The following is a 144,179-nucleotide window of genomic DNA, read 5'->3' on the forward strand; positions in this document are numbered from 1 at the left end:
CTGTACTCACCACCACCCCACCTACACCTTTGTCCTAATGAGAGTAACTCACTGAGTCAGACAAACTTCCATGTCCAGAAACCCAATACCATATTGGTTAAGGTATGATCTTTATACTCAGTAAGACCTGGATAAATTATTTCATCTCTTACAATTTCAACTTCTTTTTTTGAAATCTGTAGAATCTGGCTTATGGAGTTGTGGGAAAGTTCTTAAAATGCATGAAAAAATGCTTAATACAACAGCCTGGCACAAAATAACACTCATTACATGTTAGCTATCATTTGGTCATTTTCAATCAGGGTACTCTTTTATACCTCTTGGCAATCTGTCTTTCATATAATCATTCCCACATCCCCACCATTTGTCAGCTGTGTCTGTATATGTATAGTTCCCCATTAATAGACAGACTTTCTTCCTTTTCGTTATGATTCTCAGGCCTCAGGAAAATCATAGTAAAAGGCTAGATAACCATTTAAAAGAATATACAAGATAAAATGTTTTCTAATATGGGCGCCCGGGTGGCTCAGTCATTAAGTAGCTGCCTTCGGCTCAGGTCATGATCCCAGGGTCCTGGGCTCAAGTCCCACATTGGGCTCCCTGCTCAGTGGGAAGCCTGCACCCCCCCCCCACTCCCCCAGCTTGAGTTCCTGCTCTCGCTCTCTCTCTCTGTCAAATAAATAAATAAAATCTTTAAAAAAAATGTTTTCTAATATATATGTAATAAATTTCAGATAGTTTAATAATCTAAAAGTGGAACAAAAATCATGACTTAACCAGGAAATAAATTAGGAGATTATCCATAGTAGCTCATGCTGGGGTCTTTCTTAAGCCAGAAACAAAACTTTGAGATCATAGAGAATAAGACTGATATTTGGCTATTCAAGTACACTCACAAAATACACACACACACACACACACACACACACACACACAGTTTAATGATATTCACTACAAAGAAAGAGGTAAATAAGAGGAAGGGAGAAACCGCCAGTTGGCTGAGCACAGATTTCAGCCATTATATATAATAACTCTCTTATGTAATAATAGATAATTGGTCACTATTTTTTCTATTAAAGAACTTTTATAAATAAAAAAATAGACAACCTGATAGAAAAACATGCAAATAACATAAATTATAATTCATATGGCCAATAAAATATGAAAAGATGATCAACCTGACTATAGTGAAAGAAATGTCAATTTAAACAAAATATAAAAGACTAATAATATCTGGTGTTTATTAGAATGTTAGAAAATGGGCAATTTATATAGTGATTATGGAAGAATTATTTGGTAATATTGTATTCAAATATTCAATATGCTTATCCTTTGAGCAATCAATTCCATATTTCAAAAAGAAGTCTACAGAAATTAGAACATGAATAGATTCAAATGCAAACTAAGTTGGCTTAGTGAAACACTATAAATAAAAGTGGAATATTTGGAAACAATAAAATGCCCATCAATAGGGTCAGGTTTAAATTCAAAATGACATATCAATATATTGGAATACTTAGCAGCCACTTAAAAGAATGATGTATGTATGTGTGTGTGTGTGTATATATATATATATATATATACACACATATATACATATATACACATATACATGTATATGTTTTTGATAAGCTGCTAGATAGAAGCAAGTTACAGATTGATTCAAGTTTCATAAAAGAATATTTATTGTGTATTTATATATGCATGGATATTTATATTTAAAATAGAGAAGTTGGGGGAATATATGCACAACTTTCAAAAGCAATGATCTCTGGAGATGAGGGACAGAATGAGATACAAGGGATTTTTATTTACTTAATATCAAATAAGCCAGATTATAGGATTTGTATTAATTCTCTTATTGTTTTATCTTTCTCAGAGAGTTAGGGGTGAAGAGTTTCCCTAAAAGGAAAAACCTGAATTTCAGAATATATTCTGGAAAGATATCCTGGAGAGATATTAGCCTGGGAGAGGAAATAAAGCTGGCCTCGGACTAAGAGGTGAGATAATGAAGCCAGGACTCTGAAGCATAAAGCTGCCTGCATGGGATTTTCTTCCTGGTGAGTATACATTCCTTCTGGCTACAGAGACAGATTTGGGACTAGGCAGAAAAGTGAGGATGGGATTTTGGCATCGTGTTTGGATCTATAGATGCTCAGTGCCATTGTTTCAGAGGGTTGTGATTTTGTTTCTCTGTGGTACCTCTGTTATCCCTAAGCCAAAGTCACTGCATGGTCAGTGACATGCCCTGCGGAGCTGAAGGGAGAGTGGGGTTTCAGGAGGGGCACCCCTACCTTTAGTCAGCTAAAGCAGAACAGTGAGCGACAAGATGGATCCCAGGGCTTCCTCTTCAACCTTAGCAGACAACAGCTTAGGAAAGGAAGAACTGGAGGACACTTTCAGGAAGTTGTTTCAGCACCAAATGGGGGTTATGCCTAAGAAATTGGATACAGAGAGGGTACGTAATCTAATTTTATAGACAAAAAATATGTTTCTTGAGAATTATATGCTACATACAGATTAGATTTGGTTACTCTTCATTTTTAGATGAATTACTATCTCCGCACTGCTTCAAAGAATAATGCAATGCTTCAGTATGACATCTAAAACATTTCTTAACCTAGTTATTAGCTAACATTAGCTTCTATCCCCACTTCCCAAATTTGGCTACTTAGCTACTCTAGTTCTCAACTTCTTCATGCTGTTTTCTTACACTTACTGGCTTTTGCTCACATATTATAAACCCCTTTCCATGAGAAAAGAAATCTTCTATTAGGTTTTCCTTGTGTTTCCCTAATATATCACATAGGCTATAACATTAATACATAAATGTGTTTGTACATTTGTCTTCCCGGGTAGGCTAAAAGCTTTTAGATGGAAGAATGAGATCCTATTTATATATGTATGCCTGATACATTCCCTAGATAATAGGAACTCCATAAATGCTTTTAGGAAAAAATGAATTTTGAAATGAAGAAATGGAATTAACAACCTGGTACATTGGCTTTTGTTTACATATGAATCTTTCTAGAAGTTGAACTGATAAAATGGTACCATAATTCTTTTTAAAACAAGAATTGAAACTCTAATAATAGTGCCCTGGCTAAATAGCGTCTATATGTATATAAATGTGTGTTTTATATGTATATATGTGTGTATATATATATGTAATATTACATAGCTGGATATGGCCAGCACTCCCTGTACCAACCAATGAAAGATGACTCCAAACTTTGCTGTGAAAGAGAGAAGAAGGCAAGGGGGTCAATTCGCAGAGACAAGAAACTTTGCTCTTCTTTGCTCCCACTTTTATTGGTCCTATAGGACAATCACAAATCCTTATCACTGTGTCTCAAGCTCGTGATGTGTGACAAGGGGTCTTACTGGAACTAGGAGGAGCTGTTTACAGGAAAGATACGATATGCTAATCTGTGTGTTCTAGAAAGTTCTGCTAATCATAGCCTAAGGGACAATGCATACATCTCTTGGATCACAGGGCGGCTGTTTGGGCTAAGAAAGCTGGACGTTGTGGGGGGGGTTGGGGGGGGGAAGAAAGCTTGGGGTGGGGGAAAGCAACTCCCTGGGGCGTTCCAATGGCAGTGTGCTCACGTGGGCCTCTGCATTCCAAAGGCCCACACCCTTCTCCAAAACCTTCCCTTGCCCCCAGTGGCCCCTGTGTTACATTTTAGCAAGCCAGGTACTATGGCTGATTTCATGTTCTACATTAACCCCAACATTACATATGTACATATATATGTATGTATATGTGTGTATTTAATATATAACATACCTAGTCATTTTATGTCAATACATTTATTACTATTTAAATTTATTTTTAAGGCATCTGTTAAATCTCTACTTAATAAGAAAAATCTATTATTTTTCTGTAAAGCTTCAGAACTTTCTCTGAAGCCAGTGTTTAAATGATAGGGGAAATAATGGACACACACACACGAGCGTGCACACGTGCTCCCACACACACACAAACACACACACATCCTTTGGGATGCATCCACAGCAAGACCTGAACTTCCCTGAACCTTATAAACTTTAGCAATCAAGTAACTGACACGTTTGCATCTGAGGAAACCAAAAGAACTGGCAGGAAAAAAAGCTATTTTATATAATTAAGAATAACAGCAGGAAGAGAAAGCTCATATGCCAAACATATGAGGAAAAAAACACAAATGAATTGATGTTTAAAATGCAATTGAAAGCATTGCACATACAGTGCTACCATATTAGAAATTACTTTGTGTAGAAGCATAAACTGTTATATTCCATAAAAGGAGTGCTTCAAAGAGATGGTAAGTTATATGGTAGGAAGCCATAAACCATATGGAAATTATTAAACAGCTCCATGCAATAAAATATATCTTTATTACACATAGAGTATAATACCAAAAATGCTACCTGTCTTTTCATATTCAACACTATATACTTGGTTAATTGACTATTAATGGCAAAGACAAATTGGAAAGCAGTTTACCTTATAATATAAAGGATTCTTATATTTAGTCATTTGTAAGGGAAATTGTATTTCCTTACTTTGGCTTTTTGTCCATAATTCAGCATAATATAATTTTAGTGAATGTGAATAGGTCAATTTGATTTAAAAACTTCTAGATACGATGCAAAAGAAAAAAAAATCTAATTTACCCTATTGAACCTGAAGAGCAAATCCTCAACTTTGGTTTCTCAAAGAATCACTGCTTCTTAAGGGTTCTCTGAGGAAACAGCATCCCCCAGGCAGTGATTTATGTTAGTACAGTATGACTTTGAACATTAGCCCATCAAATTAGAATTTTTTGGAAAAAAAAATTTCTAGCAGCTTTATTGGGATATAATTTATATACCACAAAATTCCCCACTGGAAGTACACAATTCAGTGAGTTTTAGAAAATGTATTGACTTGTGCAACCATCTGTACAATCCAGTTTTAGAACATTTCCATCACTCAAACTCTTCTTTGTGTCATTTGCACTTAATCCACACTATTCCCAGCAGACCAAGGCAAGCAGTGATTTGCTTCCTGTTTCTACAAATTTGCCTTTTCTGATCATTTCATATAAATGGAATCATGCATTATGTAGTCTTTTGCATTTGTCTTCTTTCATAATACTTAGCATAATGCTGCCGCATGTATCAGTGATTTATTCCTTTTTATTACAAAATAGTCTTCTAGTGTATGGCTATACCACATTTGTTATTCACTCACTGCTTGATGGACATTTGGATTGTTCCCAGTTTGGGAATATTATGAAAAATACTGCTATGAATGTTCCTATATCCATACATTTGGATTTGTTTTTATTTCTCTTGAACAAATTTCCAGAAGTTAAACTGTTGCATCATATGGTAGGTTTAGGTTTAACTTTTTAATAAATTGCCAAACTCTTTTCCAAAGTTACTATATCATTTTACCTTCTTGGCAATCTTGAATAAAGGATGCAGTTTCTCCACATCCTAACCAACACTTGGTATTTTGTCTTTTTGATTATAGACATTTTGGTGGATGTGCAGTGGTATCTTGCTGCAATTTCAGTTTGCATTTCTGTAATTGCTAATGATGCTGAGTATTATTTAATTTGCTTATTAGCCACTCATACATCTTCTGTAGTAAAATCTCCCTTAGTTTGGCCATTTTGTCTTCTATTATATTTTGGGTGCATTGTCCTTTATCAGATATATCATTTGCAAATATTTTCTGCAATGTGTGACCTGTCTTTTCATTTTCATAATGGTAGCTTTTGAAACACAAAGGTTGTTAGTTTTGATAAAAGCAATTTATCTTTTTTTTTCTTTTATGAATTATATTTTTGGTGTATTTAAGAAATTCATAAACTGTATATTTCTCTATTTAGTAAAGATTTGCTTAGCTTATGCACAAATATGACACAGTGCTTCAGAAAATTATCCACACAAGAAGAGTAGCATTACAACTTTGTAACATCAAAAACAAGAGTTAAAGGGAAAATTCCTCTATTTTCTGTTTACACACTACACTGAATACTCTGTACTCCTAATGTGTGGGCTTTTCCCGCACACCAAGCAGTTCTCCAATTCTTTGGCAGACACTGGCTGAGTGTTCTATAATTTGACCAAATTCTGACCCTATCTACCTGGAGATAGCACCAATTCCCACAGCTTAATGACTTAGACCCACAAGACTGTGCCCTTCTCCCCCACACTTCAGACAGCAATCTGTTGTTACCTGTACTTCTGACCAACTAACTATAAATCAGAGGTTCCCACACTCCCTCCTTGGGTTCAATCCATTTGCTAGAAGGGCTCACAAAACTCAGGAAAATGGTTTACTTACTATTGTTGATTTATTACAAAGGATATTTCAAAGGATACAAATAAATTGTCATATGAAAGAGGCGCACAGGGCAAGGTATTTGGGAAGGGATATGGAGCTTTCACACTCTCTCCAGGAATGCCACCATCCAGTACCTCACGTATTCAGCAACCTGGAAGCTCTCTGAATTCTGTCCTTTAAGGTTCTTTATGGAGCCTTCATTACAAAGGCATGATGGATTAATCATTGGCCAATGGGGAATAATTCAACCTCCAGTCCCACTCCCCTCCCCAAAAAGGTAGGACTGAAAGTTCCAGTCCTCTCATTACTGGTTAGTTACCCTGGTAACCAACTCCCATTCTGTGCTTATCTAGAAGCTTTCCAAAAGTCACCCCATTAACATGAACTCAGATGTGGTTGAAAGGTGCTTACTAGAAATAAAAAATGAAACCATTATAGATGCACTTATCACTTAGATAATTCCAAGGGTCTTAGGATCTGTGCCAGGATGAAGACCAAATATGTATCTTATTATTATAAATCGAGATATCACCAACAATATGAAAGAAACTTGAAGATAAGTATGCATAAAACACTTTATAAAATAAAAGAGGACATGGAGGTGGGCTGACATACAGAATTGGATTGTCAAATCAGACTGATTAGCCAGTATCAAGCTTTATTAGAGAAACACAGGCAATTAGGAAAAGAAACAGATAATGCAGAAAGGTATCTGTCTCAGACATCTTGTATGACGCCCTAGGTCCTTTCATCCTGCATTGGACATAGACTCTCTGTCTTACAATCATAAAGGAGATCACCAAGTGAGGTTTAGAAGGTTTTCTCACAGCACAAAGTGCTTTTAAATAATGAAACATTACCAATAGAACTCCAAGGAGTTCTATTCCATACTAACTTTCTCCAGGGAGTCATGATTCATAGATTCTGGGTTTATTTGCTACAAGTAATCCTTTAGCCAAGAACGTTCTACTAAGGGCATTCAATAAATAAGGTCTCTCCCTTCTAGCAAATATCATTAGTCTACTTAGCAAAAGGTCCATTTGACAAGATTAGATTGGGTCATCTGCCTTCTTTTATTTCCTCTCTGAGCATTCGCTCAAGTAAAAAGAGTATATGGGTCTCAAACCAGCTGCTTTAACTCTTACATTGAAAGATGAATAAGTAGCTAAATAAGTAGATTTAACAAAAATCAATTAGAATTTCTAAAAACAAAAATAGATCCTTAAAAATTTTTTTAAATCTCAATAGTTAGGTTAAACAGAAGGTTGGATAGAGATGTAAATAAAGAAAAAATACCCAGGTATGTTGACATGTCTCAATGTAAATTTATGACTATAAATCTCAAGTGGGTTTATAATGCTACCCAGGAATTGTATTATATTTCTGACATCTATTTATCTCCATTCTCCTAGAATACTTTGGCATATCTACTTCTTTCTCCTTGAACTTCCAACAGCTTCACCCCCATCCTTACACTTCGTGATTAATCACTTTACTTTGTTTTTGTTTTTAAATATTTTACTTATTTGACACAGAGAGAGACACAGCAAGAGAGGGAACACAAGCAGGGGGAGTGGGAGAGGGAGAAGCAGGCTTCCCGCCAAGCAGGGAGCCCCATGTGCGGCTCGATCCCAGGACCCTGGGATCATGACCTGAGCCGAAGGCAGACGCTTAACAACTGAGCCACCCAGGGACCCAATCACTTTACTTTGACTTAATGACAGTACTGATAGAATTACAGGAGATCTATAAATTCCTACTACCCACTTCTCAAGAGAATCCCAAGAACAATCTTCTATCTGATGCTGGCTGGGAGAATGGAATAGCAGCCACTGTGAAAGACATCTAGACCCATCTCCCTTTTCACCTGAGGACCCTAGTAGGAAGCCACCGCAGCTGGAGGAAGGGAACAGAAAACAAAGCAAGAAACAGAAACAACCACTATCCTCATTGGAGGGTCAGGAATATGTTCTGGGTACAGTGCTACAGGGGGAAGAGAAGCACCGTGAAGGCCACACCCTCAAGACCCAAGGACAAATTTTGCCTAAGATTAAGGCCTAATCAAAACATTCAAAAATTGCACCCCTTTGCTTTTCCCTGCCACTAAAGTGAACCTTAAAAATGGTTAAAATAGAAAAGTTTACATTGTGTATAGTTTGCCAAAATAAAAATATTATATTTGACAAATATATTTGTCCTAACAAGGGTATCAAATTTCAGACCAAAAAAAAAGTGCATATGAAAGGACAAAAAGAAACACACTGTAAATAGACAAAGCAACTATACAACCAGACTCAGATATGACAAGATTTGGGTACTATCAGATTGGGAAATTGCAGTAACTATAATTAATGAAGTTTCTAATAAACAAGATAGAAAACACGCATGATCAGATGAGTAATACAAACACAGAGAAGTGAAAGTTGTAAGAAAGAATCTAGGAATACTAGAAAAAACAAAATAAAACAAAACAAAATACAGCAACAAAGGTGAAGAATAGCTTTGATAGGTACATCAGCAGATTGAACACAGCCAAAGAAAGAATCAGTGAACTTGGAGATAGGATGACAGCAATCACCAGCTTGAAACATAAAAATAATAAAAAAGAAAAAGAGTACGATATACAAAAGCTCTAGGACTATATCATCAGTAATCTGCATGATTGAAATCCTAGAAATGAGAATGGGATGGAAGAAATATTTAAATAAGTAATGGCAGAGAGATTTCCAAAATGAATGACAAACACCAAAACTAAGATCCAAGAAATTCAGAGTAAACTTTCTATAAAACAACCAATTTCTCTGATCTCTTCCTTTCTTCTCTCTGGAATTCAGCTTTGCTGCAACGCTACCCAGCACTCCAAAGATAGTTACTGCTCAAAGCCTGTATATAGCAAGAAATTTTAAGACCATTAACTGTAAATCTATTAATGTGTACCTATGTATTAGTTCCCTTCTGTATTTCTGTGCCTACAGTTGAAATTTCTAAGACAATATCAGCATATATCAGAATGACATTGTGTGTAATAAGAGCTAAATGCAAACTGATTTAAATACTTATTAAAATCTTGAATTCCATTTGTTACTCCGTAGGTCTCAGAAATTTAAAAGAGAAAGAGATATATTACAGAACAAAATTAGATCAATAATAAAGGTCTATGTCAAAGTGATTTATTTGTTCTTAGGGGAAGGCTAGATACTTAAGAGGAGACAAAGAATAAATGAAAAACTGCTTAACACCTTTTAAAATATATGTAAAGTGCCACTATCTAATACAAAGTGAATCTTTCAAATAAAAATGAGAAAACAGCTTATGTCAGCTATATTTATCTTGAAAAAAGTACAGATTATAAAAGTTGTTAAACTTTTATAAAAGTTGTGAAAAGACATTTCAAACTGTTACTAAAATTTTGGAGAGGTCTTCATCCATAGCTGTTGTTTTGTTTTTGTTTTAGATTTTATTTAAATTCAAGTTAGTTAACATATAGTGCTAGTTTCAGAGGTAGAATTTAGTGATTCATCAGTTGCATATAACACCTAGTGCTCATTATATCAAGTGCCCCCCTTAATGCCCATTACCCAGTTACCCCATCCCCCTACCTCCCCTCCAGCAAGAGTCTGTTCCCTATAGTCAAGAGTCTCTTATGGTTTGCGTCCCTTTCTGATTTTATCTTATTTTATCTTTCCTTCCCCTCCCCTATCCATAGACTGTTTTTATAAGGCAGATTGTTTAACCTTTATAAATATATTCCACATTGCAGCCAGGGGAATATGTTAGACTCATCCATTAAACATTTACTTAATGACTTTTCAAGGCTTTACAAGCCTTGTGATTCCAAAATACCTTATCATTTATTTTATATGAACATTTTGCAAATAATACATTCCAAATTTTCTAAGAAACTCAACAGAGATCTAAGAACACCCCTTGTTTGGGGGATGGGCAGTATCTAAAATTTATGCCACCATGGGATAAGTTTTATAAGGGCCATCAAATTTTTCTGATTATGGCAAATCTGTAGTTTTAGAGTTAAAATAATAAATATTGTTCTAGAAAAATCCTCAGCAGTATTTTTAGTGCCTAGAACATAGTACATGCTTAAGAAAACATGCAGAGGGAAGGAAGGAGGAAAAACAGAAAGGAGGAAGGTTGGAGCAGAGGGTGAGCATCAGGAGGAGAGAAGGGAAAAGGAGAGGAATCATTTGCCTCCTTCAGCTTCATGGCTTAATCTGTGTGATTCAATATTTTAGATGTGGAGAGATAAAATAGCCTATGTTGAAATTAAAACTGGATTTCTCTTGCAAGTTTAGGGGCCAGAATTTATTCATTCATTCACTCATTCATTCACTCAACACATTATTTGACTGTCTACTTTTTGTTAGGCACTGAGCTTGGTGCTGGGATATAAAGATGTTTTCAGGCACTGAGTCTCTGAGTAGCTTCTACTCTTATAAGAAATTAAGATATAAATAAATCAGTAGAGTACAATGCAGGAACAAGTAGCAAATTTTCACAAAGTGGGATGTAATCAGCTTGGTTCATTAATTTAACGAAGGCTAAAAAATGAATGATAATTTCCTAGTTTATTAAAAAAAACAAAAAATAAAAACAAATGAAGAGCATGCCAGGCAGAAGGATTTAAATGTATAAAAACTGGGATGTGTAACATAGCAGGACCCATTGGAGGAGCTGAAACTAGTCTAATATAGCTGAAAGATAGTTTGTGAAGAGAAATATCTTTGTATTGGTAGTATGAAATTCAAGGCTGGGACATGTCAGGAGACTATTGCAATGGTCCAGGCAGGAGAGTGTGGATTGTGACAAGAGGACTGGAGAGGAGACAGCTGATTCTGGAGATTTTCTTTAAAAGAAAGAATAATCAGTAAATGGTATGTATTAAAAGATATTCATGGGGATAAAATGCAGAAATATCCCTAATATTATAGCTAAATATACAGTAGTACATTAATATGATAAAGAAAAGAGAAATACATTTGGGAAATACAAGGAATCGTATTCTATGCGTTGCATTTGAAGTGTTTTTAAGGTGGGACTTCTAAGAGAAGATGCCCATTTTGTGTTATATATAGGGATCTAAAGGACGAGAGAAGATATGAATAGTACATGATGATATAGAGAAACAAGCTTCCCAGAGGAATATGTGGGGCTTCTTTACCTTTCTCCTACTCTTGAGAGGGTAACTAAAGATAAAAATCATGCACTGGTGAAAGATTCTAACAATTGTTTTAAGTAGAGAAAATGTGAATTATTTAACAAAAGCTTAAAGCTTATGTGTTCTAAACTATATTAACATTTCTGAAATACATACAGCTAGGTCACAAAAGTCAATTCAATGAAAAGTGATAGCTGTGGATTATAAGCAATAATTTCTTAATAACAAGAATTTGTTGCTTAGCAAGAGGTGTCCCTATAACATACATAGACTGTTCAGTCTTCTAGTTTACAAAAGAAAGAGTTTCCTCAAAATATCACTGGTGTAAACTAGAGATAGCAAAAATGAACCCATGTTCCTTGGCTTTTTATGAAACATTTCCTGGATTTGTTACAAGGCCAATTAAGTAAGTGCACACTAATGAAATCACTGATGCAAAATCATTTTCAATAATTACATAAGCTCCAAGTAACATCTAACCAAATGACACCTATTATGTGTATGCTTTTAGTCTATCAACAAATAGCCTAGGACAGTTCATCAATATGTAGCACCAACAAGTAGCCTAAGACAGTTCCTGATCATGTGAATCTAGTATCTAATTAGAAATGCCTGATGAATGCACCCAATAATTAGGAATATAGTAACAAATCATCAGTTTTATAACATTGGCAATTAAAGATATTTATTATAGCCATGTGTAGTATAGTCAATAAGTATTAAAGGAGATAAATAACCAAGAGAGCACGACACAAGAACCCTACTATTCATGAGGTACTGTTCTGAGCACTGAAGACACAGCAGTGAATAAGGCCAACATGGTCAGTGCCCATGGGGAGCTTGTATTTGATGGGAGAGAGACATAGAAAAACTATTTACATATTTATGTGATAAGTTCTATTTATGTGATAAGTTCTATTTATGGAATAAGTTCTATGAAGAAGGAGTGCACTACCACCAGGAAAACATCTGCATTTGAATAGACTGGGTTTAATAAACAGCAGCAAGGGATAATGGGGAATCTTGGGACACCTAAGAGCCTATTAAAGAAACTGGCTTTGATTGGGTCATTTTGGGAATAATCCAAGAAAGCAGAGTTTCACTCCAGGTTGGGTAGTGTCAGAAAGCAAGGACAATTCTATGATAGTGTCTCAGTGAATCTTATGTATCAGGATTAGACAAAGCTATAATTGTAATTGGCAAGGAAGCAATGATTAGTTACATTAGCTGGGAAGGGAAGTGTTTGGTATTTTGTGAATTACATAAAGACTTCGTTTTTCTGCAGGCTTAGAAAAAGATACAAAGTGGTCTTTTTTTTTGGTCTCACCTTATCAGTCTCAGAGTGACTTTGTGTGATATTGGTGTTCTATGAGATTGTTTCTGTCCAGAGGAGAATGATTTGGCCTGTGTGTGCCAGGCCAGTTTTTAACAATGCTAGAGCTAAGCTGTAAATGTCAGAGCAGTTCTTAGGTGGTAGGGCATTTTTTTTCTCTTTCTCAGGAATAAAACCACATTTTCACTGGAAATTGGTCATTTTAGTTAGTGATATATCAGAAGGATTTCAGTTAAACATGCAAGTCTGAGATTTAGACGAAGAGAATTCTGAGCTGCAGGTATAAATCTAGGAATTATTGTATATACAGATCTCATATACATGTCTATGAGATTCCCCCAGGCAGAAAGCTTAGAGTGTAGTTAATCTAAGATTTAAAGAACTTCAACATTAAGGACTGGATACGGGGGGGGGGGGGGGGGAGTCAGCAAAGCAACTGTAAAATTACAGCAAGAGAAGGTGGAGTAAAGTGAAGAAAGTCATCAAGGAGGTCTAGTGAAAATAGCCACTCCAGAAGAGTGATCAACATTGCTAAATGCTTCTGAAAGGTTAGCTAGGAAAAAGACTAAAAATATTATTTATTTAGAGACATCGATGTCATAGCTGACCTTGGTGAGGATGAGATATTTAAATAATGGCAGCAGTAAGGAGATGGGAGTGGGCTGAGCAGGGAGGTGGGGGAGAAGCACAGTGATTAGAGAGGAAAAGAAAAGGGAAAAGGTCAGTAAAGACTTGAGAATTTTAGCATGCTAATAGGAAACATCCAGATGTAGGAGAACTGAAGAATAATGACTGGTGTGAAATTACTGAGACTGTAGGAGGGATGCGAGTGTGGGGAAACACTGACTTTTTTGTAACAGCACGAGGGGAATTGAGGGTAGGTATGGATAATGGTGTTGAAGGTTGGCCCAAGATATTGAAAGGGTTCCATTCGGAGACCTCTAGCTTCTCTGTAAAATAGGAGGAGAAAAAGATGGGAAAGTGTTCATAGGGAGATTTAAAAGGGGATGGTTTTACTTGTCTTATGTTGTAATTTCAAACAGAAGGGAGAAAGTTCAATCTGGAGGATTACTGAAAGAAAAATTCTCTGCCCCTGGGCAGATATAACAAAACTTATCCATTTAAGATTTAGGCTCAAAGCACACAATGTTTTATAGACTGTTTTTAATGCATCCCAAGGAAATCCTGAGTCAATATTTTTATTGTCATCTGGTACAATTTCTCTTCCAAACCAGGATGGGGAGAAAAGACTGCTTAACAAAAGTAATACACTTAAAAATAATCCAATTTTGATCCATGTAATCTTATTGTGGTAGAAGAAATAATATAAAAATATTTGTTTCTTTTCAAATAACTAGTCCATATTCCCATACTTGGATATTGCATCTCCATGTTTCTCCCTATTCAGTTAAATGACACCTTTATCAGCTACTATATTCCATTATAAGCATGTTTCTATTTATTCATGCTATTCTATTTCGTTCAACTGCATGACTATCCCTGCAATAGCACATTGTAAACAATTATAGTGTTTATTGGATTTGAGTATATAAACATGTCAGTGATAGTAGACAAAGCACTCCACTAATAATTTTTTAAAATTATGAACATCAATTCTCATTAGCACATTTTACGTTTAGCTATTTGTTTTTAATTTTATGTAATAATTTGTAAATAGCAAATTTTAAACGGCCTTCAGATATAATCTTACTACTGCAAGTCATCACACAAAGTAAAGTAAACTTACTGTTTGTGTTTATGCCCTTAAAGCATTAAAGCAGAATAGTACCTTCTAGTTGAGAATTCTATCTTCTTTTGAGATGAAACATTAGAAAAGTTTAGAGGACTAGAATTTTCTTCTCACTCATCCAAATGCAATTTCATATTTTTCTATCTTTACGAAGAATGTTTCAGGCTTAGAACTAAAATGAAAGCATGGCATAGCTGTCCTCTATTTCTCTATCCAGTTATCAATAAGACTAGAGAATATGTTTATATCAGAGGAAATTCATATGCAGCTGTTCAGGGACTACGGGTTTGAGGCAGCTCACAGCAGAGTTTTTCTCTAGGCAGCTTCTTTTCCTAGCTCCATCCACCTAACCAGCGATAGAAATCATCCAGCTGTCTTTCTTACTCCCAATTTCCTCCATCTCCACCCGCTTCCTTGCTTTACCTCCTGTGCCCTTCCGCTCCTGTCTGAATCTGCTGTTTGCAAGCTCCTGCATTAACGTTAATAGAGAACTGGCCTTGAAGTGCTCTTTGATTGCTTCAAGGTAAATATTTACCTGAATATTCCAGTAATAACCCTTATGCTTTTGTTTAGTTGGTTAGTTTTGTTTTTGCTTAAGTTAGTTAAAGATAATTTATGTTGCTTATAACAAAAGAACCTTAACTATTACTGAAATCAATTTGTAACACTTTCACTTTTACAATACTGGACAACAAAGCTTCATTAGTTGCTCAGTGAATAAAGAATTGAATCTGTTTGGCTGAAAATGATGACGTTCTTGGAATAATTAGATTTAAGCCAGAAATACTGCTGGGATGCTTGCTAAATTAACTAAACAAATCAAAGGGTAAACAAACCACCCTAGGACCACTTCCTTGTAAATGTCTGCCCTTTGAGATTTATTTTCTAATTCTATTGGTTAGAAATTCTGGGTTGATTTCACTGTAATATACTCCAACAATCTTCTCTACTCGATTATTTTTTTTCTTTCTTCTCACTCTCTCACAGCCCCCCCCGTTTCCTTCAGTAGCAGTTACCATAATTAAAATCTATTTTTTTTATTTTTTATTTATTTATTTGACAGAGAGAGATGCGGAGAGAGACGGAACACAAGCAGGGGGAGAGGGAGAGGGAGAAGCAGGTCTCCCGCTGAGCAGGGAGCCCAATGCGGTGCTCAATCCCAGGACCCTGGGATCATGGCCTGAGCCTAAGGCAGATGCTTAACGACTGAGCCACCCAGGCACCCCAACAATCTATTTTTTAATATCAGTCTTTTCCACTGGAAACTCCTCAAGGATTGAGACCCCCCCCTTCTTATTCTCCCAGTATCCCCCGTACTTAACAGAATGACGGGAACATATTAGATGCTCAAGATACTTTTGCTAAGTGAATGAGTGAGCAAACCCAATGGGTTATTTAAAGAACAATTTTCTTATAATAGACAATGCTGGTCCCTTTGTGTTCACACTCCACATAGTCCTCATGATCTCTCCAGTTAGAGGTCACTCCACCAGCCTTATTTTCCTCGTTTTGTCATGCACAGTTGAAACATGGTCTTGCACAGGCACCTGTTGGCTGACTGGTTTGGGAATCCCCATCTTCCTCCATCTAGGCAGCTCATTAGCGTCATCTGGAGAGCTTTATAAACAAAAATACCAATGCCCAGCCCAATTCCAGACCAATAAAACGAACTTTCTGGAGGTGAGGTCCAGGCATCTACATTTTTTTCTTCTTCCCACTTGATTGTCACTGGTAGCCAGAGTTGAGACAAAACTGTGCCTAACACCTCTGAAGTCCTTCAAGCTGTAAGATTCTGGGACATTTGTTTGGATCTTAGAAAATCACACTTCAGGAATTCTCTCCTTCTGTGAAACCTTAGCAGAGTTACTGTCACTGCTTTACTTGATCTCTGTCTATAAATTGGGAAATTAAAACTTTTGATTTTTTTTAAGATTTTATTTACTTATTTGAGAGAGAGAGAGCATGAGCAAGGGGGGTAGGGACAGAGGCAGAGGGAGAAGGAGGCTCCTCGCTGAGCTGAGCAGGGAGCCCAGTGCGATCTCAGGACGCTGCGACCATGACCTGAGCCGAAGGCAGATGCCTAACCAACTGAGCCACCCAGGCACCCCAAAACTTTTAGTTTTCAAATAACATTTGACATAAATATTTCTCATAACTGAAGATTTACATATTAAATCTTAGTTCTTAAATTTCCACATGTTCCAAATTCTTTGTTTCCACTTGATAAATAGCTTCGCCAAGAGCTCTCTTTGTAAGTTGTAATTTATTTCATTTGAATAATTTTGGCTTTAAACACCTCATCCCAACATTCGAGGTTATTATTATCATAAAGCATCTGTTTGAAATTGGAGGAAAAGCTTAAGTTAGAATTTAAATATTAACATTTTTTTCTAGTTCATACTGCTTAAAGTAAGGTCAGAGGTGAGAAAAATCATTTTTCCCTATTGAATAAGCTGGATAGCAGTGTATATTTCAGAGCCAGGTTTCTTGTTTTTGAGTAAGATAAATGCTCTGTTTTCTGCAGGCAGGAGTTTGGAGGATTTATAAGACAATTTTAATTAATGGGCTCCTTCAACCATAAAATAAGTACATTTGTCTTGTAGTATAATAAAACATATCACAAGTCTGAGGATTATAATATGCTAGTTCTTAATTCTCTTTAAAGAAAATACTGTTCTTATGGGAAAACTGTACATTTTTTTTTCTTCCTGTGTGTAGGTAATAGCAAAATGTTGGCAAAATTACATGATGGCTTTGAAATGCCAACAATTTTCAGGGAAAAAATAAGGGCAATGTTATCTTGACTGTGTTTACAATTAAAATTAAATCTAAACAAATCTAGGCCTCTAATTTTCTTGTGGTTAAAATTTGCTGTTGTTCTACTTTCAAAGCTTCCAAATAATTGATTTATAAATTTTATGTGTTTATGCTTCGATCTTATTTGCATAGCAATTTGAAATTTAAATCAACATTAAGGCAGTTTTTTTCCCCCTCAAAAAGTTTATGCCTCTTCCCTCAGATACCCACAATTTAAAGGGAAAAATGATAAAGAAAACTTTACTTTGCCTTAGTTATAGGCCCCACAAATGACAAGAACCTACAGGTATTGGCCTACTTATTTATTACATTTGTAAACAAGTAAGCAAATATTTCTTGGTTACTGTAACAAATCACAACTAATCAGCCTAATTAAATCTGTTGGCCAGGTGGAGAACCAAGTCCAAGAAAAATTACTTAGCACATATTTTCAGTCTGTGATGCTCAAACTTTTATGGCTATGACTTACAGATATATATTTCACTTCATGACTCACTAAACAGATATGTACATACTATATTTGTGTATAAAAAATTTAAAGCTGTGGTATTTTCTAATCTAATTTTTTAAATTATATTTAATTTGCTAAATTAATTTGATCACCTACTAGCAAGGTGCTGCCTCCAGTTTGGAAAACACTGCTTTAAGCTTTATTATAAGTCATTTGCTTTTTGGAAAATGACCTAGACCATATTAGTTTATCTTTTCAGAGAAATGCCTTCACAGTTCATAGATTCCATATTAACTTCTTGACTAGATTTAAATCTGCCATTGGAAAGAGATGCAAGCAGACTGCATATTAAAATTCTGTAAAATTAGGGGCACCTGAGTGGCTCAGTCATTAAATGTCTGCCTTCGGCTCAGGTCATGATCTCAGGGTCCTGGGATCGAGCCCTGCATTGGGCTCCCTGCTCAGCGGGAAGCCTGCTTCTCCCTCTCCCACTCCCTCTGCTTGTGTTCCCTCTCTCACTCTCTGTCAAATAAATAAATAAAATCTTAAAAAAAACTGTAAAATTGATGTAAAATATATTTCTATGCTTTTATTAGTATTGTTTTTATAATAAGCATATAACTTCTGCATAGAGTTTATGGTTGTAATGTCTCCCTTTCACAAGATGCTATTACTGCTGAAACTGGAACTGGCACAAAGCTCCCCAGACTGGGTTCCCAGGAGGAAATGAGCTGGCATGCCCCTGGCCATCATGCTGCTGTAGCAGCCCTAGGCCCTCCACTCAGTATCAACTCCAGAGTCTGAAGACCTGCATCTACTATACGTGAAGAACTTGGGAGTCAGAAGTGGCAGTTGACAGACACTTGCCGACTACCCCTCACTCACAACACTGCTGTCCACAGCTTTGTGAGGTCCCCAGTAATGCTCTGCATTTCAGGAGTCTAAGTCTCCCACTATCCTTGGCATGAATCCTCTGTTCTGTATTTGCTCAAGATACCTTGGAAGTGTGACCTGTGCCATCATGACTTCCCTTGTCCAGGGGACCTTTGCAAGTCCCATCTTCCACATTTCTTCCTAGTTGTTAGCTCCCATCTAAGCCGCTCACACTAGGGTGGCTCCAAAAGACTGCATACAGGAATGATGACAGAGAGTTTACCTTCCTTCTATACCCAGTCGGTCCTTGTCTTGATTGCTTTATCTGTTTCTTTCATTAACACACACATCAGGATGTACACAGAGGTCTGGAAGAATTGTCTTACTTAAAGACTGTGGAAACATTTCCTGATTGTGTAGAATATTCCTTTCATTGAGTGATGTTCAAACAGCAGATTGGTCTCTGCCTTCACAGATGTCTTCCCATTCCTTGGCTTCCAACCATTTTCTCTCTCAGACTTCTTGTACTTTCTTCTTTCTTATTTTTTTTTAACTTAAATTCAATTAGCCAAGGTATATCTTACACTTTCTTGAGCTCTGCTTCCAGTTTTGTTTTTGTTCCGCTAACTTTGAAAACCAAGGTTTTGACTAACCGTTTAGCTAGGGTTTCTAAGTCTTAGGATGTTTCTTTTCTGGCTGAAGGAATTTAGTATAACCTGGCCTTGGCCTTGGATACTTCTGTGGCCCTGGGACAGGGACCAGATCGTCAGCATGTTATGTTTACTACCCAGAGTAGCTCTAGGAGGTGCTACTCCATAAATAATAACTCAGGTTTGGAGTAATGTACACGGATGAGGCAGGGAAAGAAAGGATATATCTGAGAAAATTAATTTCTTCCTGTGATTATGAGTCATTTTTTTTCCATAAAATTATGGGTAAAACTTTGAGAGACTAATAAAACAAAAACTTAAGGACCAATTTAAGAATATTAGGTTGACCATTTTCTTTCATATGTTGCAATTTAATTTTTTTTAAAAAAGGCTCATAATCTTCAATAAAGAATTCATCTATATTTGCATGTTGTGATAGGGAGAATAAAATGACAAGATCGATTTGGGATAGGAGGCATTTCCCACCTCATATATTCACTGCTATAGTGGAATTTGGTATCAGTCAATTCTAGAGGGAACTAGAATTAGAATGAGGAACAATAGCCAGAGATTTAAGACTGTGGCTCCAAACTATGGAAAGAGCCGAGATGTCCATCGACAGATGAATGGATAGAGAAGATGTGGTGTATATATATACAATGGAATATTATGCAGCCATCAAAAGGAATGAAAGCTTACCATTTGCAATGACGTGGATGGAACTGGAGGGTATCATGCTAGGCGAAATAAGTCAATCAGAGAAAGACATGTATCATATGTCATGATCATCAAAGACATGATCTCACTGATATGAGGAATTCTTAATCTCAGGAAACAAACTGAGGGTTGCTGGAGTGGTGGGGGGTGGGAGGGATGGGGTGGCTGGGTGATAGACATTGGGGAGGGTGTGTGCTACAGTGAGCGCTGTGAATTGTGTAAGACTGTTGGATCACAGACCTGTACCTCTGAAAAAATAATACACTGTATGTTAAAAAAAAAAAGATAGTAGGAAGGGAAAAATGAAGGAGGGGAAATCGGAGGGGGAGATGAACCATGAGAGACTATGGATTCTGAGAAACAAACTGAAGGTTCTGGGGGGGGGGATGGGTGAGCCTGGTGATGGGTATTAAAGAGGACACATATTGAATGGAGCACTGGGTGTTATAGCAAACAATGAATCATGGAACACTACATCAAAAACTAATGATGTAATGTATGGTGATTAACATAACATAATTAAAGGAAAAAAAAAAAAAAGACTGTGGCTCCAAAGAGCTGAGATGAGGCTATAGGAAGGGAAAAGAAGCAGAACAAATAGGAAGAAATCTGTAGAAAGAAAAGATTCAGAGAGTAAAAAACCTTTTGCTCAGCTCTAGAGGCTTCTATCACAAACAGAAATGAAGAGTCTGTGGTATCTGTTTTACCCTATCAAAAAAAGAACACACAGATTTTGACCTAGCTATTTCATTCCTAAGAATTTGTTTTATTTATATACTTGTGTAAGAAAACACACACATATATAAACATAAATGTTTATTGCAGTATTTCTTTTTTCTGCCTCTTTTTAAAATTGAAGTATAGTTGACACACAATGTCACATTAGTTTCAGGGGTACAACATATTGACTTGATGAGTGTATACATTATGTTGTGCTCACTTCAGATGTAGCTATCATGTCCCCATACAGTACTATTACAATACCATTGATTATACCCCCTATGCTGTACCTTTTATCCTCCCAACTTATTCATTCTGTAACTGGAAGCGTATACCTTCCACTCCATTTTACCCATTTTGCCTATCTCCCACCCCTCCCCTCTGGCAACCATCAGTTTATTCTCTGCATCTATGGGTCCATTCCTATTGCAGTATTTTTTTTCAAGTTTTTATTTAAATTCTATTTAGGAAACATATAGTGTAATATTGCTTTCAGGAGTAGAATTTAGTGATTCATGACACACATACAATAGCCAGTGTTCATCATAATAAGTGCCCTCCTTAATATCCATCACCAATTTAGCTCATCCACCACGTATCTCCCCTCAGTTTGTTCTCTAGAGTTAAGAGTCTCTTATGGTTTGCCTCCCTCTCTTTTTTCCCCTCTTCTTTCCCCTATGTTCATCTCTTTTACTTCTTAAATTCCACATATGAGTGAAATCATATGGTAGTTGTTTTTCTCTGACTTATTTTGTTTGGCATAATACACTCTAGCTCCATCCAGATTATTATAAAGGCAAGATATCATTCTTTTTGATGGCTGAATAATATTCTATTGTATATATACCACATCTTTATCCATTCATCTGTTCATGGACATCTGGGCTCTTTCCATACTTTGCCTATTCTTGATAATGCTACTATAAACATCAGGGTACATGTGCCGCTTCGAATCAGTATTTTTGTATCCTTTGGATAAGTACCTAGTGGTGCAACTGCTGTATCATAGGGCAGTTCTATTTTTAACTTTTTGAGGAACGTCCATACTGTTTTCCAGAGTGGCTGCACTTGTTTGCACTCCCACCAATGGTGTTAAGAGGGTTCCTCTTTCTCTACATCCTAGCCAACATCTGTTGTTTCCTGTGTTGTTAATTTTAGCCATTCTGACAGGTGTGAGGTGGTATCTCATCATGGCTTTGATTCGTATTTCTCTGATGATGCGTGATGTTGAGCATCTTTTTATGTGTCTGTTAGTTGTCTGTATATCTTCTTTGGAAAAATGTCTATTCATGTCGCTACCCATTTCTTAACTGGATTATTTGTTTTTTGGGTGTTGAGTTTGATAAGTTCTTTATAGATTTTGGTTGCAGTATTTGTTGATGTAAGGCACTCTGGATATGAAATGTTGGGTAAAATAACTTAAAAAAATACATCTATACAGGAAAGGATAACATCATGCAGAACAAAATGCTTTTGCAAAATAATAATATGATAATAATAATAATAAGGCTGTGAATGATTCAATCATTAAGTGAAAATACTATGAAAAGTAAATTTGTTTTTTTTTTAGTATTATCAAATATTAAAAACCTTCTATGAACAATTACTGGACCTACACTACTCGGCTTACATTTCTCAAAAGGTTAATAGATTTTTACAAAAGAATTGTAACAAGATCTTTTTATTCTAATAGGATGGTGGATTTATTTAAATTCCAGTTTACTCTGGTACATCACAAGAATTTGATGACCTACATAGATCCACTAGATAGTGCCCAGGATCTGTCACATAATGACTGAAAATAATTATGTGACTAATTATTTATTCAAATAATCCAGTTCATCAAAATGTAGATGGAGACTAAATTCTCTCCTTTGACTCCTTTTTAAAGACTGAAAAACTTTCAAGTCTTCTTGTACTTCCTCACTGACAGTTGAAATGAACTTATTGAAAAGAGAGCAGTTTCATTTTGTCTCTGCTAGTTTTATAGAAAAATAACACAACAAATATAAGAACTGTCAACCCAATGTCTTGCACTTTCAATCTCCTTTCAAATAACAAGGCAATAAAATAATGCAACAAATACAGATGACATGTAATGAATTTTGAATCTGTGATTGTATATTCATAATTGAGATAAGCACACACAAAAACCCTATTGAAACTCTTTTAACATATTGATATTCTCCCCCATTCAGAACCCATTATTAAAGTCATTGACCCTATGACCCTTTCTTCTGTCATACGTGTGTCTTCTCAAATGTTGCTGAAAATCAATAAAGAAGTCATCCAGTTTTTTTCCAGAGGCTGACAAAACGATTTTTCAACTGCCTTTCTTAAAAGTGTTTCAGGAAATAAGAAAATTAAATATTTTGGTATAATATTTTCCAAATTGTATGTCTTTTGTTATTTTCTTTCCTTGATATAGGAGCTAAGGTCTCCAGAATAATATTGAATATAAGTAATGATATAGAGGTCATTCTTGTCTTTTTCTACTCTCCAAGGAAAATTTATAAAATTTTCACCTTTAAGCACAAAGTTTGCTGTCAATTTTCTGTCAGTGTGTGTGTGCATGTGTATAAAAGAGTACATAAGTAAGGTAGGAAGAAAGTCTAAAATGTATACATAGAAATTCTCAGGATTAATTAAGGAATATGAAAAGAGATCTTAATACAAAACCGATATAAACAACCAGTTCCTTTTCTATATATTTGTAACAAGTAGAAAGTAAACTTTTTAAATTTATATTTTACAATGGCATCAAAAATCTATCAAAAGAGGTATAAGATTTAATAGAGAAAATCATAAGACTTTATGGAAAGATATTAATGAAGATATAAATATATAAATATGCTATTCCCATGGATTGAAAGATAATATTTCAAAGATAGCAAAATAACACAAATTAATTAAGGTATTTGATGTAATCAAATCCTAATTCTAATATATTCTGGTGAGGAGGAGGGGAGTTTACAAATATTCTAAAATTTAAATGAAATGGAAAACATTCCAAAATACATATGACATTTTTTAAGGAAAAGAACAAGGTTGGAGGATTTGTCTTAAAAGGATCAAAATTCGTTTTAATGCTATAAATTTAAGTGAATTTAGTATTGGTGCAGGGTTAGGAAAATAAACCAATGGAACACAATCAAGAGCCCGTAAGTGGATCTAAATCTATAACAAGTAAGGTAAAATTATAAATGTTTCAGTAATTGCCGTTGGGGCAATTGGGTATTCATATCAAAAAAAAAAAGAAAAATATTATATCCTTACCTCAGATAAAGGTAGACAGACCAGTGAAGTGAGAGTAATCTGGCACTCCCAGGAGAGAACAGACAGACTGACCATATTTTATCCATGTATGTGTCTCTGAGCTGACCTCCCCTTTCAGATGCAATTTCATGGACATGGTTGTGGTCACTGCAAGAATTTGGAACCTCAGTGGGAGCAGCCACTACATTCTGCAGGTGCTAAAAAGTCATCCCGTCTCTACTGAGCCCTGCTGTCAGTGCTGGCACCTTACCTCCACAGCCCCACAAGCTGCTTTAGTACTGCTTGACCATGGAGACCTTGACAGCCTCATGGATTCACTGAGAAAAAATATGATTACAGTGTGTGGGTGTGTGGGACCCATCCATGGTTGTCCATACAGTTATAGCTAATAAACCAGCAGAACGAAATAAATATTCAATGTAAAAGAAAGTAAAAGAAAGGGGTGAAAAAGCAATAAAAAATAAATTGGACACATACAAAAGAAACATCAAGGATTGAGATTTAAACCCAAATATATCAACAATGACGTTAAATGTAAATTGTCAAGATACCCTACATAAATGACAGAGATCATCAGTTTGGATTAAAAAATACACATTATCTAACTATATGCTGCCCAGAAGAAACACACTTTTAACATAAGGAATTAAATAGACTAAAACTTGAAGTACAGAAAAATTTATAGCATACCAGTTTAAAAAAGAAAAAAGCTGGAATGGTTATATAAATACCAGACTAAAAATCCTATTAAGTCCAAACAGAATAAAGCAAAACACACACACACACAAACAAAAACAAACAAACAAAACACACATTAAGGCACATCATAACCAAGTGTTGAAAAACAAAGCATAAAGACAAAAATCTTACAAGAAGACAGAGAACAAAGACACATTGCTTATAGGCTAATAGTAATAAGACTGACTGCTCTTTAGAAATAATGCAAGCCAGAAGATAATTTCAAAAGGTCATTAATATACCATAGAGGAAAATAAGAGGCAATCTGTAGTTTTATATTCAGCAAAATATATGTAAAAAATCAAGTAAAATAAAGATTTTTTTAAATAATAAAGAACTAAAATGATTTGTCATCAGTAGACTTGCACTGTAAGCAATATTAAAGAAAGTTCTTGAGGCTGAAGAAACATGATAACAAATGAAACTTCAGCTCTATAAAGGAATACAGAATGCTGGAAATAGTAATTCTGTAAGTAAATATAAAAGACTTTTTCTTGTTCATTAAATTTTATAGAAATAATTAAGGCAAAAATAATAAAAGTATTCTGTGGAGTTTATAATGGGTATAGAAGTAAAATGTGTGAAAACAAAAATTCAAAAGGAAGAAGGAAAGCAAAAAAATACACTGTTGTAAAGCTTTTGTTATTGTAAAAAATAAAGATATTATATTTCAAATAATATAATATTATTTGACTTTGAATACGATGAATTAGAAATGTGCTTGCAATCCTAGAGAAATCATTAACAACAAAGAAAAGAGGCTAGCTAATAAGTCAACAGAGAAGATAAAATGTAAAATCAATTTTAAAATAAGAAACAAGGAAGAAAGGAACAGGATAGGCAGAACAAGTTGAAAAGATATAACAAGATGGTAGACTTAAACCTGAAATATCAACAAATAAATGAATTAAATGAAGTAAATGAATTAAACTCTTCAAAAAAAGGCATACATTGGCAGACAGGATATTAAAGTAAGACCAAAATGTATGTTGTTACAAGAGACACAGTTAAAAGTAAAACTGTAGAAAAATATATGCTAATCATAAGACAGAATGGCTATATTAATATCACATTGACTAGACTTCAGAAAGAGTATTATTAGTGATAAAGAGAGTCATTTCATAATAAAGGGCTAATTCATCAAGAATACATGATAATCTTAAATGTGTATATACCTAATAACTCTAGGAATCAATTTCAAAATACATGAAGCAAAACTTATATAAGTGAAAGAAGAGAATTATATATGGAGATTTCATCACTTCTCTGTTGTCACTGAGATAACATGTAGACTGAAAATCAGTAGGCTATTTCACACCAAATGTTAATGAAAACACAACATATCAAAATATATGGAATGCAGGTAAAAATGATGATTATAGAAAAATGTATAGTTCTAATGCTTATGTACTATAAAAGAAGAAAGGTCTAAGATCAAACTACCATCTTAAGGAGCTAGAAAAAGAAGAATATATTAAACCCAAAGTAAGCAGAAAAGGAAATCATAACTGTAAGAGCAAAAATCAATAGAATAGACAACAGAACAATAGAGACAATTTTCAAAATAAAAACTAGGCTTTGTTAAAAAGATTGATAAAAATGACAAACTTCTAAAAAGGAAGGCTTTCCAGAACAAAAGAGTGAAAACACAAATGATTAATATCAAGGGTGAAAGATTATTCTATTTATATAAATCTCCAAAAAGTGCTATCTAATCTACAGTGACAAAAGAAGATGAAAGTTTTCCCGAGGGGGAGGCAGGGGAAAGGGGAGAGAAAGGAAGTTCACAAAAAGGAAACTTTTGAGATGGAGTTAAAAATAAATGACTGTAGAGCTAAATATAAAATCTGAAACTATCAAGCTTCTAGAAGTATTGGGGGCATACAAAGATTCCCTATACAGCACAACAAATCACTAACTACAAAAAAAAAGTTATATAAAATGTGCTTCATTAAAAAAACAAAAAACAAAAAAAAACTACTGCTCATCCAAGTACATCATAAGAAAATGAATAGACGAACCATTAATTGGGAGAAAATTCTTGCATGTATGTATGTATGTCTGACAAAGGACTTGTAACCAGAATATATAAATAACAACAGCCACAGCTCAGTAATAAAAAGATAAATAATGGAATAAAAATGGGCAAATAATTTGAAAAGCTACTTTACAAAAAATAATATGAAAGACTAATAAACACATGCGAAGTCCTTTCAATCATTAGTTATCAGGAAATTTAAATTAAGATACAATGAGATATCTACTACATATCCCTACAAGGGATAAAATTAAAGAGACCAATGAGCTCACATGTTACAAAGGTGTGAAACAACCAGAGTGTTCAAATACTGGTTGTGGGAGTATAAATTATTGCAACTACATTGGACATTTATCTAAAATTTTCTCATGAAGTTAAATATTCATATGTTTTTGACCTAATTATTTCATGTCTAGGTATTTGCTAAAGAGAAGTAAAAATGTCTTTGCATTAAAATATTTATATGACCATGAGAGATGATGGACTCTGAAAAACAAACTGAGGGTTCTAGAGGGGAGGGGGGTAGGGGGATGGGTTAGCCTGGTGATGGGTATTGAGGAGGGCACGTTCTGCATGGAGCACTGGGTGTTATGAACAAACAATGAATCATGGAACACTGCATCAAAAACTAATGATGTAATATATGGTGATTAACATAACAATAAAAAATTAAAAAGGAAAAAAAATATTTATATGAGAATATTCATAGCATCTCTATTAATAGTAGTTCCAAACCAGAAACAACACAATTATTCATCAACAGAAAACACAATGGAATACTTCTCCTTAACGGTACAACAATGTGTATGAACCTCAAAAACTTAATTCTGATCAAAATAAGTAAAACACAGAAGAATATATATCAGTATGTCATTTGGTTCTATATAGTGAATTTGTAGAACAAGAGAAAATAATATATGATGAGAGAAATCTGAAAAGCAGTTGCTTTGTATGAGACAAGTGGACTAGGGAAGGGATGATGAAAGTAATCTGTATTTTAATAAAGATGTCTGTTATGGTTTTATTAGTAATATCCAAATGTGGCAAACTATACACTTAATACATGTATATTTCTCTATATGTATATTAATCCTGAGTAAATTAAAGAAAAAACAAAAGAAAAACAGGGGTATATGCAAAGAAGATCAACATGATCAAAAACCGAAGAACATTAAATAGAAACAGAATCCTGGGAATTAATGCAATAGACTACATCTAAGTTTAAAACTTCTGTTCACTAAGAGATACCATTTGGAGTGTGCAAAGAAAGACTGTAAGATAGTAGTAATGCATATAATTAACAAAAGGCTCATGTCTAGAATATGTAAAAAATTCTACACTTAAGGAAGAAAAGGACAAACAACCCCTCCCAATGGGTGATACGTTCAAACAAGAATTTCACCAGAAAAAAAATCTAAATAGATAATTGCCATATGAAACGTGGCCTGAAATGTTTATCCTATTCAGTAATTAAGAAAATGTAAATCAAAGCCACAATGAGATAATTACACAACCACTAAAAGCTAAAAAATAAAACCAACTGAAAATGCCAAATGTTGGCAAGGATGTAGAGCAACAGAAACTTTTTGTACACTGCTGGTAAAATTATAAATTCTTATAACTACTTCTGAAATTAGATTGGAAGTATTTACTAAAGTGAAAATATTATACAGCAATCACATCTTTAAGTATATTTCCAGGATAATGCATGAATACTGTATTAGGATTCTCCAGAGAAACAGAACCAGCAGGAGATTATTACATTATATTATTATATTATATTATGTATTATATATATCTCATCTGTAGATCATAAAATATTGCAACTATATTGCATAAAATATACACCTAAATATATCTTACTTATATATGAAATTTATTAAAGGAAGTTAACAAATTGGCCCATGTGCCTCAGTTGTTTAGCATCTGACTCTTGGTTTTGGCTCAGGTCATGATCTCAGGGGGGTAAGATGAGCCCCACATTGAGCTCAGTGGGGAGTTTGCTTGAGATTCTCTCTCTCTCCCTCTGCCCCTTCCCCCCCCAATTTCCCATGCATGTGTGCTCTCTCTTTCTCTCTTAGATAGATGATAGATAGATAGATGATGATAGATAGATGATAGATAGATGACAGATAGATAGATAGAAATTGGCCCACATGACTATGGAGGCTGAGAAGTCCCAAGATACACAGTTGGGAAGCTGGAGACCCAGGAGAGTCACTCCAGTCTGAGTCTGAAAGCCTGAGAACCAGAAGAGCCAATGGTTTAAGTTTCAGTCCTAAAGCTGGTAGGCTCAAGACTTAAGAAGAGCTGAAGTTTCAGTTCTAGTCCAAAGGCGGGTTCCACCTCAGGCAGTCAGGCATAAATTCCCTCTTAATCTTGGAAAAGTCAGCCTTTTTGTTCTATTCAGGACTTCAGTTTATTGGATGAGGATCACCTACATTAAGGAGGACAATGTGCTTTACTCAGTCTACTGGCTCAAATGTTTACCTCATCAAAAAACACCCTCACAGACACATGCAGAATAATGTTTGACCAAATATCTGGGCACTAAATGGCCCAATCAAGTTGGCACATAAAATTAACCATCATAAACATGTATACTAAATGACAAATATAAAAATGTCCAAACACAGTATAGGAAAAATTGAAAACTACATGCATGTATATCAACACTAGAATATATGATAAATTGTGTCTTATTCTTACAATGAAATATTACATAGCAAAAAAAAATAAGTAACAGTGAGTAGTAGAACAGGGATAAAACATACAAACATCATTTTGAAAGAAAAAATGTATACAAACGATGAGATATTGCATAATCCTGTTGTGCCTAGTAAAATTTAACTATAGATTGAGAAATCAGGTGCCTAGTAACGGGAGAGACAGAAGTGTGAGAAGGTTTATGGGGAGATGGGGGTTGAGTACTGGAAACAGTGTGGAAATAGTACTATTTCCAGATGTACTGGATGTTCTGGAAATAGTCTATTCTTTGACTTTAGAAAGTATTTGATAGGTTTCCACTTTGTGATAAGTTATGGAGAAATATGGTATGTTTTGTGTACTTTACTATAATTTTAATTAAAGAGCTAAAAAATTAACTTGTTCTTGAGAGACAAGGAAGCTATGTAAATTAATTTAAAAAAGTGAGTTGATTTGCCAGATATATATAAAACATAATAGTTATGACTGCTTTGATGTAAGAATAGAAAACAAGACTAATAGAAGAGTATTTTACCTAGAAAAAAGTCACACCTGTATGGATATTTCACATCTGATACATATGTTATTATTAACCAATAGGAAAATAGCTACGTTTTTAATAAATGATAGAAAATTCACTTATCTATATGAAAAAACAAAACCATACCATCATCTAAAATAACTTTTAGATGCTTAAATAACCTGAATATGAATGACAAAATTATAAAACTTTTAGAAAATAATATAGGATATTATACTCACAAATTCAAAGAAAGCATTTATTAATACAAAAAAACAAACCCCAAGTAAAATATAAATTTAAGTATATTAAAATTAAGAAAGTCTTACCCAAAGTGATCTACAGATGCAATGCAATCTCTATCAAAATCCAATGACATTTATCACAGAAAGAGAAAATAATCCTAAAGTTCATATGGAACCACAAAAAACCCTGAATAACCAAAGCACCCTCAAATAAGAACAGAGCTGGAGGCATCCCATTTCCTGACTTTTGAATTGTATTACAAAGCTATAGTAATCAGAACAATACAGTACTCACATAAAAATAGACATATAGATCATTGGAACAGAATAGAAAGTCCATAAATAAACCACACATTATATGGTCAACTAATCTTTGACAGAGGCACCAAGAAGACAAATGGGAAAAAAATAGTCTCTTCAATTTGGTTCTAGGAAAACTGCATACGCATATGCAAAAGAATAAAATTGGACCCTTATTTCATACCATACATAAAATTGAACTCACAATGAATTAAAGACTGAAACATAAATAAAACCATAAAACTCCTAGAAGAAAACGTAGGGCAGAATACTCCTTGATATTGGTCTTGGCAATGATTTGTGACCATGACACCAAAAGCACAGGCAACCAAAGCAAAAATAAACAAGTGGGATTACTTCCAACTAGAAAGCTTTGGCCCAATGAAGGAAACAATAAACAAAGTTAAAGACAACCTACAGAATGGGAGAAAATATCTGCAAGCCATGTGTCTGATAAGAGGTTAATATCCTAAATATATAAGGAACTCATACAGCTCAACAGCAAATACAAAAAATACCCTGATTAAAAAATGGTCAGAGAAACTGAATAAACATTTTTCCAAAAAAGACATGTTAATGACAACAGATAAGTGAAAAGGCACTCAACACCATTAATCGCCAAAGAAATGCAAATTAAAACCACAATGAGCTATCACCTCACACTTGTTAGGATAGGTGTTATTAAGAAGCCAAAATACATTGTTGAATTATAAACTCATTCCAAACCTGCATTCTAGCCTATTTACTATTTCATAGAACCTCAAATTCAACATCAGATTTATCATCTGTAAAATGGAGGTTATAATTTCAATACGTATTGGATCAAAACCAAAATATATTCTTAACGTGGTTCATGGTCTCAAAAGTCTGTGAAACTGTGAACTACAATAAACTGCCACTAGGATAAAGCCCAGCATTTGTATCATGGTTTAGAATAATCTTCTCATACCACATATCACAATATATAAGCTATTTTATATTTCCTTCATTAAATTTTAAGCTTTATGGGGACAAGAAATAGGTCTCTCTTGATCTCCACTGAATTATTACAATTAATTCAAATACAGGCAGTTATTTGGCACTCAGTAACATCCTTGAATATATAACCAATGGGTAAAAAAATAATGGGGTCATTTGTAAAAAAAAATATGGTCATTTAATCTTAATTCAATAAACATGTAAATTCAAATTAATATGAGATTTCATTTCCCCTCTAAAAATAGCAATAAAGAAGAATAATATTGTTTTAGCAAAGCTATTCCACATTGTAGGAACATAATGAAGGTAATTATATATTAAGATTTTAAAATACATATGCCCTTTAAGCAATTCTACTTTTAGGAATTTTATATAAAAAATCGGACAAGTGTCCTAAAAATAATAATAATACAACAAGAAGAAATAATACATGTGATCCAATATAATGTATTCATTAAATAAATTATTGCACATAAAAATGATGAAAAACTTCATCCACTAAAAGTCTCACTCACAAATAGCATTTGAAGATATGGTAAATGTAAGTAATTTAATGGAAATAAAACAGAACAAAAACATACACATATAACAAATACCAATGACGGTTATCATTGAATGATAAATAATGTGTTTTTCTTTTCTTACCTACATTTTCTAACATTTCCAAATTTCCTGCAGTACATATGTATTACTTAATGGTGTTAAATAAAAGTTATTAAATACCTCTTCTGTGAAGCTTTCCTTATTTCCCCTAGATATTACTTTCTCTATATGACTTTCTTATTTTGCCCAATTTTAAATTATTGTTCATTTCACATTACATTATATATGTTACATATTTGTTTCCCTTCAAAATCTTTACAGAAGTAAATGATGACTTATTTATTGTTATATATCTTCTGTTCCTAGTATAGAGACTGAAAAATACTAGGAACAACAACAAAAAGAATTCTATCCAATTTAGCCACTGGGAATTATAGTCATGAAGTGATTCAGTTGTCCCCAAATTGTCCCTATAAGTTGCATGGAGGGCAGTCACTACTATAGGTAGTATTGCCATTGTTTGTGATGTATAAAGCAAAGAATTTTTATTATCGATTTTATTCATTGTATAAGCCATTCACTCAAGACATTTTTGAGTATCTACTATGTAATTATTTATGTTGTTAATAAAAACTATTAGTTTTTCTATATAATTATAATTTTCCTATATAAGTAGTAAAGATAATATATTTATAAGTGATTTGTCTAAAAGGAATCTTAAATGGAAATATAAGTGCTTACATGAAATACCTGAATTTTTTCATTTGATTTGGAAAAATGCAATAAACTTTCAAAGCACAGATTGTATGAAACTAATCTGTGAGCATAATTTAAAAACTTATTTAGAATTACTTTTATAGAAAACATTGTAGCTAAGCAACATAAAGCCTTAGTTAAAGCAATTGATTCAAAAGGCAAATAAATTAAACAGAGAAATAGTTTTAATTATTAACGTATCAATACCACACTAAAAACAAAATTTAATTTGTGGTACCCCTATTAGTTACCATGGATGTCTCATTTTGGATGCATGTTATTTAAACATATATTTACAATGCTACCCTTATCAGAAAACTATATATTTTAATTTAGCATTTTATATATAACAAATTCCTCCAACTAAAGATAATAATAATCTTTGAATGAACATCTCAAATTTGTTTTCTACAGTGCAAATCTAATAATCTCCTTTGAAGATGCACCTCTTGTGATGTTATATTTTTGAAGTGATAAATTTCCATCTTTGAAGGAAATCATACTAGTCTCAAAGCACCAGAAGAGAGAAAATCTCAACACAATCTTTTATCTTTCCTTTGATGTATGTGCATAAAATTAGTCAAAAGACATTAAAATTACTATATAGATAACATTATTATTTATTATTAATATTTTGCATATTCATGGAATATTTTCTTCAAGGTGCCCAGGATAGTTTTCTATGTCTGATAGCAATTCCCGCCAAAACCTTTCTTTTCTTTAATAAAAAATACTATGCTAGTTAAATATAAAGAAGAAAATAAGGAACTTCATTAATTGATCAACTGCATGTTATATGATTGTAGAAATGTCACTATATTCCAATAACAAGTAAAATGGCTTGTTTGAAAAAAACTAGATCCAAGTATTTCTTTTATGCGATTGGCATTTGGGCAAATGAATAAATCAAGAATTTTTAAACATGGACCCTCCACAACTATATTTTTAAAATGTTGTAAGTTCTTGCATTTTCCAGAGAAGATGGTCCATAACTTACACTAGTTCTCAAGCTATTTGTAACCATAAAAATTAATGACAATGATTTTAAAATATGACATTTTAAAATAAAATTATTTATTCATTTTTGTTTTATTAAATTCAAGTTAGTTAATATATAGTGTTAGTTTCAGGGGTAGAAATTAGTGATTCATCATTTGCATATAACACCCAATGCTCATTACATCAAGGGCTCTCCTTAATGCCCATCACCCAATTACCCCATCTCCCTCCCACCTCCCCTCCAGCAACCCTCAGTTTGTTTCCTATAGTTAAGAGTCTCTTATGGTTTGCGTCCCTTTCTGATTTTATCTTATTTTATCTTTCCTTCCCCTCCCCTATCCATAGACTGTTTTTATAAGGCAGATTGCTTAACCTTTATAAATATATTCCACATTGCAGCCAGGGGAATATGTTAGACTCATCCATTAAACATTTACTTAATGACTTTTCAAGGCTTTATAAGCCTTGTGATTCCAAAATACCTTATCATTTATTTTATATGAACATTTTGCAAATGATGCATTCCAAATTTTCCAAGAAAGTCAACAGAGATAGAAGAACACTTCTTGTTTGGGGGATGGGCAGTATCTAAAATTTATGCCACCATGGTATGAGTTTTATAAAGGCCATCAAATTTTTCTGATTATGGCAAATCTGTAGTTTTAGAGTTAAAATAATAAATGTTGTTCTAGAAAAATCCTCAGCAGTATTTTAGTGCCTAGAACATAGTACATGCTTAAGAAAACATGCAGAGGGAAGGAAGGAGGAAAAAAGGAAAGGAGGAAGGTTGGAGCAGAAGGTGAGCATGAGGAGGAGAGAAGGGAAAAGGAAAGAAATCATTTGCCTCCTTCAGCTTCATGGTTTAATCTGTGTGATTCAATATTTTAGATGTGGAGAGATAAAATAGCCTATGTTGAAATTAAAACTGGATTTCTCTTGCAAGTTTAGGGGCCAGAATTTATTCATTCATTCACTCATTCATTCACTCAACACATTATTTGACTGTCTACTTTTTGTTAGGCACTGAACTTGGTGCTGGGATATAAAGATGTTTTCATGCACCGAGTCTCTGAGTAGCTTCTACTCTTATAAGAAATTGATATAAATAAATCAGTAGAGTACAATGCAGGAACAAGTAGCAAATTTTCACAAAGTGGGATGTAATCACCTTAATTAATTTAAGGAAGGTTAAGAAATGAATAATAATGTCCATCACCCTTTTAACCCTCCCCCCACCCACCTCTCCTCCAGCAACCCTGTTTGTTCTCTATAGTTAAGAGTCCCTTACGGTTTGTCTCCCTCTCTGTTTTTATCCTATTTTACCTTCAATTCCCCTATGTTCATCAGTTTTGTTTCTTAAATTCCACATATGAGTGAAATCATATTGTATTTGTCTTTCTCTGACTACTTATTGTGCTTGGCTTAATACACTCTAGTTTCATCCACATTGTTGAAAATAGCAAGATTTCATTCTTTTTGATTGCTGAGTAATATTCTAATAACTATGTAAATGTATATGTATATCTCACATCTTCTTCATCCATTCATCTGTCAATGGACATCTTGATTCTTTCCATAGTTTGGATATTATAGACTTTGCTGTTATAAACATTGGGGTGCATGTGCCCCTTCAAATCACTAGTTTTGTATCCTTTGGGTAAATACCTAGTAAAGCAACTGCTGCATCATAGGGTAGTTCTATTTTTAACTTTTTGAGGAACCTCCGTATTGTTTTCCAGAGTGGCTGCACTAGTCTACATTTCCACCAATGGCGTAAGAGTGTTCCTCTTTCTCTGCATCCTCGCCAACATCTGTTGTTTCCTGTGCTGTTAATTTTAGGCATTCTGACCAGTATGAGGTAGTATTTCATAGTGGTTTTCACTAGTATTTCCCTGATGACAAGTGATGTTGAGTATTTTTTCATGTGTCTGTTGGCCATTTGTATGTCTTCTTTGGAGAAATGTCTATTCATGTCTTCTGCCCATTTCTTGACTGAATTTTTTGTTTTCTGGGTGTTGAGCTTGATGAATTTTTTATAGATTTTGGATACTAGTCATTTATCTAATATGTCATTTGCAAATATCTTCTCCCTTCTGTAGGCTGTGTGATGATATTTGGTGTGTTTTTCGTATATGGCTTTTATGAATTTGAGGTATGTTCCCTTTTTCCCTACACTGCAGAGAGTTTTAGTTAAGAAAGGATGCTCTATCTTGTCAAACGCTTTTTCTGCAACTATTGAGAGGATCATATGGTCCTTTTCCTTTCTTTCATTAGTGTGGTGTATCACATTGATTTGTGGATGTTGAACCTCCCTTGCAGCCCGGATTAAATCCCACTTGGTCGTGATGAATAATCCTTTTAATGTACTGTTGGATCCTATTAACTAGTACCTTGGTGAGAATTTTTGCATCCATGTTCATCAGGGTTATTAGTCTGTAATTTTCTTTGTTGGTGGGATCTTTGGTTTTGGGACCAAGGTAATGCTGGCCTCATAGAATGAGTATGGAAGTTTTCCTTCCATTTCTATTTTTTGGAAGAGTTTCAGAAGAATAGGTATTAATGCTTCCTTAAATGTTTGGTAGATTTCCCCTGGGAAATCATCCAGCACTGGACTCTTGTTTGTTGGGAAATTTCTGATTACTGATTCAATTTCTTTGCTGATTATGGGTCTGTTCAGCTTTTCTATTTCTTCCTGTTCCAGTTTTGGTAGTTCATATGTTACTAGGAATTTATCCATTTTTTCCAAATTGCCTATTTTGTTAGCATATAGTTGCTAATATTTCTTATAGTTGTATTTCTGCGGTGTTGTGATCTTTTCTCTTTTATTCACAATTTTATTTATTTGGGTCCTTTCTCTTTTCTTTTTTATAAGTCTGGCTAGGGGGTTATCAATTTTGTTAATTCTTTCAAAGAATCAGCTCCTAGTTTTGTTGATCTGTTCAACTGCTTTTTTAATTTTTATATCATTGATTTTGATCTAATCGTTATTTCCCTTCTGCTGGATTTAGGCCTTATTTGTTGTTCTTTTTCAAGGTCCTTAAGGTGTAAGGTTAGGTTGTATATTTGAGACTTATCTTGCTTCCCGAAGAAGGCCTGTATTGCTATATACTTCCCTCTTATAACCACCATTAATGGTGCATCCCAAAGATGGGTCCCCCTACTACTCCATCATGTTCTAAATAAAATTATTTATATGCTCCTTAAAATAGTTTTTGTTTCTATGTGTTTCTTTTACATCATAATAGCTTTAACATCCTTTTTTAGGAACAGACTTTGTTGACATTGTTAGATTCTATACATTATCCCTAGACATTTTTAGAAAAATCTGAAATGGTTGAACAGAACCATTGTTCTCCCATGCATCTCTTCATACCTTGAATCACCAAGTTAAGGAAACAGTCAGATCTATCTGCATTGGAGGATAAAATATCCACATATGATCAACAATATGTCTGAAATGTCATGATTTTGTGGCTAGGCACACAATCAATTGGAGTGGAGAAATGATATTTTATGCAAAACTATCCATAATCCCATCTGTCTATTGAGACAGAAACTGTCTAGTTTTCTTTCAATTGCCTAATACCTGTCCTTTAAATATATTTCAAGGAGGTCCTTTTCGTGGTATTTCATATTGCCATTTCAGGTTGAAAATTGGAATTTGCTCTGCCACTTGTATCCCATATCCATTTATTTCATGTGTAGCTGTGAAAGGCAAGTCTAATTTTTGTCATGAGATTTGCATCTTCCACTCTTTAGTTCTTGTTGCACCCTGCATTCATTAAATCTACAGAACTGGGAGGCCATGCTTCAATACTGGCTGATTTTGTAAAATTTAGGCACATTCCAAGATAGTAATTAGTGTCTCATAATGAAAGGCACACATGGGATGCCAATACTTTTTTACTGAAGGTAGATGGAAAGAAAGTTATGAAATCTACTAGTGTAAACTCAACTTTTTCATTAATACAACTTCTCTATATGAATACATAGAAAACAAAGGGAAAAAAACACATTGTTAAAATAAGATAATGATTTTTTTTTTCCTCCTCACAATTTTTCTAGTCTGGCAATAATTAAGCCTCAGTTGGACTTGGTTTCTAAAATGCCTGAAAGAAATGAGCAAAAAATTCTCACATATTTCTGACATTATCTTTTCTAGAATTTAAGATTTTATTTATTTATTTGAAAGAGAGATAGAGAGCACAAGTAGGCAGAGAGGCAGGCAGAGGGAGAGGGAGAAGCAGGCTCTCCACTGAGCAGGGCACCTGATGCGGGACCTGATCCCAGGACTCTGGGATCATGATCTGAGCCAAAGGCAGCCACTTAACCGATTGAGCCACCCAGGTGCCCCTCTTTTCTAGAATTTTTAAGAGCCATGATTGTTGCATGACTTCATCATGACATCTGATGATCAGTAATACATGCCCTATCTTTGTTGAGGACAAAATACTTCTCTATGTTAACAAATTCAAGGTCACGACACCTTGATAATTTGCTTTTTTGTCATTATCCTGGAGGAAACATTATTGCCAATAGTGAAAATGAGTACCTATTACAGATTTAAGGTTTTATTCTATGTTGACATTAAGAATTTTGTAGAGATTAAAAACTGGGAAGCAGGAAGTATTTGTGACCTGTGCCACAGTAGTAACAACTTACCAAGTAGAGCAGCAGATTTAGAAAAATAAATAACCAAAAACTATCTCCAAAAGGTGCCTAAATCAAATTAGATATGATAGAAAAATAATGATTTTTTTCACTTTTAATACCAATTTCTGCTTTTCTTAATATTAAAGAAATGTATAAAATCAACTCAGATGGGTCCTTTGGAATTGGGTAATCTTAAATACGCATGTGATGATGAAGAGCAAGAAAGCACTGAACAAAATAAGTTACTCTGCTTAAGAAAACAGGCAGAGAACCAGAGAAATTAAATCAGCAGTCTTGATAAAATGTAGAACATCTCTAAGGCAACCTCCCTCCACACATGCACACCAAACAAGTCACCAAAGCCTGCAGACTCTACTTCTAAAATTATACCTAGGAATATTTCCCAGTCCAGTTCGCCTCTCCACCCACCACCGCCACCATGCTGTTCAACGGCAAGTGATTCTTTCCTCAGTGGCCTCTTCTTGTCTCATCACAAGTCTCCCCTTTCTTCAAGCTATTCCCTACAATGCTGACAGCTTTGTATTCTGAAGTAAGAGTCCTGGTTTGTTAGGTGCCAAGCTTAATTAATTTCTGGTGGCTCCTAACTGTGGTGAAGGATAGAATTCTAAATTTTGAACATGGTGTACAAAACAATTCACAATCTGCAGTCACAATCGTCAATTCACCCATTAAAATCTACTTCTACGTGTCTGATTACACCCATAGATAGTGGTGGAAAGGAAATTACATTTTGCTCATCTCTTTATCCCTATTACCTTCCATAGTTCCTGACACCTATTCATGTTCTACAATTACTCAATAATTATTTATGAATTAATTAATGACAAAGCAGAAATGTTAAGTTGACATATAAATATCAGGACATTATCTATCATCTATCTAAACATTACTCTATTAAAGATTTTGAATCATAGTTTCTAAATCTGTATGGAGGCAGCATAGCATAAAAGAACACTAGAGAGACATTGTCTGGAAAAAATGGTACTTTTAGTTTCTACTAGGCTGAATGATAAAAGATAAGTTATTTAACATCTCTTACCCCATTCTGTTCATCTATGAGTAAAAAATATTACTTCTTACCCTAATTCTTTTTTTAAAATTTTTTTATTGTTATGTTAATCACCATATATTACATCATTAGTTTTTGATTACCCTATCTAATTCTTAGGGTTCGTATAAGGCTCAGATGAATTAATATATTTAAAGTGTTTAGTAGAAGATTTCTCTAAATTATCACTTTGCATTGTATGATTTAGATAAGGATTAATTCAGAGTTTAACTGTATCTCCCAACTACTCTCTGTTAAATATAGCAAGCCTGAACACTTCAGAAGTGGCTATTTGGCGTTTGTTGGTATACTCTAGTGATTACGTGAAAGTCAAATGCTATAGACTTGAAAAATTCCAGAGCATAAATTAATCAGGATTTTTTGAAGAATTGAAAATATTCCTATCTTGCAAGCTTGTATAGGAAAGCTTAGCAAGAGTGCTTTAACTGTTGCCATATAATTCCATAAATAAGGAAAACATTGCTCTCTTTTAACACAACAATATCCCGTATTTATGCCGTATGTGTTTGATTAATCTCTTTTTACTTCTGAATCCATAATAATTATGTGCGAATTTCTTTCAGTTATTTGAGGAGCAGCCTTTAGAGATTCAAATGTTATTATAGAGAAGGTGGAGGGTAAAATGACTTTGGATAAACTTAATGCACGCATCAAAATGGATGTATTTGATGATACAACAATCATAATAACCTTAATTAATCTATTTTCCTTTTTTCCCTCTCATTCATATTTTGGGTTATATTGATAAAAACAGTTCAGTTAATCATCAGGAAATGTTATCTATGTGGATTTAGGTAACAAATATAACTATATTTTTAGATGAATTGACTAGATATTTTGGCATCCTTCAGTATCATCCATCATGATTCATAGTGATAGTCCGTTTATTTAAAGAGATAGTCAAGAAAGTGCCACTGGCAGAAAAAAAAAAACACACACTATAAATGTAGTATTTTTTAAATTCCCCAGGAGTACATGTCTTCAACAGTAAGAGAAATATATAAAATCGGTGACATTTCCCTCTCAGTGTTGTCCAGATGAACCCCTAGAGCCCAATCTGTTTGTTTCTTCATTTTCTGTGGCATGCTGTCAAGATCCAGTAGACAGTAAGACTCACTAGAAAGAAAAAATTAAGGTGGCCCAACTTCTATTTAGATCTGTAGCTCCTACTGGGTATTAGTGACTGTCACTGATTCAAAGGTTAACTTGGGGTTTCAGACCTTTCCATAATCCACATATAGGAAGAAGTTGGAAACATCTTTATATGCAATGACCCAGATCTACTTCTCAAAAGATATTAAAATGATGTGGTTTTGTTCATTATTTATAAGTACTTTAAACCATATACCACATAAATTCAATATTCAGATATATGCTATGATAACATACTGCCTAAATCTTGCTATACTTTGTAGTCCATCCACCCATGCTTTATGAATACCAGTAGAAACACATAAAAAAAAAATCTCGTTTATTCTCCCCATCTTCATTGTTTTTCAGCTCCTAATCAACAGTGCTTATTCTTATTCTAGTTCTATCCAGAACCTGTTTTGCATTAGAGGATAGTGTCTGTTCTAAAACCAATGAGAAAGCAGAGGATTGGAATACTAACAACCCTAATGCTACTGAATTAATAATGTCCTGGACAAGTCCGACTGCTCTCATAATGGGATTGTCCCCTCTCTCATCCAGAAAGAGTGCAAATGTTGGCCTGGTTCTTGCCACATGTTTCTGTACTATCCTCTGCCTTTAAATTTCATCTAACTGATGCAGAGTTAGTTTTTTGATCTACACCAGACCAAATCAGGTCAAGTTGTATACGGAGGGGAAAAACCTGAGAGTATTCTGGCCACATTTCTGTTCCTATCCTTACTGTCTATCATCATCCTGGGAACCCTGGCTCTGAGCTTTGTTTTGCTCTGTTATGAGTTACGTTTTCTCTGCTATGTTATTTTTCTTTTCTTGCATTTAAATTCTGTTTTATAGAAAAGTGATAGTTTGATGAGATATTTTGCTTCATTGCCCTGCCATATATCTTGGTTAGGGCCAAGGTCACATTGTATTGTGCCATTGTTTTAAGTAATGCAGTAAAAGAGTTAGGTTAAAAGCTATTAGGTTAAAATTAATTGGGATATGTAAAGGGTTACATATTTTATGATCCTATTACTACGAAATGTCCAGAAAAGGTAAACCTGTAGAGACAGCAGATCAGTCTTTTCTTAGGTCTGGGGATTGACTATACACAGGTACAAAGGAATTGCGGGGGCAGGGGGGATGATGAAAATATTTTAAAACTGCATTGTCATAATGGTTGCACAACTCTATATATTCACCAAAAGTAATAACTTAAAATGAGTACATTTTATGTCATGCAAAGTATACCTCAACAAAGCTACAAAGATAAATAAATATCTAGCAACAAGGTGTTAAGAGACAGAAACAAAACAAAATTGCCAGTATATTGATAATTGTTGAAGCTGGTTGATAGATAATGGGGTTTAATCTTAGTATTTAAAATTTATGTGCTTTTTACACTTAAATGGGAAAAAAAGAAAGGTAAAATTATAGCAGTCTATATAATCACTGCAAAGACACTGAATATAAATTTGGATATGTTTAATACTTATTTGTTCCCTAATGTGCTTTATATAGATTTGATATTAAAGGTAATTTTCAAGTAATATCCTGTTTCTTCCCCCATTATTCACAGCAGCCTATTAGTGTCTACTTCTAATCAAATTTTGGGTCTTTTCTATTCCTAGTCTCACCAGTTGACCCATCCCTCCACTTATTTCCTCAGTGTTCCTTTTGCATGCTATTCTTCATTCTGACACCAAAAAGCACTCTTTTGAATTTAAGTTGAGAGCCCATGAGCATGGAAGCTTGCAATTAATGTATCCAATTAGGTTTTAATGTTGTTATTATGTTTATGCTGCCCAAAGGCCCAAGGAAAGGATTTAGGATTCATAGGGGAAAAAAAATCAGAGCTATGAGCAAAGCAGAAAGCACTCTCATGTATGATTTTTGTTTCAAAGTATATACAATTCAAATTTTGGTGTTGACAAGATAGGCTATATTCAAAAATAATTTGAAAACTATAGTGACATGTCTAACCTTATCTACATATATTTTGTGACTAAAAATGTATTGAAAATTTGTAGGATAAGATTATAGACTAAAGTAGATGAGTCGCTTCAGTAGATTTCCACAACCTTTGAACAAGTGAGTTTTACTTATTTATCTGTCATTTCCAGTTCTTGTCAGAGAGAGTTCTGATCGCCCACTAGCTGCTTCAGAAATTCTTTACCTATTAAAATATTCCCAGGGATGTTGGTAGGTACACGTCTATAGTTACTCCCTTTCTAGGTCATTTTTACAAACTTTTTTTTAGTAGTTAGGTGTTAATAAAGGCACATCAAGTTTAACAACAGGTGGTTGGAACATAATTCAATAATCAGATGATGATGGACAGGAACCACCAGTATTAAGTATTTTTTAATTAGAAATTACTGCAATGTTCTTCCTTTTGTTTTTTTCAATTATCTAGTTTAATGATATATCAGAGATCTTTCTGCCTTTAAAAACATCAATTTATCTTTTAATAATAATCTTTATAAACAAATACACTGATATGGTAAATTAACATTTAAATAGTTCAAAGGTATATGATAAAAATAAACTATTCTTCCTACCTAGATCTCATCTTATTCCCCAGAAGTAATGACTCTTAACTGGCTCATTTTGGTATTTGCAAAAAAAAAAAAAAAATTAAGTATATCCTGTTATATATTTAATGATTGATTTTTGAAGCTCTTTTATATCAGAACATTCAAATCAACATATTCTGAATACCTGCCTCTACTCTATGGAAGTAACAGAATTTTTTTAAACAACTATTCCCTTATTATGGGCAGCTAGATTCCACTTTTCTTGCTCACATTCTTTCTTTTTTCCCCCCTATACAAAAATACTGCAATAAATATCTTGTACCTATGGATACACTTGTGACTGTTTCTTCAAGGTAAATCGTGAGTAATAGAGTTAATGAGTAAAGGACTTGTACATTTGTTGAATTCTGTTATCTTATGCAGAGTTGCCCTCCAAAATGTGTCAGTTGTATATTAGAGTCCTAATATTCCTGAACCCTTAAGGGTGCTAAAAAAAAATGACATGTACATTTTACATACAAATTTAATATATTTAAGAATTTAGGGATTTTGGTGGCTGTTTTGGTTTCTGTTTGTTTTTGTTTTGTTTTGGAGAAAACATCCATATCTCTTTTAATTAATGGGGGGAGGGGTTGTTTGTTTGAAGACAGTTATACCAGAACTTCTGTTCCTGTTTTGACCAGAGAGGGTCATGGCAGATCAAAGCTGCCTCTGAGAAAAATTAGAAAATCCAAATAAAATACAGAAATCATCCTTTTAGGACAATTGATAGCTGCTGAGACAATGAGAAATAATGGCAGACTCCAGAGAGGAAAAAAAGCTGTGGAGTGGAAAGAATTCCTCAGCCACTCTTATTCTGGGACATTTGCTGATTCTGGGCATGCAGAATAGAGAAAATACAAGGATGTTAGCTGTAAAATCTAAAAGGCTAGGGATGAACCAGAGGTGGACTGAACTGCTAAGAGTGGCATTTTTATAAGAACCATATTGTATTTAAATTTTGATTATGGAGAATTGAATGTTTACATCATTTAACTCTTACATTCTTCTCATATCTTTTGATAGAACTTTAAAATTCTTCCACATACGTATGATATTTTAGTTTATTTCTGCATATTTTCTAGTGTTTACTGCTTGCAATTACAAATGACTTTTTTTCATTACATTTGTCTATTTACTTGTTTTTAATTTTGGTTTGAGCTATAGCATACATGAAGAAAAGTTCAAAAATTTTAAGTTTATATTTTTCAACACAAGGTACTGGAACAACCAGAGATCCATATGCAAAAAAATTAATCTAGATCCATACTTAGTACCACATAGAAAATTTAACACAAAATAGATCACAGACCTAAAAATGTAAAACATAAAACTTCTAGGAGACAACCTTTGTGACCTTGGATTAGGCAAAGATTTCTAAGACATGAGAACAGCACAATCCACAATCAGACTTCTTTAAAATTAAAAACATCTGTTTTGAAAAGATACTGAGAAGAATAAAAAGACAATTCACAACAGAGAAAATATTTGCAAAGTACATATCTGATTAAAAAAACTTGTATCCAAAATATATAAGAATTCTCAAAACTCAACAATAAGAAAACAAACAACGTAAATTTCAAAAGTGGACAAAAGATCTGAACAGATGTTTTACCAAAGGAGACATAGCAATAGTAAATAAGCACATGAAAAGATGCTCAGCATAATTAGTTATTAGGGAAATGAAAATTAAAACCACAATGATACCACTACATACTTATTAGAATGGCTAAAATAAAAAGGTTTATTCCATGTGTTGACAAGGCTTTGGAAGAATTTAAAATCTCACACACTGCTGATAGGTTTGTAAAATGGTACAACCACTGCATAAATAGTTTAGTAATACCTTAAAAAGTTAAACATACATCTACTATATGATCCATTCATTGCACTTCTAAGTATTTCTCTAAGATAATGAAAATATGTATCCATATAAAGACTTGTACAGGAATCTTCATTCCAGATTTATTTGCTATAGCCTGAAACTGAAAATGCACCAACAGATTAATGAGGAATAAACTGTGGTAAATTCGTAATGGGATACTACTTAACAATAAAAAAAAAAGAATGAACCATTAGTATATGCAATAACATGAATGAATCTCAAAATAATGATGCTGGGTGAAAGAAGCGAGGCTAGAAAGGGTATGTACTGTATAATCACATTTTATAAAATATTAGAAAATGGAAACTGATCTACACTGATAGAAAGTAGATTGGTGGTTGCCTGGAGACATACAGGAGAGAGGGCTGTTAGGAAGAAGTACAAAGGCACATGAGAAAAGTTTTGGTGATGATTAAATACGTTCATTATCTTGGTTGTGGTGATGATTCCAAGGGTGTATATATATATGTCAAAAACTTATCAAATTATAATCTTTAAATATATGAAGTTTATTGTATATGAATTATACCATAATAGAGCTATTAAAAATTAAAATAATGAATTCCTGCCACCCCATCTTAAGTTTACAGATTAATGAATTTTCACATATATACACATGTGCATAAAACCAGCTGGAAACATATAGACAATATCCAGCACCCCAGACATTTGATCGTGCTTTTTTTCCAGTCAACTCATCTGCCAGAGTCCTTAATTATTCAGACTTAGTTTACCTCTTCTTGAGCTTTATGCAAAGGGTACCATACAGTATAACTGTTTTGTATCTTCCTTATTTTACATGTTATCAGTAGTTTGTTCTTTTTGTTGTATTTTGTTATATAAATACTATTTATCTTTTTTTTACTGTAGATAGGCACTTGAATTGTTTTCAAATTTTTGGATATTATCAATAAGGCAGCTCTGAATATTCTTGTATATATCTTTTGGTGGACATAAAGACTCATTTTCTTGAGGTTCAACTACTGGGTTATAGACAAGATATTTGTTTAGTTTAGTAAATATTGCATATAGTATTCTGGGGTATAACTGTTTGCATGCCCAATAATTCTTGTTATTATATATCCTTTCCACCTCTTGGAGAACTTAAGTTTTTATTTTGATGGTATTGATTCTTATGGTATGCAGTTGTATCAAAATCTGTTTTTAATTCACATTTCCCTGCTAAATAATAGTGTTAACACCTATTAATATGCTTATTGGCAACTCGGATAGCTTCTTTTTTGTGTTGCCTGTTATAGTATGTTGATATTTTTTAAATTGTGTTGTTTATCTTCTTCATAATGTAAAAATTTTATTGTGTATGTCAGTGGTTTGTTCATTTTTATACCTGAATATATTCCATTGAACTAATATATCAGACTTTATCCAATGATATATTTTAACCATTGAATAAATGATAACACAATTCAACACTAATTTTATTATTTTGCTTCTATCTGTGGTTACTTCTCCATCTCACATCTACTACTGTGCATTCATGTTCTCTCCTTTTTATTTTTGATATTTAACTAATAACGTCTTTGTTTCCTTAATTTTAATAATTGATCCTGGAAATATATTTCAATTCTATTTGTTTACTGATTTAGTGTTTTCTAGTCTTATCTCAAACTTCTTAATTTTTTCTTGAGTTTATTTTATTTCTAATTGTGTAGTTTATTCATTCATTGATTCACTCACTCACTACATCCTGGTGACAGCTATGTACTAGGCTCCTTTTTGGAAGCTGGAAATACAGCATTGAACACATAGACAAAACTCTATTTTTATGGAGTTTACATTTTTGTAAAATATTTTTAAGTAGAATGCTTATGAAATTTTTAAAGATTTGAAATTGACAATATCAATTTTCCTCTGAGCACTGAACTAACCGAAATCTTAAGTATCTGATACACAATGTTGTTATTTATACTGTTTTTTGGATATGTTATAAATTTAATTTTCATTTCTGTCTGTTACCTTAGACAAATGGAAGAGAGTTACTGTGTTGTTTAATTTTCAGGAGGTATGGGATTTTGTTTATGTACTTATTATTAGTACCTATGTTTATTGCACAATAATCAGAATATGTCTACACTTTTTCTACACCATGGAATTTAAATTTTATTTGTGTTAAATTTTTAGCAAATATTCTTTTGGCACATTAAATAGACATTCTTTATTTTCAAGGAAATGTATTTTATATGTCTCTATTAGATTCTCAGGAATAATTATATTTGCAACCCTTAATATTATTTACATTTTTTTGTTATTGTACCTAACTTTGCCCGAAGATATGTTCCAATTATTTATTCTTTATTTAGTGCCATTTTCCATGAAAATGGTACATTAATTTTTCAAAATATACTCAATTTAATTTTATTATTTAATGTGATAATTTCTTTATAAAATCTCTCTTGAATCATTAATGCTTTAAGTCTTCAATTAAAATTTGCTTAGTATTAATCATGTGCTTCATGAAAAATATTTATTTATACCTGATCTTTATAATATTTTTAACCTATTCATTTTTTTCTTGACTATTTATTTTCAACCTGAGTCACTTGTTCTACACACATATCTTAATTATGCATTTTTAAAACATTTGCTTAAATCTAATCAAGATACTTTGACAGGGTAAATTTATTAACATTTATTCAACTGACAGTCTTATCTTAATGCTATATTTTCGTGTTATATTTGTATTTTAAGGATTTTTCTGTTTTAATGTTTCTTTCACTGTATGATTTATAGTATCTTTATGTCATTTTGTGTGTTTATGATTTCAGAAATAATTAGTTGTTTCTGTAATCTATTTTTAGTTCTTATGGGTTCTTCCAATACCCCTTTATTTAATTACCTTGCAACTTGATTTTTTTAGATTTAAACAAAATTTATTGTCCACCTATATTCCACTCTGAGATAAGAAAAAACATCATTCATAAACTTCTTATAAGCTCGTATCCTCATACTCTATATTTCAATTCTTGTTACCTATATTTTAAGTTCCACAATATCAAGTGTTATAGATACTTTCCTCAGTCAACATTTTCCAGTTAATTTTTCTTAGTTTTATCTTTCAGTAGATTCCACATTCACCACCAGTCCTTTACAATAACTTCTTTATTCATCTGTTTGTCAGTACAATTCCATTACTAGGTGGTTTTTCAAGAAGCCATGCATGTTATAGATATTTCTTTCTCATACTTGAAAATAATTGTCTTGGGGTGCCTGGGTGGCTCAGTCGGTTAAACATCTACCTTTGGCTCAGGTCATGACTCCAGGAACTGGGATCGAGTCCTGCATTGGGCTCCCTGCTCAGAGGGGCGCCTGCTTCTCCCTCTCACTCTGCTACTCCCATTGCTTGTGCTCTCTTGCTCTCTCTCTCTCAAATAAATAAATAAAATCTTAAAAAGAAAAAAAGAAAGGAAGGAAGGAAGGAGGGAGGGAGGGAAGGGGAAGGAAGGGAGGGAGGAAGAGAGAAAGAAAGAAAGAAAAAAGAAAGAAAAAAAAAGAGAGAAGAGAGAGAGAGGAGAGAGAGAAAGAAAGAAAGAGAAAGAGAAAGAAAGAAAGAAAGGAAAAAAAAGAAGAAAGAGAAAGAAGAAAAAAAAGAAAGAAAAAAAAAGAAAAGAAAAAGAGAAAGAAGAAGAAGAAAGAAAGAAGAAAAAAAAGAAAGAAAGAAAGAAAAAGAAAGAAAAGAAAGAAAGAAGAAAAGAAAGAAAGAAAGAGAAAGAAAGAAAGAGAAAAAGAAAGAAGAAGAAAGAAAGAAAGAAAGAAAGAAGAAAGAAAGAAAGAACTGTCTTATCACTTGAGCCATATCTTTGCAGGAGATTGTATGGGGCAAAGATTGGGGAGATGCACCTTGGAAGTAGGCACACTGGATTCAGTTCATAAACCACTTCTTAAATTTTATGCTGTGTATATTACCCTGACTATATGTCTTTACTCATGATGATAAGAAAGCTGCTGGGTTACAAGGGACATCTTTGTCTTTTTCTTCTATGAGGTGATCTCTCACCTATTTATCTCTGTTTAATGAAATCAGTAGGTGCAGAGCTTCTTGCAAAGGTGTCATTTTATGTCTCTCCTTATTCTGTCCTGCCTGCACTCTGTGCTGTTTTAGTTTCAAGCCATGAGTCACATTCGTGACTTCCACATGTGTCACCGACTTGTGAGAACCCTGAATGCAGCTTGATTGTCTGCAAGGGCATGTTGCTTTCATGCCCTCTCAGTATTTGCTCTGAATTTTATTTCTTATATTGAGTACTGGCAGTGTAGATGTTTTACAATTCTATCAAAAATTGAGTAGTCTATGTGGATCATTCTTTTGTAGTTTTCAGTTGGTTTCAGGAGGGAGAGGGGTAAAAATGGCTTTCATTTGCCATTTTTATCTGAAAGTCTCCAGATTGTTTCTTAGCTGAGTCATATAACAAAAAGATAGTTGCTTGGGAACAATTTAATCACACACTTTATATAAACTAGTAACTGAATTTTCTTTGGAGTTAAGTTAAACATTATAATTAATTGAAAATACAACATACCAATTTCAGTTTAGTGTTGATAACTTGAGCCTTTTCATACAGGGTAAGTTGTGTTTAGCCTAAGAAAACATGGTCTGCTTCTCAGTTCAGCTGTCTTGATTCATTTTCAAATCCACTCTGGCTGTAGTCGAGGAGCTGCTGAAGAATACTATCTTTGACAATCATCCATAGACAAGAGAGCCTTTATGGAAGCTCAGGTTTCCAGTGGAGTAGTTCCAGCAGACTGCTGGAGCAAGAAAACATGAGTTTGGATGCTTTGGAGTGGTTGAGAGGAACAGTTTGGCTTTGCCTATATAACCCCACCTCCAAGGTAGCACAGTGCAGTGACAAGAGAGATTTTCTCAGCTCTTGATTTCTCCCATGGGGAAAAGTGAGAACATGTGAGTGAGTGCCAGTTTCCTCAACGCTATGGAATGTTGCCAAAGAGGCCCATTTCTTTATCACTCATTCATCGTACTGAGTCATGAGCTGCATGACTGGAGGATAGGAAGAGGTTGGGAGAATGGCCTATAGGACTCTTGGTAGGCACAAAAGGGATGTGGATCCTACTAACTGTGTCACAGATTCCACCAAGAAATCCAAAAATGAGCCACTAGGAACACTTCACCCACAGATTCCTCTAACTTTCCCAAGGGCATCCCCAGCATAGCCACCTCACCTGCCCACACTCCCATCCTATGGCCAGTTCTCTGTGCATAATACTGATGGTGGCAAGAGCAAGCTTCAACAGATATCTAGTGAATATATGCAGAAAGCTGGGTAAAATTTGCAAGCCTGGGATAAGGAACAGACTTGAGCTTCAGCTCCACCCTTGGGAAAGCAAAAGAGAGGCTTTTAGCACCCAGTCTGGTGCATTACAGGATTAAGACAAGGCATACAAGTTAAAGAATTCTGCCTCAAAAGAAGGAGAGCAAGAAGCATGGAGTACATGTGTCCCTAGACAATCTAAGAAAGTCTCAGACCTCTTAAAGGGGCTGACAGAAGGTGTTTCTCTCCAGATATCAGTAAGTAAAGACTGGAGGAGGTGACTATGACTTTAAATGCAGACAGCAATGCACTATTTCAAGGAGCATGAAAGATCAGGAAAACATGACACCACTAAGGGATCTCAATAATCTTCCATTAACCAATCCCAAAGACATGAAAGAGATATTTGTTTGTTTATTTAACACATTTATATTTATTTTTATTAATATAATAAAATATTAGTTTTATTTTTATTATACATTTATTTATCCTTGTAACACTGGAATAAGTCTATAGGATATATTTATCCTTGTAACATTTAAGGATAAAGAATTTAAAATAGCTATTTTAAGGAAGCTCAAAGAACAGGAAAACATATAAAGGCAATTCAACAAAATCAGAAAAACAGTACATAAATAAAATGAGAAGATTAACAAGGAGATATATCATAAAAAAGAACCAAAAAGAAATTGTGGAGCTAAGGAATACACTGAATGAAATGAAAAATGCAATGGAGAATATCAATAACAGATTAAATGAAGCAGAAGAAAGAATCTGTGAGATAGAAGACAGGAGCTTTGAAATTACCCAGTAAGAGGACTAGGAAGATAAAAGAATGAAAAATGGTGAAGGAAGACAATAAAAACATAAAAATAAATAATCTGTAAATTATTGGAGTTCCAAAAGAGAGAGAAAGGGGGCACAAAGCTTATTTTAAAAAAAATAATGGCTGAGAACATCCCAAATCTGTGGAGAGATTTGGATATCTAATTTCATGGAGCCCACAGGTCACAAAATAAACTCAATTTAGAGAGATCTTCTCCAAGACACATTATAGTAAAACTGTCAAAATTCAAAGAAAAAGAGAGAATATTAAAAGTAGCAAAAGAAAAGAAGTTGTAACTTACAGGAGAATTTCATAAGGCTGTCAGTGGACAGATGGTTTCCCTGGTGAATTCTATCAAACATTTAAAGAAGAATTAACACTGATCCTTCTCTAATTCTTCCAAAAATTTGAAGAGAAGGGAGCACTCTTATACTCAATATACGAGACCAACATTATACTGATAGCAAAGCCAGATAAGGAAACTAAAAAAAGAATATTACAGGCTAACATTCCTACTGAATATATATGCAAAATTTCCCAATGAAATATTAGCAAAATGAATTAAATTGCATAGTAAAAGGATCATACACCATGATCAAATGGGATTCATCTCTGGGATGCAAGGATGGTTTAACACATGCAAATTAATAAATGTGATACACCACATTATGAAAGATAAAAATCACATGATCATCTCAAAAATGCAGTAAAAGCATCTATATGTAAAAACATATTTCCATTATAAAACTTCTCAACAAGTTGGGTTAAAAGAAATGTACGTAAAACATAATAAAGGCTATATATGACAAGCCCACAGCTAAACAATCCTGAGAAAGAACATATCTGGAACCATCTCATTTCAAAATTTCAAACTTTACCACTAAGCTGTAGTAATCAAAACAATTTAAAATGGTATAAAAATAGGCACATAGACCAATAGAACAGAATTGAGACCCCAGAAATAAACCCTTGAATACATGGTCAGCTAATATTTGACAAGAGAGCCAAGAATACTCAGTGGGGGAAAGACAGCCTCTTCAATAAGTGCTGACAGGAAACTAAATAACCACATGCAGAATTAAATTGGACTCCTATCTTACAACACTCATAAAAATTAACTTGAAATGGGTTAAAAATTCAAAGGTAAAACCTGAAACCATAAAACTCGTAGAAGAAAATATATGGAAAAAGCTCTTTGACATTGGTCACAGCAATGATTTTTTAGTTATAACACCAAAAACACAAGCAACAAAAGCAAAACTGAATAAGTGGGACTAAACTAAACTAAAAAGCTTCTGCACAGCAATAAAACAAATGACAAACTGAATGATAACAACCCACAAAATGGGAGAAAATATTTGCAAATCATATAGCTGATAAGGAGTCAATATCCAAAATATAAAAGGAACTCATCCAATCAATAGTAAAAAAACAAACAATCTAATTTTAAAATGGGCAGAGGAACTGAACAGACATTTCCCCAAAGAACATATACAAATGGCCAACAGGTCCATGAAAGGATACTCAACATCACTAATCAGGGAAATGCAAATTAAAACCACAGTAAGATACCACCTCAAACCTGTTAGAATGGCTAGTATCAAAACGACAAGAGATAACAAGTGATGGTGAGGATATGGACAGAAGAGAACCCTTGTGCACTACTGGTAGAAATGTAAATTGGTGTCATTATGTGAAATAGTATGTAGGTTCCTTAAGAAATTAAAGATAGAACTACTATATCCCAGCAATCCCACTTTTGGATACAAATCCAAAGGAAACGAAATCAGAATCTCAAAGAGATATCCATACTGCCATGAATATTACAACATTATTCATAATAGCCAAGATGTGGAAACAACCTAAAAGTCTGTCTATAGATGAATGGATAATGAAGACACAACACATTTATACATATGATAGAATATTATTTAGCCATGAGAAAGAAGGCAATCTTGCCATTTGTCACAATATGGATGGATCTTGACGACATTATGCTAAGTGAAATAAGCCAGACAGAGAAAGACAAATACCATATGATATCACTTATATGTGGAATCTAAAAAAGCCAAAGTCATAGAAGCAGAGATTAGAATGGTGGTTGGAAGGGGCTGGGGGAGCAGAGTAAATAGGGAGATGTGGGTCAAAGGATACAAACTTCCAATTATAAAATGAGTAAGTTCTGGGGATGTAACATAGAACATGGAGATTATGGTTAATAATATTTGATATGTACTTGAATGTTAGTAAATCTTAAATGTTCCCACCACAAAAAAGGAATGGTAATTATGGGAAGTGATAGAACTGTTAACTAACCCTACTGTGGTCATCATTTCACAATTTATGAGTATATCAAATCCTGACAACAAATAGCTTAAACTTACACAATGTTATATGACAATTATATTACAATAAGCTGGGACAAAATAAATGTTGGTTCAAATTATTTTTGAACATTATATAGGAAATAAAGCATATCTGTGGACCAGAAAATTGGTCTGAGGGTTCCTGTGTCTCCCTCTGATACAGTCATAGCTATTTTTGGCAAGTTTGTCTCCCCGCTCTGGAATATAGATATTTTTTTCTTCACATTTCATCATCTCTTTTGTAAATGCTCTCTCTCTAGCTGTTCATATCACTTCCTATGGTAAATAAATTTTACCTCTAAGCATTTAAAGAGATCTTGCACTATACACACTCTAAGAGCTGTTTTGTAGTTACTGCTCTTTACTGAACTCATTATGCATATATTCAGATGTTGGAGGGCTCTGTCTGCTATTGCAGTAAAAATTGTATCCAAGTGAGATTTCATCCTTCCTCATTCAGGTCATGAGGAACAAAGCTAGGTATTCCTACCAGGTAACACTGCCATTTGGCAAGAGACCTAACTAGTTTCTTTGAAATGCAACACTATGCAGATCATACCACCAGGGGGACAGCAGGAATGTTCTATCATTAATTCTTGGAATTTCAGCTACAACTTCCTTTAAAAAAAAAAAAAAACTAAGCAAATGTTTGTTCTGAGCTCCAAATATATTTAAAGTGGTTTTAAAATATCTAATGCTTGCAATATATGTTAAGATATATGTCACTTTCATTGTTAATTATTTATATAATGGAAATGTCTTGATTTGAGAGTTAGGTTTCCATTTATCCTCAGCAATCCTGGTTTTTGCATGCTTTTCAACTTTGTGAATTATTTTAAAATAATTTATTTATTTTTATTTATTTAAAATAATTACTGAGGAAAATATGAGCCATTTAAATTGGAAATCCAGTCAATTACTCACAGTTATATTTCAAATTGTGATTACACAAACCTCTGAACAACAACAACAACAAAATTACAATACCAAATGCTGACAAAAATATGGAATAACAGGAACACTCATTCATTGCTGGTGGGAATGCAAAATAGTACAGCCACTTTGGAAAACAGTTTGGCAGTTTCTTACCAAGGTAAACATAGTCTTACTATACAATCCAGCATTCACACTGAGTGTGAATGGTAAAGAAACTGGTAAAGAAACAATAATCAAAGCACATTATCTGACTGTTCAGATGATGCAAAATCCTCAGATTCTTATAGCCCTTCAAGAAAGATTTGATGTCTGCTAGACACACAATGTATACAACAGTATACATCGAAAGTTTGCTTTGGTAGTTAAAAGACAAGTGAATACTCTCAAAAACCTTCAAGTTAAATGTGCACAGATAGAAGCCAAATTTTATGAGGAAGCTCATTATCTTGAAATAAAGTATGTTGTTCTCTATCAGCCTCTATTTGATAAGTGATTTGAGATCATTAATGCAATTTATGAACCTAAGGAAGAGGAATGTGAATGGAACCCAGATGAGGAGGATGAAATTTCAGGGAATTACTGAATTTTGGTAGACTGTTTTTAAGAATGCTTATTTGTGGGGTGTCTGGGTGGCTCAGTTGGTTAAGCACTGGACTCTTGGTTTCAGGTCTGGTCATGATCTCAGGGTCATGGAGCCCTGCATGGGGTTCGCACTCAATGCAGACTCTACTTGTCCCTCTCCCTCTGCTCCTCCTCATACACACACTCTCTCTCTCTCTATGCCTCTCTCTCTCTCATAAATAAATAAAATCTTAAAAAAAAAAAAGAATGTTGACTTGCTCAGTGATATGGCTCAGGAGCATGATGAATCTATTCTGAAGCACTTCAGAGATTTTAAAGTGAAGTTCTCAGACACTGGCCAGCCCATGAGTTTTGTCCTAGAACTTTCCTTTGAACCCAATAAATATTTCACAAATGAAGTGTTGACAAAGACATGAAGGATGAAGTCAGAACCAAATGATTCTTAACCCTTTTCTTTTGATGGACCAGAAATTATGGGTTATACAGGGTGTCAGACAGATTGGAAAAAAGGAAAGAATGTCACTTTGAAAACCATTAAGAAGAAGCAGAAACACAAAGGATGTGGGACAGTTCATACTGTGACCAAAACAGTTTCCAATGATTCTTCCTTTAGTTTAGTTTTTTTTTTTTGCCCTTCCTTAAGTTCCCAAGAGTGGAGATTTGGGTAATGATGCTGAGCTATCCTTGCTGCAGACTCTGAAATTGGTCACTTTTTATTTAAGTGTTTAATCCCAAGGTCAGTGTTATACTTTACTGGAGCAGCTATTGAAGATGATGATGAAGAAGAAGAAAAAGAAGGAGGAGAAGGAGGAAAAGGAAGGGGAAGAAGAAGAGGAAAGAAGAAGAAGAAGAAGGAGAAGAAAGAAGCAGCAGGAGAAGAACAACAAGGAGATGAGGAAAATGACCCAGACTATGACTCAAAGAAGGATCAAAACCCAGTAGAGTGCAAGCCAGCAGTGAAGCAGGATGGTCTACCTTCTGCTTCCCTGGAAAGGATGAATTTAGATCCTTTGATAAGCCTATTTCAAGTTTTTATTGTTATTGTTTGTTTGCTTGTTTTTGTACCCTAAAATAAAAATATTGAATATAATTTTAGTTCTCTCACACACACATAAAATCTAGTTAACATATAATGTCGTATTAGTTTCAGGAGTAGAATATAGTGATTCATTACTTACATATCAACACCCAGTGCTCATCACAAGTGCCTTCCTTTTTTAAAAATAAAATTTTACTTATTTATTTGTGAGAGATAGAGAGAGAGAGGGTGAGAGAGAGAGAGAGAGAGAGAGAGCATGAGCAGGGTGAGGGGCAGAAGGAGAAGCAGGCTCTCTGCTGAGCAGGGAGCCTGATGTGGGGCTCGATCCCAGGATGCTGGGATCGTGACCTGAGCTGAAGGCAGATGCTTAATCCACTGAGGCACCCAGGTGCCCCTATAAGTTGCCCTCCTTAATGCCCATCACTCATGTAACTCCTCCCCACACCCACCTCCCCTTCAGCAACCCTCAGTTTGCTCTCTATAGTTAAGAGTCTATTTCATGGTTTGCCTCTCTCCCTTTCTTTTTTTTTCTTTTCCCTATGTTCACCTGTTTTGTTTCTAAAATTCCACATATGAGTGAAATTATATGGTATTTGTCTTTCACTGAATGACTTATTTCACTTAGTATACTCTCTAGCTCCATCCACTTTGTTGGAAATGCCATTTCCCTTGTTAAATGTTCTGCACACAATCTGTTTGGGAACTATACATCGGCTTCGTTGACATGATATAATTTTCCAATGGTCCACTTTAGCACTGTTTATTCTTCCTTGCAGCATTTGTCTCCATTTCTAATTTAAATTTGCTTTACGTGTTTATTTGAATATTTTCTGCTCTACCTCTACTCTGTAAGCTCTACAAGAGTGGGGATCAGCAACAATTTTTTCCTTACTCTTCTATTTTATTATTTGCTATTATCTGACATAACGGTAAAAACTCAATACATATTCTATTGAATGAATAAAATAGTGAACAAGTAAATGAAAGATTGAGTTTTCCAATGTGTTCTAAGAAAAAAATCATAGTATAGAGAAAGGAAGAATGGTAGACTGTAAGAGGATCTAGGAATAAGTTTAACCAACGAAAAGAACCCTTGTTTATTCTTTTCCTTTAGAATATAAAGCAGTTATATTTCGGTAACAGATCTATTTTCTCCTGAGCTGTAAGTCATTTCAAGGTATGTTGCCATTCAATGGAGTCCGTAGAGCTGTTGTCTTTGTTGTTAAAGAATTGTGTAGGCCATGACAGTGCAACTTCTGTAGCAGAGCAAAAGGAAGACAGAGTGTTCAAGCTCTTCTTTTTATTATCAGTCAGGGAAAGAATGTAGGGCCTAGATAGAACTAAGAGGGGTGAGGATCATCATGTGATACAGAGAAGTAGCATACAAAGCAACAACGAAGGACTAGTCCCCAGATAAGACCCCTATTTCTCAAAACTACTAAAAGAAGGTGAACAATATGGGAGTGGTTAAATCTGGTTAAAGTCTTCAATAGTTTTTGCTGAAAATAAGTACCTTTCTTTTTCTCATTCTCAGCTAATCATCTTTCCCTTTAGCTTACTCAGAAAACAGAAGCACAATTTCATGGCTTTTGAGATGCATGAAGCCTTTAATGACTGAGGTCAGTAGGTAACACAGGAAATTATAGGTGATGTGGATTTAAATGTGTTAGAAATAAAGGTGAAGCAGTCCTGCAATTATGTATAGAGAGTTGTCTGAGCGCCCTTGCTGCTGTCGTGTTGCCATTACCATATAATGCAAGTCTACAACTGTTTATTTACTGTTTTCAAAGGATGCAATAAGCCCTTTTAGCAGCATGGCATTAAAAAAAAAAAAAAAAAAAGACAAAACAGGTAAATTCTCAATGACAAATTAAACACTGAATTTTTGTGCATCAAGATGGTGAATGATAAATGTGTAACTTGCACTAAATGGTTATCTTAACCGTTCACCTGGAGGCCATGGTTCTATCATTGACCGTTTTAAGAGTACAAAACAAAATTCAGCCAATGTAGCAAGCCCATCCACGTCAGATGCTATTTTTATATTAAGCAGATATTTAATATGATAATTTAAACACATGCAATGTCAAAAGTTGTGTTTATATATTGCTCTATGAAGCAAGACGTTTTGTTCCATACAAATGAACCTATTTTCTATTTTAAGTCTTTTTTGTGCATGCATGAGAAATGAGGTGATAGCTGTTACTGTGTTGCCGCCATTCATAGATTTTTCTCAAATAGTGAAATGGTACTAGTTTTATATCAATCAAGAGACGTTTCAGGGGTGCCTGGGTGGCTCAGTTATTAAGCGTCTGCCTTCGGCTCAGGTCATGATCCCAGGGTCTTGGGAATGAAGCCCTGCATCGGGCTCCCTGCTCAGCTGGGAGCCTGCTTCTCCCTCTCCCACTTCCCCTGCTTGTGTTCCCTCTCGCTGTGTCTCCCTCTGTCAAATAAGTAAATAAAATCTTTTTAAAAAAAAAGACATTTCAAACAATAAATTCATTAAACTCTAACAAAACAGCTGGATGGATCTCATCCAATTTGGAAGCCCATTCTGTCAAAGATGAAATATCTAACATTAGCATTATTATAAATGTATATATCCAGTTAGAAAAAAAATGATCCTGAAAATACTTTAGTTTTTGAAGGGACTAAATAAAATAGGGTGACCTAACTGTCAAAAATGCATGCAAACACACATGCATACACACACACACACACACACACACACACACAAATAACACTCTACAAAAATAAGAGTAAGGAGTTTACAAGGAAATACTGATTGTTGAGCTCCTTCCACAAATGACTTAAAACTAGTCTAGAAATAAAATAGCAAGTAATTAAGGAACAATGTCCAAAAGCCACAATATGTGGTAGAAAAACAGCAGGAATCTTATTAAAAAGAATAGACCAGGAAATTGAACTAAGAATGGGATTTATAGATATTGAAAACTCTATTGATTTATTTTCTACTTTCCCTAAATAATTCTTGACAGAGCATCACTATATAACCAAAAAAGGGTACTATCTATTTAGTTGAATGTCTATATATAACAATTATCTTCTGCCTGTATCTATTTAACCAACTGACATGACTGTGTCAGTGATCAAAAGAGGCTAGAGGTTAAAATACATTTTTTGGTACAACTCCTAATTCTTGGAATGACTTGACTAAGAATAACTAAAATAACATTTGTTTTAAAACACAGCCTTAATGACCTGGACCTTTCCTAAATTACTACTAAATTAGCACTGAAAGACAATATTATGTGATATAAAACAGATTATACTATAAACATAATTAAATTTGGGGAAGACTAATAAAAATACAGTAAATAATTTCTAATAAGTTGCTTTGGATAGAATGTCTTTTTAATTGTTCAATATCATATATATATAAAACTAAATATTCCCTTTAAAATTTAAATCAGAAATGCTGTGTGATTTACAGTGAAAACCTGCATAAGTTCAAATGGGTGAGGTTATTTTGTGTTAACACAAATCCTCAAATCTCAGAGGCCTAACACAACAGAAATTTGTTTTTTTGCTCCTATTACCTGTCTAAATCAGGGGAGTGGTGGGCCTGTGTACATCACACTCTTTCAATTACTCAGGCTGATAAAGACTCCTCCTTGACTCATGTATCCTATAAAGGAGGAAGATTGGCAAATCATCCACTGACTCTTAAAGATGCCAGAACTAAAACTTTTACCATTTTCAGTCACGTATTTTTTTTTCTTTTTTGGCCAGAACACATCAAATAGACCTATCTAAATTCAGAGGAGTAGAGGGATGCCTGGCTGGCTCAGTCGGGTAGTACAGTATGCAACTCTTGATCTCCCGGGGTTGTGAGTTTGAGTCCCATGTTGGCCATAGAGATTCCTTAAAAAAATAAAAAATAAAAATAAAATTTCTTAAAAAAAAAGTAGAAAGCACAATTCTATCACAGGTTCAGAAAGGAGAACCAATAAACAGTGGTGATAATTCAACTTTCTAATCACTGAATATTCACTTCACTTCCCTTTACCTGTGAAATACATTCACGAACTTCCCAAGAGAGAAAATCAAAATTCCATTTAGTTACAGCATCAAGCTCAAAGCTCAGGATCTCTGGGTAACAGATGAGTGGTAGTCTTTATATTAGGTCCCGCTATGACTCCTATTGTTAATTTATGAACTGCAAGGGCAAGTTACATATGTACCCCCAAACTCAATACACACTAGCATATCAGGGGTGAGATAATGCAATAAACACTTGTATTCAGAAAAGGAAAGATGAGTGCTACGGAAGACCTGCTGAAATCAGCTGGGCAGATGCAAGCATGTTCTCTAGTTAAGCCCCTCTTCTGTGAGTGGGTCCTCTAGTCCATGGACTCTGCCCTTTGGGAGGTTCTTTCTTTCCTTTATGGTGCTTGCCTACATCTCTAATGAGCATTGAAGAATGTGCCCTCTTTAAGGTCCTAGAGAATGACTAGCCTAAAAGACATGGAAAAACTTTCAATGAAAGATCTCATTCCTAAATCTGAGAATCTTCCTTAAGATCTTCCTTAAAAACCTCAATGACCTCCATATCTATATGCCTCCAGTGAGTTCTATATACCAATTATTCTCCTTAGATTTCTCACCTCCCACTTCCCCTTTCTATTTTAACTTAAATGTGGATATTTTAATAAAATTTAAACCTTATATCTCTTTTTACTGAGCCATTTTGTCCAGTTAAAATACTTTACTAGATGTCATACTCTTAGATGGCTCTTTACCATGAGACATTTTAATACTTTCAGAGATTTTAACAATGATTGTGACAGCCATACTACTCCAATTGTCTTTGATATGTAACAAATTATCCCTAAATTAGTGGTGTAAAACAATAACTATTTGATTATGTTCACGGATTCTATGGGTCAGGAAGTCAGAAAAGGCACAGCAGACATGACCATTTTCTAAGGGATCTGGGGCCTCAGCTGGACAACTGGAGCTGAAGGGTGCACTTACAGGATAACTTCTCTACTTAGATGGCTGATGATAGAAAGTAGAATGGAGGTTTTCAAGGGCTGGTGGGAGGGGGAAAATGGAAAGTTACTGTTTCATGGGTACAGTTTCCATCTGAGAGGATGACAAATTTCTGGGGATGGATGGCACACAGTGAATATACATAATGCCACAGAACTGCACGCTTAAAAATGGCTTAGGTAAACTCTATGTTATGTAATTTTACCACATTAAAAAAAAAGGCTAGTGCTTGGGCTAGGATGACTGAAAAGCTTGCTTAGATGGAACTGTTTACTGGAGCATCTAACACCTGGCCTATGTGGTTTGGGCTTCTCATACTATGTTGGCTGTAATCTGCAGGGGCCATTCCAAAAGGAAGCCTCCAGACAGTGAGCGTTTTGACCTACTCTTGCAAGTCATAGAGCATACCTTCTGCCACCCTGTATTGGTTGAAATGATCACAAACCCATCCAAATTGAAGAGGAGGGGTAGTAGCCCCTACCTTTCAATGGGAAGAATGGCAAGGAATTTGAGACTATGTTTTAAGAGTGCCGCATGTACCCTTGACTTAACCCTTGTGACAAAGCTCAGTTTAAATTAGCCTTTGTCGTTAAAGGTGTTCTCTATTTCATTTTCTACTTAGATTTGTGAAGGAGTTTTATATTCCAGAACTGCAATTCACCAAATTTCTGAAAGTCCCTTTTTCTTCTTCGGTTGCCAACCTTTTTAACCTTTTTTTAAATCCCTTTTTTATCCTTTTTTAAATTTTTTATATTTTTTTAAAGATTTTTATTTATTTATTTGACAGAGAGAGAGACACAGCAAGAGAGGGAACACAAGCAGGGGGAGTGGGAGAGGGAGAAGCAGGCTTCCTGTGGAGCAGGGAGCCCAATGAGGGGCTCGATCCCTGGACCCTGAGATCATGACCTGAGCCAAAGGCAGACGCTTAACGACTGAGCCACCCAGGCCCCCATTATCCTTTTTTTCAAAAAATATTTTATTTATTAGAGAGAGAGAGATAGAAAGACAGAATATGAGCAGGGGTGCAGGGTGGGCGGGAAAGGTGTGGGGAGAGGGAGAAGTGGGCTCCCCACTGAGCAGGGAGCCAGATGGATGCAGGGCTCCAACCCAGGACCCCCCGATCATGACGTGTGCCAAAGACAGAGGCTTGACCGACTGAGCCACCCAGATACCCCCATTCTTTTTATCCTAAGCTACTATCTCTCATAGTCCCTTGCCCAAAGGCTACCAACAACTAAAACAGATACCAGCGTTTATTTTTCCAACCATCTTCTCATAGGCGTTATCCTTTCCAAACAAATAACTGAGAATTTTGCTAAATATGTTGCCACTACATAATGGATTGTAATATTTTTTCTAGACTAAGAATATAAGGTTCCTCAATGCTCTTTCAACCCACTTATTAAGGCAACTCCCCATATTTTAAGCCACTTTGTGTATTAGTCAGGATAGATATTACGTGTTATAGAAAATAACTTTAAAAATTCAGTGAAATTTTTTTTCCTAACACATCTCCTGTCCAACTCAGGTCATCAGGGAAGCTCTGCTAATGTTAGTCACTTCAGGAGGTAGGCTGATGGAGACCTCATTTCAATACAAGTGGTGAATCAAGACCTGACTTTTAAAGCTTCTGCCTAAAAGAGCTATTTGCCTCACTTCTGCTCACATTTAATTGGCTAAAGCAATTTACTTAGGCACACCTAACTTCATAGAGCAAAGATGTTCAATGTTACTATGTGTCCCATAAAGAGGAGAACTGGAAACATTTATTGAACTGCACTAATGACTAATAAAGGGTTCTAAATGATAAGGTCTACAATATCTAAATTCGGTTATTTGTATTTTGATGCCCTGTTAAGTAGATTCAATGGCACTGTATGACTGGGAATAATTACAATTTTAATTTTATTCAAATGTAATATACTTATGTAGATTTTCTTAACTGTGGATATATAATTTTTAAAAAGAAAGGAAATAAAAATTAGAATTCCCCCAAACAAAAAAGCATTTCCTGACAAATAGGATTCTTAAATGCTGGAAATTTTTTCTAAAGAAAATTATGTTTTTCTCTGAAGTATCTGCTATCAGAGAATGGGATGATTATGCACACTGAGCTTTCTGAAATAGTTTGCATGTAACATTAAGACTAAACTGGTATTACTGTTTAACCTTCTCAGATACTGCTCCTTGGATAGTAAATTGGTACAATCTTTCTTGAAACTAATTTGGCAATATGTATCAATAGACTTAAAATATTTATTTTACTTGACCTAGTTATTTCACTTGAATCTATATGAAAGAAATAATCAGAGGCTAAAGTCATAATTTTGAAGATTTCTTGTATTTTTATGCTTGTGTGCATATATATATATGTATGTGATATAATTTTGTATATATGTATGCATATTCTATAGATACTCATGAAGAGAAAATACATAAAAATATCATTAGTACTTATATATGTGTTTTAGATTCATGGTAACTTTGGGTTTTTTTTATACTTTTGATGCTGTAAATTTTCTATAAAGTGCAATTTTTTCTTTTATAATTTAGAAAATCAATCCCTAGGGGCACCTAGGCGGCTCAGTGGGTTAAGGGTCTGCCTTCAGCTCAGGTCAGGATCCCAGATTCCTGGGAATCAAACCATGTCAGGCTCCCTGCTCAGTGGGGAGCCGGCTTCTCCCTCTCCTCCAGGCTTGTGCTCTCTCTTGCTATCTCTGTCTCTCTCAAATAAATAAATAAATAAAATCTTAAAAAAAATTGATCCTTAGTTAAATTAGTATCACTCTATTGAACTACCTATCCCTTTGAACCCATTATCTTTAATGGATCTTTCTATATTATTTTAGCACTAAGTATGCAAATCAACTATTTGCCATTGTATTATCTGTCCAGGATGCAGGAAAAAATAAAAATATTTATTATTATATAATATCTTTTATCAGGATTATGTGTCATCATATCTATTAGAGACAATAAAAAGATAAATTGACCAACATTATCTTTGTTTGTTGGAGGAAGAACCCTAGATAAAATTTACAATGGAGTCTTCGGCAACTTGTTTTAGGAGGTTCCCCCCCATTAATGAAATTCCAGGTTTTTAGGCTTTACCTTCAGTCTGTATAAAGTCCCACTTTAGTACTTTCCATGATTTTTCATTTTTATCTCCCCAAAAAAGCTATCTTCTAATAGAATTGGTTATGAAATACTCATTTTCTTTTGTCAGATTTTAGTCACCTGGTATTAAAAGTTGTGGTTATATAATTAGTGGGGAAAAAATGGTGGTTCTGTTTTAATCAGTGAATGACAGAGAAAAATTCAGGCCTCTTTTAATTTCAACAAAGTCCCACAAAGATATTATTTCCCCATTAATAAATAATTCTTTTTATTTAGGTCTGTAAAAGCTGAGATCGACATATATATTTTTCCATAAGAACAGTAAGTTATAAAACTTAGAAATTAGTAAAAATTACATTTTTATTAGAATTGCTCTCTGCATAACGTTTGCTTTTTCCACAAAGAACCTTTAAATCAGTTACAATTATTCAAATTCAGTGAACAAAGGATAGCCCTTTTACCATTTTGTTTTCTTTGAAAAATATGTTACAGTAAATAATACATTTTAGCATGCACACGATAAAGAAAAACAGGAAACGTTTGGAGTATCTATCCCTTTGTACGACAGATAGCCATTACCCACAAAATAATTCTATTCCGTCCGGCATCAAATACGATTTGAGAGTAATAACATAATTGCATAATCATGATATAAAACTATTAGTATGCTACTTCTCTGAAAGCATCATTGCTTATTTAATTTCTTCCTCCTGCTTTTACTTTAAAAAACTTTTATGTCCCTAATTGAAATGTGAATCTAGAAGCAGCTGTCAGCAATTTCTTTAATAGGTAAAATTATTTTTGGCATCTGCCACCTGAACTCTTGGCTCTATCACACCACCTCCTGCAGCCTGTCTTCACCTCCATTTCTGTCTCCCACTCTCTGTTGATACCTTTGCCTTTACAATAAATTACCAGCTATGTCATTTGTTTCCTTTTTAACCTTTCACAAAACCTGTTCTTTAAACATGAGCCTCTGCAATATAGATTTCTAACTGTAGCCAGTGATAAGAATTACTGGAGTGACAAAATCAAGTGCTTACAGAGGCCAAAGCTGGTGTCTTTTAAAGGAGCGAAGTGGCCTAGTGAGTTCAATAGTCATGGCCAAAGAGGTAAATAAATGGACGGGAGGGGCATGCAGAATCTGATAAAATAGTAAAGAATGAGTAGAAAATTAGCTACTTCACAACTAAGGAATGTTTAATAATCATTTTTTCCAAATCAGGAAGTAAAAAGTTGGAAATAAAAATTGGGTAATGGGGAAGTTCTTTAAAATGCCCAGGAGGAGTGTGATGAACTGGTGTTATGATGTAAGAAATTTACAATTCCATTGTGGCCTAGAGGCCACAGTTGCCCTAATCAAGAATTCACACTCTGAGAGTGTCTGCTCTCCTGTAATCTAAAAGGCAGCTCTTACAGGTGTTTCAGTTATCTTGACCTTCCATCAGCACCTGAAGCTACACTAATTAACATAACGCAAGTTAGCATGCTTATCCATTGGTAAGACTTAGTGGTTTATCCACCACTATAGAGGCCTTTAGAAAGGAACGTTCATTGGGAAAATTGCTGTGCTTTTATTTAACTAAATTTGTGTACCTGTTGCTGATTAGGAGGACCTGACTCCAATTAATGGCTACCAGAATCTTATTACCAGACCATGGTCATATTTGCCTCCGATAAACCTTTCATGCGAGGCTTTCCGATAATCCAGAAATGATGGAGAACTTGGTCCTCACTCAGTTTATTGCAAGACAGATTGTATAGCTGTTGTTTGTTGGTTTGTTTGTTCCTGGCTACCTAACAAATACTGTGTGTCAGACTTTATTCTGAGGCTTGTTCCCATTAGAAGCTAGTAGTGACAGTGTAAGGGAGAATAAAAAGGAAGGGGAAGGAGGGAGGGAAGGGGAAGGGGAGAAGGGGGAAAAAGGCCTTAACAGTTAATGTATTTCCTAACTGAATTAGGCTGGTTCACAAAAACTGGTTTGCAAAAGTAAAAGCAAAATAGGCAGGAACTTAAGGATCCCCTGTGGACATGGCAGAATGTTCAATACAAACAAGACTCAGTAAACTTCTCACATTTTTTATGACAAGTGATAGTTTTGGAGCAAGGCTCCCAAAGTTAGGTGCTTACTCTTGGCACAGAAACTGGGAGATAGGATGCTATCTTCCTTGATGATTACATTTCAGAGAAAGAGTTCAAGGAAAGACCTTCCTGATCCTAAAGTTAGCGAGAAGCTTATTCAGCTTTTTAAAAAGACTATATATATTTAAAAGAGAGAAAGAACTTACAAGTTTTCTGAAGTAACTGCTCTTAGAGAAGGGTGGAGGAGAGAAGTCTCTTCCCTTACTTTGAACAAGGAGAATTAAACCCCTTATTTTTATTTGTATATGCCCTTACACATCTCAATATTTCTTAAGCACACTAACATTTGAGAACACTGATTTAAGTCACTGTTTAAATATTTTATTTCTGCAAATAAATTTTGGATTCATGGGGCTAATCTCTGTGTTTATATAGATAGAGGGACCAGACAGATGTTATAATTTATAAATAAGAATATATAAAAACTGTTGTTTTTTTCCAGGTTAGGAGGGACAACAATTGAACCTCTCTAGGGCAGAACAGAATTTGCATGTCTATAGACAATTATCAGTCATTGCTATCAGTTACCATCTTAGTCTATTTGGGCTTCTTTAACAAATATACCATAAACTGGTAGCTTATAAACAACAGAAATTTATTTTTCACAGTACTGTAGTCCAGAAAATCCAGTATCAAGGCACCAGCTTCCCCGATCACCATTTTTTCTTTGTAACTTCACACTGTGGAAAAGGCAAAGACACTTTGTCAGGCTGCTTTTATAAGGTCACTAATTCCATTCATGAGGTCTCTGCCCTCATGACCTAATCACCTCTTAAAGCCTCCACCTAGTAATACCATCACCTTTGGGTTAGGTTTCAACACATGAATGGGCGTGGGGGAACAGACACAACACACAAACATTCAGAGTATAGTAGTTACCTGCAATGTACAGCCTTTCCAAAATAGCTCAAAGACAATGAATGAGTTGATGATTCAGATAATCTGGAGGGGTGTCCTCCAGAGGTGCATAATTGAAGTATATTTTTTTTCCTACAAGATTAGTGATTTCAATTTGAAATATATCATTGATTCGAGACATGATCTTTTAATTTGTAAGGTATTAGATAATTTGATTATTGGTATGTAGTAGTTGAGTACTTTAAAACAAGCTGATTTATTCCATGTATATATTTGATTTATTAGATTTGTAAGAATTGCTCTGACAGCTTTAATGATCCTTCAATTCTACACACATTTTACAACTCTCAGAGCTGGAATTATAACTGAATACCCTTTCCACATTACCATTCAGGCCCTCCAAATTACACATAAGAATTAGAATGGTACTGTCTTTTGTCAGTTTCTGCAGGGGTAACCTGGAGGATGACCACAAATTAGAGAGAGAGCTTCCGATAGTTCAGACATATAGAAGAGTGTTTCTCAGTCTTCATTCTCCTACAATTTTATGATTTTGCTGCCATAAATAAATACCACTTGTACTATTATTTATGTAGAATTATGTCATATTTATGTATTATTTATGAAGTTTAATTCAATATTAAAGTTACTAACTTAAAAATTTTTTATCATAAGCTGTGATGTCTTTGAAATCATGGACTCAATATACTTATTTTTTTTCTAAAATTATTTTTTAAATATATAATCATTAGTATAAGTGATTATCAATGGACTGCCCGCCATTACCTTACATAGCACTGCATGTGTACATAATACATTCTGAGCAACACTGAGAGGGAGAGGCAAGGCCTTCTATGGTGGGTAAAAATACATTCAAAAAAGCACAGAGGTTTCACATAATTGTCAGGTTCAGGGTCATTACTTTTTCAGTTCCCATTTTCAACTGAGGATGGAATGCAAGAAGGTTATAGTTCTAATGACCCCTGAAATTGAACAACCAACATGTAAAAACATTATCAAAATGAATTAACTTATTTGAATGCACTTTATAAATTACAAAATAGAAACAAAATAATTTAGAACATTGAAATTTTCACAGCAAGTCCTGCCATGGCTATGGGATAAGCAAAGATTTCTACAAATTTATAAATTATTAAGGAAGAATATATAATTTCTTAAAGTTTAGATGAAGTGGAGAGATAAGTCCTAAAATTTAATGCATGCTTTGAATTAATGTCTTATGTCTTTACTTTTTGAATATAAAGTTGACATTTACAAACATTACAAATTATAGCTCTTTTCAGAATGCATGAGTGTTGGGCCAACTCTCAGTTCCTCACTTGTTTTTTTTTTAGTTCCTCACTTGTGATGAGGCTGCCAATCATAGGTCTGTGTGTTAATGATGTCTCATTACCTTATTGTAGTCACAGGCCCAGAATTACTCCTCTACATCCATAGAGTAAGTCTGGAGAGTTCATTCATAATTCAGAGCTGGCATTTTTCTCAAGAATGAATTTGAGGAAGACATGTAACGTTGTCTCATACAGTCTCTAATAGTTGAGATTCTTCACCTAAGTGATCTGCTTTGTATAAGATCCTACAAGTTTAGGGTTTTGTTGTTTTAAGTTTCAAGAATCAAATGTTGTGCCAACTACGTAAGATTGAAAATATTAATGTATCTGGATATTCTACCAATTATAATCTTGGGACAATGGTGAGTGTTAAAATTATGCCTTCACTCACTCATTTTATGTAACATGGTGGGCCCTCGAATTGATAAGGACAAAATAGACCTACATAACAGTGAGACAAAGAGAACATTTTCTAAAGTAGGTAGTACTAAAGTAAGGAGTATTATGACTACATAAAGTCTATTATAAATGAAACAACTATAAATGTTTGAAAAGTTGAGCACCTACTTTCAAATTCAGTTTTGTATTACTGCCAAAAATTTTAGATTCCTTTACTTTCTGGATTTGGACTCCTGGCTCTTAGTTTGCTTCCATCTTTCTCTCCTGGGAAAACTTGCTTTTGCTTTATGGACTTTCTCCTGTTATATTTCCTATTACTGATTCCTCATTCTGTTACTTACCTGGAATTCAATTTCCAGAAAATGCTCAGTCTCTAGAGACAGAACAAGTTGACAGTTTGTTGTTTCCTACAAAAATGCACTTTGTGTCATTTCATTTAGGTATGACTTGCCCCCTAACTCCATAAATATTATATAACCAAGTATATGATTCAAAATCAAAAGTGAAACTCCTGCTAAAATTCCTTTAATTTCTCCTTTGAGATATTTCCATATTTAGAGAATTGCTTTACTTGCATATTTAAAAAACAGTAAAAGATTTAAAGGAAACCTTTTAACTTAGCCAAAGCAACTTTTTCACTGTATAGAAAGTCATTATATATAACTATATGTTTATGAGCTGTTCCATTATACAGCATATCATTTTATTATTTCTTGCTACATAATTACTTTTTTGGGATTATAAATGAGGCAAATTTTAAAATATAATTAGTATTTATAATAACCCAAGGCAATTCAAACAATCTCTTTGATTCATTTATTTGTATTATTTTTATTTTCATGCTATTCCATATTAAGTTTAAATACGGTGAATTCAACAAACTGCTCCGTAGAAGTGTATACCTATGACATTAGTGGGGTGTCATATCACTTTGTATTAGAAAAGTGTTTATTCATTATTCAGATGTTTAAAGCTGGAATCAAATCCTTTCTATGCAAATAATATCAACATTAAACTTCAGGAAAAAAATTTAAAATTTAATAGTATAAGTTGTTTAAATAACAGTCAACAAGGGGTGCCTGGGTGGCTCAGTTGGTTAAGCGTCTGCCTTCAGCTCAGCATTTGTTTTATGGTTGATAGGCTGAAACCTTAGAGCATTCACACAGTTTATTTAAAGAAAGTGATGATATTTTATTCCTGGCATGAATTGGTATCATTTGCAGTCTATAATAAATCACATTATTAGGACAAAAATGCTGCCTCTTCTCTAGGGAAAAATATTTACTGAGTGACTGGTTAAAACACTTTAAAAAAAAGTAAAAACATGCTGCTCCAATATCGGAAGAATTTGGGAAATAAGGAACATTTAGAAAAGTACTGTCTGTGAGTTGGAATATTTTAAAATTAAAATCTTTACTCAAAATATCCTAAATGTTTTACCCACACAAAAATAGTAAGTGACTTGAGAAACCATATAATTTATCATTAAAAAGAAGATTTCTAAAATATCGTTCTTTCTACTCATGACTGAGGCTGAATTCACAAGGACATTTGAATTGAGATGCATAGAACAGTAGCTATAAATATTTTTGGCCAATGAGTCACATTGCAGAGGCAGAAAAGTGTCGCACTATACTTTTCCTTTGCTTATTGTTGTTGTAGAGGGAAAACTATCTCCCCTAGACCGGTTCATTTTGAATGACTGGGTCTCAACTTTTGGAGCCAGGCAAGTGTAAATCTTCTTCTTTAATTATAAATAAAAAATAGAAAGATAATGAAAATCTAAATAGATAAATATAGTTAAGAGAGCCAATATGATGAGATAACAATAATAGTTAAACTATTTGAGATAAGTTACAGTATACTCTGTACTTTGTCATGCTTTTTCCACATCTATTGAAATGATCATGTGGTTCTTATTCTTTCTTTCATCAATGTTGTGTACCCTGTTCATTGATTCACAAATATTGAACCACCCATGAGCCCGAGGAATAAATCACACTTGACTGTGATGAATGATTTTTTTTAATGTATTGTTGAATTCAATTTGCTAGTATTTTATTTAGAATTTTTTCATCCATGTTCATCAGAGATATTGACCTATAGTTCTCCTTTGTAGTAGAGTCTATCTGGTTTTGGTATCAAGGTAATGCTGGCCTCACAAAATGAATTTGGAAGTCTTCCTTCCTTTTCTATTTTTTGGAGTAGTTTGAGAATAGGTTTTAACTCTTCTTTAAATGCTTGGTAGAATTCACCTCTGAAGCCATCAGGCCCTGGACATTTGTTTTTTGGGAGTTTTTTGATTACTGATTCAATTTATTTGCTGGTTATAAGTCTGTTCAAGTTTTCTATTTCTTCCTGTTTCAGTTTTGGTAGTTTATATGTTTGTAGGAATTTATCCATTTCTTCCAGGGGGTCCAATTTATTGGCATATAGTTTTTCATAATATTCTCTTGCAATTGTTTGTATTTCTGTGGTGTTGGTTGTTATTTCTCCTCTTTAATTCAAGATTTTATTTATTTGGGTCCTTTTCTTTTGGTAAGTCTGGCTAGAGGTTTATCCATTTTATTAATTCTTTCAAAGAACTAGCTCCTGGTTTCATTGATCTGTTCTATTTTTTTTCATTTCTATATCATTTATTTCTGCTCTAATTGTTATTATTTCCTTCCCTCTGCTGGCTCTAGGCATTGTTTGTTGTCCTTTTTCTAGGTCCATTAGGTATAAGGTTAGGTTGTTTATTAGAGATTTTTCTTGACTCTTAAGGTAGGCCTGTATTACTATGTACTTTCCTCTTAAGACCACTTTTGCTGCATCCAAAGGTTTTGGACCAGTGAGTTTTCATTTTCATTTGTCTCTGTGTATTTTTTTAAATTTCTTCTTTGATTTCCTGGTTGACCCATTCATTGTTTAGTAGCATGTTGTTTAAACTCCAGGTATTTGTGTCTTTCCAAATTTTTTCTTGTGGTTGGTTTCTAGTTTCTTTTCTTTTTTAAAAAGATTTTATTTATTTATTTGAAAGAGAGAGAAAGCACAGAGATAGAGTGAGAGGGAGAAGCAGACTCCCCATTGAGCAGAGAGCCCAATGTGGGGCTCTATCTCAGGACCCTGAGATCATGACCTGAGCTGAAAAGGCAGACACCTAACCAACTGAGCCACCAGGCGCCCTGGCTTCTAGTTTCATAGCATGGTCAGAAAAGGTACATGGTATGATTTCAATCTTTTTATATTTGTTGAGGCCTGTTGTATAACCTAATATGTGATCTCTTCTGGAGAATGTCCCATGTACACTTGAAAAGGGAATATGTATTCTGCTTTTTTAGGATGGAATGTTCTTTTCTTTTTTAAAAGATTTTTTATTTATTTATTTGAGAGAGAGAGAATGAGAGAGAGAGAGAGCACGAGAGGGGGGAGGGTCAGAGGGAGAAGCAGACTCCCCACTGAGCAGGGAGCCCCATGTGGGACTCAATCCCAGGACTCCAGGATCATGACCTGAGCCACAGGCAGTTGCTTAACCAAATGAGCCGCCCAGGCACCCCTAGGATGGAATGTTCTGAATATGTCTGTTAAATCGATCTGGTTTAGTGTGTCATTCAAAGCCATCATTCCCTTGTTTATTTTCTGTTTAGATGATTTGTTCATTGATGTAAATGGGATGTTAAAGTACCTTACTATTATTGTCTTATTATGAATTAGTTCCTTTATGTCCGCTATTAATTGTTTTATATATTTGGGTGCTCCCATGTTGGGTGCATATATATTTACCATTGTTATATCTTCTTGTTGGATTGTCCCTTTTATCTTTATAAAAGGCCATATATGCAAAACCTGTAGGTAATATCATCCTCAGTGGGGAAAAACTGAGCTTTTCCCCTATGATCAGGAACAAGAAGGGGATGTCCACTCTCACTGCTCTTATTTAACATAGTACTAGAAGTCCTAGTCACAGGAATCAGAAAACACATAGAAATAAGGCTTCCAAATCAGCAAGGAAGAAGTAAAACTTTCATGATTTGCAAATGACACAATACTCCATATAAAAAACCCAAAACACTTCACCAAGAAACTGCTAGAACTAATAAATAAATTCAGTAAAGTTGCAGGATACAAAATCAACATACAGAAATCTGTTGCATTTCTATACACCAATAATGAAGCAGCAGAAAGAGAAATTAAGGAATCAATCCCATTTATTATTATAGCAAAAACAATAAAATACCTCAGAATAAACCTAACCAAAGAGGTGAGGGACCTGTACTCTAAAAACTATAAAACACAGATGGAACAAATTGAAGATGACACAAAGAAGTGGAAAGACGTTCCATGTTCATTGATAGGAAGAACAAATATTGTTAAAATGTCCATACTAGACATTGTTAAAATGTCTACACTACCCAAAGCATCTACAAATTCAAAGCAATCCCTATCAAAATACCAAAGCATTTTTCACAGAGCTAGAACAAACAATCCTAAAATTTGTATGGAACTGCAAAAGCCCTGAATAGCCAAAGCAATCTTGAAAAAGAAAAGCAAAGCTGGAAGCATTAAAATTCCAGATCTCAAATTATATTACAAAGCTGTAGTGATCAAGACAGTCTGGCACAAAATAGACACATAGTCCAATAGAACAGAATAAAAAACCCAGAAATGCACCCCTGACTGTATGATCAATTAAGCTTTGACAAAGCAGGAAAAAATATCCAATAGAAAAAAAGTCTCTTCAACAAATGGTGTTGGGAAAATTGGACAACTACATGCAAAAGAATGAAATTGGATGACTTTCTTACACCACACACAAAAATAAATTCAAAATGGATTAAAGACCTAAATGTGAGACCTGAAACCATAAAAATTCTAGAGAAAACAGATAGTAATCTCTTTGACATTAGCCATAGCAACATTTTTCTAGATATGTCTCCTGAAGCAAGGGAAACAAAGGCAAAAATAAACTACTGGGACTTTATCAAAATAAAAAGCTTCTGCACAGTGAAGGAAACAATCAACACAACTAAAAGGTGACCTTTGGAACGGGAGAAGATATTTTCAAATGACGTATCTGATAAAGGGTTAGTATTCAAAATATATAAAGAACTTGTAAAACTCAACACTCAAAAAAAAACAAATAATCCAATTAAAAAATGGGCAGAAGACATGAATAGACATTTTTCCAAAGAAGACATACAGATGGTCAACAGACACATGAAAAGATGCTCAACATCACTTATCATCAGGGAAATACAAATTGAAACTACAATGAGATATCACCTCATACCTGTCAGAATGTCTAAAATCAACAACACAAGAAACATCAGGTGTAATGAGAATGTGAAAAAAGGGGAACCCTCTTGCACTATTGGTGGGAATGCAAACTGATGTAGCTTCTCTGGAAAACAGTTTGGCAGTTCCTCAAAAAGTTAAAATTAGAACTAGCCTACAATCCAGCAATTGTACTACTAGGTATTTACCCAAGGAATACAAACATTCTAATTCAAAGGGATACATGCTCCCCGATGTTTATGGCAGCATTATCTACAATAGTCAAATTACAGAAACAGCCCAAGTGTCCATTGGCTGATGTATGAATAAAGAAGAGATGAAATATAGATGATAGACAGATGATGATGATGATGATGATAGATAGATAGATAGATAGATAGATAGATAGATAGATAGATAGATGATAGATAGAGGATAGATAGATGGAATGGAATATGACTCAGCCATAAAAAAGAATGAAATCTTGCCATTTGCAATGACTTGGATGGAACTAGAGAGTATTATCTAAGTGAAATAAGTCAGAGAAAGATAAATGCCATATGACTTCACTTATATGTGGAATTTAAGAAAAAAATGAGCAAAGAGAAAAAAGAGAGAGAGAGGCAAACCAAGAAAAAGACTCTTAACTCTAGAGAATAAACTGATGGGGGAATGGGTTAAATAGGTGATGGGGATTTAGGAATGCATTTGTTGTGATGAGCACAGGGTGATGTTTGGAAGTTTTGAATTACTATATTGTACACCTGAAACTAATATTACACTGTATGTTAGCTAATTGGATTTTAAATAGACACTTCAAAAAAAAAAAACAACACAAAAACTATATGCTATCATTGACTACTTGAAAAGAAGTGAAAAGATAAATAAGAAGGAAAAAAGGAGACAAGTTTAAATAATTTATATGCTTAAAATTCAAGAAAACATTGCATTAACAAATCAAGGGTAGGTAATAATGAAGAGGAGAGGAAAATGCAAAATTCAAAAGAAAACCATGTGGATGAAAAGCTTGATTTTAGTAATAATTACCACAGTGAAGTATATAAAAAATTGACCTATATAGCAGGAAATTGATGAAAGGAGAACACAAGCTTGTGTAATTTTATAAAACTTGTAAAGGAGAACACAAGCTTGTGTAATTTACAGAGAAGAAATAAAGAAGAAAAGTAAATGAACCATGAAACATAGTATTAAGAGAATCTATTTACAATGGGAGTTGAAAGACAGAGAGTGCATGCAAAGAATAAAAATAAATTCAGAGACAGTTATTGAAGAAATACATATATTTCACTCAAATACATGTTAGACACAGGAAATAAAATAGTGATAAAAAAAATCCATGGCCACTGTCTTCATTTACCTTAATGACTACTGATAGAAAAAGACACTGATTTAATAATTGTTCAAAAGAAGGTACAAACTCATAGGGAGTCAGTGCCAGGGAAGATTCCTACACGCTAACACTAGCATGTCCTGTGGGACTCACCAAGACTGAGGGCAGGGAGGAAGCTGCACTGCTATTTGAATGGTCTTCATGGCAGAATTTCCTAGATGAGGAGTAGCGGAGGATGGAGTGGGTGGAGAGTAAGTGTCACAAGCAGAGGAAAAGACAGAAGCAACACCTGAACTAAGGAAAGGCTTGAGTTGCATATATGAAAGGTTCAATGAGAACCAGAGAAAAGTCATGAAAACAAACTAATACCCAGACAAATGTTTGACTATCATAGCAGATGAAGATGGGCTACCAACATCCAGGCTTCCAAAGCAGTTCATATTTGAAAAAAAAATGCCAGTATTTTGCTGGTCTCAGACATTTACACACCTCCATATTGTTAGATGATAGTGTAATATTTATAAAGACTTGTGGGAGAACACATTATAACCCAGGCTCTCATTTATGTCACCCCTTATCCTAACCTGTGTTTCTTCATCAAAAGTAACCACACTCCTAGATCACCTATTCTAAACTTTCTCTTGGGTTTCTTGGTGTTTTACTTACTATATAAGTATGAACTTCTAATGAATACATTTTTGTTTTTTTTTTTCCTTGCTTTGGGACTTTATAAAAATATAGTACTGTGCCATATAGGTTTTTTGCAACTTTTATTTAAATTTCATTTCTGATATTCACCGGTGTTCACATGTGTAGCTGCAATTTATACATTTCTGATGATATCGAGTATTCTATTATGTAATAGTTCACAAGGTATTTATATCTTTTCCTGACAATATGTATCCGGGCTGTTTCCAGCTTGGAGTTACAAGCAAAGCTGCTATAAATGTTCTTGTACATGTATGCCAGGGCACAGTGTAAGAACTTCATAATATCACAGTTGATGCTGAGCAAATGTTACTTATTCCATCCAGGGTTTTCAACTAAAAGATGAAGATGCTTTTGCTGAAACTGAAATAACATCTATTACCTGAGTTTCCTGGGTTTTTGCCTGTATTAGAGCTTTTGGAGCACATTGTCTTGCATTACGGTTCTTAATATTTGTGTAATTTCTCCTACAATATTGCAAGCAACTTGTTAGAATGCTGTTTCATTCTTCTTTGTTTCCCACAGTGCAGCATCTTGCACATTACAGCATAATGCTCAAAATTTCTTGAAATAAATTGAACATTTAAAACTGCATTTAATATATCAAGATTAATCATTTTTAGCTGAAAAATGTTTGCTTTCCTACCAGAGGCAGAAGAGATGGCTATGTTGCTTTTTAATTTTTTTTCTGACTTTTTAATGTAGCTTTAAACTCTAAGTCCCTTTGCCTGCAAAATCCATTTCAGAAGACTCCTTTGCTACCCTCACCATCACTGTTAGTACAAATTTGTCTAATTGACACACTGCTTTAGAACTGAGGGGAAAATATAGCTTAAGACTGTGTTTTTAACACCCATATTTAATGTAGTGAATAATTTTTAATGCATTTCTCATGTTTAGTCTGATTGTCCACTTTGTCCTTTTCTTGAGCATCAAGAAGCTTTCTTCTTCTAATTTCTCTTAAAAATGTAAACCTGCACTCTGGCCTAAGAGGAAATATGTCCAGTCTCTGACTTTCTACATAAATTCAAGAGGTTTTAATATGTATTTGCATGGTTATGAGAGAGAAGAAAAAATCCAATAGACTGCTGCTATTTTCAGGGACAATTCTTGGATAGATTTATGATCTTTGTCTTAAAAGATTATGGGACATCAGGGATATCTGAGGACACACCATCTAAATAATTCTATGGAAACTTTCCCAATATAATGTGTTACATCTCATTGTTGAACCATCACAAGATTGTTTTAATATCAGTTTTCTTAACATGTAAAGTAAAACTTACTTGAGAACTGACTATGTGGTCTTCAAATTATATCACTTTGCCTAAGATTTGTCTACTTGAGCCCATGCTCTAGTTAAATTAACAAAATATTTAGTCAATTTATCATTATTTTGCCTAAAATAGAAAATATGGAATATTAAAACAGGAATGACTTGAATTTTTTTCCAATTGCTTCAATTTACAAATAAAAGTCAAAGATAGAAAGAAGTAAAGTTATATAGCTAGTGGCAGAGTTAAAGCTAGATCACCCTCTATTCAGTGATTTTTATACTGGTAAGTAATTACATCTTTGCTTCCCAATCAGTCACACCCCCCCCCCCAACAAACACATACCACACACACATTAATATCACTACCAGATTCAGACTTAATTCCAAACAATGGATTCAGTTAAATTATGGCCCGAATTACCTGGGTACCTAATAATCAACTTTCTAGGAAGAAATAGAGAAGACTTTCAGATTGCTTGTAATTCATTTTGGCTTAATGGTTCACAAATATGTGAACATTTTACCTTGACATTTCCAAAAGGGAGATTATCGAGTACTGATAATCATGAACATAGAGCTCACGAATAAAAGTAATTGTGGATTTCAAAGGATCCAGCTTTTCTGACAACATAGATAATATGACTTCAATTCTCAATTTCTTATGGCACTTTTTGAAAAAGTCTGTATCTTTCCAGGCAAATAAAAGATAATGTGTTGATCTTCAAAAATTGTTTTGAAGTTTTGTTTTATTTTATTGTTATTGTTATTTTATTTTAGAGAAAGAAAATCAAAATTAGGGTGGTCATCATTGAGATGGATGCCAGTGATCAAGTTTCCATTGCTTTTACCTGTTTTGAATAATGTCTTCACAAGGGATGATCAAGAAAAGCAGCCCTATTATCTTGCTGCTCTAAGGTAAAGCAAGGGATAACGTTCATCTATCCTGAAGTAGCTTTTCTGCCTTTTTCCCCTAAGTCTTATATACATGCTGAAGGATAAGCAAGGATTGAATCCCAAGGGGGAATATAAAGCACCAAGAGGAGAGGTAACTTATGACCATATTTTCCTTAGATCTAGTCCCGTTTATGAGGGACCCTTTGGGAAGCCAGAAACTCTATGAAAGTGCATCGGTTCTCATTAAGCTCAAACTCCCCAAGATGAACACAAACAGGATTTGAATCATCAGAAAAAGTGCCATTCAGGTGAGTGCAATTTTCGAGAGGATACAGCTATGTGCTATCAGCAACCAACACTCTCAGTAGCTGGGGATGAGCGCTTAAGATCTGATGTGGGGGTGTGGGTGGTGGGCCATGGCACTGAACACACACTGGTCCTGAATTCTTTAAAAACGGCTTCCTTCTGCTCCAAAACAGATCCATCAAACAAACAAAAACTCATGTGATAGTTTAGACACTTTCTTTAGTTATCTCTTGCTGTATAACAACCTGCCCCAAAACTCAGACGTTTCAAAGAGGGCAGATTTATTATCTCACAGTTTTTGTAGGTCATTTATGTCACTAGTTGTAACATGCCTCTTACTCAAGCAGTTATGAGACTATAGTCAAGCAGTTGGCCAAGACTATGATTTCATCTGAAGGCTCTCCTTGGGGAGAATCCACTTCCAAGCTCACTCACATGACTGTTTGCAGGATTCAGTTCTTCACAGATTGTTGGACTGAGATTTCCTTGCAATGTGGGTCTTATTATATAGGCTGAATTGTGTCCTCTTCAAATCCATATGCTGAAACCCGGGCCCACACTACCTCAGAATGTGACTGTATTTGGAGACAGGGCCTTTAAAGAGGTGATTAAGTTAAAATTAGGCTGTTAGGGTATGCCCTAAATCAATCTGTCTGGTGTCCTTATAAGAAAAGGAATTTTGGACACCAAAAGAGACACCAGGGGACAACCGTGTGAAGACATAGCAAGGAGATACCTATCTTCAAGCCAAGGAGAAAGGCTGCAGGGGAATCCAACCCTGCTGACACCCTGATCCTGGACTTGTGAGAAAACAAATTTCTGTTATTTAAACCACCTAGTCTATCTTATTTTGTTATGGCAGCCCTAGCAATTTAATGTAGGGCAGCTCACAAGATAGCAGCTGGCTTCCTTCCTTCAGAATTAGGGAACAAGTGAGTACACCCAAAATGAAAGCCACGGTTTTTTTGTAATTCAAGCTCAAAAGTAATATCTAAATACTTCTGTTGTGTCCTATTCACTGGCAGTCCATAAGTTGAGCTCAAATACAAAGGGAGGGGATGGTATGAGGGCATGAAAACCATGAGGTTAGAACCATTATTAGGGGCCATCTGAGAGGCTGCCTGCCACAGACACATAACATCCATAACTTAGGAACTCTAACTTAGGTGAAGAAGAAAAAGCCATAGAGAATATTATATGATGAGTGGATTATGCAGGAGCTATGATAAACAACCTTTATGAGTATTTGAACAGGGTTTAAACTGGAGGAGAAATTTCCTACCCAGGACAGTTGTAACTGTTTTCATCCCATGGTGTTACATGACAAGACTTAGGAGATCCCTAGCAATCATCACAGTTGATATTAGCACTCAATCCAATTTTGTTTTCTTTATCATCACCTATATTTACTCTCTTGTCTGACAAGGAAGAATAAGAAGCAGAAGGGATTTTAATTAGGTGAGTGTCATCAACTGCCCTTGTACGGCTGTTTTGCATTTAGTTCTCCTTCCACCCCTTGCCAGTTTTCATGCTTGGCTTAGAAACACCTCTTCATGAGTAAAGTTTGCAGTCAATTATTATGTGACAGTACCAACTATTCCCCTAAATATATATTCAAATTAAGGATTACATAGCAGGCATCTCTAAAGCAGAACATTCCTGCCAAACAAACAAAAACCAAGCCAGCTGGAATGTTATTTTGCATGCACCACCCTACCTCAGGACCATTATTAGTTTCTCAGGACTTATCTCCAAAAATACACTCAGGGAAAAAAAAAAGGTAGACTTGGCTATAAGCAAGGACTAATTAAATATATTCTATTAAAGGTGAGAAGGAGTGCTAAGAATCCCAAACAATCTTTCTCTTAAGAAAAAAGAAGCAGCTCCATATATTTTAAGAGGTAAAAAGACCACCAGAGGCATATTTATGATTATTTCTTTCCATGGCCATTGTAACAAGATAAAGAGGAAGAAGGGCAGTTTGGAAAATTTTGGAGAAGACTATAATTTTTAGTCCAGGCACCCCATTTATTAAGTCAGTAGAACAAATCCATAAGTTTAAGCTCTGAATCATCTGGCCATTAAAGAATACACTCACATAAAAAGTATTTGTACTCTTGGCATAGGGCATACTTGGAATTATGACCTCTGGTGTTTAAAATTGGCCTTGGAGGGTTTAAAACTCCACTTCCAAAGCCTCCCAAGTGCTTCCACTCTCCATCTCCATCTTTTCCTGTGCCATTCTAAGTGGCACATGACAATGAGGAGTATGGAGTTTGGACTTAGACCGGCTGAGTCTGAATCCCAGCTCTATCCTTTGCTAGGTATAAGACAGTTCTGAGACTCAATTTCTTAATCTGTAGTGTAGAAATAATAATGGTAGTTATAGGGTTTCCGTGAGGAAGAAAGGTCACTTTTTATCCAGCCTGACTAATGGTAAGCATTCAAACCATATCTATCCATTAGTAAGCTGGTTATTCTGTCATATATGCCCTTCTTTAATTTGTTGACTTGCCAAGTGTATTTTCCTCCTTCAAGATACAACTCAAATATCTCCTGTTCTAGGATATCTCTGATAAGTCCTCCAAACTTCTTCTTCTGGGCTTTCATTCTGTTTTATTTTATCTCTATTTGTGCACTTGTAACTTTCATCATGACTTTTTTTTCCCCCCTTTTTTACCCGACTCTCCATTTGACCAGAGCTCCTTGAGACTATTGGTCATAACTTATTCTTTTGTTCCCACATGGTGGAAGCTCAACAAATGTTTATGAAATAAATGAATGGTCACTCAGACATTGATTAGATATCCTATTGAAAAAGTGGATGTCCTGGGCTGCAAGGTTGGTTCAATATCCACAAATCAATCAATGTGATACAATACAATAATAAAAGAAAGAACAAGAACCATATGATCCTCTCAATAGATGCAGAAAAAGCATCTGACAAAGTACAGCATCCTTTCTTGACCAAACTCTTCAGAGTATAGCAATAGAGGGTACATACCTCAATATCATAAAAGCCATTTTTGAAAAACCCACAGCGAATATCATTCTTAATGGGGAAAAACAGAGCTTTCCGCCTAAGGTCAGGAACACGGCAGGGATGTCCACTATCACCACTGCTATTCAACATAGTATTAGAAGTCCTAGCCACAGCAATTAGACAACAAAAAGAAATCAAAGGCATCCAAATTGGCGAAGAAGTTGTTAAACTCTTACCTTTTGCAGATGATATGATACCTTATGTGGAAAACCCAAAAGACTCCACCCCAAAACTGCTAGAACCCATACAGGAATTCAGTCAAGTGGCAGGATATAAAATCAATGCCCAGAAATCAGTGGCATTCCTATACACCAACAAGAAGACAAAAGAAAGAGAAATTAAGGAGTTGATCCCATTTACAATTGCACCAAAACCATAAAATACCTAGGAATAAATCTAACCACAGAGGCCAAGAATCTGTACTCATCAAACTATAAAATACTCATGAAAGAAATTGAAGAAGACACAAAGAAATGGAAAAACGTTCCATGCTCATGGACTGGAAGAACAAATATTGTGAAGATGTCAATCCTACCTAGAGCAATCTACACATTTAATGCAATCCCTATCAAAATACCACCCACTTTTTCAAAGAAATGGAACAACTAATCCTAAAATTTGTATGGAACCAGAAAAAACCCCGAATAGCCAGAGGAATGTTGAAAAAGAAAAGCAAAGCTGGTGGCATCACAATTCTAGACTTCCAGCTCTATTACAAAGCTGTCATCATCAAGACAGTATGGTACTGGCACAAAAGCAGACGCATAGATCAATGGAACAGAATAGAGAGCCCAGAAATGGACCCTCAACTCTATGGTCAACTCATCTTCAATAAAGCAGGAAAGAATGTCCAATGGAAAAAAGACAGTCTCTTCAACAAATGGTGTTGGGAAAATTGGACAGCCACATGCAGAAGAATGAAACTGGACCATTTCCTTACACCACACACAAAAATTGACTCAAAATGGTTGAAAGACCTAAATGTGAGACAGGAGTCCATCAAAATCCTAGAGGAGAACACAGGCAGCAACCTCTTCAACCTCAGCCGCAGCAACTTCTTCCTAGAAACATCACCAAAGGCAAGGGAAGCAAAGGCAAAAATGATCTACTGGAACTTCATCAAGATAAAGAGCTTTTGCACAGCAAAAGAAACAGTCAACAAAACCAAAAGACAACTGACAGAATGGGAGAAGATATTTGCAAATGAAATGACATATCAGATAAAGGGATAGTATCCAACATCTATAAAGAACTTATCAAACTCCACACCCAAAGAACAAATGATCCAATCAAGAAATGGGCAGAAGGCATGAACAGATATTTCTGCAAAGAAGACATCCAAATGGCCAGCAGACACATGAAAAAAGTGCTCAACATCGCTCGGCATCAGGGAAATCCAAATCAAAACCTCAATGAGATACCACCTCACACCAGTCAGAATGGCTAAAATTAACAAGTCAGGAAACAACAGATGTTGGAGGGGATGCGGAGAAAGGGCAACCCTCCTACACTGTTGGTGGGAATGCAAGCTGGCGCAGCCACTCTGAAAAACAGTATGGAGGTTCCTCAAAAAGTTGAAAATAGAGCTACCCTATGACCCAGCAATTGCATTACTGGGTATTTACCTCAAAGATACAAAGGTAGTGATCCGAAGGGGTACGTGCACCCTGATGTTTATAGCAGCAATGTCCACAATAGCCAAACTGTGGAAAGAGCCAAGATGTCCATCAACAGATTAATGGATAAAGAAGAAGTGGTATATATATACAATGGAATATTATGCAGCCATCGAAAGGAATGAAATCTTGCCATTTGCAACGATGTGATGGAACTGGAGGGTATTATGCTGAGCGAAATAAGTCAATCAGAGAAAGACATGTATCATATGATCTCAGTGATATGAGGAATTCTTAACTCAGGAAACAAACTGAGGGTTGCTGGAGTGGTAGGGGGTGGGAGGGATGAGGTGGCTGGGTGATAGACATTGGGGATGGTATGTGCTATGGTGAGCACTGTGAATTGTGTAAGACTATTGAATCACAGACCTGTACCTCTGAAACAAATTACATTATATGTTAAAAAAAAAAAAAGAAGAAGAAGAAGATAGTAGGAAGGGAAAAATCAAGGGGGGCGGAATCAGAGGGAGAGATGAACCATGAGAGACTATGGACTCTGAGAAACAAACTGAGAGTTCTAGAGGGGAGGGGGGTGGGGGATGGGTTAGCCTGGTGATGGGTATTAGAGAGGGCACGTCCTGCATGTAGCACTGCAAACAATGAATCATCAAAAACTAATGATGTAATGTATGGTGATTAACATAACATAATAAAATTAAATTAAAAAAGAAAAAGTGGATGTCAGGGTAAAGTAAGTTATGTTAATGAGCATCTTTGAAAGGAGGATTAAAATACTTCATTCTAAAAATGTCTTGAATCAATATACTCTATTCAAAACAAAAAGTACTCATTAACATTTTGGCATGATGGACATTTTGAACAGGGAATATATTTAAAATACATGATGCTCATGCTACTGAGATCACTTATAAAAAATACATGCATAAAAATACATGCATAAAAAATACATGACATACCTTGTCATGCATAAAAATACATGCATAAAAAATACATGACATACCTTGTCAGGTAGCATTTGCATTTGGCATTTCAACCATTTACTGATGTAGTATATTATGGATTCAAATAAAAATGGTATATATTAAGAACGTTAATCAGTGATTAAAAGATTTTGAAAACTGATTGAGGGACTAGTCAAAGCAACTACTCAGCCTCTAAATTTAATGACAACCAGTACTTAACATTACAGTTACTGATATCCATCCTGATGCTTGATGATAGGGCAATTTCCATTCATTCATATCTTAGTTCAAATGAATCATTACTCTGTGCTTCCATATCTTTCATCTAAATATCAAAATGTTAAAGCTTTACTTTCTAACTTGACCTTTAATGATATGTTTTCTAATTAACTTTGTATATCATTATCAATTCTTCAGTACTCGGTTTGAAATCCTAAGTAATTAAGCACATTTTCAAATCAGCATTATTTCACAATGTAAACAAGATCCTCATTTGAATGAAAGATTTTAAATTTTAAAAATAATGTAATTTAAATCTCTGGAAGTGTCTTTGTTAGCATTGCAAGTATCAGTGCATATCACAGTATAAATATTCAACTTTCATTTATTAATGCACCTAAAAAACTTTTTAGTGGCTAATCTTACCAAAAAATAGTCTTATTACATGTCATTCACATAATTGGATATCAAAGGATTTGGGATTTAATTATACTGAATACATTGAAATAATACATTTTGAATTAACTCTCCAAACTTACTGCAGATGTCCTTAAGATTGTCTGTAGTTCCTTTAGTGGGGCTTACAAGAGAAAATCAGAGTACACTCAAAAAGAACCTAAATTCTTAAAGCTCATGCCTCAAATAAGGATTCATTTCACATTTGTCAATTTCCTCACCCACTTGGCTTTTACTTTTAATGCATTATAGAATGCTGTCGCTGCCATATCCAAATTATACTAAAACTATTTCCTTCTTTTTTCACTGCCACCATCACAGACTAAGTAGTATCATTTTTTGACTGACTACTGGCAATCACTTGCTAACAGGTAACACTAATGCTTGCCCCTTCTATTGTTTTTTCAAAGGTGAACATATTTTGACATTCAGTCAAATGTCTCATCAGACATTTTTTAAATATTCTAGAAACAGTACTAACATTCCCCAGTTTAGAGGAATGGGGCTGGTATAAGTGTGCTGGTTTCTGAGCTCACTGCAAAGCCTCCCTCACCTGATGGCCATCTTCCTATCTTAGGTCAATAGGCCACTAAAGCTGAAGGGATGAAGCTACAAAGGCTTAATCTCAGCCTGACACCTACATCATTATGTATTTATTTTTTCATCTGATGGAGAAAAAAAAATGACAGATAAAAAGAGAAATAGGCAAATCTTCAATTATAGTTGGAGACTCTAATAATACAGCTATCTCCAACAACATAAATAAGCAGATATGAAAGTCAGTAAACATAAAGATTTGTGTAGCACAATTTAACCAACTTAATCTAATTTATACCAACAACTGCAGAATACATAATTTTTCAAGTTTTTATGGAACATTTACTAAGGTTGCCTACTATCACCACATTTACTCAGTAATGTATTGGAAGTCCTAACTGGTACAATAAGGTAAAAGAGGAGAAATAAAAATTAGAGAGATTGGAAAGGAAGAGTAATGATTTTGCATCTTAAAAATCAAAATGAATCTTTAAACAGGCTACTAGGAGTAATGAGTATAGCAAGATCCTAGACTAGAATATTGATGTAAAAAATTGAATTGTATTTATATATAAAAGAAAAAATAGAAAAGGAAAACAAAAATATAAATGTTTACAATAGTATAAAAAAGCAATAATCCTCTAGCATAATTGTGTAATTAAGAATAAATCTAAAAAATAAGCAATACTTCTGCATTTAAAACTACAAAAGATGAAATACTTTCTAAAAGAACCTAAATAAATTGAGAAGTATAACATTCCAATGGATTGGAAGACTCAGTAATGTTGATATCAATTTTCCCCAATTTGATCTATAGATACAGATCATGCAGTTCCACTCAAAATACAAGTTGGGTTTTGTTTTATTATCGTGTTAATTTATTTTGTTTTTAAATTTAATATTTATTTGTCTATTTATTTATGAAATTGCCAAGCTGATACTAAAGTAATTATGGAAATAGTCAAGAATAGTAGAGAAAATCTTGAGGAGTAAGTTGGAGAATCATGCTACCAAATACTGAAAACTACCATGAAATTGCAGTTGTTAAGCCAGTGTGATATTGCTGTAAGATTATTCCAATATACTAATGGAATGGCATAGTGTTGCAAAAGACCAATACAAATCCATTTTCCTTTTTTTTTTTAAGATTTTATTTATTTATTTGAGAGAGAGAGAGCAAAAGAGTGAGAGAGAGCACAAGCAAGGAGGAGGGGTAGAGAGAGATGGAGAAGCAGATTCCCCTGCTGAGTAAGGGAGCCCAATGCGGGTCTCGATCCCAGGACCCTGGGATCATGACCTGAGCCAAAGGCAGACACTTAACCAACTGAGCCACCCAAGCACCCCAGATACATTTTCCTAATTTACAAGAAGATGTCACTCAGTTCAGTGACGAAAAAGTTGTTTGGGGGGGTTTTTGTTTGCTTGTTTTTTGTTTTTTATAAATGGTGCAGGAACAATTGGATAACCATATGAAAAAACTGATACTAGACCTCCTCCTTATACTAAACATTAAAAATTAACTCAAGAGGCATAATATATGTAAACACAAATGATAAGATATTAAAAGTTCTAGAAGAAAACAAAGGAACATATCTTAACAAATATACGGTTTTCTTTTTTAAAAAGATTTTATTTATTTATTTGACAGAGAGAGAGAGAACACAAGCAGGGGGAGCGGCAGGCAGAGGGAGAGGGAGAAGCAGGTTCCCCACAGAGCAGGGACCCCAATGCGGGGCTCGATCCCAGGACCCTGGGATCATGACCTGAGCTGAAGGCAGATGTTTAACCAACTGAGCCACCCCAGGCACCCCAAACATAAGGTTTTCTTAAATAGAATATGAAAAGAACCATAAAAAAATAAAAGACTGGTAAACTACATTTCATAAAAATCAAGATAGCAAAAATATAAGCAACAAAATGAGAGAAGAGATTCACAACACAAATCAACCCAGTTTAAAATTTGGCAGAAAATTTGAACAGGCATTTCATGAAAAACTCTACCAAAATGGTCAGTCAATATATACACAGATAGTATACAACATAAGTCATCAAAAAAATGAAACTCAAGCTACAGTGTGATACCACCATGCACCCATCAGAATTACTAAAATTAAAAAAGACATAATATCAAGTGTTGTCAAAGGGTTGGAAAAATTGGAAGTCTTTGTCAATAGTAGTGCAAGCTGAGTTAACCCATATTAAAAACTCTTTGATATTATCTACCACAACTAAACATACACATGCTCTCTACTCAGTAACTGCACTGCCGAGTTTATAATCCCCAAAGTAAGTAATGATGTTGACCAGAAGGCATGGTCAATACACTCATAGCAATTTTGTTTGCAATGGCCTCATAATGTAATAAACCCAAGTTCCCCTCAACATAGAAAAGGTAAATAAACTACAGAATAATATCCATACAGTGAAATACTACACAGCATAAAAAAGAATGAACTACTATGTGTACTATAAGAGCATGAGCTCAGCAACAATGCTGAATCTTACAGACATAGGTTTAGTGAAAGGCTTCAGGCACAAAAGAGTACATACTGTATGATTCCATTTATATAAAGTTCAAAAATGAGCAAAATCAATATTTAGTGATAGAAATCAGAATAATCGTTATGCTTACTGGGTTGATTTGGTATTGACTGGTTGGGGCCATAGTCCAATAAATGTCCAGGTGATGACATTTTCTCTATTTTGATAGAGAAAATACATTTTAGATGTAAAAACATATATTTAATATAACTCTATGTAAGTTGAATTTCAATAAAATAAAATATCACCAAAAACAAGAACAAAAACAAAGTAAATTCTGGGTACATAATGGTAACTACCCTATGAGACTGTTTTGGGGGCTCAATGGACATTCATTAATAAAAGTGCATTTACTATAATACCTGTCACATATTAAACACCAATGAATACTGGATGGACAATACCAAGTTTTGTTGATGATCTGTTGTAGCAACTAGAAATCTGATATACTGCTGCTGGGAACAGACATTTGGGAAACAGTTTGGCGGTATCTACTAAGGTGAAACATACTTCTAGCCTATAAGTTCCTCTCTTAGGTATCGAACTAAAAGATATGAGTACCTGTGCTTCCCCCCAAAAATATGCATAGTAATATTATTTTCAGCTTTATTCATAATAGCCAAACATTGAAAACAATTCAAATACCTATCGACTCTAGAGTAGATTAATAAATTGTACATTGTATAAGTGAAATACCATTTAGTAATATATCAGAAAAAACTGACCAAAGGCAACAACAAAGGTAAATGTTGAACAAAGGAAGCAAGGCCAAAATAAAAAGACTACATAGTATACAATTTAGATTTTAAAAAGAAGATGCTGTATGATTCTCTTTATAAGAAGCTCAAGAGTATGGGGCGCCTAAGTGGCTCAGTTGGTTAAGCGACTGCCTTCGGCTCAGGTTATGACCCTGGAGTCCCGGGATCGAGTCCTGCATTGGGCTCCCTCCTCAGCGAGGAGCCTGTTTCTCCCCCTAACCCTCCCCCCTCTCACGTACTCTCTCTCTCATTCTCACTCTCTCAAATAAATAAATCTTTAAAAAAAAAAAGCTCAAGAGTAGGCTAAATTAAACTACAGTAACAGAAATCAGAGTGGGCTACTTCTTTGCAGGAGAGGTGGTAGTTATTGTCTGAAAAGGGGCATGAAAAACCTCCTGGGATACTGGAAATTTTCTACATGCTGATATGGAGGATGATTACACATTGTATGCATATTTAAAAATTGTATAAAGCTGTATGTTCATAATTTGTGTACTTCATATATACATGATACCTCAATACAAAAATTTTAATAAGTATTTTAAAAGTGAGGATATAAAATAACTAAAAAAAACAAAAAGTTTACCTAGTTGTAACATGATTTTTTAAAAAATCAGAAATAGTACTGTCAATACATTTTATAAACACATTACCATAACATTTGGATTAGCAAGGGTCATTTTTGGATAAAGAAGAACAGTAACATATGTTCACAATATTTAGAAAGGACATAATTCCATGAGCATATTAATTTAATAATTTATGAGATGTAGGGATTGCTGAAAGATAAAAACTTACAATTACTATATAAAAACAAATAAACTAAATTAACATAACCTATAAGATTATAAAAAAAGAACATCAGTCTTCTTCCTCAATCTCAAATAAAAATACAGAAAACAGAAGGAACAAATTAACACGAAAAATTCATGAACTAGAAAAATATAAAAATTGATTTAGACAAATCTAAGAACTGGTACCTTGGAAATATCAATAAAAGAGATTGTTTACTTCTAGCTTAATCTAGAAAAAGTAGAAAAAAGACAATTAAATTAAGAATAGAATATTATATTAGCAAAGATATAAATGATTACTTTAAATTTATTATTTCCAGGCTAATCTAGAATCTAGATGACATGGCCGATTTTTTTTTCTTTAAAGATTTTATTTATTTGACAGAGAGAGACACAGTGAGAGAGAGAACACAAGCAGGGGGAGTGGGAGAGGGAGAAGCAGGCTTCCTGCAGAGCAGGGAGCCCGATGTGGGGCTCAATCCCAGCACCCTGGGATCGTGACCTGAGCTGAAGGCAGACGCTTAATGACTGAGCCACCCAGGTACCCCTACATGGCTGATTTTTAAGGAAAATATAAATTAACAAAGTTAAGAACAAAATGGATTATCAAAAAGCCAATGAGAACAATTTTAAAAATTGAGAATGCTGCCAAATAACTCCTCCTCAGAAAAAGAAAACACCATCCTCTGCCAATTTTCTTCTTTTGTTTCAGCAATGATTTCATATATTCAAGGAGCATACATAACTTGGCATAATTTTGCAAAATTAATTTGGAGACTCATGATAAAATAAATTAACCTCTATTTATAAAAATAGCAAATATTGATAATAAAACTTGGCAAAAAGGCCCTTCTAAGACCACACACAAATTTTACTGCTAAATATAAATTAAAATCTGTAAGTGAAACGTTTATAGGTGTATTTTTCAAGCTAATTGGCATTGTGGTGGTTTTGCACTATTAATTTAATTGAATGGGAACTACACTTCCCCTAATTCACTCCCATGTATGGTTCTGGGGCAGGACTGGATACAAGAAAAATTTGCATGATATTTAGGAAGCAGAAGTAAAGCAGCAGTCATTACCCTCTGAAAGTGAGAGTAGGGATCTAGGTGCTGCTGCATCCGACGTGTCATCTGCTGGTTTATTTTTCTGCCAAGAAGCTGCAGCTGGGCCTGCAGTGACCCAGCTCCAACCAGATATCCTGCAGATTCTGCATCCTGGGCCAGATGCAGCCATTTTACCAACTCACTTCATAGTCAGGGTTAAAGATGGTAAATGAAAGATTGGACTTGTACTCATGGATAGCAATTTGTCCCAGCTCTTGTCTGATTTTCTTCCAGGCTGTCAAGCGTGCCAATATACAGAGCTTTCTGGTCCATCATCAGACACAGAAGAATAGCCTCCTGTGGATTGCTTTACTAGCTCTCTCTTTTAAGATCCCTGATTCGTAACTTCTATCTGATCCTTCCAGACCTCTAGTTCTTCAGTTCTCCCTTATGTATTCCTTATAACAATTCCCTTATTCTTTGTCATTCATAATTGTTCTGCTTCCCTGATCAAGCACTGGCTGGTCAAGTGGCAATAATTCCAAGAATGTAAGGATTGTTTCCATAAGAAAATCTATCAATATAGTTTAAATATTTCCTCATATTAATATGTCCAAATACCACCTTTCAAAAACAAAAACAAAACAAAACAAAAAAAACTTTCAGTGTCAGAAAGCTTCCAGTAAATTCTATAAAACATTCAGTCTTGGGGCACCTTGGTGGCTCAGTTGGTTAAGTGTCTGCCTTCCGCTCAGGTCATGATCCCAGGGTCCTGGGATCCAGCCCCATGTTGGGCTTCCAGCTCAGAGCGGAGTCTGCTTTTCCCTCTCCCTCTGCTGCTCCCCCTGCTTGTGCTCTCTCTGTCTCTCTCTCTCAAATGAATAAATAAAATCTTAAAAAACAAAAACAAACAAAAAAAATTCAGTCTTACATCATCTCTTTCAGAGAGTAAAAAAAAAAAAAGGGAAACAGTCTCCAATTCATTATATGATCTAACTTAACCTTGATATTAAAATACAGCAAGGACAATATGAGAGTGAAAACATATTTTCCTCATTAACATAAACACAAGTCTTTTTTTTTTTTAGTATTTATTTATTTGAGAGAGAGAGAGAGAGTGGATGAGAGAGAGAGAGAGAAAAAGAGAGAGTGAGCATAAGCAGGAGCAGGTGAGGAACAGAGGAAGAGGGAGAAGCAGACACCCCATTGAGCAGAGAGCGAGATGCAGGACTCAATCCCGGGACTCCAGGATCATGACCTGAACCAAAGGCAGACACTTCACTGACTGAGCCACCCAGGTGCCCCAACACAAAAGTCTTAAACAGAATTTTAGCATACCAAATCCATTAATTTGTGTGGATATATGTAAATATAGCCAAGTTAGAGTTTAGTCCAGAAAGACAAAGTTGGTATAATTTAGAAAATCAAATAATATAATTTCCCACATTAGCCAATAGAAAAACCATTTGACAACTTCAACAAATGTAGAAAAAGCATACAATAAAATATATAAGTATTCATTTAAAAAACATAAAAATAGAAATGAAGGAAAGTCTCTTAAAAAACCTTCAGTAAATATCATACAAATGTTGAAAAATGTTCTTTTGAGATTAGGAATAAGACAATGAAGGAGCTTCTGGGGTGGTGAACACATAGAGGTACTGGGAGGGTAGCCCACCTGCAAAGAATATAAAATCTCTGCGCCCCTTCCTACATACCTTGCCCTATGCATCTTTTCCATCTGGCTGTTCCTGAGTTACAGTCTTATAAAATAAAGTGTTAATCAGTCAGTATAGTGTTTTCCTGAGTTTTGTGAACATCTCTAGAAACAAAGAAGAATCTGAGGAGTATGATGATGATATAGGTTTTGGTCTTTCTGACAAAACTTATTTTGTAACATGTTTAAGAAAAAGCTGAAATCCAAAAAAGAAAGAAAGAAAGCCCTCTATTACCACTACTACTTAATATTGGATATACAATGAAGTTAGAAAAACTGTAAGTAATATAAGGATAGAAAAGGAATAAATAAACCTGCCATTATTTGAAGATAATTGTATAGGAATATCCTGAAGTATCTATAGATAAGTTAATAGAATTAATAAAAGAGCTTAGCAAAATACAAAAAAAAATCTATCTACAAAACAACCTATGACTATATAGTACTGACAATTTTAGAAAGTGAAATTTAGAAATACAACATTTATAAAAGTAAATAATGTGAAGACAAAATATCTTAAAAATTACAAAATTTTAAGAATTATTTAAAAAGGAAGTATTCATATGGAGAGATATATTGTGAGCATAGTTTCAAAGATTCAATATTTTAAAAAATGTTAATTCTCCATAAATTAATATATGCAAGCAGGCTTTTCTATTTGTAATTCAAAATTTACATGGAAATGCCAAGGGTCAAGAATAATCAAGACACAATAAACAAAAAGAACATGTGGAAAGAGTTACTCTACCAGTTATCAAAACTAATCATAAGCCTCTAATAATTGAGCCTGTGTGCATTGGCACAGGAATAAATAAAGAGACCAGGGGAACCCAAATAGGGAGACCCAGGAATAAAACCAAACTCAGGAATATATGAGCAGTTGTTACATGTCAGAGTTAAAGTAGATATGAGGGAGAGAGTTTTCAAGAAATGATGCTAAAATCATTGGATATTTATATACAAAAAAAAAGAAATTAGATCCCTACTTTATTGGAAAATCAATTAAAATGAATCAAAGATCAAAAATGAAAGGCAAAAGTATTCAGGTTTTAGAAAATAATATAGAATTTGAGGTTAGGAACATTTCTTTAACAAAATACAAAACTTATCTCTTCCTTCCATAAAGCAAATGACTGATAAATTGAATCATGTTAAAATTAAAAATTTTTCTTCAATATGACATGAATAAAAAGAAGAAAGGTAAGGCATACAGTAAGGTAAGGCATACATTTGCAATTCATATTATTGACAAAGGCTTAGTAAAAGCCTTTTTAAAAAGCCTGTCAAAAGCCCTACTAACTAATACAAAAAGAAAAAAATAAAAATGGGCTAAATTTTTTGAATAAGTACTTCCTGAAAATGAAAATCCTAAATGGCCAATAAAAATATGAAACACTGCTCAACTTCACTAACAATAAAGGAAATGAAAATACAAACCAAAGTGAGATATCATTGCATACCCCCAATGGCAGAAATTTAGAAGGCTGATAATATCAAATCTTGGCAAGGATATACAGCAAAGGAAATTCACATAAATTGCTGGTTGATTCCAAATTGAATTATAAGACAATTTGGTTTTATGCATTTAAAAGGAAAATCACTATAACCCACTATGCAGGAATTCAATTCATAGGTATATACCCTTCGAAAAACTCTTACATATATACATAAGATACCTATATGAGAATGTTTATAGCAGCATTGTTTAAAAAGCCAAAACATGGTAAGAACAAAAGCCCACCAACTGTAGAATTCATAAATAGATTGTTATAATCTTTAATGAGCCTTCACATAACAATGAAAATTAATAGACTATAGTTACTTGCAATATGGGATGAATCTCAGAAACATAAGGCTGAATGAAAGACAAAAGACAAGTAGATAGTTAAGCTATGTAGTAGGGTATAAAATTAATATCCTACATCAATATATTTCTTATATAAGAATAACAACTTGGGAAAATATAATTGAAATCGACTGATGATTGAATAAAATATAAAATATATAACAATAAATATATCATGGCATGCTAGTGATCTATATCTATGAAACATTACCCTCTAATGCTGTAAGTTTAAAATACCTGAATAAATGTAAAGACTTCTTATCATTGGAAGAAAAAACTTCAAGTAATAGAAAAATAAGTTTTGAACAAGCACTAATGAGTGATTAATGAATGAATAAGTTCATTCAGTGAACTTATGTTCAATGAGTAAGTTTTAATGTTATCTCAATCAGTACGCCAAAGGTGTTTGAAAATAATCCTAAATTAATCTATAAAAATTAACATAGGAAAATACCTAGGATAAATATAATCAAGAAAATTAAACAGAAGTGACTCAGCATATAAGATTTTTAAATTAAAGCAATACTTTTGAAAGGATGACACCATCCTCAGAATAAACAACTTCATGCAGAATGCAGCTACTGAGTGAATTTCCTATGAGACATTATTAGTATATGATATACAGTGGCATTTCAAATAAATGGGGAGGCATGAAATAATCAAAAACTGTGTTAGGACATGATTAACAATGAGGGAAATTAAAAGTTAAGTCCCCATTTCACTTTTTAAATCAAGTACCGATGATTCAAACTAAAGTAAAGAACATTATTATGATGCAGTGTAAACCTGGACAGTAAGCTTTGGTTGTGAGGCATCCATTTCAAAGAGGCACCCACTTCGAAGAGGGCCATCTCCAATGAACACGTTGCCAGCCACAAGACCAGATAAAGAGCAGGCCATCTACCCCCTCTAAGTTCCCTTTGTTTTAGAGACCTTGGTTGATTTCAATAACTTACCATGTGGACCACTTGCCTTTCTTTTCTCTTCTCTGCACTTTAAATTCCCGCTCTAATGTTATAAATTCACCAGTAGAGTGAGCTCAAGAAATCCTCAACTAAAAGCAGAATCTCCAGAGCGTGTGTGCTGTCCTCCACCCCCCAACCTTATTCTGTGGTCCCAAGTGTACTGTGTGAGTTCCAGGTCTTGTAAGTTATAAATGTTTATATTTTCAGTTTTCTGAGTGTTGCTGAAGGGTGTTGTGCAATCATAATAAGAACCACAAGGGGTGGTCCAGTCATAGCATTGGTTTGGAAAGGGGAGACTGTGGAGAGCTCACTGGGGCCAGGTGAGTGCCCCCAGGCATTTATAGACAATACATTATTATGCACATGCTGGGACCAGGACAAAATAGGCACTCTGACTTCCCCTTCTGCTTACTTGCTTTTACTAAATGATGTCTTTTGTGCCCTCTTTCATTCTTCAGATAGTATCTTTCCTCCATCACAAAATATACTCAAAACTCCATTTCATTTTCTTCTTTCTTTTCACTTCTCAGATTCTTTGTTAATAAAAAATTTCCCACCTCACTGTCAAATTTGTGAGAAATTTTCAAAGGAGTTCACATTTTCAGTTTAAGTTTGTGTGGTTACACATTGCAGTATTTTTGTTTATCTTCTCATTTCTCCCTGTAACTCCTGCTGTTAATCCCAGAATCTGTTTTCATTTACACACAATCTGTGCCAGGTACACAGTGAGCACTAAACTCATCTGTGTTGATGAGAATAAACAGAGAAATAAAGAATGCTTCAACATTGGAGAGGAAACCAAGCCACTCCTCTGCTATCATGACTTGCTTTCTTCCAGCCTAGAGCAATGACACAGAGCTTTCACCAGCTGGAAACATTCCCTCCAATTAACTTAATTTGTGTCAAAATATCCCCTTTGCAATTGAACAGTATAGTAACAGTGGTGTAGCTATAAACTTACAAATGTGAAAAGCCTAGTTACTTTAATGTTCAATGAATTGTTTTCCTTAGATAACAAGTATTGAATGAATTTTAGCAGAGCCATTTTCAGGTTTTGACAGAGTCTGTTTCAAGGACTGAAAACTGCAGATTATCTAGCCCTACCCACAGAGATTCTGATTTAGAAATTCATAGATGAGGCTCAGTGATCAATATTTTTGACAGGCAGCACAACTCATTCAGACAAATATTTTTGAGTGCCTGTTATTAATATTCTGTTTTGTATATAGCTGTGAACAAAACAGATCAAAATTCTTGCTTTTGCAGAGCTTACAATTCAGTGAGAAATCCTGGCATAAAGGTTTGTAGTATTTGACAGCAGTCTTTAATATTAAACAAGCTTTCTAAATACTGTTGTTTTATATTAGGCTATTTAATACCTCACTGTGTTTGGTGTGATATTTTGATAAGGAAATATTTCAAGAAAGTATAGCATGTAATGCTGATGATACCATGATTTCATATCTATATGCTATTTCTTAATTTTCTCTCTAATTTTCAAAGCCAAGGACCTGATCTATATTTTATTTTTACTATAGAATCGGTTCTTTCAGATAAAACCATTGATGAGATATGTGATGAAATAAAATGGGAGAGGTTTTCAAATCTATAAAAGAGCATTTAAATCTCTCAACTATAAATAACACTGTAATTTTTAAAGTGAAGTAATGGGCACTGGTGTCAATTAGAAAAAGAACATTCAATTTTGCCTTAATATCAGTATATTAAAGAGAGGATTGTTTTTTGAAATTCTGAACACCTTAATGAGGCCCTTCCCCTCCCTTCCCCTTTCCCCCACCCCTCCCTGCAGGAAAAGATCTGTTATACAAGCTGTAGAATTTTAGCAAGTGTTAATAAACCAATAGTCATATCAGGCTCAACAGCTGGAAATGGAAGACAGGTTCTGATGCATAAGCACCTCACCCCAGGAAAATTCACACTTTTAGGCAGAGGGGATGAGATGGTGCTCTCCACTGCAGGGAAATTGCCCCCAAAGCCAAGAAACTATAGTTGGTCCAAGCAGATATGACAGAATAAAGTCAGGGTGTACACTATTTAAAATGTTTAATTCAAACACAACCACAGCGTCCATCAGTAGAAGCTTTCTTAGGCTGACTGAAAGGAAAGAAATTTTGGGGAAGCTGGCAAAAAGACTTGAAGCTAATTATTCTGGGTATAATGAAAGACTTGAACTGCTGTTTAACACCATTTCCTAAAGAAACAACTGCCATCGCTACTGAGCATAAGACACTGTGGTTTTCACTACTATTGCTTTGTGCCAGGAGCTCAAGTCAGCACACTTTCTGCCTCTTTGTGCCCCCAACTCCTGAAAATAATGCTGATGAGGGTGCACTGGGTTGGTAGAATCTGTTATACTCCTCTGCCTTAGCTGCAAGGGATCCTGGAAAAGAACTTGGTACTTTTAGCTTTAAAGAGGAGACTTTCCCCTACCAACACAAATAAAACCAAGCAATTCCTTGACCGTGAGTCAGATGGACTAACTGAACGATAAAGGACATTTGCAGCCTCATCTTTCTAACTTATTTTTATTTTCTGTATCTTTCCACTTTTGAGAAATGTGCTATAAGCACTTGGAGAACTCTGCTATGGAGGTCAGGTCTCCATACTCTGCAACAATTTCTAGAAGAAATGAATGCATTTTTTTTCTTTTAGGGGACGAGAGAGAAAGAGACTGATGATTTCCTTCCCAGTGAATCACTTGCCAAAGGAGTGATCTTGAGTTACATCTGAACAGAATGAAATGTGACCACTGAAACGCAATTCTTCCTGCAGCATCAACACGAATAATTCAGATGATTCTAAATTTGATAGAAGAGAAGGAAGTTTTTCAGTGGGATTTAATACTGCTTGAGGCTTGAGTGTTCTTCCCATGGCAATTGTTAGTTTTATAAGAATTCTCTTAGACTTCTCTTCAGCCTTTGTTTCCTAAGCTGAAGTACAAATTTTTAAATAATTTTTAAAACTCATATCATACCTCCTCTAATAGATTTAAATGTACCCCTGGCTGGAGAGCAAATTAAAATCAGACTGAAATCTCAAATTTTAAGATGTATACCAATTGCCTGAGTTTATAAAAAGATATAGATTCTGCTTCCAAATGTGTGGGTGGGGACTGAGATTTGCATCTCTAACAAGCTCCCAGGTGATACCAGCTGCTAGCCCACAGACCACACTTAGAATAACAAGGATTTCATGCTTTTTAAAGCAATGGTTAATGAAGAATCCTGCACACCTGTTGTCACAGGTGCTTTGAGGAGTTAAGTCCCTGAGCTAGCCATTCCCATCCACTTAAATTTAGATAACAGGTTTGGGGCTCTTTTGAAGAAAATTGCTTTAAAAAGACAAAGAATAGAAATCTTAATTTCTGTTGGGGTAAAGATTTCTTCCTGTTCAATTTACACTTATTTTGTGACCATGAAAGGATCATTACTGTTTTGCTGATAGTTCTCTTGAACTTATGTTCTGTAAATTATAACCCACTATCTCTGACTTTTTAAGATTTTATTTATTCAGAGAGAGAGAAAAAGAGAGAGAAAATGCAAGGTGGGGGTAGAGGTGGAGGGAGAAGAAGAGAGAGCATCTTAAGGGGACTCTGCCCTGAGGGCAGAGCCCAACGTGGGGCTTGATCTCATGACTCCGAGATCATGACCTGAGCCAAAACCAGGAGTTGGATGCTTAACCGACTGAGCCACCCAGGATCCCCAACTATCTCTGACTTCTTAAAGCTTATTCTAAAATATCTCTGGGAGACAAAAGGCTTAAATTCATACATTAAGAAAGTTCAAGTACTTTTGTCTCAATTTTTTCATCAGGGCTGACTATAATAAAAGCTATGACTAACAGATTTTTTTTTTCTCTTGAACTAAAATAGATGTTCAGTTATCCTCTGGTTTACTGAGTTATGATGTTACTAAAATACAGCTAATGTACAAAACAATTTTACCAGGGGTTGGGTAGAAACAATTACCTGCCCAAGTTTACTACTGTGTAGTTGATTTCTACAATCAGCGAGGTAGCATAACACAATGTTGAGAGCTTGGACAAGTCACTACACCCCTCCAAATCTCAGTTTCCTCATCTATTAAATGAAGTCATTAACAGCAAGCTTGACACAATGCCTGCCAAATGCCCATTATTTTTATTAATTATATAATATCTTAAAAAAAGAGAAATAGTTACATTAAAGTAATGGATGCTTGATAAAATTTCATTAAGCTGACTAGAGGAAGAATGGTGATGTATGTGAAATAATGAGAAGCATTTTCTCTTATACACTGTAAAAACAGATGTTTGGGAAATAGGGGTGACATATTCTTAGAAAACTGATGTAGATGACATCTTATTGGTAGCTATATCTTGGTCTTGTTCCTCACAGACATGAAAACTTGGTATTTTCTATTCATGTCTCTTAGGCATGAACAAAATTTGCCAATTACATAAAGGTCAGTTCTATTTAAAATACTGCAAATGCATTAATTCACAATGATAAATTTAGTGGCTGAAAAGAAGAGATACTCAAATCCTCTAGTCAGTATATTTTTAACCTATAAAGAAATCTACTTTGGAATTCAAGCTCTAATCTGAGGGTAGTTTAGAGGTCATAGAATCAAGAAGGTTGAACAGGTAAGTAAATACCAGCTTAATTAATATAGTTATTAGAAGCAGAAACTGGTTTTCAGAGAGGCTAAATAACCGCCAAACCTGGAGGTATTAAGTAATTAAGACAAGATTCAAATCTAGTTAGGATGTTTCTCAAAAGTCTTACCTTCTAAATTCAGTTTAGTATCATTGGAGTAGTGTAATCCTTGCCATATGTGTGTGGTACTTGGCTGCACTGCTCTTGTCTTTCTGACTTTCTTATGCTCTAAATATGACCAACCCTACTCTAACCTGGGCACCATTTTAGCTATGCTTATTTGTCCTTCCACCCATTGTGGCATTCTTTGTCATTTAAGTCTTACAGAGAGTATTAGTTTCCCATTGCTTCTGTAACAAATCACCAGAAACTTAATAACTTAAGTGACATAAATTTATTCTCTTTTAGTTCTGGAGGTCAGAAGTCTAACTTCAAGTTTTAGCAGTTCTGTGTGCCTTTTAGAGGCTCTAAGGAAGAATCTGTTTTCTGATCTTTTCCAAATTCTAGAGGGCATCTACTTCCTTGGCTCATGGTTCTTTTCTCCAGCTTGAAAGCCAGCATCTTGAAAGTAGCATCTCCTCTCCTCTCTGACCTCTCCTTCCAACCTTACATCTTCTCTGTATATAACAACTCTTCCTCCTGCCCCTCTCTTATAAGAACCCTTGTGATTACACTGGCTCTGTCTAGATATTCCAGGCTAATCTCCCAATCTCAAAATCCTTTACTCCATATCTGTAAAGGCCCTTTTACCGTGAGGTAACATATTTACAGGTTCCTGAAATGAGGGCATGGTCACCATTGGGAGGCTATTATTCAGTCTAGCTTTGAGAACAAATGAAATTCCAAATTCTTAGGGAGGAGTGACCTAATAGCTTCACTAATGTATTGTTTACAAGTGAAGAAAAATAAATTAAATAGTTGAATAGATGTTTTTCTACTATAAACTTTACAATAAAATTCAACTCCTAATGAAAAGAATAAATGAAGGGTGCCTGGGTGGCTCACTCAGTGGGATGTCTGCCTTTGGCTTAGGTCATGATCCCAGGGTCCTGGGATCCAGTCCCGTGTTGGGCTCCCTGCTCAGTAGGGAGTCTGCTTCTCCCTCTCCCGCTCTCCCTGTTTGTTTAAATACTTTTAATTTTGTAACCATTCCAGAAATGAGTTAGGTTCCTGTCAAATAAAATCTTGAAGAAAAAAAAAGAATAAGTGAAAGACATTTAAGAATAAAAGTATGAAGAGATTATATAATCTATGCCATGGGAAATGTACTAATTTTGCATCTGTGGAGGATACTATGCTATACCATTTGATTACACAAATTTGTATAAGAGTACTTCCACCTTGATATAATAATAAATAAAGAGCAAGAATGTTATCTGCTATGTACTAAATCAGTACTTTTATGAGAACTGTAGCAACAAAACAAAGGTAGTTCCTCCCATAAATAAGTTATACTAGACAATTTTAAATTTTTATGAAAAATTTAAATGGAGCACATATTTCTTTAATTAGGTATTTAGATTGGTTATTGAAACCCATTAGGTTAGGGACACCTGGGTGGCTCAGTGGGTTAAGTGTCTGCCTTCGGCTGAGGTCATGATCCTAGGGTCCTGGGATCTAGGCCCACATTGGGCTCCCTGCTCAACAGGGAGCCTGCTTCTCCCTCTACATCTGCCTGCCACTCCCCCTGCTTGTGCTCCCTCTCTCTCTCTCTCTCTCTCTCTGTCAAAAAAATTAATAAAATCTTTAAAAAAAAAAGAAACCCATTAGGTTAAATCTTAAGATCTGACAGAGTTACTGCAGTGTTCTGAGAAGCACTGAGGCTTGAGTCCTCAATGTATATGGTCTTGAGGTTCAAAGTAGAACAGAAAAATATTTCTAAGAGTTCACCTAACTCATTTCTGGAATGGTTACAAAATTAAAAGTATATAAGTTTTTAGAAATATTATTCTTAGGAGGGAAAGTTAAACCTATTTGAGTTAGATGAGGCCATTGAACCACTTTTCAATTTTACTGAATTTTTTGTTTTTAATTTTTATTTCTACCTTTATTAATAATTTTACCATTTCCCAAAGAATCCAAGATGCTTACAAAAGCTTAGCTCTACATACATTCCTTCTGTGGTATTATTTTCATATATATTATTCTTATATACATATATATGTGTATATATATGTATATTCTTATATATGTATAAATCATATATATCATATAAATTTCATATAAATCATACAAGAATTAATACTATTGTTTTACTTTAAATAATCAGTTTAAATTTTATTTATATTTATTGTACTCTTTATTGCTATCTGCAGTTTTGTGTTTTCATCAGAGATTACTTTGCTTTAGTATGATGAAATTTAGTGTTTCTTTTAGTCCAAGTCTGCTTACAATGAATTAATTCAGGGATTTTGTTTGTTTCATACAAAGAGATTCTTATCATACATCCATATTTGACAAATACTTTCATTGGGTATAAAATTCTTGAATGGCAGGTTTTCTTTCAGCACATTCTATTGTATTCCACCTATCATATTTGCTATTTAAAAAAAGTTAGCTGTAATTCTATTAATGCTCCTTCAAAAGCAATACATCATTTGTTTACTGCTTTTAAGATTTTCTCATTTCTTATTTGCTATCAGAGGTTTGATCATAATAATGTGCCAAGGTGTAGCTTTCTTCATATTTATCATGCTAAGAGTTCACTATTTGAATTTGTGGGGTGTCATTCTTTCATTAAATCTGGAAAATTCTTGGCCATTATTTCTTCAAAGAGTGCTATTGTTCTAGTTTTCTCCTACTTTTCTGGTTCTCCAATAACATGTATGGTAGACATTTTGATTAGTTCCCTGATGTTTCTTATTCAGTGTTACATTTGTTTTCATCAATCTTATTCTCTGTGCTTCATTTTAAGAACTTTGTACTGATCTGTTTTTGCCTTTACTATTCACTTTTTCTGTTATATCCATTTTTCTATTAACCTTGTTCAATAAGTTCTTAATTGCTGATATTTTATAGTCCTAGAATAACCATTTAATTATTTTATTAATTCTAATCCTCTGTTGACATTTTCCATTTCTTTATTCATTATGCCCACTTTAGTATCTGTTTTCTTTAACCTATTAATCATAGGAATTGTGAAATCCTTACCTGGTAATAATAATATTTGGATCATTTTTCTTTCTGCTTCTATTGACCACTTTTATCTCTTTGCTATTGGTCACTCTTTCTCCTAGTTATTTGCATTTCGAGTGATTTGTTTTATCCTCTGCCATATATTGTTGAAGATATATTGCAGAGGCTCTGGGGTTTGACTTCTTTCACTAAAAAGTGTTGAATATTGTTTTTGTAGGCAGTTGAATTATCAGAAAATTACCTTAATCATTTTGAAGCTTGAATTTTATGGTGGGCATATTCTATTTGGTCTTGCTTAAAAGCCTGGGATATTTACCAAGATACTACCACTCAAACTTGGCTGTAATTCTAATATTTCCATAGCACTGTGCAGCATCTAAAATCTCATCTCTCCAGTCCCCCAGCCTCTTATAGGCTGCCTGGAGTCTACCTGGGCATGTACAGCATAAAAGACATTCAAAGATATTTGTTACTATCCTAGAACTCCAATTTCCATTTGCAATGCCCAGCAAGATCTTTGTCCTACACTTGGACTCTATTTTAATATGTTACAATTTGGAAAATATCCTCAGAGGAGAACCAGGGTGAGTATGGAGCTCTCCTCTTTGTGACTTTCTTTCAAGAATTTTATCCCTGAATTGGTTTCCATTCAATGACAGGAAACAAATGTTTTATAAATTTTGTAAGTTTGATACCACTCATTCAGTCAAGACTGGGATAGGAAGTCTGATTGCAAAACTCAATTTAACTGTAACTCACTTTAACTGATCAGTAACAGTAGTTTGAACACTCAATAAACCCTACTATTCTGGGTAAACCATCAAACCAGCCAACAGTAAAAGAGACATCTTTCTACTTAGTATTGCTTTTATAAGGTAACTTTTACATATATATATATATATATATATATATATATATATACACACACACATATATATACACACACAATTTATATATACACACATATATACATATACATATATATACACACATATACATACACACACAAATACATATTCATATACACCTTTTCATATATATTTTTATATAGTAACTTTATTTCATTTATATTTAAATAAAACTAAAGGATTGGTGAGGACATATAATTCATATCCATTTGATAGCAGTTTTATGAAGCAGTTACTAAAGAAAATCTGAACGGATATTTCAGTTTTTAAAAGATGATGGCAGATATAGAAATAATTGTCCTTGGAATTCAAATTAGAATTTCAATGAACCCCCTTTCATGTGCATGAATAGTACATATACCCAGGGTTAATAAATTATTTTCCCACCTAAAATTGTTACTGTCTATTTTACATTGGCTCTGATAGTCTGAAACCTGCCAATTAGAACAAGATATCACAAAATGATCAACAAATACTGTCTGCCAAAAGTTGAGATGTGAAATTATGTTTCCCATTCCATTTGTTTAATGTAACTAAAATCTAATTGTTTCCAAAGTGGATATTAAAAAACACAACAACCCACCTCTGAACTGATGTTGTTTGAGCTCCCAAATAATGATCAAAACACAAAACAATATTTCTTGTGTTCTACTGCCATAACTTTAATTATTCTATTATTATTTACCAGTAGTTTTAAGTAATACATTATTTTTTATAGTGTAAAAAATATGGATATACTGTAAAAAATTATATGGATTTTTATTGGTCCATATAATCCATATTCTCAAATTAACTTAAAGGTCATTAAAATAGCTTGAAAATTATTATTTTTTATTATATACTCTAAATCGGAAAAATATTATGATAGAAATTCATTGAGTAGAAATGAAAGGTTCATGTTTAAGAAATTAAATTTTGAGAGAAGGGATAATAACCCAGATTTCTAGAGAAGATACATCAGAAAATGGCACATCTAAAATATAAGTTTAAAAATGAAATGAATACAACTTTCATTGGATATTTAGTGTGTACTAAACACTCACAGTAGAACCTCACATATATAGCATCATTTAACAATCCCATAGTGGTTATTTGAGCCTTCTATTATAGATGAGGATATAAGGCTCAGAGTAGCCACTTAAACTGATCAATATCATATAGTTAATAGTGGCAGAGTTGGGATGCAAATGAAAGTCAGCCAGACTCCAAATTCTGTGCTTTTGGCAGACAGAGTGAATTGGAAACTTTACTCTGGAGGAGAAAGTAGAGAATAACCATTTCTTCCTTGTAAAGTACCTGAGTCTACTAATTTACAGCTGAAGGAAACAATATTGTTTGCCTTCACCAGCACCTTGTATTCTCCACTCAGTACTCATTCAGGCTAAATGTACTTGTGATTTACTTCACTGCTTCTATTCCCCCCCTCCAGCAACTAGGCAACAGCATAATTTGTCATCTTTATAGCGTCAAATGTGGCAGGTTTACTATGCCCTTTATGACATAAACTCTTCAGCTGAAGATGTACCATTAGCCCAATACAAAATAAGTAAATAGTTTTAAAATGAGTAACTTCTGGGGATCTAATGTACAACATGGTGCCTAAACTTCATAATAGTGTATTTTATACTGAAAATTTGCTAAGAAAGATCTTAAGTGTTCTTACTACACACACACACACACACAGACACACACACACACACAGAAACAAAAGTAACTATGTGAGGAGATTGATGTGTTAGTTAACTTGATTATGGCAATCATTTCACAATATATACATCAAATCATCACACTGTATACTTTAAATATATAATTTTTATTTGTTAATTATAGCTCAAGAAGTTTGGAAAAAATAAGTAAATAGTGATTCATTTCACCTTTACCCATTATGATATGATAAATTTTTAAATTATAAAGAAAGCATGCTTAATTCCTTTTAAAAAGTGGTTCATATCTTGAAACAATAATTTTTTAATAGTGTGATTCACCAGCTTCACTGTCATAAAATAACAAAACACAGATGGCCAGTACACAACAGCGAGAGAAATAGGATAATTTCAGGATAATTTTATCACCTCCCATTATATATTAAGCATGTTCTTGTTACCATAGTCTCAATAAACCTCATTGTTAATGGCTTGAGATTCCATTGAGTCAATGCGCCATAGATTATAAAGCATTTCTCTATCTTTGGATGTTTAGATTGTTCAAAATTTTCCCTATCAAAAATCAAAATAATGCTAGACAACAGAAACAAAATGAAACCAAGTGGGACTACATCAAACTAAAAACTTCTGCACACCAAAGAAAACCATCAACAAAATGAAAAGGCAACCTACTGAATGGGAGAAAATATTTGCAAATCATATATCTGATAAGGGGCTAATACCCAAAATATATAAAGAACTCATACAACTCAACAGCAAAACAATTACAATCTGATTTAAAAATGGGTATTTTTACCATTTAGATATTATGGTAATGTCTATCTAAATAGACATTTTACAAAGAAGACATACAGAGGGCCAAAATGTACATGAAAAAGTGCTTGACATCACTAATCAGCAGGGAAGTGCAAATCAAAATCACAATGAATATCACCTGATACCTGTTAGAATAGCTATTATCAAAAAGACAAGAGATAACAAGTGTTGGCAAGGATGTAGAGAAAAGGAAACCCTCATGCTCTGTTGATGGGAATATAAATTGGTGCAGCCACTATGGAAAGAGTATGAAGGTTCCTCAAAATATTAAAAATATAACTAGCATATGACCTAGCAATTCCACTTCTCAGTATTTATCTGAAGAAAATGAAAACACTAATTTGAAAAGATATGCACCTCCATTTTCATTGTGGAACTGTTTACAATAGCCAACATATGAAAACAACCTAAGTGTCCACTGATGGATGAATCAATAAAGAAAATGTGTTTCCATATATACAATGGAATATTAGTCAGCCATAAAAAGAAGGTTATCTTGTGACAACATGGATGAAACCTGAGGACGTTATGCTAAGTTAAATAATTCAGACGAGAAAGACAATACCATATGATCTCACTTATACGTGGAATCTTGAAGAAGAATAAAAAGAAGGAGGGGAAAAAGAAGAAGAGGAGGAAGAGGAGGAGAAGAAGAAGAACTCACAGAAACAGAGAACAGATTAGTGGTTGCCAAAAGTGAGGAGTAAGGAGTGGACAAACTTCCTACTATTCCTCTAATTCATGGAAATAAGAGGAAAGTTCTCCATACTCTGCTCTTGGATCAATGTCTTGCCATTGTCACTCAATGATCTTTTACTTACTATTCTTTTGAAAGCTCTAATTATCTGCTTATTTTTCTATTATTTTCATCTTCCTATTATAACCTTCCTCTTTATATAAATTTCTAGGCATTCTGCTTCCTTTCTCCAAATTTGGCATCTTTTTACTTTATCCTTTGACATCATCTCCGATTATTTCTGTGTCTAAAGGAGAAATAGACAAATCCACAATTACAGTTAGAGATTTCAACACTCTTTTCTCCATAATTGATAGAACAAGTACAGATCTTCATTGACTTACAATGGGGTTATGTTCCTATAAACCCATAAGTTGAAAATACCCTAAGTCAAAAAGCATTTAATACACCTAATCTACTAAATATCATAGCTTAGCCTAGCCTATGTTAAACATGCTCAGAACATTTACATTAGCCCAGAGCTAGACAAAATCATCTAATACAAAGCCCATTTTATAATAAAGTGTTGAATACAGTACTGAAAGTGAAAAACAAAATAGTTGTATGGGTACAGAGTGGCTGTATAAGTGTATCAGTTGTCTACCCTCATGATCACATGGCTGAATGGAAACTGTGGCTGTTGCTATCCAGTTATCATGAGAAAGTATCGTAATGTATATCACGAGCCCCGGAAAAGATCAAAATTTAAAACTTGAAGTATAGTTTCTACTGGATATATATCACTTTTGCACCATCATAAAGTTAAAAAAAATCACAAGTTGAAATATCATAAATCGGGGACCACCTATAATAGAAATTCAGTAGGATATTGAACAACACTATCAACCAACTTAACCTAACATATAAAACTTTGGGATCAACAATAGCAGACTACATATTCCTTTAGGTATACACTAAAAATTACCAAATGTACCATATTCTGGGCCATAAAACAAGACTCAATGAATTTAAGAGCATTAAACTAATACAAAGTATTTTCCCTGACCACAATTGTACTGAACTATAAATGAATACCAGAAAGATATCTGGAAAACCCCAAAAATGTTTGAAATATAAGCAATACACTTCTCAATAACCTATAGATCAAAGAAGAAATTACAAGTGAAATTATTTTGAATTGAATAAAATAAAAACACAACACACCAAAATTTGGGGGAAGCTGCTCACGCAGTTCTTAGAAATTAACAGCATTAAAATCTTATATTAGAACAAAGAAAACTCTCAAATTAATGATCAAACTTGTACCTTAAGATGCTAAAGAAAGGCCAATTAAACTGAATGTAAAACATAGAAAAAACACAATAAGATTAAACACAGAAACTAATGAAATAGAAAATAAACAGAGAAAAAGAAAATAAAACCAAAATTATTTGTATTGAAAGATTAATAAAATTAGTAAATTTCTAGACAGATTGATAAAAAGAATAAAAGACACAAACATATTAAAAACACGCTGAAAACTTGGTAGGCAATTAAAACATGTTAGTTTATGAACAACTTCCCTAAGGATACAAAATACCAGAAAAAAGTACATACGAAAACAATTACTTGCTTCACATTTAACTACTTTCTTGACACCACCTTTACCCAGTATGACAAAATGAAATTTCACATGACAAACAAAATTTCACCCAGCATGTTCAGACTGAGTTGTGTTAGAAGTCTGCAATGTGCCAATGGCATTTCTGTGCCATTTTTTACCTCCTTCAAAAAAAATTTAAGTGTTAAACACAATACTAAATGTCTGTTGGAAAATGCCTCAGCTCAGAAAGTTCTGCTAATGTTAATTGGCTAAATACTCCTTTCAAGAATGTTGAGGAACCTCTCATGCTGAGGCATTTCTTTACTTCTGGATAAGAAGTTGCTTAGAATAAATCTAGGTGCCAAAATAACAGATTAATTAATTAAAATTAATTTAATTAAACTTGTGCTCTAAACCATGTATTACTTATTCAATAATTTCAGTAGATAAACCATTATATCTAATAATTAAGACAAAGCTAACATTTATATTGCATTTATTATGTACCAGGTACTGTTCTAAGCACTTCACATGTATCACCCCATTTAATCTTCATATTTACCCTGTGCAGTAAATACTAGTACCCCTATTTTACAGATGGGGAAATGGAATCACTGAGAGGTTAAGTAACAAGTCCAAGGTAATACAAATAGTAAGTGATAAGGTTGGGTTCCTAACCACTATAGAGTCTCTCATGAAGTCTACATCTCTGCATGTAGTATTCCTGGATTACTTAAATATATTTTATTGCCTTTCTTTTCTTATTCTGGAGTGGAATTTGCCCTGCTTCTGTGTTTGTCTCCACTTAATGATGTCTTTATCTTGCTCTCCTGAAAAGATGTGCCTTTGTTGATTTGCATTTAATGTCAAGGTGTTCTTCTACTGCTTATATTTACCGCTATTCATATCTTCAAGTCAATTTATGTTATTTAAACTTAAAATTTTAAAGGGTTGCAATTTAAAATACTGTACCAAGTTATGTTCAGACACATAGTTAATAAATATCTTTTGATGACAAAAAAATAAAGCTAAGTGTCGTATGCTGCTTAATTTAACTTTGTAAAATAAGGAGTAAGCTAAAGCAATTATAAACCTTTCAAAATCAAGGCCTATCTGGATTGACAAGAAAAGGCACAAATTATCTACTGTGGCAAAACAATACAAAAACAAAACAAAACAAAAATAACAACAACCAGGAAAATATTATAATGGTACCCAGGGGATGAAAATCCAAGTAAATAACATCTCATCTTTGTTACCATGACGAATTTCCCTTATTACCTCCTTTCTAAAACTGGCCCATTATTGTACAAAATCTCAATAGAAAAATTATGATAGAGAGATTTGGTGAAATGTGTAAAAAGAAGCATAGTATTATGTTTTGAGTAAAAGATCCTTATTTATTATATTACTTTTAGTCCATATATTTTGAATTAGAGAGAAAACGTCCAAGCACATCTATTTCTATGTTTATTATAGTGCCTTGTACATAGTAGGTCCTCCATTAATAATAGTTGAATGACTGGTATGCAGAAAGATGTATACCTTTTCTTTCCTTATATATCCCTGTAATTGGCCTTGATATCAGATATTAGAAAAATTGCACTATTAGCCCTGAGAGGTCATATTTCTATAAGACTTTTACCAATATTCATAGATACAAATGCTGAAAGTGTGATATTAAGTGTGACATCATATACAAATTGAACCAGTAAAAGCTGGATATTTTCCTCAAATAACTTTTTCTTTCTTTTTTTTTAAACATCTTTTTCTTAAAAGTGTAGTTAGTAGAATCCAAATTACTAAAATTTGGAAAGTGAAGTTTTAAAATCGAAAATATTTCTGAATATACATAAATCACTGCTAAATAAAATGAAAACCTACAAGGGTAAACATGTAAAACAAATGGGATCAAATGATTATTAAATTGAATACCATCAAGTTTTGATTTAATATGCAATGGCATTTTATTTTTGTTTTATCTTTAAGAACAAGGTTTCATCAAATCAAACACATTGAAAACACCTATCAGACAGAAGGCACTGAAATAAATGTCTTCCTCCTAGAAGCAGATAACTGAACCAGCAAAAGACAGACTGACTTTTAACTATGAACTGTGGAGTCGTAAAGGCTACAAGAGAAGGTCTTAAAATTATCAGACCTCAATTTGAAGTTGAATTAAGCTCCTGGTAGATTGCCTAGTGATAGAAGAATTTGGTTTACTCCAATTTACTGAGTGCAGTCTTTTAAAATTGCTACTCTGACCTGGATCATTCCTCCCATCATAGTTTCTTCACAGCTTCTGAATTAAGAAATCATTTGGAGTAGAAGAAAAAAAAATAAAGGAAATATAAGGCTATTAAATTATGTTCTCTGGAACAATGGTTAAAAAAAAACAAAATCTAATAGTCACAGTTAAAAAATGTTTTAATAAATGAATTACATTGACCCAGGTCTTGAAACCTGATTTTCAACTTCCACAACCGCTGTTAACCCGGAGAGAGAGAGAATGTAATAACATAACTTTATTGCAACTCAATGGACTCAAGCAAGTTATTTCCTCAAATGATAGTTCTCTTATGTTTATCTTTTTTTCTTATGTTCACTTTGTTTCTGAATGGGAAAAACCACAAAGCTTCTTTTTGAAGAAAGTATCGAGAGAAAGAGATCCACGGTTCTTCAAAGAACCACTTTGAAAAATTAACATTGTATTTTTTCCTTATTTAAAAAGATAATTTTTTAAATTACTGTTTATCTATAAAAGAAATGAAAATAAACTGAGAACTTGTTCATTCTTGAGTGTTCTGACTTTTAAAATTATAATTAATTGAAAACCCTGCTCCTTAAATTTTCACTTAAAAAGATACATCACATTTATTTACACATTATACCAGGCACCATGGAAAGCAGATGAATATGACACTGGTAATAGTAAAAAAATACAGTCATGTAAAATATTTACTCAAATGATATTCATCCAAAGTTAGGAAAGTCTTATAAAGCTTTCTAGAATTATTAACTAATTGTGACTATCTAAGAGGTTCTCCCATATAATAGACACTCTATGAATCAGTGTTGCATTAAATTGAAGAAAATTTGGTAAAGCAAGATCATGTCTTTTCTTTCTTTATTCAAATTTTGACTTATGTTTGTAATTTAATACTTCTTCTAAGTATACTTTAATTTCTATATAACTACAGCTTCATCTTTAAAATTCAGTATATTTCTAGAACCTTCATTAGAATATGTTTCTACAAAATTTGGCCTGGACTCAAATTTAGGTTCTTTCATCCACCAACTGCCAACTTCTTTAAATCTTCATTTTCTCATCCGTAAATGAGGATTACTACAAAAGGACTGAGCATTAAGTAATTTATTAGTGAAAATGGTTTGTGCATAAGAAAGTGATATATGTTTTAACTGAACTAAATGTATTTCAATAACATTTTATACTCTGTGCAATTATTTTTTAAGCATTCATTATGCTATATCCTGAAGGTTTTTTTTTTCAAGCTAACAAAATACCTTAATAAATGATGGTATAAATCAATTACTTCACTGTTCATTGTTTCATTATTTGATAAAACAAAAGTTTTAGCAAATGATTTAAATTACATAGGTTGTATTTCAATGATTCATTCTTTTAGAGGATTTATTTCATTTAGGAGTTCACTTATTTTTAGAACAAAGTGGAAGGATCGTGATTATGGCTTCTTGCACAAAGTTTGGGAAAAAAAGAAACAGTTATTTAGCACTTACTATATTAGGTACTGATCTAAACATTTCACAAGAATTACTTCATTGACTCTCTGGTCAGTTTCCTGAGGGAGGTATTATTGTCACTATACTAAATATGGAGAAACTGAGGCTCAGGGAGGTTAAATAAATTGCCAATGTGCACATTTAGTAAGTGGGAGACAGGAACAGGAAGAAGATTCTGGTTTGTAGTTTATTATTTAATATTTTAGAGTTCTTCAAATATCACTTCTCTTTTTTATTATTGAAGTATAGTTGACACCCATATTATATTAGTTTCATGTGTGCAACATAGTCATTCAAGAATTCTATACATTACCCAAGGCTCACCATGTAACTATATTCACCATCTGTCACCATACATTATTACAATATTATTATTATTACTTTAGAGAGAGAGAGAGTGGGAACGGGGGGGAGGGGTAGAAGGAGAGGAAGAGAATCTTAAGTAGGCTCCACGCCCAGCACAGAGCCCAAAGCAGGGCTTGATCTCACGATCCTGAGATCATAACATGAGCCAAAATCAAGAGTTGGACACTTAACCAACTGAGCCACCCTAGGGCCCCTATTACAATATTATTGACTATTTTCCCTATGCTGTACTTTTCATCTCCATGACTTAGTTATTTGATAACTGGAAGTTTGTACCTCTTAATTTTCTTTGCTTATTTTGTCAGATATCATTTCTTATCACTTTTTGATAAATAAAGCCATTTTAAACATGCAATGATACATTTAAGCTAAACATAATTTTAATAACTTTTGTTTGTATTTAGTGGACTAAGATTAAGTGAATCTTCAGGGCTCTCTTTATTTCCATAATCCCATATGGTTCTTAGGACATAAATGTACCGTAACCTATTAAAGTAAGAGCTTATTTAAATAAGATCATTAAGATATCTTTATTATGATCAATTAAGTAATACATCATAAATGGTAACTACTACCACATCATTGACAAAGCACTCTAGAACACTATATGTTTGACTGAATACTCTTTTTAAAGTTTTTATTTAAATTCCAGATAGTTAACATGCAGTGTGATATTAGTTTCAGGTATACAATATAGTGATTCAACAATTCCATATATCACCAGGTGCTCATCATAACAAGGGCACTCCTTATGTAATTCTTTCTTGAATTATATTTTGTCCAGTAATCATACTAATATTATAGAATTTCCATCTTGTAAGAAATCATAAATGCCAACCATACTGTTTCTACATTTACTGTATGATATAGAACATTTAGAAAATAAGTATAGAGATAAACAAAATTAATAATGATTCTCAGAGCCACTATTCAAAAATGATCAATTTTTACACGTTGATGTATATTTCCATTCTTAATTCTATCTACATATTTTTGTATGGTAATGATAATTATGTGTGTGAAAGTCAGTTCTTTGCCTTGTATACTATATATTTTAAACAGTTTTCATATCTTATACTTTCATTAACCATTCTTAATGACATAATAATATTCCATCAAGTATAAATTCCACAGATTTCTAAATCATTGCCTTCTTTCTACATTTTCATTTCTAATTTTTCAAAATTATAATATAAAAGGTAATATTTTACAGGTATAATTATTGCATTAAAGTATACTTCCAGTAACAATATTATAGATGAAGGTCATGAATTCCTACTGTCATCTAATTCAGTTGCAAAGCTATCTGCAGCATTATTTTTCTCCTTGAAAATATAAAACGTATGAGAGTGCCCACTACATCACTTTGCATCATAATTAAATTTTATAAACATTGCTGTCAATTTGATAGGCAATAGGAAGAGGAAACAATGACAGAGAAGTCAAAAAGGTAGAAAGAAATTCAAAGGTGCATTGCATGAAAACCAAGGGAGAAGAAGGATTGAATATGTGAAGTATGGTCTTTAAAGACAAGTGCTGCAAAGAAGCAATTAGCTATATTAACAAAAATGTCTTTGTGACTTTCAAAGAGTAATTAAAGTGAAGTGTGAGGGCAGAAATTAGACTAGCAGAGGTTAACAGGATTATTTGGGATTAGAAATTGGAGGAAATGTGTGTACATATAATATTCTTTCAAGGCTTGAGAGAGGGTAGAGAGTGGAAGTTTAGGGAGAAAGGGAAGCATATTTTTGAGATTTGAAACTTGAGCTTATTTTTAGATGAATAAACAAGGGGCAGACCAGAAGATAATGAGGATGAGACAGAACAGACTTTAACAAAAGGTCCTGTGAATAGTTAAGTAGAATTCTGCAAATACAATTAAACCATTCATTTCTCTTTAAAAAATATTTTGGAAGAAAATATATATAAACATATGTTTTGAACAAAACCTTTGATTTCTCCTGTGCTTTCATGTTTATTTGTTTATATCTTGAATGTTCTTAATTTTAGCACTTCTGTGTTTCCACAATTAATTGCACTGTCATCCTTGATAGATTATATTTTCAACTAAATATACTTGGGCTCAGACACCTTCAAAGATGGATTTTTCTAAAGCATTGTATTTTAATAAGAATTCTAGGAATATTTTGGTTGTTGACATATGATGTAGTATTATATGATACTTCAAAAGTCAACAATCATTTCCCAATATACAGTGAAAAGAAATATGAAATGGGATTTTGAGTTTTATCTAGTGATTTAAGTCAATGAGGGCACAAATATGACCATTCAGGCCCAAACTCATTTTGCTTCAATAAAAATATGTTTGAAACCAGTTATTTAATAGTTGTTTAAGTTCATCACCTGATTTTTCTAGTGGAAGACAGAAACTTTGACAATTTATAAATTAGTCAAGAACCATATATTGAATCTGATTCCTCCCTGTGCCTAAGAGTACAAATAAAAAACACTAAGCAAAATAAATCAGAGAAAGACAAATATCCCATTATTTCACTTATATGTGGAATCTTAAAAACAAAACAAAACAAACAAACAGAAACAGACTCATAAATATATAGAACAAACCAGTGGTTGCCAGAGGAGAGATGCATGGTGGGATGGGTGAAATAGGTGAAGGGGATAAAGAAGTACAAACTTCCAGTTATAAGATAAGTAAGTCACAAGAGATGAAATGTATAGCATAGGAAATATAGTCAATAATATTGTAATAATGTTGTGTGGGTGACAAATGGTGACTCCACTTGTGGTGAGCATTGAAAACTAATATAATGTTGTATGTCAACTATACTTCAATAATAACAATAAATATATTAAGTCACTGTGCCTGAATAAAATGTGAAACACAATTCAGTCAGCCTCAACTGTACCTTTTCTACATAATAGCAGACATGTGACTATAAAAGCATCTAGTTTGATTATAGAATTCTTTACCAATTTATTGCTTGACATGTGAGAAAAACATTTTCCATTATCACAGATAAGCATGAATTTGTTTAATTAAATTATAGTTTTACTTACAATTATGAACAAAATAAAACACCAAAACAGGAGAGAGGCTTCTATGAAATGTAAATTATATGATAGTTAAACACTGTGCATAAACACAGTTGTGACATAGGCAAAGCAACTGGTTATAAGAGAATCTGATCAAGAAGAGAAACTGATCAAGAAGAGAAAACAGTACTCTGATTCATTTACTAGCATCTTTCTGAAAGTTCATTTGAACCTTTGTTTAGGACAAAGGCTTACTCAAATGTCTCTACTGAAAGCAGGTAAGTACCTAGATGGATGCATTCTCTTCTTTCTAAGCCATAAAGAAACCAAGCATGGCTCTACTGCTTCCTACTCACTGGACAGTACATTTTGCTTCACATAATTGGAAGTCTGCTTGACAAATCTTTTGCAAATTCAATCCCATCTTAAATAAATGTGTGTAATTTGCTATTTAAAAGTTTCCATAACTGGACCATTTTGCAATTTAAAAATTCTATAACCACTTTTTGATCTGTTCGTATTGTTACTGAAGCAAATCTAGATTTTTCACAAGCTTTAATAAAAGCACATCATTACAATTCCAGTACTCTTGTGCACAAATATGAAAATATCATGCCGGTTCCTGCAAAGAGCTACACTTATATATGAAATATATATATATGTATAATATATATTGCTGTATTCCTGTTTACATATATATATATGTACACATATACACATGGGAATGCCTTGCTAATATCGCTGATAATGGAATCCTCTGTGCCCAAAATACATATTGGTTTGTAGACTAGCCTTCTGTGCCTTTAACTCTTTGGAATAAAATACTCCAGTCTTCAATTCCTAAACAGAGATAAAGTTCTGGGAATAAATCTGGTGCCCCAAACTAATCCAGTTAAACATTGTTTAAATATAGTTCTATTTTCATGTGTAAATATTTGGGGGTAAAGAAGATCTTCCTATTAGATTTAGCAAAATTTTTATTGTTATGAAATTTGTTTATTGAACAAGGTGAACTCTAAAATATGATCAGCATTTTTTCCCACATTTGCTTTCAAATATGCTATGTCAAATCTCCATTTCTGGATTGCTTCTAGATGATTTCTCTTCCAAATCCATATCTTTCAGATCATTTTGAGATATTAGAACTATTACATTTTCAGCTATTAAAAAATCAAGTCCAGTTTAAATCATGACTACAATGTCTTAGCCTGTTCAAAATTTTTCCACAATCCCTTTTCTCTAGTTAACTCTTATCCTTCAGATCTCAGCTGAATCATCTTTGAGGCAGAAAGAGTTCTTTGACATTTTTTACTAGATCATACCAAAAGAAACCTCAGAGACTAATATGAATATTAGTAAAAGCATTTTGACTTGTAATGCTTGTAAGAGTCTAACCATTGGGAGGACTGGACTTCATAAAAAATATTATAGCAAGTATTTAGAGAAAAAAGTCTTAGTTCATTAATTAATTATTCCTATTGTTCCCCAAAGATCAGTTTCTTCACATAATAACATCTGCAAGGGGCAACACTTATATATATGTTGAAAATGACGGCGAAATGAATGAAAAGGACAGTGATTAAGTTGTTTTTATTAAGAAGTAAGCAACTTACTGCAAAGGGGACCAAGGCTTTGTTTACTTGGGGGACTAGTATTAGATAGGCATTCTGTGTGTACATGTGCGTGTGCATATGTGTGTGTGTGTGTCTGTGTGTGTGGTTTATTTTGAAATGCAGTCTTCCCTTATTATATCTGTAATTAGTCGTAATGGTATAAGGAAGGATCAGTTTTGCTTTCTCCATCACAGCTCTCATCAACATACACTTTCCTATGACCATCTGCCTCACTCAAAGCACAGCTATGTGTATACATTCCTTTGGGTCATTCTTAAGTAATGGTTATTCCAAGCTCAATGAGGCCAGGGCTCATGACCTGTTTGGTTCAACACTGTATTGCAGTGTCTGGAACACTATACATATGATGTGGGCATAAGCAAATACATTTACTTTGGTTTAATATTAGGAAATGGAAACCTATGCTACCTCAAGAGTAAAACAACTTTATGTTAAAAATATCTTTTCCACTTGTTAAATACAGTATATCTTATATACCAAATATCCAAAAGCAGAATATCAACCTAGAGTTGATATCTGAGTTTAGTGTATGAATATATGAACGACTGGTTTAACAATCTTCCAATTCTAAAATCTATGTGATTTGGGGTCTTAAACAATTTAGTTATTTGTTTTTTTCATCATGTTTTTTATTCATTCACCTATCTACTCTACATCTGATTACTATGGCTCAGTCTCTGGAAAAAATTCAGCGATATACAAGGCAGTATTCGAGTGATGATTGATGTGTGGCAGTATTCGAGTGATGAGTGATGATCAAAGCTTTTGCTTCCTTACACAATTAACCTTAGATCATTTTTATACCATCTGTAGGACTCCTGTTTAAAATCTACTTTTAGGGACACATGGGTGGCTCAGTCGTTGAGCGTCTGCCTTTGGCTCAGGTCGTGATCCTGGGGTCCTGGGATCAAGCCCTGCATCGGGCTCCCTGCTTGGTGGGAAGTCTGCTTCTCCCTCTCCCACTCCCACTGCTTGTGTTCCCTCTCTCGCTGTGTCTCTCTCTGTCAAATAAATGAAGTCTTTAAATAAATAAATAAATAAATAGTGGGCACCTGGGTGGCTCAGTTGGTTGAGCAACTGCCTTAGGCTTGGGTCATGATCCTGGAGTCCTGGGATCGAGTCCCACATCGGGCTCCCCGCTCGGCGGGGAGTCTGCTTCTCCCTCTGACCCTCTTCCCTCTTGTGCTATCTCTCATTCTCTCTCTCTCAAATAAATAAATAAAACCTTTAAAAAATAAATAAATAAATAAATAAAATCTACTTCTAACCTAAGATAAATACAAACTCCAGTCATATTTTCTTAAGATTTCTTTATCAAAGTAAAAATGTAATGCTTATTCACTCATCCAACCAATATTGATTAACTGCACAATCATTATTTGCCAAACACTTTTAGTTAAAAATATTAATAATGAAAGACCCCTGTCCTTAAAGAGATTTCTCTTCAAATCTTTCTCCCAAATTTCATACTCAAATACCTACTCGATGTCCACTCAGTTGTCACTTATAAATCTCAAATTAACCTGTCCCAAACTGAACATACTAGCTTTTCCTTCAAAACTGTTCATTCCTCACTATCTTACCTCAGTAATCAGCATCCCCACCTATCTTCACCACCACCTATAATACAAGATGGAAATCTAGATATCCTACCATATTTTTGTTTTCCATCAACTTCCAAATTCAATCCTTCACCAAAGATTATAATTACCAAATCATTCTTTACATCTGCCTGATCTGGCCATTCTATCCATCCTTGAGGTAGCTCCCTTGATTCAGGGGATCATCAGCTCCTCCTGGTTCACTATAATGACCTAACAGTTCCCCTTCATGCTAATCTAGAGCACTCCCCAAACCATTCCCAATCAATTCTTGGTGTAATTAGAATGGTCTTTCCAAAGTGCAAATGTGATCAAACTATTCCCTTTCCACATCTCTCCTACTTTCCTCATAGCCTCATCTGCTCCAACTTTCCAACCTGCACTTTCTTTTTCAACTCTACTGACCTATTAGCAGGTCCACAAAACTCCCTGCTTTGTCTTACCTCTCAGCCTTCAGACAGGTAAATACAGCTGCCCCTTATGTCCTTTTTTTCACTTCCTGCTTGTCCTTCACCAGCTACCTCCTACACATTCTTCAAAACTCAGTTTTGGCATGACTTTCCTCAGAAAGCCTTACCTGACTCTCCACACAATGTTGCTTCTGTGAGCCTCTTCATAATTCCAGACCAGACATATGTGACTACTACCTATATTCATACTTGTTTCCCTTACCACTTGGTGAGTTACGTAAGTGTAGATCTTTGCTTTTCTACTCTATTCCCAGTTCTTGGCACAGATGAGCACTCGGTAACTAAATAAATAAATAAACTAAAGCCTTGCAGTATGGCTAGAGTGAAAGCTAGATAAGAAAATAATTACACTATATTTTGCTCTAAAAAGACATATAGGAGGCATCATTATGTAATGACTAAGTGGAGTCAGACTGCTTGTGTCTGAATCCCATTATCACTGGAAATTTGAGCAATTGCCAACTTATTTGTAGCTTAGCTCCCTTGTAAAATAAGGCTAATAAAATAAAATATGTAACGTTCTCAGCACAGTACATTGCACACACACAAAAAAGTGCCCAATAAACATGGTTTGTATTTTTAACATGTTATCGGGAGCATGGAGAATTAGAGGGACTAGGTCAAGAAATGCAAGTAAGTAAAGATGTGAGTGAAGTGATTTTTGAGCAAACTATCTGCCTATTTTGAAACAGGAGTAGAATCTTTACGAGTGGAAAATGTGGCATCCCCAAGCAAGTTGTAAGATGTGAGTGAAGTGATTTTTGAGCAAACTATCTGCCTATTTTGAAACAGGAGTAGAATCTTTACGAGTGGAAAATGTGGCATCCCCAAGCAAGTTGTCCTCAATCTGTAAATAATTCCCTTGTACATGAGAATGAGTTGGTTGCTAAATTCATTTTTTTAAGTTATCTTTTCAAGTGATATATTTCAGACAGTATAAATTTATTTATTTGTTTGAAGTAAAGTTATATAACATTGTATTATTTTTCTTCTTTCACTCTATATGATTTTACAGCATACACAACTTCCTAAATAAGACATAACAAAAGGCAACTTGCAGATTAGTACAGAAAACAAGATAGGGTGCATCTAGAATTTTATGAACTTATCAAGGATAATGTTTTGTTTAATCTTTTTTTTTCTTTCTCCTTTATGAATTGTATAGAAGTGACATTAAGTGCAGAGTTTAAGTAGGTTACACTAAGTGATACTGCATAGAGGTGACATTAAATGAAGGTTTAAAATACACCACAAAGTGTTGCCTAGAATTACACATGATAACAACGGATCTCACCTTTCTTAAATTTCCTTTTCCTTATGACAGTCATGAAAAACTGAAGTAAGCAAATTGTTGCTTATCAATGTGAATTTTAAAACCTGTTTTCTTTTTTTTTTAAACCCTTTTTCTCTAATTCCAGTAGAAGTTAGAAATAAAATGTAGGTGTGTGTTTTCTTGGAGTGGGTTGTGAAATAACATTAAGTGCAATGCTTCCACTTAAGTCCCATAAAATTAAAGTTAATCTTGAAATAAAATGCAGAGGGTCTTCAGAATTAAGTCATTATGATTTCTTTCTGACCCTTAAATAAAAAGTTTCTCTTTGAAACAACATAAATTTTTACTTTAAATAGCTTCTTTTCATCTTCTTTTTTTCTTTGTGTGTGTGTTGGGGGGTATCTTTTCAATGAAAATAAAAAGTACAACCCAAGTTTTATATAGTATCACCAGTCAAAAAGAGTATTCCATTTCAAGGTTTGGAAGTAGGATTTATAAAGCATTTCTTTGTGGACTTTCACCTTAAACAGCAAAATCTATCACATGGGATGAATAAGAAGACTCGTTAGACAGATTTACAGGTCTTCCTGGTGCTGAACTATGGCATGAACCTTATAGATTGTAAAATAGAGACAGCTGAAACTAATGTACAGAACTAAATTTTTTTTAAATTGTATTTGCTGTTAAATTCTGTGAAGTTTTAGTTACCTAAAATAAACATCCACAAATATGAAAAAATAAAATAAACATGTAGCAATTTGTTAAAAAGTTAAGAGCAATTATATATTGGAAAATTTAAAATCATTCTTATTTAGGGGCTATAAATTGCTTCAATATTCTTGATCTACTAATATTACATCCCTTTGATGTCTATCTTTAAAGAAAAAATTTTTAAAAACTAGGGAAGGCAATGCTTCTTAATCATTTATCTCACCTTTTATGCATAAATCCATAGCCTTATTTGATCTGACTATAAATGAACCTGTTATATTGAAGACAATTCCAGGTTCATCATGCAGTAACAAATAAGCATTTGTTAAGTTTCTTAAACAATTGGAAAATATAGCAAAGTTATTCTTTCTATACTCAATATTGCATTATTCTATTCCTCTGTATCGACTTTCTTTTTATATACTACTGATATGGAAAAATGTAATATTCAGCCAGTCCCATTTCTTCTCACCCCTCCAGACACCAAGGCAGCAAGCCTATCATGAATGTAGTTGAAAGGTTGAAAGATGGGATACCTATCACTCACAGGGTTCGAACTATTGTCCCTATCTTCACCCAGAACACTTTTCCATAATTAACATTCCACACAACTTCAGGCACATTAATTTCCAACAATATTAAAGGTTTCCACCTTTTCTGTGTGACTTCATGCCTCAGTACATTTGCATACACCACTAACTTCATCACTTGGTAAACTCAGTCTTTAACATCAGCTTCATACTGCCATTTCAAAACCTTCACTGACTTGCCCAAGAAGACTAATTTGCTTCCTAATTTTTGTTTCCCATAGTGCTTTGTTTATATCTCCCTTCAGCACTCCACATATTGTCTTGTAATTTTTGGTTGACATTTAGTTTTCCTTAATAGACTGAGGACGGAGACTATGTCTTGTTCATCTACTTATCGTCACCACTAGCATAGCATCTGGGACCTTGTATGCAACCAATAAATATTTAAATTTTAATACTTAGTATTTAAGTATTTAAATTAGAATTTAAATAAGTTATTAGAATAAACACAACTATAGTGTCAGATATAGCAGTAAAAACTACATATACACCTGGCAAAAGACATGCCCAGAATCGTGGGCAGGTGGGAGGAGGGGATGATAATAAAGATCTGAGCCAATGGTATTGGCTCCTGAATTTTCTTAAATCTTTCTCTCATTTGAATCATTCTTTAAAGAGGATATTGTAACTTGGCATTTGGAGCTATATGAAACAATTCCAAATTACAGTCTTTCATACACATAAAAACCAGTATCATATCACTGTTAATTCTTCTGTCCTTTCTGCTAAACATCCCCATTTCTTTCAACCAATCAATCCCCATTACATGATTTTCAGTCACTTAACTATTATCTTGCTGTCCGCCAAAATGGACTTTAGTTTTATTTATTTAAGTACAGCAGTGAGCACTTACTGCAATATTTTAGATCTAGTCTGACAGTGAAACATAACACATGTTTCCATCTTGACCTAGAGCTATGGGTTACAAACTCCAGGAAGAGCTGGGATTCCATGCAAAGGCTTCAGGGGCTGTTTTGGCGTAGGTTCAGAGAGGCAGACAAGAGGATTGCCAACTTGTTCCACTTTAAAAAATGGATTCTTTTTTGTTGTTTTATATGCTTGGAATTTGCATAAGAATTGGTTTGGAAGATATTTCTTCAGTCAAACTTTGAAAATAGGTATTTTGACAAATATTTTTCTTGTGATGTAGTCTAATATCATATTTTTTAAAAATGTTAATTTAAATTTAAAAAATTTGTAGTCATATCACATTTTTTCTCACTAAGCTGAATTTAAAATAGATATTTTTTCCAGTTGTAGTGGTTTTATCAACATGTCCTTAATGTATAACTTTCTTTTAAGATATTCATATTTTTCATTAACAAAATGGTTATCCATAAAAAATATATTTAATGCATAAAATTCAGAATATATCAGTAGGGAATACTTGGAGGGCTAAATTTTTGTTTCCTCAAAAATAAGATCATATCATAAAGATAGCTCTATTCTCAGCCAATCTTTAAAGACAGACATATCTGCTGATATGCCATTCATTAAATATCTTCTCATAAGTGGATCTACCATAATAGTGCTCATATACCTTTTTCTTTTTCATGATATAAGTAAAAAATAAGAAAGAATTGGTTTGGACAAGATTTACTAATATATAGAAATGTAGAAAAGAATAGGTTTTAAAACATCTTTTTTAAAATGCTTCAAATTTTGAAACGTCTAGGATATACTCTATGCTATATAATTGTAAAATACCCTTTTTCCACTATTTAGTTTGATATTCAGTTGTAATCTAGTTGTCAATATGGATATCATCATTAGATACCTAACTTAATTTCAGTAACTCAAATTTCAGAACTTTTAGAAATGCATTTAGGATGGCATAATAAAGAATAGTAAATGGTACAAACTTTTATAAGTGGCACGTAAATTCTTACTTTCATTTCAACATTGCACTTAAGACAGTTTAAAAAGAAGAGAAATCAAAAAGATTTAGACATGATGTTCCTTTTCCCCTAAACACATCAGTGTAAATTTCCTAAAACCAAGGACTTTCTTCTACAAGTCACAGTACAACAATCAAAATCATGGCAGTTAGCTTTGCTACAATATCTGAACTACAGACCTTGCTCAATTTTTGCCAATTGTCCAACTACCTTATATACCATTCTTTTTGGTCCAAGATTGCATATTATATTAATGCCATGTCTTTTTAGTGTCCTTAAATCTGTAACATTCCTAAGTCACTTTCATATCATGATCTGAAGACCATGTATTTTTTTGTGTATGTTTTTCTGATGCCCATACTTTATAAGATTTATGTTTTGCATTGTTTTGTCAAGGATACCACAGAAGTAATACTGTTTCCTTCTTAGTGCATCATATCAGGTGGCATATGCCATCTTTTAGTCCCATGACTTGTGATGTTGACCTTATCACTTGGTTAAGATGGTGTGGTTCTACATGTCTTCATTGTAAAGTCATGTTCTTTACCTTTGTGATTAATAAGCATCCTGAAGGGAATATTTTTATGCTATGTAAGATCTTGTTTCTCATTAAACTATAACATCCATTTATTATTTTGATTTGAAAGAATTATTGCTATGGTTGTTGCCAATAGTGATTTTCTAATTCCATGCTTTCTTCAAGATTTATTAGTTAGCATTCAACTGTGAAGAATAGATTTGTCCTCTCCCTTATTTATATATTTAAATATTAGTATGGACTTACAGATTTTTTAAAATTATTTTTTCAACAGTTTTACAAAGGGAAAACTGGCATATCATGAACTACATGCTTTACATTGAAAATTTAAAAAGTTTGACATATACATATGAAACATCACCAAAATCAAGATAATTAATGTATCCATTACCCCCAATGTGCCTGTTATCTCATTGTTAATCCTATATTCTTCTCATAAGAAGGAAAAATCATAATATAACCAGGTCAGAAATTTTCAAGGTCCATGAGAGAATTTCCCAGAAGGTCTCCCTTGGTTATATACTTGTTTATACGCATTTCCCTCAATTTTTTAAGTTGCTCCCTCCAGATATTCTTATCTTCAAATTCTCTTACATAACCTCTAAGTTAAAACTTAACTCCACAATCCACCATCTTTCTTGGAGCTTTCAGTAAGTGATGCAATTCACATTAATTTCTCATTCTCTTGAATTTAATGAGTACTAAACATTTCCCCACTGATTTTTGTCATTCAGCTAGAAATATATTAATGCAGTTTATTATTTACTATCTCTTTCATTTTTAGAATGGGGCAATGATTCCTATTTCTGTGTTTTTCACAATAATTTACATAGCTTATGCTGAGTTGATTCAAAACATAGCAAATAGTTAACTTTTAAGTTATCTTTAGATAAATATTTGTAATTCAAGTGGAAAATACTAAAGATATTTACACATGGAACACATATTTTTGACACTTTAAAAAAGATTATGTCTCAATAAACACGAACATTAAACTACATTGATGATTCTCGATTTTTAAGGTCCATGAGAATCACCTAGACACCTTTAAAATTTCAGATTCTCAGATGTTACTCTTAGTTTGTGATTCATTTACTCACTTTCCTACATTAAGAAATACTGACCTAGATTTTGCCTTAGTTTAAAATGAACTAGGATATTTGCCTTCATGCCACAAGGTATAAAAATGTATCAGCAGCTGAGTGCCAAAATAAAACTGATTTCAATTTAGAATCATCATAGTAAGTAATATTTTTAAATGAAAAGGATGATGAATGAGTTTGTTTATTATACACATTCCTTGGCGAATAAAGTAAAAATATGGAATAAACTGCTGTCTTAATATAAGTTATTTGTAAATCCTTACCTAGAGGTTTTAAGTAGATGTCAAGCCACAAATGAATTTTGTCTTTAAAGAAAAAATACTGTTATCTACAAAAGGCATATTTTATTCTTTCAAACTAAACTCAGAAATTTGAGAAAAACAATTTTAGGACTCAGTATAATAAATAGGCAAAAAATAAAGTAATATAATTTAAACAGGCAAAATGTCACAAACTAGAGTTGGTTCTCTGATTATTTAGGGGCAAAGTAATAGAAGCAAAAACTATTAACAGCACTGTACACTATGTAGCTTTGCAGACCTGACAGTGCAGATCTGAGCTTCTGTCATACTCATGGCATAAAGTGATAAATTGGACAATTATTTGGTCAATTTGACCTTGACACAGAATTACTATAATTCCAACTGCACAAATGACTTTCTACAGAACATGAGATTTTTAATATCTCTTCCATAAAGCCTTCCATGTCTGCCCACCGCCAGACTTAAGAGCAACTGATATGACAGAATGATACTTTGTACATATCAACGTACTTCACAGAGGAGACTAAAACAACTAGTCTGTAAATTAAGGTTAAGAATATTTTTTAAATATACCTTGTGCTTTGCATGTTGCTTGAATTATTTTATTATTATTTTTTTAAGTAGGCTCTATGCCCAGCATGGAGCCCAATGTAAGGCTTGAACTCACAACCCTGAAATCGAGACCTGAGCAAAAATCAAGAGTCAGAGACTTAACCAACTGAGCCACCCAGGCACCCTTGCTTGAATTATTCTTCACTCAAATATATGAATGAATGATTTCAAATACCTACTTTGTAGGCAAAAATACAGCTTTATTGTGCAGATGAATGTGATTATACATGTAACATATAAAGGATCATTTATGTCAGTAATTTAAAATAAAAAGACCTGTACCCCTGAAACAATACATTATATGTTAATAAAAAAATAAATTAAAAAATAAATAAATAAATAAAAAGAAAGTATTTTTAGCTTTCTCATTTGTGTGCTCTGGTAGAGATTTTATTTCCTGCATTTATATGGCAAATTATATGAATATTCAAATGTCAGTAATACTAATGAAAAAACTAATAGTTGTTTTGTTTTTAAAACCTGTAGCTGTATCTACTCAATAAAATCCAAAGATCCCCCTTCTTGATTTTTTTCTTCATCTGAATCGGTGAGTGGTAAGAGTGTGTAAAGGTAAGTTGAGCTTATTCCTCACAGGTTGGCATTTTACTATGTCAATGGTAAATATAGATATTTCTAATCAAATAAGATCCAAAGATTGTTAATAAAGACTAGAAATTTTAAGATACATGTAATTATTTCTGAATAGATAGAAACCATCTTGGGAATCTTTATATTGGTTCTTTCAGGGCACTCTTGATATTTATTTTGAGGGGTTTTTTTATTGCTTTTTTCAATCATGTGTTTCATAAAGAGAAAAGATGAAAGAATACTAATGATACAAATAGGGAAGTGTAGGGGTGCCTGGATGGCTCAGTTAGTTAAGTGTCTGCCTTTGGCTCAGGTCATGATCCGGGGGTCCTAGGATCGAGTCCTGCATCAGGCTCCCTGCTCAGCACAGAGTCTGCTTCTCTTTCTGCCTCTTACCCTGCTCATGCTTTCTCTCTTGCTCTGTCTCTCTGTCAAATAAACAAATAAAATCTTTAAAAAAATAGGGAAGTATAAATTAATAAGATTATAAACCAAGCCAATGGAAAGTGATTTATAGAAAATTATTTTTCAGAGTTGAACAATAAAACTTTTCATCAGGAAGAACTAGATACCATCCCCCTAACTATTCAAGGCACTGGGTTCATGAATTTTTAAGCTCAACCCTTTTCCATTTAGTGATCTAAATGATGTTTTATGTTTTAGCTCTGACAAGTTACTTCATATTATATTTTTATATATTTTGTAATATTTTCTATATCTCTCACTACATAGTTTTTGCTCTGTGGGTCTGATTTGTACCGGTATTTAGAAAGTTTTGCATTTTCATTCTACTGGTTGTGTTTATATTATATAATACGTCTCATTTCCCTTTTCTTACATGTGTCTCCTTCACTTGGTTTGTCACCTTTAAATGATATCCTTACTCCCAAATATTACCCATGTTGTGATCCAAGACTTTATTCTACTTTCCTTTCTCTTGCTTTCTTTGCCTACCAATGTTTAAACAAGGTTGGATTATATCTAATTTATTAGGACATCTAATGTTTTACTAATCATTCTTTCCCTGTTATCTCCAACATACTATTAGCCTTAAATTTACATTAAAACATCTTCAATTCTTACCAACTGTCTTTTTGCCTGTATTTCCTTCATCTGATCTTAGTTGGAAGAAGTTTACCATATATAGTATATCCCAATGCAATGAATTGTGAATACTATATCCTCTGATTTCTTGCATAGTCAACATGTTTTTTCTATAAACTTGATATTTAAAGATAGCTTGGCTAGGTAAAAAATTCCACGGCTCACACTTTGTTTCAGTGAGTTTCTTGAAAATTTTGTTCCACCAACCTCATTTTCTTTCCTTCTTCAACTTCTATTACTCTCACTGAAATTCACTCAGCTCTAGCCACACTGGCTTTTTGTGGTTCCAGTATCCCTTCCTGTCTCAGGGCCTTTCCATTCCCCCTCCTCTCTAGAGTACTCTCTTCCTTAATCTTTGCAAATTATTCTCACATCATTCAGGTTTCTGCTCAAAGGTCACCCCTCAAAGAAACCTCCTCTGAGTACCCTATTTGCATTCCTCCCCATTGTTCTATATTTCTTATCTTGATTTTTTATCTTAGCAGTAATCATAACCTGAGCCTGGCTTTATATTATATAGTTATATATAATACTCTATATTATATATAGAACTATATATATTATATAGTATAAATGTCAAATTGTCTTCTCAACAATTTGACTAGAATACAGTGCACTTAATGGTGATATTGTGTCCTGAAATGATGAAGAGATTATTCTGTGAATAATGTACAAGTCATCCTTACTAACCTTCTTTGCTTAGAAATCTTATAGGATTGCATACATATTTAATAATAGTATAATATATCATAGGAGAGTTGAATGACCTTTAAGTAACTTGAGGTGAACATTTCACAAAAGAACAATATCCCACCACAAGTCAATGTTTCAGATGTGTAATTGCATTTATTTATTTTTGTAAAATGCTTAGCGTGAGCGTTTAGGTAAAAGGAAGTCATTTCTGAATAAACAGTTAGCAAGCATGGACAGTTTGTCTTGAGTATAAAAGCCTGCTGTTACTGGAGAAAAAAATTTGTATATGATTTAAAATTTCTTCCACTGACATTACACCAACCCCACCTGACTGATTTCGAGAACCTTTCTTCTCAAAAAGCACAGAAAGCAGGTACTTCTTAAACTTCCTGCTACTCACTACCTGCCACTGTTCCCCCTCCCCCCTCCCCAACACACTGCTGTTGAGAGGCTAGAAACCTGAAGGGCTATTTGCTACTCCTTACTCTTGGTAGGTCCAGGTTTCTCTCTCTGACTATTGTATGCAGCAGTTCTGTGCTCAGAGACCTAATGTAATATTTGCAAAATTTGAAACAACTTAGCAAATATTAGTGAAAATTTATGATTACGGAAAATCTATAATGGGCCAGAGACTAGGAATATAGTTTCTCTCTGGAAAAAAAAAAATGTAACAGTGCAGTTCAGAGATAACTGTGCAAATGTATAAAATAACTGGAACAGCTTTAATAAAAGTATTTCCAAACTGTTGTGAATATGAGAAAAGGCTTCACCTAGCCCTAACTTTAGCAAGACCATTTTAAGGCTTTTATAGGCCCTGGGTACTCTCCATTTTTAGAAGCCCCAATTCAAATCCAATCAAATACGTTAAAAATGTAACCACAGCCCACTATGCTTTTAGTAGGCCTTTGGAAACCTCTATGTCTTTGGCACTGTACCCACAAAACTTAATAAACAAAGCAAACCAACCTGGAGGAGAATGAGAAGGCTGCATGTAGAAAAGCATAGTTGAGCCAATATTTTAAAAGGCATAAATTTTTGTAGAGCTTAGGGAAGATAAAGGTACAGTTTAGAAAATGGGGCAGCATTTGCAAAGGACTAGAGGTAAGAAAACTAGTGCTAAGTACAGATAGAGTGGTAGGGTAGCAAGAGTTGAAAAGTTATCAGATGATTCCTGAAGGCCTCTAATTTATCTAATGATTGATGAAGCATCATTAAAGGGTTGGTAAATAGCTAAAGAATATAATCATCTTTTTTTTTCCTTAGAAGGTTCACTTGGGAACAATGAGGAGAATATTTTTAATTGGGATGTGGGGCAAAACTAGAGATAGGGAGTCTAGTGACATGTAAGAAATACGGCCTCAAAGACCCTTAGTTCTTTGAGTCCAACATACCATTATTGGAACCATCTGGGATCTGTAATTCTGGTTCAAAGTAGGTAGTAGAGCATTCCCTACATGATCCTGTGAAGGGAACAGAGGTCTGGGTCGTGCTTCAGGCAGCAGAGAATTGATACAGACAGATCTTCCTCTCCATTTTCCCCTAGAAGTTCACCTCATACCAGCTCTGACCCTGAAAAATTCCACTGGACCATTGTCCTGAAGATCGCAAAATCCCAGTCTCTACTTCGTAAAGAAGCAACTCTTCTACTTTTACTCCGACACCATTTGAAGTGAAAAACTTTCCTCCCTGCTGTTTCACAAAGCCAGCAAAAAGCCCATGTGGTTGATTTTCAGCAGAGGGATAATTCTGGTGTTGGGGAAGCATCCCCCTGAGCTACAACTCTGTGTCTCTCTGTCACCTGAGGTTGCAGCATTTACTGTTTGTTCTGATTAGCCTTTGGCTCTGAGAAATGCATGTGGGGTACTTCATAATTCAAACTGCAGCAGCAATCAGAATTTCTAATCAAAATAGCTCTCTACCCAGGACTTCCTCCTGCTTGTTACCTTGAGCTTGCTGCATTATCCCTGTTCTGTAGTCAAAGTATGCAAAGCTAAAACTCATTGGCTTGAAAGTCTGCCTTGAATTTGAGTTCTGACTTTGACATCAATGGAGTGTGTGAATTGCTTTTTCAGGCCTCAGTTTTCTCGTCTACAAAATGGCAAGAAAATAGGTTAAATGACGCCCAGGTTTACTATTGTAGTAGGAACATTTTGTTCAATGTTGAACCTAACAGGCATACCCCTTGAAAAAAGATATCTACTGTTGAGATCACTTGTAGAAAATAAATATGGTAAATTTGTGGGTTCAGTAATAACCATTTGTGGTTTCTTAAAATGCTGTGGAGAGGACTCTTGCTTATAAAATTCTAGTTATCTCCCAAAAGATGTGCAAGTGCTTTGTATTGTATTAGCTATTGCTCTAATTCTTGCCTTGTATATTAATGATGTTACTCACTAGATAACACTTGCTGACATATGTGGGAGGAACTATCTCCCTTCACCTCTTTTTTTTTCCCACTTCTCACTGCTATAAGCTTGTACTCAGCTAACTCAAATAATGACCTTGACTGCAGCTGTGCCTCTGGTTGTCCAATGACTGGGAAAGAAGTCCAAAGAAGTCCAAAGAGCATGAGCTTTCAGAAGCTTCTATTTTGCCTTGTTTCCAAATTTGTTGAATCTTTTATTTATAAGAAATTTTTAAAAATATTCCCCTAAAACAGAATATAAATAAATATGGTAGTTCATCTTTATGCTAATCAAAACATCACTTATTTGTGGTATTAATACTAGGGGATTTTGTCTTGGGTGATACAGTTCACAAAGCAGGACCCACTTCACAGTCACTGTCAATTCATAATCTCATAGTATAAGTTAGAACAACCATACAGAAGCTAAAGTATCTCCAAGTAAAATACAATACAGAGGAAGTGAGTCAAACAAATGTTTAGATTTTATGTCAGTTTGCTCTACAAACTCTTTTGAAGCTTGAAAACAACCGAAGAAGATTCTTGATATACGTTAATTCCAAAGGACTTCAACTTTGTTTATGCTTGAAACTGATATTTTAAGTAATCAAATTTTGTAATTTTAATTATAATCACATAATAATGCAACTGGTGAAGGTGCACCTTTTTCACTTTGCATATTTACCCTGTGAGAATTTTATTTCTGAAGATTTGAAGGCCTTTGTTGATTCACTAGATTGCAAAGCTTTTCTTTTTTTTTAAGATTTTATTTATTTATTTGAGAGAGAGAATGAGAGAGAGAGAGAGAGAGCACATGAGAGGGGGTAGGGTCAGAGGGAGAAGCAGACTCCCTGCTGAGCAAGGAGCCCAATGCGGGACTTGATCCTGGGACTCCAGGATCATGACCTAAGCCGAAGGCAGTCGCTTAACCAACTGAGCCACCCAGGCACCCTGCAAAGCTTTTCTTAAAAGCAGGTAGAGTGGGAGGTTGGAAGACTGCCTCTAGGACATGTCACATGTTATAAGGACCACCCTGAAAGGGCCATTCCTCTCAGTCTCCCTCTTACCATTCATTCATCAGTGACTGCATATTGCTTTGGTCTTGAGATTTACTTTGTGATGTATAATGTATAAAAGTCTGGCTTACTGTACTCTAAATGTGAATGAATCTGATATGATGGAAGATGTCTATGGGCAAGAAGGTTAAGATTGCAGAAAATGGAGCAGAAGATGGGAGGCAGAGCAACACTGAAGTCATATAAGACAGAGAGAAGGACAAATATATTAAGGCATGCTTTCTAAGGAGGAAGAGTTCTTTGATTCTTGACACCTACAGAACATGAGCTTTTATTGAGTTTTTCTGAAAGATTAAACAAGGAAGGCAAAACTCTTTTCCCTATTGAATTCAAGGGTTCAGTGGGCACAGGCAGAGTGAAGGAAAATATTTCAGGCATTTTAAAGAGAATAATGGGGAGAAAGATGAGAGTTATGTAAGTAGCTGCTATGGAGATTTTGTGGAAATAGATGTATAGACAGTTTTTACAGTATTTTGCTATCTGTAATAAACACTGTTTCTTTGATTAAGAGCCTAGTTGTTATGAGATTAAACATATTTTACCAGCTTTTAGTTTTTCTAGTGTCCTTCCTGTTATGCTCTGACATATAGTTGACTTTCTTCTACAGGACAGAATAAAGTTCACATGTAAAAATGGAAACACTACTTCAAAATTTTTGTTATTTGAACAGGCAAACTGATTAAGAGCAAGAAATGGGGTTAAGAAATGCCTCTATTTCAGTGCAAATCAATTACTGAGATATAAACTATAGCAGGTAAAGCATGTTAAGGACTTTTTAAAAAGGACAACGAGAAGGAAAAGGAAAAGAAGACAAAAGGAAGAAGAACTATAAAGACATATATATCTTTAAAGATACCCATTTTAAAAACTAATGAACATCTCAATGCCCATGCTACTTCCAAAATAAAGTCCACTTACATTATCATAAAACATAGAATGGATTTTTATCAAAACCAAAACAAATAAAAAATTGAGTCAGGATGAAACCATATATGAGCAATAATAAATGTAAAATTGAGAGAAAAGTGAAAATAATGTATGTGAGTATGATTTAAGTTAAATGTTAATTACTTCATAACACAAACCTCACAAAATGAAACTCAACTTTCCCCATAATACACTATTAGATGAGAAGCTTTTCTGTTTGGTTTTAATTTCTTTTATATTCAAAGTGGAATGGAAATTAAGAAGTACAAACTTCTAGTTATAAAATAAATAAGTTATGGGGATGAAAAGTACAGCAAAAATGAAGAAAGAAGAAGAACAACAACAACAGGAAGGAGAAGAAGAAGGGGAAGGAGAATGGATGATGGCTAAGTTAGTTGGCATTTATGTCCTCACAAATAGCTGGGAAATAAAATAGTCCAGGAACATTTTAAGTTACCACAGATTCTAAGGTATGGCAACTGTCTCATTTTGGCTTTAAATGTATAGAAAGGGAAAGCTGAACTGAATGAATATTTATATATATATATATATATATTTAAAGAATCCCATAAAAATATCAAATGAGGAATATTTCAAAGAATCCCATAAAAATCAAAGAATCAAAGAATCCCATAAAAATCAAAGAATCAAAGAATCCCATAAAAATATCAAATGATATTTGGTATTTGATATCAAAGAATTTCATAAAAACATCAAATGAGGAACATTTTAATCAAAGTAAATACAATTGCTATTTTCCTCATGATTGGAATGTACCTGGCATGTTCTGTGAATGATAAAAAGGCATGTGTGGATATATAACAGCAGATAAAGTGAAAGAGAGGTAGGAATTAAGGTTTGTAGATTTTCAGGACAAGCATATATAGGGCCTCATAGGAAGACCATGATAAGGTACTTGAAGTTCATCCTTAATGTGGTGGGAAATGATTGGAATTATTCTGAACTACTAACTAATGTTATCACCTTTAGATATTATGGCGTCAACATTTTCACTGAGAGACAGACTCCCCCAGAAAATATCAGAGACAGGCCACATTATTAGCTATATTAAGTATGAGGTCCAAAGTCAATATGTGACCCTGAGACACCCTTGGAAAAACAAATCAAATTACTTTGTCTTGAGTAAGATTCTTGTGCTATGAGGTTAGGGATAAAAGGCATTTTGTTGTTGCTCTTGCTGTTATTCTTTTTCCTATCAATAAAAAGGATATTTCAATTCTATGCTTTGCCATCTCCACTTGTGATCCATCTTTCCTTCCTTCCTTTCTTCCTTCCTTCCTTCCTTCATTCCACTCTTCAAAAGCATTCATCCTGTGCCAGATGCTGAACTATGGACTAGATATATAGCGCTGATCAAAATAAGTTTGGTGTCTGATGCCAATAAACAAGTCTAACAGTGGCCCTTAAAATCTAGGAACTATTTGCTAGCTTCACAATGGTCAGTATCTGCCACCATCTGCTAGGAGACAATCCTGAGCATCAAGTTTATTTCAATAGTTTATGGTTTTACTGATGAGGATAATCATATTTTCAGATGTCAAAATAAAATGTTATGAATGGAGAAATGCTAAGCTCAGTGAAAATAAAAATTACATCATAGCTGGAAGATTTTATATTCAGAAACAGAGCTTTGAGGAATAGAATGTATGATACACCATAGCAGACTAACCTATATTTGAATTGCTAATTTGTCTCATTAAGAAACTTATTTTCACAACATAGGACAAAAAGGATTACTCAGGTGGGATTTGCTCTGTCAGAAGACTTGTGCAGGGTCTTCTCTCTCAGGAGTTATGTAAAATAGGCCATGCCATTTTATTCCATTACTATCATTGTTTATATCATTATTTATTTTAAGAGGTTCATTAAAGATATAACTGATATACAATAAACTACAAGCATTTAAAATGTACAAACTGTTAAGTTTTGACATATATGTATATTCATGAAACCATCAACATAATCAAGATAATAGAGATGTCCTTCACATTCTCCCCAGAAAAGTCTCCTATGTAATCCCTGCTTTCTGTCCATTCCTGCCCCTATCCCTTCTCACATGGAAACCACTGACGTGCTTTCTGTCAGCAGATTCACCTTTTGTCTTTTCTAGAAATTTATATGAGTAGAATCATAGAATTTATACTCATTTTTGTCTGGCTTGTTTTATTCAGCACAATTATTTTGAGATCTACACATGTGCATACCGATAGTTCATTCTATTTATTTCTGAATCACATTTCAGTTTATGGATATTTCACAACTTGTTTATCCATTCATCCTCTAAATATTTTTTAGCTGCATCCCACAATACTTAATATTTTGGTTTTCATTTTTATTCAGTTCAAATTATTTTTAGATTTCCTTTTAGATTTATTCTTTGATCTATGGGTTATTTAGAAGTGTATTATTTAATTTTCAACACTTGGGGCTTTTCTAGATACCTTTCTGTTATTGATTTCAAATTTAATTTCACTGTGATAAGACAGCATACATTATATGACTTGAATCCATTTAAATTTATTGAACCTGGTTTTATGCCTCACATACGGTCTATATTGGTAAATGTTCTATGCAAACTTCAGAAAAAGAATGTTCACGCTGCTGTTGTCAAGTGAAGGGTTTTATAAATGTTAGCTAGTCAATTTGGTTGCTATGTTCCTTATGGCTTCAATATTCTTACTGATGTTTTTTGTCTACTTATTTTGTCAAATATTGAGGCTCTGTCTCTCCTACAGTTCTGTTGTTGTTTCATGTGTTATAAAGCTCTGGCTTCAGGTGCACAAACATTTAATACTGACATGTTTTCTTAATGAATGGGCTCCTTTATCATTATGAAATGATGTTTTACAGTCCTGGGAATATCCTTTGCTCTGAAATCTACTTTGTCTGATTTTAATATAGACATAATAGTTTCGTTTTGGTTAGTGTTAGCATGCTATACCTCTTTTGTCATTCTACTTTTAATCTTAACACACATACTTGGCTGTCTCAATGTCAACTCACACCCAACATGAGCCAAATACATGGTATAATCGGTATAATCCTTAAACCCAATCCTATCAAATGATAAGCAGTTCCATCCACTCTGTTCTAGAAGCCAGTAAGCTGGGAGTCATTTTTTACTCTAGTCTGTCCTTCAACCTCCACCAACCTACCTTGTTGATAATTAATATCACCAAGTCATCAAACTGACTTTGGCAATATCTGCCATCTCTCTTCATTTCATAACATGACCTCATGTTATCCATGCTTCTATTATGACCATCCCTCTTTTCTCAGATATATTATCTCCAATCTGTTCTCCACACCTTAGAGCAATATTTTCAAAAACAAAATCTAATGTGTTGCAGCCCCATATTCACCATTGTGTTAAAACAGTTCAGCCTCTGTTGATTTTTGGATAAAAAACAACTTGCCATGGCCTACAAAACCTCGCTAAGACTCTGCTTCTAACATTTGACTTTTATTTTTTTAAAGATTTATTCATTTATTTTTAGAGAAAGAGAGGGGTGGGGGAGAGGCAGGGGGAGAGGAAGAATCTCAAGAAGACTCCCCGCTAACTCAGGGCTCGATCTCACAACCTGAACCAAAATCAATAGCCGGATGCTTAACCCACTGAGCCACCCAAGCGCCCCTAATATTCTGCTTTTAGTATGCTCAAGCCACACTGAAGTTCCCTTATTTCTTAAATTGGTCTTTCACAGACCTTTAAATATGCTACTCCTTCTCCCATAATTCTTTTTTCCAATGACTGATCTCCCTTCCATATTATTAATTTTAATTCCTACTCATTCTCAGACCTCAATTCAGTATCATTTTCTTAAGAAAGCATTCCTTTCTCCTCTAAATTGGTCTAGGCCTTGGTATTTTTTTTTCCACAGCAGCCTGTATTTTTTCTTCACTTTATTTAAAACCATTATAAATTTTACAACTATTTGTGTTATTATTTAGGTTCTCTTATTTCCCAAATGAGCATGTAAGCTTCAAGAGGAAGGAGATTATGCAGCCAGTGGGAATGAAAGGCAATCCAGCAGCAACTTTCATGGACTGATGAATGAGAACCAGTGGGAATGAAGAAACATCACTGGATGCTCTGTAGACATATACCCTAGGGAACAGATAGTCCACCACCAGCGCTCACTGGTCTGCTACTCCTGAAGCTGCTGCCTAAACCCAGACACAGTCCTGGGAAACTGCCAAGAAAGTCCTGATTTGTCTGAGATTAAGTTTTCTGTACCTAGTGAAACAGGGCTTTTGAAAAGAAATTAATTTATGGAAAAAGTTGAGAGATTTTTTACAAACTTTAATTTATAAAGTCTGAAATGTCCTATTCTTCCTTCATTATAAACAGTAATAAAAACAGAAACAACAATGAAACTTTCAATCATTCAAATTACAAAGAAAATATAAAGTAAGGTACCAAGTTTTACATTTCTTCTCCTTCTTTCCTTCTACCCTTTTCCTTTTTAAATTCCTGGTGGGGAAGGGAGAGAATGGTGGTCTCTTTAGTCATGAAAGCTTACTAGAGCTGGCAAATAATACTTTATCATCATGTAACTGGGGTTTCACTAATTCCTGGTTAGGGAAATGGCAAACACAGACATTCAGCTCTGAATCCCTCTTATGCCATTTAATGAGGTCCCTGCTGTATTTAGTTATGTAAATACTGTTATTGCAAAGTCTGTTGAAGATTGTGGCTGTGTTTTCATAAATGCAAACACAGTATCTTTATACCAACAAATATCCTCAGGGTATTGCAATTTGTTCCTTGTTGGTATGTTTCTGTCATTTATGTAAAACAAAATTAAAGGAGGAAGGAAGGGAATCTTTTTAAAATATCAAATTCACAGGGCACCAGAGTGGCTCAGTCAGTTAAGTATCTGCCTTCAGTTCAGGTCATGATCTCAGGGTACTGGGATCAAGCCCCAAATAGGGCTCCCTGCTCAGCGGGGAGTCTGCTTCTCTCTCTCCCTCTGTCCCCCAGGTCCCCCCGCCCCACTTGTGCTTTCTCTCTCTCAAATAAATAGATAAAATCTTTAAAAAAATAAAATAATAAAATAAAATATCAATTCACAGTAGTTTTTGCACTTTCAAGCCAAGAAAAACACATGTAAAACAAATTCAGAATTCCTTCCCAATACAGATCTATTAGCTACAGGTAAGGTCCATTGGGATCATTTAATCCTCCAGTGACATTTCAGAGAAGGACACTACTGTTCTAAATTTTCCCCAACTACCATTACCTTTTGCCTATTAAAATTATAGGGAAAGTTGTAGCTACCTTATTTAAATCAATTTTGATGACTAGTATTTCAGGTATGGCCATTCTTAGCATTCATTAGTTTAATAAATATTTATAGAACACATATTCTGCATCAGACATTGGACTGCATCCTGAGGCTACAATAATGAGAAGAATGAAGCTCACAATAGAAAGGAAGGTTTATATAAAGGGAAAGTCCTATGTCTTGCATATCTGTGTTACTGGCCTGATTTTGTACAGAGATAACAAGAAGCTTTAAAAGTTACTGATGATTTTGGAGATATCAGTAGACTGAGATGAGACTGACTTTAAAAGGGTAGTACAGAATACTCCTCATTCACTCAAGCAAATGGCCTTATTAGAGCTTGAGGGCTAGATTTGAATTCTAATTTCCAGGAGAAGAGCTAAAAAGGGAACAACATGAAGGTGATTTTTAAGGTCTCTGTCTTGGATTTTAAATTTCTGAAGGAAAAAAAAAAGGCCTTATACTTAAAAAGGAGTAAGTAATTATAATAGTTCTTGTATTAGCTCTAATGTCCAAGGAAGAGAAAAACCTTGACAATCATCAAATGGACCCAACTCTTATCTGTGAAAAATGTGGCGGCCTGAGCACTTTTGAGCTTGGAGGTGGAGGCTATTTTCTAGAGTGAGACAGGAAAAAGCCCTGCCAACCCTGGCATAGTAATGTTCTAATTTAGCCTAACAGAGTTTAAAGGTACGAAATGGTCTTAGGTTGGCTTTGCTTATCATGAAATGAGGAAGTTGAGGATTACATATTAGACTGTATCTGCAAAAAGAACTTACAGCCAGTCATGTAGAAATTAAAAGTGGTTTGGTATGTTTTTGGCAACCAGAAAGGGGCCCAAAAATAAAACTATGATTGTCATAATACCATAAAAGTAAAGATCTTATTTACATCCATTTCCCTCTTTGCTAATAGGTGCAAAGGCTACACCGTAATTATATAGAGAAAGAAGTTATGGCAAGAGTTTAAGATGGGAAAGTGCCAACATCATTTGCTGCCTTTAAACGAAGACACTCATTCAAACACAAATGCAACTATACTTTTATTCAGGGTCTACCAGAAGTTCATCTTATTTCTCTGACCCTGAGGTCCAGGGAAAAAGACAGAAGGAAAGTACGAATGGGCAGTCTTTTTGTGGGAAATGGACACTTACCTATTATCCACATTTACTTGTCAAATTACAAGTTGGACACCAAATCCTTTTCCTCCTTCACGGATATTTATTTAGCTGGCCAGGTTACATTCCCAGCTTCCCTTTGTTCTTTCTAGTCATGTAACTAAGTGTGAGTTGAATGGCATGTGTAAAACCTCTTCACCAGCTAATTAGGAAATTGTTTCCTATAATTCCTTTCTATATCCCTTTCCCCTGACCTTGAGTATGATGAGCCCACAACTCAGCTTTAATCAGGAAAGTAAGAGAATACAAAGGATTGTACACATTAAGGAGAAAGGCACTTGAATCTCTGAATGGCCATTGGGAGCAGAGCAACCTCCTAACCCAAGAAAACCTGAAATTTCCAACTTATGACTATTACAGGAGAGAAAGAGAATTTCTGTCATTTTTAAGCTACTATATTTTGGAGGGTTATTTATTTTAGCTATTTAGTGTTTACCCTAATTCATTTACATATTTGGCCTTTGGGAGCCTAGGAAATAAACTATTTACTTAGCCACGTGCTTTTCTGTCATGAATTTTACAATTTTGGCTGAGATCTAGGACTCTTACAGTTGAGGGGGAGGGCGGAGATAACAATTATGGTTTTGTCATTACTGGTTGCTGCTGCTGTTGTTTTCAAAAACAAAAGATTTACTAGTATATTAGTTATTAAGATACTGTCTTACCAAACCAAGCCCATCCTTTTATAGTCTAATTTTCTTGTTAGCTCTCTGCAAGTCACGTTTCTCTTTTGCCAGCTGGCTCCATGTCAGGCCCTCACAAAGGAGTCACAGGAAGACTGGAAGGCCAGAGAAGGGACCAGACACTGACCTTTCCTTTTTCTGCTTGGCTTTCTGTTATTGTACCATCCTAGAAATTCTTCTTTTTCATTTGGCAGTATGTTTGTTCCATTGGCAACTGCTGTTATTTAGTATGCAGATTGTCCAAAACTTGTAACCAAATTTACCCCTCCCTAATTGGAAACATCAGTACAGAGACCTGGCAGCCCCTCCTCCAAGGTCTGTTCCCAGTCCTAGGGGACCTCTCCTAGGACTGAGCTCAGAGACACCAGCACCAGCTGAGGAGTCCCTCCTCCTCAGAGGTTTGGGTTTCAGAGACTTTCTTTTACACCTCTAGTATGAATAATTCCAGATCATTTCAACCTCTCTTCCCCCCAGCATATGAACAATTAACTACTTCCTATAGCTGCTAAGTTTATGATATTTTAGGGTACATTCTTAGCCTTTATAATTTTATAATACTTGATTAACAGTTTTTAATATTAAATTCTCTCTGTAAAAATAACTGGTGTAATTTCTGTCTCCTGATTATAACCTAATTGATGCAAGTAAGAAGAAAATGAAGATCTTATAACAGTATTGATATCTTATGCCATGACTTTCCCTCTTAGTTCCTCTTCCCCCTTGACTCTTCTTCTAATTCAGCAATTTATTATGGCCAATAATTATTGGCTTAGAAAATAGATTTCATAACAGAAAGCAGAGAGGAGGAAATAATCTAATCAGCATTTATGAGACAAACAGAAAGACATACATGACTATTATGGAGAATGCCTTATAAATAACAGTTAATCTACTAGTCAAAATTAAACACAGGAGTAAAATGGGATCACAATCTCAAATGTCTACACAGTTCTGGCAGTTAAGATAAATGAGTGAAACAGACCAGCTGTAAGGGAAAAAACAGCAGAAAAAAGATAAGTGATGGCAACTGGCATCAGCAGCGGGAGCCAATAGAAAGTGGAAGCAAGGATGAATAACTGGACAATGTCAACCCATCAAAACAACAACAGCAACTGCTTGTGTTTGGGCAATTATTACCATGTGGGAACAAAGACCTCTTGATCCCAAAACTTTGGATATTGCAAAAGAAGCAAAAATTTTGAATGTTTATCTGAAAACTTATTTGTTAATGTTGTCACTTATTCAACTTTTGGGAAAGCACTCTGAAGGCCAAACAAAACATGAATTTGGGACCTAGAGATATCTAGAATCTGACCTAGAAATATCAGCTTGGGACTAATGGAGAAGATATTTGTATCCTCTGAAATGGAGATCTTATCAAGTCCTATCAAGTGTAGGTAAACAACAGAAATTCTTGGGAAACTTGTGGAGTTGGAGGCAGAGATTTCTATTCCTTACTCCCTGAGAAAATTTAAAGGAGGTTTCAAGGCCCCAGAGTAGAAATGTCTGGGTAGTGTGCTTAGGTAGAAGAAATTTAGGGAGAATCAGAGAGCTTCCTATAGGAAAATAGAGTGGCTTCTGTACCCCCCTGAAAGTAACTCAAGTTACTAACTCAAGTAACAAGTAAGAAAGAACTTTAGAGAATCCCAACTGTTTGAGTCCTTGTGTGGCAGGAAACAGAAGAATCATCTGTATACAAGTAAACTTAAGAATCTGAGGGAAATTCAGAAAATCTAACAAAGATCCTGGAAACAGGGAGCCTGCAGAGGGACTGGCAAAAGATCTAAGGAGGATTTCTAGTTGCTTGCTGTGCAAAATGAGATGAAAATCCTGCCCTTCAGCAATCCCATAGAATTATCAATATATTCCCATTTCTTCATTAATGCTTTTGAGATCATAGATTCTTTAGGGAGGTAATGTCTAGGTTTTATTGGTCTATATTGATTCAGTAACTAGGAAGTCTTCTTTACCTAAAGTCTAGGCAGTAACCAGTAATATTTACCCCCCACTCCCACTCACTTTTCTATCCTCTTCTATTATAGCACTGACATAGATTTGTGAAGGACAGCAATAACCTCTTGTCTCCAAATCCACAGATATTTTTCAGGACTCTTTCATTTGATGCTGTTGATTGCTCTCATCTGTCTTACACTATCTTCTCCCAGTTTCTTTACCTTACACATGCCCATTTATATATGCATTTCTTCCTACAATCCTAGGTCTCTACTTTCAGGGTTTTTTTGTTTTTTGTTTTTTGGTTTTTTTGCAAAAAGCTTCCTGTTTAAAGAACATACATATTTCCCATTGCTCTTAGAATAACGATCAAAATCCTTAGTAGAGCCTATTAAGCCCTGCTGATCTGACCCATGACTATCTCTGAAGGCTGATCTTGCCCTATTTTCCACTTGCTTTCTGCCCTCTGCCATACTGGCCTTTCAAATCCTTCAAATATCCCCATGTTACTTCTTGTCCCAAGGGTCTTTACCTACACAATTTCTATTTCCTGAAGTTCTGTTCTGCCCACCCTTCACCTCCACCTACTTGTCCTCTATTCATTCTTCAATCTCAGCTCAAGAATTAATTCAGCATGGAAGCTTTCCCTGACCCTACAGGCTAGAGCAACTTCCTTTAATATAAGACTATGTCTATCTCTTTAGAGCATGTGCCTCAGTTTCTAACTGTTTACTCATTAGTATTCAGTTTAGTTAATATCTGCCTACTCCACTAGGTTGTAAACTTCCTGAGAGAGGTTTTGTCAGTTTGGAGTCATTGTTTTATCTTTTCACCTCATTAAGTGACTGGCACATAGGAGGTACCCAATAATATAAAATGCCTAATTCTTCTACATCCCTGACCTCTCATTCTTTGTCTCTTTAGCAGGTTCATTTTCCTCTCCCTGATCATTAAATTGTTTTAATTCCTCAAGGTTTGGTCCTTGGTTTTCTTTTCTTCTCATTCCTCACTGTTCCTAAAAGGATTTTATTAAGTTTAATGGATTCAATTATCACTGATACAAAAATCATGTTCAAATGTATCTGTCTTCTTCTCTAAGCCATAAATCTGTTAAGTCAACAACTGACTTCACCTTCCAGACTGAATATCTTAATGATAAATCAAATTTAACATGTCTAAGACTGACCTCATGATTTTTCCACTGTAAACCTATTATTTCTCCACAATTTCTAATTGTACTAGCCAAAAATATGGTAGTTACGCTTGTGGAAATAACTGTAAATATCTTTAGTCTTTCTTGATTGAAATTATAGCTGATAACAGAAGTCAGAGAATGGGATGGAAATTGTTGACAAAATTACTTTTGAATGCACAAAGAACTAGCAGGCTATTATCATTGATTTAGCTGGGTAAGAGGGTCAATAAGTATGTTTCAGTTGTAGTTCTCATTGATTGTACATATTTTTAATATATTTTGATACTAATCATTTGTCAATTGTA

The 144,179-nt window shown here is 34.2% G+C and overlaps 1 pseudogene; it reads left to right on the top strand.

The window, feature by feature from the left end:
- Positions 1-2,329: 2,329 nt before the first annotated feature.
- LOC113922308 lies at positions 2,330-66,113 on the top strand (annotated as a pseudogene).
- Positions 66,114-144,179: the final 78,066 nt, after the last annotated feature.

This window comes from Zalophus californianus, chromosome 9 (assembly GCF_009762305.2).
Source record: "Zalophus californianus isolate mZalCal1 chromosome 9, mZalCal1.pri.v2, whole genome shotgun sequence".
Lineage (NCBI taxonomy): Eukaryota > Metazoa > Chordata > Mammalia > Carnivora > Otariidae > Zalophus > Zalophus californianus.